Source organism: Amblyomma americanum, chromosome 1 (assembly GCF_052857255.1).
Source record: "Amblyomma americanum isolate KBUSLIRL-KWMA chromosome 1, ASM5285725v1, whole genome shotgun sequence".
Lineage (NCBI taxonomy): Eukaryota > Metazoa > Arthropoda > Arachnida > Ixodida > Ixodidae > Amblyomma > Amblyomma americanum.
In genome coordinates, this window is record NC_135497.1 from 85,204,050 (window position 1) to 85,309,049 (window position 105,000).

Consider the following 105,000-nt stretch of genomic DNA (forward strand, 5'->3'; position numbering starts at 1 on the left):
CTGCCATTTCGCTGGTGGAATACATGATATTTGGGATGGCATTTATTGCTTTTTGTGGAGAAATTTTGTATAGTAGGATACAACTTGAAAAAAAGAACAGCAGTTGGAACAGTGGGCCACGGTACAAAACGTCCTGTGTTACTCCGCTGCCCAACCACAACACTAAACAAAATCAGCATTTTAATGTTCCACTGTATCAGGCAAGCCACAGGCATCGAAATCCTTGAAGTTTTTAAATTTCTGTCAAACGTCTTAAGATCTTGCAAGATGTCATATATTCTTAATCTGACGCTGCATTAGCTAAATTATACGAGCGTTTCAAGACATTACAAGATGTCGTGAAAGTGGAATAGATGCCTAAGAATGTCTGAGAGACTTGTCCAAGATGTCTTCCGATCAAGATATATTTCAGAAGTCCAAAGACGAGATGCGTTCAGTGGGGTCCACGCACCATTCCCAATGCATATACTGAACCTTTAGTTCCCAGTGGCAGAATAATGCTTAAGGTGCTAATCCACTTCAGTTGAAAAAAAAAGCATTCAGCGACAAAAGAAGCATTCGATGAATAACGCAAGGGGCGTTCTACACTCTTTTGTTTAATACCGCGGTGCCGCTGTTTAAATTACAAAGTCGATTAAAAAAATCTGAAACGGTCAAATTACGAATCGCATGGCTCTTATGTCCAGGTGCCCCATGCATCGCGCATGAAATCTCGCAGGTTCGTATGGCGTGCGTACCTACAAATTACGTCACCTGCTATCACGAACAACGTTGCAGCTGCAAGGAGCCGGAAAGCTGGCAGCTGGCGATGAGTCGAACCTAGGCGCACTGCGGTATACGGTTGCGCGTCTGCAAAAAAGTGCGTTGTAGAGATTCTTTGCTGCAGCTGGTTACGCTCAAAACCGTCTCGCTGTAATTGCTCTCGTATTGTGCACTTTGCACCGGCGATTTCAGCGTCAAAAACACGGGCTTTAAATTACCAAAACGAGGCCCATATGTAAGTTGGCCATATGTACATGCATAATTATAAGCGTTTGCATTATTAAACCATTCACAGGCCATACACAAGCACCATCAGGAGCTACGGAACGTAGAATCCTGGTGATTCATTGGTCCCAGAGTTGCTGCAGCTGTCGGCAAGCACAAGGAGTCTCACGAACGCCAACGGCAGGCCGAAGATGTATCGAGTGCTGGCAGCGCTGTCGGCGACCTATAGCTAGGTCGAGTGTCAAACTGGTCATTGGGCTGAAAAAGATAGATGTTGGCACCGAAAAAGTTTATGGGCCGGTTTGTGATGGTTGACATCAGCGAGACTTCACCGTGATGGTCGGCAGTGTGTCCAGAGACAGGTACGGCCATCTGGGCAATCTCCTTCGCATTTGTCGAGTTGGGACAGCGGCAGATCGCGCTGCGCTGACTGAGACCAAGATGGAACGCTCGTTGTCCATGTTGCTGAATAGGATGAGACCCTCGGTGGCGAAGTCCTGGTAAGTCACAATCCTTGTGTCCTTGCCGTACAGGTAGGGCTCGTGCATGCCCGAACGCCGCTTCCGTCCCTGCATGCCCTGCTTGAAGACAGCTCTTACTCAGCTCAGTCAAGATCCCGGCCGCGGCGGTCGAATTTCGATGGAGGCGAAATTCTAGAGGCCCGTGTACTGCGCGATGTCAGTGCACGTTAAAGAACCCCAGGTGGTCGAAATTTCCGGAGCCCTTCACTACGGCGTCTCTCATAGCCTGAGTCGCTTTAGGACGTTAAACTCCCATAAACCAATCAGCTCAGTCAAGTCACTGAAGATCGGATCGATGGTACGGTCCGCCTCGTTGCCCTCGTGCTGCAGCATGTCCATGAAGCATTCTTTCGTTCCCGTGGCAGTGCTGGGGCCAGGACGCTGGCTGAACGTTATCATCCAGCATTGCGAGTCGTCGGCGGCCGCTCTTCCACACTTCCAATTCAAAAAGATGGAAGGGTCATTCTGTAATATAGTGAATTGTCTTGACAATGGGCGTGATAAACAAAACGAAAAAAGGCAAATTGTACCCGCGAAGACCAGTTATGAATGAAGTTGGCCAGCAAATAAATAACGCGCGAGTCAAGCTGCTCTTGGCCTGTAGTCATCGCTGGTACGATGTTGCGCAGTGTCTTCAGGTCGTCCACAGACTTGTCCCTTATATTCTAGAGGAGGCTAGTGATTTTGGCGCTATCTCTGCGTTCTCGTGGATCTGCTCGTGCGTGGCCTCGTCTACGATGAGGGTCCCCACCTTGAGGGAGAACACATCGTTGTTATCGCGGCCCATTACCAAGAGGCGAGATGTTTTGTATTTCGGCCGAGTTTACCTCGGTGAAAATGAGCGTGCAGTGAGAAGAGTTTCCGAGCTGCCGCGGTGGCTCAGTGGTTATGGCGCTCGGTTGCTGACCCGAAAGATGCTGGTTGAACCCGGCCGCGGTGGTCGAATTTCGATGGAGGCGAAATGCTAGAGGCCCGTGTACTGTGCGATTTCAGTGCGCGTTGAAGAACCGCAGGTAGTCGGTCGAAATTATCCGGAAGCCTCCACTCTGGCGTCCCTCATAGCCTGAGTGGCTCTGGGGCGTTAAACCTCATAAAACCGGGGTTAACGACGTAAGTAAGAGCCGGGGTTAATGACGGGGTTAATAAAACCGGGGTTAATGACGCCATTCAGCTTTTGGATGCCTCTCAGCTCGGAGTGCTTCTTGAACGAGCGTTTGCGGACCGCGTTTTTCTCTATTTTAATTTTAAGGTTAAATTTTGGGTTCTCGATACAGGAGGTGATGAGCATCCTAAAATAGTCCGTGGCCGGCTTGTTCTCGGTCGTTTCACCGACTTCGTTTTATGTTCTGGGCGCTTTCCAGCGCGCTCTTGTAATTTAGGACGCACACCACTGACGCAGCTCATCTGTCGGAACTACCGCAGGGCACTCAACGCCACGGCCACATGGCAGTGATCGCTTTCTAGCGGTTTCGTCCCTCTGTTCCTTGAATGGCTCCACGTAGCGCTGAGCACGTTTCACCGGTAGTATCTTGCCTCGCAAGCAAGCAGGGACGCTGTGCGTGCGTCCGGCCACGTATTAACTTATGCCCAGCGGTTTGGCAGCGCTACTGCGTCGGTGTTCGTGCAGCTTCTCCGTCTTGAAATTGTCTCGCTGAGGACGCAATGTGATCAAGGCTGATAATTCCTCCTCCCTTAGTTCCGTCCAGAGATTGCGTTCAGTAGTCTTTCGCATTCTGCTCACCTCCTAGAATTTCTCAGGGCGTGACATCGTCTTCACGACGATATTAACTGACGCCGAAACTGCAACGCCTGGTCCCGCAGCCACATCTAACATCGGGGACATCCTTCTGTTCGTCGTCGCTTTCAGAAGATGCAAGCAGACGAGCCAATCAGTGGCAGAACCAACGCTGCCTCGACTAGGTGCTCTCCCAAGGGGTTTCACTGGTCGCCGTTCCAGATCGAGATGCAGTTCTTCTCAAAATGAATCTCAGTCTCTATGCAGAGCACATTGTTGTCCCGCTGCTTGCTTTCGGTGTCGTTGATCAGGAACTCATCGGAGATATCGAGCAAACCAATGAATAGAAGGGATGCTTTTGCTCTTCGTGGCGCTGTCGCCGTCTTCAAGGTCGTGAACACCCACAATGTCTGCGGGCAGGCTCTCGTCCTCAAGAGCCGCAGCGCCGCGCCTTTCGTGATTCTTGTCGCTGTTTCCAGCGCCGAGAGAAGGCTCGTTGAGACCGTATCCAATGTCAACGGCAGGCATGCCGCCGCTCTAAGTATATGGCGCTGCCCCTTTGGACGTGGCACTCACTGGCTTGCCTTCAAGAAGAGCCAAAATCCCGCTCGATAAAGTGAGCCTGGTCCTTTTCGGCTGTGAGTCCTGCATGTATGTGCGCTGCTGTCTTCGTCTGATGACGGACGGGACTCACAACTGCCACGTCAGGAACCGCGCGCAGAGTCTTCAGGGCCAGCAACGGCCGTCCAGCTTGCGCATATCTTCGACGGGGTGTTGAAAATCTTGGTTATCGCAACACCGTGGGGAGCATCCCTTAGTCAGGTGCAGGAGTCGTATGCGTTTGGCACGTGGTTCAGGGCAGGACATCGGTCAGTGATACCCGGCCTTTGGCTGCGTTGCGGGCAACTGTAGTGCTGTGAAGTTGTGGTAATGTGTTTCTTAATTTGGATAATTGTGGATGCTGGCTGCAGCTCTGGCTGATTCTGCAGATTGTTAGAGGGACTACTTTTGGCCAATAAATTAAACACGTTATACGGTTAAAATAATGCCACCACATTGCAATTATTCTTCAAAAGCCACGAAGTTACTTTCCAAAACAGGTAATAAATAATCTAGACACTTTTATTCACGGTGATAAAAATGTACACTGAAGGGTCCCAGTTGCCGTTCAAAAGCAACTGTGCCTCATGATGGGTGTTCAGAAGCTTCGTTCCTTCCCATGCACGGGAAAAACAACAACAAAAAACTCAGTGCATAAAGGAGGTTGCGCGTGCATTTCTAGTGCATATTATGCAAAAGTAACTGCAAAAGTAGCAGCTAATTTTTTTCGTTGACCGACTGTGGGAAGGTAATTCAATGCATTGCTAAAAATTCTACCATCATCGTCCGGGTCAAGTCTACGCCAGGACAGGCGCCTCCTCCTCTGATCTCCATCCTGCGTCGATCACGGTCACCTGCGCGACTTAAATGTGCTAGTCCGGAGGAGAAATTCACTACATTCACTGCTACAAAAACTAATTTAGGTTAATTTAATTTCCTTACAATGACAGCGTTAACTGTCATTGCTTTTGCTGATAGATAGCGATCCCGTCTGGAATCGGCCGGAATACGAGGAGAGAGGAGCCAGGCTCAAGTGTAATAAGCTCAGGTGCGATCGGATCCGGCCAGTGACATGCTGTCACGCTTAAATGGTGACGCTTAGACGGCGACTACGTGGAGCCAACATAAACGAGTGGTGAGGTGGCGCCTCGGAAGAGAGACGTCCTATAGACATATATAGTACTAGAGTTACGCATCAAACGCTAAACGGAGGAGGGAGACAGATTTCCCTTTCGGGAAGCGCCCAAGTATAGCGAAACAGAAACCGAAACGCTGCGTCAAGAGCGTGACGCTCGGGTGGACGTGACTGAGAAGCTCTGAAGGAAGCGTGGCGATGGAACGGGAATAGCGTGAAGCCGGTAAGCGCAGGACGACGGAAGCGTGAAGCTTAGAGAGGCAGCCGCGGCGCCGGCTCTCAAGGGACACCACAAAACAGGCAAGAGCGTGCTGGAAAGAGGCAACTACGGGAGGCGGAAGCAAAGTAAGGACATCCGCCAAACTCCCGGCGCGAGTGGCTTAATTGCGCGGCACCAGCAGAGTCCCTCAATCGTGCCAGGCAGCCACGGGCGGATTTATGCAGCGGTCACACCCCCTCTCCGAGTCCAATTCCGCAGAGCGAGAAATTTTCTGCTCAAAAGTCATATTGTCCTAAATTCATATTGCCCTTCACATTTTGCCCCGCCGCGGTGGCTCAGTGGTTAGGGCGCTCGACTACTGATCCGGAGTTCCCGGGTTCGAACCCGACCGCGGCGGCTGCGTTTTTATGGAGGAAAAACGCTAAGGCGCCCGTGTGCTGTGCGATGTCAGTGCACGTTAAAGATCCCCAGGTGGTCGAAATTATTCCGGAGCCCTCCACTACGGCACCTCTTTCTTCTTTCTTCTTGCACTCCCTCCTTTATCCCTTGCTTTACGGCGCGGTTCAGGTGCCCAACGATACGTGACACAGATACTGCGCCATTTCCTTTCCCCAAAAACCGATCATTATTATTATTCACATTTTTTTTCCCGCGAACAGTATTCACAACGCGCATTGCGCTTATTTGCCCCCTTTTCCAAGCCGCCCCCCTCCCCTCCCCCAAGAGTTACCCATAATTCCGCTTCTGCAGGCGACTAGCGCATTACGCCCGCCTTGGATGACATCAGGTTGGCTTAATTTTTTTTCCACTTTTAAGGGGGCTATCATGCCTCACCCTTCCTTTCCTCTTCGCTTGAAACATTTCCGTAAAGAAAAAAATTGAAGGAGGGAAAGAGTCTGGAAGGAAAGAAATTTAAGAGGGCAGGATGGAAGGATAGAAATGCAAAAAATGCCTGCTCCAGCGGAGCTGTAACTAAAAACAAAATTTCGCGCCCCCTGCGAGGCGAATATTACTAGGGGTTGGACTTTTCAGTTCAAACCGAAAAAAAAAACGACACAAGTGCACCGAATTTAGTTTTTTTTTTAATTTCGGTTTTATCCGAAAAGAGTCAGTATCAGTATTGGCATGCAGGGAATAGCTGGCTGTCTGTTGAGTACAGGTTACGCTCAGTAAAAGCTGAAAATTAAATAGGGAAGCCATGGGCGTGATGACAAGGTGGTATTGTTGCATCCGCACAGTTGTGCGATTTGAGGCATTCTTCCGACCCGGCGCGGTGGCTCAGTGGTTAGCGCGCTCGGCTACTGATCCGGAGTTCCAGGATTCGAACCCGACCGCGGCGGTTGCGTTTTTATGGAGGCAAAACGCTAAGGCACTCGTGTGCTGTGCGATGTCAGTGCACGTTAAAGATCCCCAGGTGGTCGAAATTATTCCGGAGCCCTCCACTACGGCACATCTTTCTTCGTTTCTTCTTTCACTCCCTCCTTTATCCCTTCCCTTACGGCGCGGTTCAGGTGTACGCCGATATATGAGACAGATACTGCGCCATTTCCTTTCCCCGAAAAACCAATTATTATTATTCATTTTTCCGACCCTCCGCTGTAGCTTAGTGGTTATAATGCGCTCGGCTACTGATCCGGAGTACCCGGGTTCGAACCCGAACGCGGCGGCTGCGTTTTTATGGAGGCAAAAGGCTAAGGCGCCCGTGTGCTATGCGATGTCAGTGCACGTTAAAGATCCTCAGGTGGTCGAAATTATTCCGGAGCCCTCCACTACGGCACCTCTTCTTTCATTCCCTCCTTTATCCCTTACCTTACGGCGCGGTTCAGGTTTGCGCCGCTATGTGATACAGATACTGCGCCATTTCCTTTCCCCAAAAACCAATTATTATTATTCATTTTTCCGACCCTCCGCGGTAGCTCAGTGGTTAAGGCGCTCGGCTACTGATCCGGAGTACCCGGGCTCGAACCCGACCGCGGTGGCTGCGTTTTTATGGAGGTAAAACGCTAAGGCACCCGTGTGCTGAGCGATGTCAGTGCACGTTAAAGATCCCCAGGTGGTCGAAATTATTCCGGAGCCCTCCACTACGGCACCTCTTTATTCCTTTCTTCTTTCACTCCCTCCTTTATCCCTTCCCTTACGGCGCAGTTCAGGTGTCCAACGATATAAGAGACAGATACTGCGCCATTTCCTTTCTCCAAAACCAATTATTATTATTATTATTATGCTGTTACTGCAGGTTCTCTTTGGTCATCGCAAATGCCCTGTCGTTATACTAATAGTCGCGCGCTGGATGGTTGCTAATGCTGAGGCGCCTGCCTGTACAGTGGATGGCAACGTTTTTTTTTTAATTGGATCTCATAACGAGCGCCCGAACCGAATGTCGCAGGAGCTCCCGAAAAAAAAAAAAAATTGACTATGCCACTGCATGAATTTCAGCTACACATTGGTGAAGAGCCATTGATTGTGATTTCAAGGGCCCATAACACCAATTCACAAGTATGGCCATAGTACGTGTTTCATTGTTATCACGCGAACGCAGATCGCATATACCATGTGCTTCGCAGCAGAGGAGCTGCTGACGTGTGCGCGAGCAAAGATACGCGAAGCGAAACTGACCAGCGGGCCTTGGTGCATAATCAAGGACACGACCCCCTTTGGTCGAAATTAAGCCGGAGCCCTTCGCTACGGCGTCCCTCATGTGGGGCGTTAGGACGTTAAACCCCACATACTGGACCACATATCATGCAAACAAACAAGAAGAAGAAGTGGCTGATTTTTTTAGGATCTTCGTGCAAGTTTCTGACATATTTTATAGCCAGAACAGTAGCTTGGGCTTGTTGGTTTTCCTTCCTGATGTTAACAGCTTCTCGCGCGTCGTCTACTTTCTGCATTGTTAACATTAGGATATTTTATAGCACGCGGTTCAACAGAAAAGTCTAAATAAAAAAAAAAATTTTGCTATGTCTAAAATGTCTTATTCGGATTATATCACTAAGTTCAAGTGTTTCGCGGCTCGAAAAGGCTCTTGCTGCAGTTGTGTGGTGCCACCGCTTACATCGAATTTTTCACTATCTGGGCTATAAAGTCGTGAGGTGTGCTATATATATATATATATATATATATATATATATATATATATATATATATATATATATATATATATATATATATATATATATATATATATATATATATATATATATATCCCGCCTGTCCCGTAATGAGGCTTGTTCCAAAAAAAATAAGAACAGGATTCATTTACTTTACGAAATTTACATTCACCGGAGTCTTGTTGCAAGCCGTAGTGCGGTACTCTGGACAAATTTCAAACGCACGGGCGCGTGCCAAAGCTAGCACGCATCCGCGGGCTTTGAGGCGCGCACCGTAGTGGAGTAAACCGGGTCAATTTCTTACACCGATATTTCTTTGAAGTGCGCAGAAATATCAGAACACGGGTGTTTTTGCATTTCGCCTCCATCAAAGTCTAGTGTGTTCGAAGCCCGATTTGTATTTTTTTAAACAATACGAATGCTGAGTATTTCACACTTCAAGTTCAGGCGTACGGGAACTTTTCTTCTCAGACAGACAGTTGATATTAAGGAGCTTCTTGCACACGGTTCAATATATAATGTAATACGTGATTTAAAATATTTTAATACACGGTAATAATATAACGTGAATTCGGCAGTGAATGGCGTGACATACACGGTCGTAGACTAAATTGTGCGTGGTAAAAAAAAAAGCAATTTCGTTGCGTTCCTCTGCCCATGCAGGCATTTGGTAATCGTTCCAGCGGATTGAGCATTTAAACCATTTCTTTGAAAAGCCTGGCAGCATGAAGAGACATGCCCTTCATGTTTCAAGGCTTTTCAATGACATGGTTTAAATGATCGCTCATAAACAAATTTTTGTCGCGCACCCTCAACCCGTAAAATTTTGTCTCCGCAGCTGTATACTTGTCAAGAAGGCTACTTTGTTCGAGTTTGCGTGTTGAAATGCACCAGCGGTGGCTTGCTCACTGAGTGCACTTACAGTGGTAAACGGCCGACAGTTTTGGCACCACCAAATTAAAACTTGCTTAACGCAGACGAAAAAACATAAAAGGAAACAAACGTCACGTGAATAGTCACGTCTAAGGCCGCGCCATTGTTCCTGTTCGTTGTAAGGCTACCCTCTGAAGATCTGCCGATAGCGATCCCGTTTCTTTTCGTCCCCCTCTTCTCCTTGTGGCTCAACAGTGCGGCAGTCGCCAGAGCGCTAAGCGCTCGTCGAGTCGCGCTGCTGCCGACGCTGCTCCTTTGTTTTTGTGTATTGTCGCACATGGTTTGGAGCCTTTGGGGCTCCCGTGACTCCTACACAGGTCAACAGTGCTTTCGATTTCTGCCGCTGGAGGGCGAAGACCCTTGCCGTGCTTCCCTTGCCCTCTCCTCCCTCCTCGCCTTCGTCTTAAACGCTCCAAAACATGGCGGCGGGCCAGCGCCGTGCGTTATCGGCGGGTTCTCATTTTGCAAGCGACGGCTAAATGGTACATGATTTTCTTCGCTCCTTCTTTTTGAAGCATTGCGATGAGTTAGTGGGGTGTAACTTATGGTCTTAATTGTTGTATGCCGACGCGTAACCGTTTGCTTATCAACTCACGGACGCGGCACGTCCGGAAGCTGTGTGTCAACGACAAAGAAGTGTGCCGGGGGAGGAGGCATCTGCAGTTGCTAGCAGAGCAATCGTTAACCCAAGTGTTCGTGTTGCGCCAGTGCTCTCTATTGTTACGTGACTCCTGCACGATGTTATTACATTTTTAGCGTAACCACACTGCCAAGAGACTGCAGACGCCCACTTGATACTCGGATGGCTTTTCGCGATCGTCGGTGTGCAGCCTTCGTTCAGGCCGATGTTTATTTTGGTTGGTGTAGTACATTGCATTAAGCAGCGCAGCGATAATTTGCTTCGCTTTGCTCGCTTGGTTTTTAAACGGATATCCATGATTCAGCTGCGGCTGCTGCTGGGTTTATGAGGGCAGTTTCTTTTTATGCTTCTTATCTCATCAGCAGGATTATTTATGCGCTGGCCTTCCCGGTCACGCTTTCGAGCAAAGTCTCCGTTCGGTAACTTTACGGTCGGACCAACGGGCTGTGCTGCAGCAGCGTTACGTGCATTCTATTTTAGTTCCGGAGAGAATATAAGGCTGGCGTCGTGTGTGGTGCGAGCGATCGCGTTGCCGTGCATTTGGCGTTTAACTGCAGCCTGTCGCGTGGGTTTTAAGCAACCTTGAACCGTACACTTGCGAGCTCATATCTTTGAAACTGTTGAGTGTGCAGAGCCCGTTCTTCGTCCTCATGCTTTGCTTAACGTTATTCTGTGAAAATCGCAGTATGCCGGCGCGATGTGTCTGCCGAGCCCGCGGTCTGCATGCGTGGTTCTGCTCCGAGTGCAGTTTCAGAATCGGCTGGACTGTTTTGACAGGGGGAAAACGTTTCAGCTTTTCTTTTTTTATTGTTTCTCTAGCTCGTGCTGTTGTTTCCGCGGTAAAATGGGGCATCTTTTTCACATAGCTGCTTCCTGCAGCGCTACTTGCTTGCGATATTTTCACGTTGTGGAACTGTTTGGTGTTCATGCTTGCCAGGGTGCACCGTGTGCATTGAACCCGTCAATGAACTTTACGCTTGTGCATTTTATTTCTAATAGCGGCCGTATTTTATTGTCATGCGCTTACAAAACGTCGGATTTTGGTCCTTAGGTGTCTGGGTGTCTCGGTGCTGTCATTATCTTTGGTGCTGATACTGGGTTTTTCAGTTATTCGAGTGAGGTACGACGCGAACGATTTTCCGCAACGAACGTAGTCATTGGCTTGTCCAGCAGCTGCCGTTATTTACGTTTTGAGCTAAGTGTGTTGAGCTTTTATATGAAATGCCAAAAGGGTCTTCTGTTTTTCTAGGAATTAAGTTGGGACTTAATGTCTTGTTGCTGTTCGCCCTCAAGTCTTAATATTTTTTTTCATTTTGAAGCTTTCTAAAACATGAACATAGTCATGGCACTTTACTCCATATTCCCTTTCATGTGTTCTGTCACAGATTACCTGGCCTAACTTTTTTGATGGCCTGGTATTGGTCGTGAAAGAAAGTAGCAGCATGCTCCTACAGATTAAAAGCTTATGTGAATAAAAGCTATAGCCTTCATTCTCCTTGTGAAAAAATATGTCAGGCCAGACAACTATTTTTGTGTTCGGTGTTTCATGTTTGTATGGTCAAAAGTAATAGAAGAATAGGAAAGCTTTCCCTTGGCTCTGTTTGTCATTTGTCTTGCTGTCGTATGTGTACAGATGAATACCAAGCGGTATCTTATGAGTAGTTTTTCATACGTGGGACACTTCTTAATGCTTTTAGTTTCCAAGTTGAAAATTGCATGTTCTCATATTTCTAAAACCTCACTGTTAGCAGTGGGGCCTAAGCCTTTCTCTAGGTGATTGTGCTGAACCTTACTGAGTGTGGAAATATACTGACATGCACCTTTCCAAAAAATGCACTGAACAGACTACAGTTCCCTTACATAGTTTTGTTCCTCATGAATATGTGCATTGCTGCATGGTGTTAGTGATAGCTGTTGGCTGCTGTTTCTATGTAGCAGCAATGATGTTTTTATCTGATGTCTTACCTTGACCTTCCAGAAACTCCACTGCAGTGGACTTTCAGTAATCTGGTCATTTTAAGGCTGGTCATTTGAACTTAAAATGTCAAATATTGTATAACTCAAATTAGGGAGAATTGCAGATTTGTAAGTCTGCCTTTTTCACAAGGTGTGGCACTCTCTGGGGAGTGTGCAAAAATTCGTCTGCTACCCAGATAACTGGTTGAAAACAAATGCACATGGACAACGCAGACACGATCCGGTTTCCGTGAGGCGCCAATACATCATTGCAGTGCAAGTGTGCTTGACAGCTGTTGCCACCAGTTGCTTGCACCTGTTGTCGGCATGAACTGCATGTGCTCAATGGAAGCAGGCCATTTGTTTTCAACCAGGGGAGCTCAAGGACGAGAGGCATGCATTAGCAGAGAGGCTGTATGAAAAAGGCAGCTTAGAGGTGTTCCTTGCTGTGTTGAGGGCATTTCCAAGAAAACTTTGTTCAAGTTGTGGAACGTACATTGAGAGGAACAGTCTGTTTGAACTGGGCGTGCTTAGAACATGCCGAGTTCATACACAAACAACTGATCAAAAATGCCTAGTTGTGTGCGCATGCATTTTGTGGATCTAGAGCCTTTCTGGGAGTCAAGGTGCCACACTGACCCGCACAATTAATCTCCACAGGTAGACACAGGGGCATCCAGGTTTTGTGTAGTGTGCTGGTATTGCGAGATTGTTTGTACAGTCTATGCCTCAATATGTGATTGCAAAGTTCAATCACGTTTTGGAATTCATGGTAAAGAGTTTTTTATAGTTAATACTTCAAATACACCATTAAATTCGAACTTTTGGATGATTCGAACTCATGTTGCATGTCCAAAAGAGATTGGATTAACAGGAGCATAGTGAAATTTGATATCCAGTGCTACCAAGCTATATACATTTGTGCCCTTAGCAGTTTTCTATGTGGTTGTTGCCAGAAAATAGGTACCGTTTCAAGTAATTCTTGGCATGCTCTCTTTACTCTGGTTCTTTTGATGCTTTGAGCACATGGTGAACAAGGCCTTTATTATACCTGTAGATAGTGCCTAGTTGCATCTATTGCTGAAATCTATTTTCATTTTAACGCTGCCCCTTTTGTTTCTTGCACTGAGGTGTGTTCTTTTGTTTCATCCTTGCCTAAAAGTGCCACTGTGTGTTACTATTGCAGGGTATGTGATGGCTGAGAGAGCCATCTATTTCACTGGTGCCACCCTCCCTTGGCTGCAACATGGCTGAAGTCCGACGCTCGGAAGTTCTGGCCGCATCACGCTCCCGTACGGGATGGCTTGATGAACCCCCTCCTACGTCATCATCCCCTACGTCTCCAGCAAAGCCCTTTATCTCAAGTCTGCGGTCAACGTTTGAGTCACGAACGAACCAGACACAAGATGGGGCTGAGCGGCGACGTGTGGCACCAACAGGCACCAAGACAGGTTCCAAGGTTAGCTCAATTGCCAACATGTTTCAAGCTCGTGATGATTGCAAAACTGCCTCCAATGAATCGCTCGCACGCACGTCCCCCCTGGAGCCTAACACAGCCGACGCAGCAAGACCGTCGGGGCCGCCAACATTAACACGGAGTGACAGTCATGTTGCACGGTTTTACAATGCGCGCGCCATGTTTGAGCGGTTGCAGGAGGCATCCAAAAAACCCCAACCTGTGTCAGGGCGCAGAGGAAGTGTGGCTAGTTCACCAGCTAGCTCCCCATCCTCGGCCACTCCTGCCACATCATTCCCCAAATGGAGCGAAGAGGGGCCAGCCGATGAGAGTGCTCAGAGCCTTGTCAATGGGGACTCCCAGCACAGTGCCAAAAGCAGCACTGAGGCACTCAGTGACCCTGCCAGGAATGGGCCCAGTTCTGCCATCTCCAATGGTGTTACAAGACCAGAGCTGCCAGGGATATGTGCGGGAAAAGATGTGGCAGCCTCCGAATTGGAGCCTCCTGTCAAGGTGCCACAGCACAAGAAGCCCTCTGCACCACCACGGGTAGAATCATTGAGGCGGTCATCAGAGGACGGTCTCTTGCAGGGGGAGTTGCCTCGGCCACCAGAAGAAGCCAGCTTGCTGCCACCAGAGCCTCCGGTCCCTCCTCCACATGGCCTGCCTGTGGCTGAAGAAGCACATCCTGCTCTGTCGTCTGCTCAAAGTAGTTCTAGTTGTTCATTGGACTCGGCGGCTGGGGAATCTCGTAATGCAGACACTGCAAATGATCGATTGGATACACTTCCGCTAAAAAACTCTGTGCCCACAGGCTCAAACAAACCACAGCTGGAGCATAGCACATTGCACTTAAAAGAAGATAGCCCACTCTGTACTGATCCCGGTGAAACTACAGAAGGCGATAAGAGCTGGGGACCTTCAGAAGGAACTGACAGTGCCAAACAGCCGCTGGGCAGTATGTATGCTCGAGTTCACAACAGCAAGCCACCCTTGCCTTCCAAACCCCCGGTGCTCCACCATGCATCTTCCAAGCATGACTCCTGTAAGTATTTCATTAGCCTTTCCTGTTTTTCATAGCATTCTTGCATGCAGCACAAAAGCAGCCAAAATGTGACAGCTTCCTGTCTGTAGGACTTCTTTGCAGACGCCAAGAAGAAATGGTTTAATTTGTGCTACCTTTAGCCAAATATAAGTTCTTTTATGGCAGCCAGTGTGTTATGTGCTGAAAAACTGTTTAGCTGAAAAGCTACTGCCTTATTTTGGTGTAGTACTAGAAACTTCGGCACTTTGGTTGATTTACATGTTTTTTAAATTATTGTCAGTGTGGTTTTGTTATGCAACAAAAGCATTGTGCACTTTATTTTGTATGCTTCAGCTTCATTGCTGTTGCCCTTCTGTTGTGGAACAACTAAAGGGCTGCAGGAATGATCTGATGCACAATCAATTTTTCATGCGCAATCAATGTGTTATCTATGCTACTTCCTGTTCGTAGGCACTGTGTGCTTTACTGCAGGGCTGCATTTACTATTTTAGCAAAGATTACATTAAATGGGGAAATATGTTTTGCTGCTCATGAGTAATATATCCTGAAAAAATAATGTGAATAACTCCAGCCTGGTTCTATTGTCATAACGTTTGTGATCAATGCCTGGTGCTTGCTGCGTACTACAGTGGAAGATATGATTTGCACAGTCAGTGGCAGAAGTTTACAAGGTGTGTGTGTGTTCGGGAACAAATTTATTGCAGTGCTGCCTCTCAACCCACTTTGCAGGTATTTATAGCAGCAGACTGAATCTGCGTGTCTCCTCATGCTTTCAGGCATTCCAGGTGATTGGTTTGCACGACGAGGCCGTGATAAATTTTTACTGACACTCTTGATTGCTGTTAACTTATGTGGCCATAATACTGTTTTCTAATAGTGCTAAGTAACAGGCTGGCTTTTGGAGAAAAATTGGTTTTAAGGTGGGGTGAAACTTCGTTTTATAAAAAGAATCAATTTTTAGATTTTGCACTCTGCTGATAGAGCATTTCTTTAGCTTTAAGAAATTATATTACACTTGGGTATTTGCGACTTTAGAGATGCTTCTTTAATCCTTTTTCATAGTCATCTTTAGTGGAAAAGTGGAAGTTTTTAGAGGTTTTATATGCATTTTTCTCACCTCACTTTGTTTTCGATTTTTAGGTTTGGCAACCTTCTAGTGGAGCATGTTATTAGCTGTTAAAAAATATAGTACACTTGGCTATTCACAACTTCAGAAACGCTTTTTTCATCCTTTTTCGTGGTCGCCTTGCGCAGAAAGGTGTGAGTTTTCAGATGCTTCATCTGCATTTTTCTCAAAACAGTATTTTTGGAAGTTCATGTATAGGCTGTTCTACACTTGGAGGGAAACTGGGAGTACATGGCTGCCGCGCTTCGAGCACCGCTGCCACCAACAGCCAGGGAGAAACGGCAGCAAAGGCGCATGCGCAATAAGCATGGCTGTCTGCTCATTTCACGAATGCGTCTGGTGTCGCCCATTCTTGCCAGCCCTCGGCAGCAGTAGTTCTCGAAGTGCGGTGATCATGCGCTCCCAGTTTCCCTCAAAGTGCGAAACAGACTGCACCTTTTTCTCAGGAACTATGAGGCGAAAGCAAACAAAATTTTCCTCAGATTTAACCAATGCCTTTTTTTTTACATGACTGTAACCAGGGTCAAAAGCCCAAGTTCATTTTTATTTTAATGACATTTTTTTATTTCATATTGATGGAGGCAAAATGCAGAACACCTCTGTGCTAACATTTTTACCCAAGCCCCATGTGCTTAGTTAAGCCTATGGTATTTAGGTAACTAAGCCATGTACTGTGTACTTAAACTGCGTGTACTACTGGAGTTTAAGTTAACTGCAGGTAATCAAAATTAGAAGTCCTCCTTTTCATTTCATGCCTTGTACCATGTGGAACACTGGCATGTAAAAAATATGTGAATGTCAATTCAAGGTGTTTCGGTTCGGAAATTGCTTTGCTTAGATCTTGGTACTCCTTTGTCTTCTTTTTGATGCCCCAGGATGGTCAGTATTGAGCGTATAAAAAAGAATGGTCATAAGCTGTTAGCACAAATGTGCTTTTACATTCTCACTGAATGTACTATCAGGGACAAACTCCAGGGTGTATGAACTTCAGCTGAAGCTGATATCTCTATTATTAGCCAGTAGCTTGAGACCAGATTTGTGGAGGTGAAAGTCGGACTCGCATGCTGTAAAGCGCAATGCTGCGATGAAGTTATCATTACCAGTCATTGTGTTCTAGAGACTTCTGCTCCTGATAGTACTTTTCTTAGCAGACGAGTCAAATGTTCACCATGCTTGAAAATTTTTGTGCTTATGCTCTCAATGTTTGTATCTCTAGGGTGGTTCACTTTTATTGCAAAAGATCACTCTTTATAGACTTCTTTTTGTATGTGGAAGCGGGAGTGTTTTGGTTTCTGTGTTATAAGATGTTTTGCTTGCTGTTTAGGTCCGCCACTTGAAATGGAAGAGGTGCCTCATTGGCCTCAGCAAGACTATGTTGGCCATAATGGAATCAGCGAGCCTCCTTCGAACAGTGTGCTTCTTTACACCTTAGCAGCTGCATCAGGGAGGTCAACTATGCTTCTACAACAGGTACTGAACTGCTGTGGCTTGTCGAGTCAAAATCTGCATTTGATATGACCATGTCCACGAGTCATTGGCCGTGGAATATAAGTAGAAGCGTCTTTGTGTATGTACATATTTTTGAAAGGCCTGCCTGCTCTGACTGTGACATGACTGGATATGATTACAGCACAAGCATGCTGAAAATTATTTTTGTCTGCTTTAGCATTTTCTTTGTGACTTCTCTGCATTGAAGCTTGCATCGTTTCTGTTTTTATGTATACTGATCAGGTTTTTCTTTTTTTATTTTTCAGGATAATGTCTGCCATGACAAGTACAGCAACAGCAACAATAGTGGCTTAAAGCATGCTGCCGGTGAAACCTTGGCTGAACTTGAGACGCGAGAGCATGAATTATTCAATGTTGAAGCAGTCATAAATTCACGCTCATACAAAGTAAGTTGCAGTCTCATAAAGTTTAAACACTGGTGCGAAAATGATTGTGTGCATATTTGCTTGTCTGCTGCGAAAATGACTGTGTGCATAGTTGCTTGTTCTTCTGTGGAGCTAGATCTAGTAAGTTGCATCAGGCATGTGCAAGTTTTGAATAGCAAATGCCTGCAATGTATGTGTGTTTGGTGTATTTTTCATTTTCTTTTTTGTAACGGCTCTTGCAGGGGGATCCATTTGGAGATATCAATATGGATGCCCAAGTAGATGGCAGTGGTGTGGAGTTTATGACGCAGGAAGAAGCGGACAAACTACTTAGCTCAAGGTGAGGAAAAGAAATGCCAGGTTATTCATGCAGATACAGTTGTTGTAAGGACAGTTGTTCAGGACTGTCTATGGAAGGAGATACTGCTCATAAATGTCAGAATTGATGCGTGCACTCTAAAAATCTGTTAAGAACTACCGTAAAAACCGGACTATAGGTCGGACCGAAATATAGATCGACCCCGCAACTATCCAATTCTAAAAATGAAAAAAATCTTTTTCAATGGAAAAAGTACCGAAAGTCACCCTTACCTTGAAACAAATGCGAATCAACAGGTTGCACAATGGTGACAGTATTTATTTTCATTTAAATGCTGCTCATATGTACACCCGGCCAATTTTTTAACAGTATCACGCGCCCATTGACCCGCGTGTTTGTCAGCACCTTATCGTCGCGGCACGGAGCGGCGAAAACAAACAAGGTGCACGCATGTGTACACATACGCTTACTCTCGCTTCTTTCGCTGCTCTGTGCCGTGATCTCTACCGCTTTCACGCAGATGCATTCGGCAGTCACAGGCAGCGATCTTGCACGCAGCTCCCGGATGAACTCCGCAACCTTTCCTTCCAATTCTGGATACGCTGTGGTCCGCCCACGGAATGATGTTTTGTTTTGGTTGCTGCAAGTTGTAATACGCAGCTTCTGCCTCCGCCAGTACCGAATGCTCTTTTCAGATACTCCAAATTTGCGCTGTGCCGCCAGGTTGCCGTGAGCTTCCGCGTACCCAGTTGCGTTTTTCTTGAAGGCAACGGTGAATTGCCGTCGGTTTCCCCTCATTTTGAAACAAAATGTGAAAAAGCAGCCTTTAACCAAAATAGCTTTGCAACAACGGAAACGCAACATAGAGGTGCCACAACGTCGCCACGCTGCGCTGCTGCTGATGGCAATGGTGATGGAAGCTGTTGACTTCAGCCACCCATTGTTGCAAGACTTCCGTAGTTTTTCCGCCAGTGACCGGTATATAAGACAGGGGTCTACTTTTCGCCATGGTTTTTTGAAAAAAGTTCGACCTATATTCCGGTTTTTACGGTATACCTTCACTTCTAGCGTGCAGTGCTGTAGAAGCTTTGTGAGTAGTGCATTCGCAAAGGCATATCACTACACTTCATATCACTCTTACATCTCGAGGCATCAGTGAGGGGGTAGAACCAAAAAGTGGCAAGGTACGAAACGAAATTCTAGACTCATTGCAAAGCTTAGCACTTGCACACTGTCACAGCAGCAGATGCTCACTTTGTCAAAACAGCCGGGAAGTCTCTTGTTGCTCCCTCTGATTCATCCGACTTATTTGGTTCTCTAGTTTGCACTGATTGCAAACAACATTTTTGTTACGAGTATAGCCAGTGCAGGCATGCATGCTAGGTGTGATAGATAGCAAGTAACCAACGTCTGCTGCATCACTTTGAAAATTGAATAAATTTTAGTAGCTGAAGAGATTTGTATATTCTCTGACACGAATGAAAAGAATCGTATACAGTCATTCTCAGAAGTGCTTGAGTGTGCAGCTGTAGTGGGCAAGATCACATAGCAGCAGTGTGCACTTTTTAATGGCCTTTTTAATGACTGTGGAGTGCAAGAAGATGCAATAGCTGTGAGTAGAGAGAGATTTCATCTTGACTTTGTATCTACCCTTCAAGCTGCATCCTTGCTTTGCAGTCACAAGTGCAGTGTGGTTATGAATTGGTTGTGGCAGGCTGTAACTTGACAAATGAATGGAAGCGACCTGTGGTCACAAGAAGTATTGTAAATGATTCGGGCAAGGAGGTGACATGGAGTCTCTTGTAGGGATTGTACTAGAGAGTCGTCGTTGTGGCATGCAGTGCCCAGGTACAATAATTTATTTTTATGTTAATGTGTAAAATAGTACTGACAAAAAGTCTCGGTCAAAATACTTGTGGGGTTTCAAGTTCTCTGTCAGAGGAATGGGAACCCACACGATTACCAGCTGCATTTGTTAAGGGCTTTGCAGATGCCCCTTGATGTTATAGTGTAAGTTGTGTTATCTGCAGTTGAAAGTAAATTAATCCTAATGAATGGCGGCATGATTATTAATGCGAAAGCATTTCTAGGCTGTGTCGACGGTCGTGTCACCAAAGCGTGTCGCCAAAACGTGTCCGCAGTGATCGTGACATTCTCTTCTAGGTATCAAACGAATGGCCGTGATCAATAGAGGACGATGTGAGGATGATGCGCAAAAAATTTGATGTCAATAGGATGATTAGTTAATTAATTAGAGCCAGTAATGGGAGAAAAACGTTGAAATAGTGCGGACAGCAATATAGTGAGTGGACGGGAAAACAGCCTTGGATGGCAAAATAGTGGCAAAATAGTAAAAAAAGTGAAAATAAAGTTTGAAATGGATTGAAATGTGTTTGATGAGTGATAATTAATGGAACGAAAAGTTTGATTGACAGAATAATTAGTTAATTAGTTAGAAGAAAACGTCAGTGGACTCACAAGAGAGACGTAATAGACTCAAAGAGAGGTGACGAGTGTCGAGGAGGCGTCAATGCTTTTGTATTCCTCCAGTACGGGCAGCCGCAGTGATGTTTAACGTTTTTCGTCATCTTGTCACCTACTGAAGGAAATTACCTAACTTTTCTCTTGATTACAGCTCCATTACCTGGGCAGTGAAACAGAAAAAATAGAATTCAAGAGTATTGGTCAGGACTCAAATATTTTTTTTTTGTGTGCTATTTCAAGGGTTTTTGGCCTGAAGTGCACCATTGGGGAGCAGGTTCTTCTTTCACTTCACTGCCTTTCAGTATAAATTCTGCTACATTTTCTTTTTTAACTGTATGAGAGAGGCTCATGCAAACATATAGGTGGGGCTGTGTGCTATTTTGCACCATCTTTCCTATTGGTGGTACTGTGTTATAAAGCTGTATTCTACATCTTGGGTTTACTTTTTATGTAGTTGTGCCCTAGGAAAGTCATCAAAGCAGTAGTAACTAGCTCTAGGTCTGAATAAGTGGGCTCAGAGCATGTGGTTGCCACAAGCGGCAGTAAGAAGGCCTTGTGAAAGCTTGAACAGGCAGTTGTGTCTGCAGCGTGAGTAAACCTGGCGTGTCCATTTCAGTCGGCAGCAAGAGATTTTGAGCGATGAAGAGGCCCAGGAGGTGCGGCGGCTGCTTGTGCTTCGCACACCATCACCAACTGTGGCTGAGGAGGAGAGCCGGCCACCGAGCGTAGTGGTGGTGGAGGAGGAAGGTGTCTCCTATCATGTGCTGCCAGATGGGCACTTCTTTACCGAACGGCCTGGGCTAGCGAGCGATGACGAAGAGGAACCGTATCCAGTGCCCTTCCAGCCACGCTCTGCACGTGTCAAGTTCAGCACAGAACCCATAAAGGTAGTGGCCAATTATCCCCCAAAGTTTTTGAGGGACTAGTCGATTGTTTAAACTGCTTAAACAAGGTTTTATTATAAGTCTGTTATTTCTACTGAACTGAACTTTTCAGCTTCTGCCGGCTGATGATAGAGGGATTATGTGCATCTTGATTTTGTTGTTTTCTTTAATGAAAGCATTTTTACGTGCACACAAGCTTGAACTTATCCATGTTTATTGTGATATGAGTTGGTAAGTTTGTCAGTCATGATGATTGATGTGTAAGAGCCGCGGCACCGGTGGCTGAGTGGTCATTGCGCTCAGCTGCTGGCCCGAAAGATGCGAGTTTGATCCCGGCTGCGGCGGTCGCATTTCGATGGAGGCGAAATGCTAAAGGCCCATGTACAATGTGTTGTCAGTGCATGTTAAAGAATTACAGGTGGTCGAAATTTCCAGAGCCATTCACTACAGCATCCCTCATGGCCTGAGTCGCTTTGGGATGTTAAACTCCCATAAGACCATAAGCATGATGTTATAAGGCAGCATGTCTAAACTGTTCAGAGAAGTGCATTTGCAAATGTATTGGAGTTGACACATTGTTTTCTTAATTAAATCACTTTATGTGTTGAACAAAAGTTTTTTGAATATTAAACTTAGTTTTTGCACATGCACTTCTTAATTCTTTACAGAGAACAGTCAAAACGTGTTTGTGGAACTTTGTGAGCACACGGGGAATGCTTGCAGTGATATTTATTTCGTGCTTTCTGGCATGCTGCTGCTGACCACTGCCAGCCTGTAGCACTCAACACAGTACGTGTGTGCTTCCTGTGTGTGCCATGATTATCTGTGGGCATCACCAAAAAAAAAGATGATGCCCGCAGGAGTGGCTTTTTTCCTCTAGAATTGTGAAAATGGTGAGGGTTGGCCCTTTCGTGTAATGTGATGTTCTTCTTTTTACACAAGTGGGAGAAAGATTTATTTTAACCTGCCTTCTCTTTGCATGCAAATTACTTATCCTTTTTTTCCCGCCTGGGCAGCAAGGTGTCTTGAGAATCTGTAAAACAGTGGCTGAACTTATTGCAGAAATGTGTTTTGTGTGTCCAAGGCATTTCGTTCTCAGATATGTGCTGCAGGTGGGATAAAATATGAAGACTTTTTTTCTTTTTCATCGTCTGAGATTTTATTAAAACTACCAGGGAACTAGTAATGTTGATGAGATGGTCACAAAACAATAGTGGGTGTGAAACATTGGATGAAATATGTCAGTGGGGAACAACTCTATAGGTTCATTGCAATGAAATGACTTAATCAACCTGTTCACCTTGTAGGAAGAGAATTTCCTCAGTATGGCGAGCAACAACCATTCTTACACATACATTTCTCAATCAGGAGTCGCTATGATGCCATCCAAGCATCTGACTGAGCATGCCATCCTGTTTCTGTTCACTTCGTTTCACCTTTGCTTCCCCTGCCGCTACCCTTTTGTTGCTCTTATACTTAGTCTACTTAAGCCACCCCTTCTCTTTTGCATGCCTGCACAGAATCCTAGGGAGCTGAGAGTTTATTTGCTTGAGGGGTAAACTAGTAAAGATTGTGTAAGGGGTGAAACTTGTTTGCTATCACGTGTACACTCTTCAAAAGGTGATTGCATGCTGATGCACTTTGTGTGACTCAGCACTCAACCAGCCTTTTCCTTAAATTAGTGTTTCCATCATGCACTTGCTCTATTGTAGCTTCTTTACCACTGTCGTTACAAGTTTGGCTCTCTTACAGTTTGCCTGAAACTTTGCATTGGTAGTGGTGCAGCATGGTTTTCAAGTGTGTTCAGAGCTTGCAAACTTACAGGATATTAGTTGGGAATAAAAATGCAAATAGCCTTTTGTGATCCAGCCTATGTGTTCAACTATCGAAGAAGTAACATTGGGAAAGTAACTGAAGCTTAAATGGCAGTACACAGTGTGTTCTTAGCAGTTGTGTGTGTTATTTCTCTTCACAAAACTGTTTATTATGTCACTGATGTGGCAAGAATGAACAGTTTTTAAGTAGTTCATTGAGACTGAAATAGTGTTGCAAACTGAGCCCTCATGATCTGGCAAAAACTATGTGGTTTCAGTACAAGCTTAGAGGGGCCACTTTGAAATTTGTTTCTACATTCTACGTGTAAGAGATATGTGACGTTTGCTTTTTCCACACATTGTTTTCAGGTATTCAGCACACACTCAGTTGATGATTACGATCGACGCAATGATGAGGTGGACCCAGTTTCGGCATCAGCAGAGTATGAACTTGAAAAGAGAATTGAAAAGATGGATGTATTTCCTGTTGAACTTGTGAAAGGTACTTATATGCTGTGTGTTTTTCTTTCTTCATGCTTAATGCACTTCAGATACAGAATTACTGATGTAACTTTGACTGTTGGTGGTGAAAACCGTGGTGTAATTATACCGTTATAAACTACTGGACTTTATTTGTGTGTGCTGGTTAGAGTAGATCTCTTGTTCTTTCAGCTTTTTTTTTTTTCTTAGAAAATACGAAATATAATGGCTTTATTAGTTGGCTCACTTGAATATAGAGGGAAGAGTTCAATTCAAGGAAAGTTTGCATACCTCTGCTCTGGCATGCAGAAAAATCTCAGTGGATTCAAGTGATGATGGCGGTCGATTTGTTTTTTAATTGACCACTTAGCCTGTAGCTGTAGAACTTGTGCATCATGTCCAGAGGAGCAGGCATTGCCGTTTTGTCAATTTGTTGAGCAAAATATGAGTGTTCCCACCAACCAACAGGTTTGTCCGTACTTTTGAGTACTGATATGCATGTTGATTTGCTGTTTGTCCGTCAGTAGTGAACTTGCAGTGAGCTGTTCAGTTATGATCAATTATACACTGAAACCTCTTTGGCATGTTCCTGGTTATTAAGCTCAAAATTGCTGGCATTAAAAATATTCAGTACCGTTACACTATTCTTCTCCCGGTTAATACATTCCCAGATAACAAATATAAGCTACTACGTTTAAAATTTTGACAGATTCTGGTCTTAAAGTATGTTAATGACCAACTGCACATGTGCAAACATTCAAGTAGACCAGCCATCGAGACATGCATGAAAAGATGGAATGCAGCGGAAGTCACCCTCTGTGATGGCTTCACTGTAGTGCCTAGGTACAGATGGGCGAAGCACACGGAAAAAAAAATGCGCCAACATATGAGCGGGGTCTTGCGGGGATGCGACGTGAGGACAAACGCAGCAGCTCCTTCGCAGTGCCCAAGGGCAAAGGGGGGAAACATCTAAAAACTACAACGATGTGCTTACATACGAGCGGGCTGGGTCTGGGGGATGCAGCATGAAAAACAAACACCGCAGCTCGCTGCCGTGGCGGCTTCTTTGTATTGCATTGGTGCAAGGGGGTCAAGCATCCAAAAACACCGAGGAAGAGACGTTTTAGCTATCATTGCATTTGCCGTTGACATACTGGATGTGTTGCGAAGTTCCCTCTGTGCTTAAGACAACACAAATGCGAATTCCACAAGCACTGAAGAGGAGCTGTCTAGAACTTGTGCCAAGAAATGGTAATCGGCAATTTTTATGAAGTGCACTTCTTGATAAATGCCTTTGTACCCCATTCAGCAGTTAAATTTTTTTTAATTAAGCGGTTTGGATCATACGTTTTCCTCCATTTTTTTTTTAAAAACATATCAGTGAGGTTTCGATGTATATGCATTGAAAGTCTTTCAGCGCAAGTAATGGCATATCCCAATTGGCAATCCGGAGCAGCTCTCCGAATCCACGAAGGAGCAAGCTGTGCATCATGGTCTAGTCAGAGTTCAGGATCTGAATTCAGATCACCTATTGAAACATACTCTTTGGTTTTGCAGAACAAAAACACTTGCTCCAGATCACCATCTGGACTACGACTTAAGGAATCAGCAAAAATTACATAGTTGCAACCTTGGCCCACTGTTATCTCAATCTGGCTGGACTTAGCATTCCCCTTCAGTTTATCTTTGAATACTTGAAGCTGGTAGATTTATCTTGTGCATTTTTTTTAGTGGTGCTTATTATGTTTTGTTGATATAAAGATGATGTGCACTTCTGATATACTTTGGCCTGAACAAGGCTGACACATTGACAGCTTTTGTGCCGCAGATACACTGTTGGCTGTGTCATTTTATTCTGGTTTTCACTTATGCCAGGTATTGTTACCTTATTATCAGAACTTTGTTGGTGGGTGAAATGCTGAAAGGGCTGTGTAACCATGTCACCTGCTGGTTTGCTGCTTGGTGTGCAGTTCTGCTTTGCTTTCCTCTGTGTGCAGGGCCTGAAGGGCTGGGCCTCAGCATCATCGGGATGGGAGTTGGGGCTGATGCTGGACTAGAGAAGTTGGGCATTTTCGTGAAGACTATAACAGAGAATGGTGCTGCATACAAGGACAACAGGTACTAAAGGACTGTTCTTTTATTGTCTCCACAAATGGGCAGCTGCACACAAAGTTATTTTTAACGGGAGTGCTTGCACAGTATATATGATACAGGGAATGTGCACACAAAAAAATACCATTCCTTTAGTATACAGGATAGTTATTATACAGGATAGTTATTATGAACTATCCTGTATGCCAGGCCCCTTCAATTTCGTTATATAACGAGGTTCAACTGTACTATTAAAAACCTATTGGGGCTGCCACGGTGGCGGAGCGGTTATGGCGCTCGGCTGCTGGCCCGAAAGACGCGGGTTCGATCCCGGGCGCGGCGGTCGAATTTCGATGGAGGTGAAATTCTAGAGGCCCTGTGTACTGTGCGATGTCAGTGCGCGTTAAAGAACCCCAGGTGGTCGAAATTTCCGGAGCCCTTCACTACGGCGTCCCTCATAGCCTGAGTCGCTTTGGGACGTTAAACCCTCATAAAGCAAAAACCCATTGGAATTTTCAAGTATTCGCGCACACCTGCTTATTTTCCATCATTGCTTAAGCCATGTGTTACCTGCCCCACCTTTTGTGTATTGAATTTCAGTTAACATTTGACCACTGCTACACCAACTAGAAGTGCACTTAGCTAAGGGCTCGCTTGAAGTTAACCAACACCTTTGTTGTATACTTAGTTTTGACTGCAGTTGAAGTCTGTGGCATTGCATCATGTGAAACTCATTATTTAATAAGTAAAAAATTTGCATTCATACAGTTTTAGTTTTAATCACTTATTTTCTATCATTGCAATTAATCTGTAGGCTTGGCATTGTGTTTGTTGCTACTACATGGCACAAGAGCCAAGATAAGCTTATTGTGCCTAAGCTCAGAAAAAGTTTGGGGACAGGTACCTTATTTTTTTGCCTTGTGACCAGGGTGATTTAGTATGCAGGTGTGCCATACACAACTTTTATTTTACAGAATTCGTGTCAATGACCAGATAATTGAAGTGGACGGAAAATCTCTGGTTGGTGTCACACAAGCCTATGCTGCTTCAGTTTTGCGAAACACATCTGGTCTTGTACGGTGAGTTTTCACTGTCTTTGTTCTCTTGATTAAAGCAGCAGTGATGTTTCTAATTTGAGGATAAATTTCATAGTTTTCCACTGTGCAGGTTTGGTGGTTTGAAAAAATAAATGACTCAGCCAGTTTTTGCGGTTCTTGACAGAATAAAACTCAGATGCTTTTTGTCCTCCATCACCATGACATATTTGTTACCAGGGGTTTGGTATCATTTTGGATGTTATTGGTTGCACCTTTTTTCTTGGTGAAATTGCTTGTGCCTTATATAAAAACAAGCCAGTTCGTCATTAGTAGTCCAAATATTTTGCCTTATAAGTTGTGTGGCAAGCTGTGTTTTGTGACAGTAGCCTGGTAGCAATCTGGAATCGTTTTTCAGCATTAAGAATTAAGGCATCTGGACGAATCTGGGCTACTAAAACCCAGTGCTAGTTGCTGATGAAAGTGACATTAACAGGGAGACCATATGCTCAGACCATATGCTATTTGCTGTGCTGAATATGTGTAGCTTGTAAAAATTACTTAACCATTCTGCATGTTGCAGAACTTTTGAGATATTTTCACTGCCATGATGGGAATGCACAGCAGTTCTGCTAGCTGATTGTACTGATTGATAGGTAAACAAAAAGTAAATGCTGGACTAGGGTGATCTAGTGTACTGCACTGCTGCATGCCACATTTGTTACAGAAAGATGCCTTAGAAATACAGTTGATCCTGGATATGCATATATGTATCGGAACTCAAAGGGTGTCGCGAAATAGTTATACACTGTATTTGCACAAATATACCGTGAGTTTTTTTCCTCATTTCATTGGTTTCAGGATACATCTTGTGTTATATTAAAAACCAAGCTACAAATATAACACATTTTTTTCCTTTTCGCTTTTCAAGAAAGTTACAGCGATCTTCATTGCCAGACTCACGAGTACTAGGGGAAGGCAACTTATCGATGACCTCGGGGTCGTGCGGCGCGTTGGTGGGCGTGGACAGGCAAGGAGAGGGTGGCTATGAGTGGGGAAAGAAGGCTGCGTGTGCCATTGAAAAATAGGAGGCACTGAAAGTGTTGTGTGGGAAAGGAAAGGATGAATGGCGCAGGAATTGGGGGGGGGCAGTACATCGCAGCGGTGGCACAGCGACGATGGCGGCTGCTGCCGCGTGAGAGACTGCATGCGTTAAGTGTTGGAGGCTTTGCTACGGTCGATGATGTCGCGCACATTCTCTGAAATAAAATCGGCTTGGCCATTTCTTGTGTATTTTTATGTCTCCGTTTTTTATGAGCCCTTGGCGCTTCAGCTGTTACAAAACAGTGATTGTGTTATAATGTGATACTTTCTTTTTATTTTATTTTAATAAGGTCTCAACCTCCCCCCTCGCATTATATTTGTGGTTGTGATATATACGTGTCAATGCAATGTATCAATTCGACATATAAAACATGTCACTAGATAAGCTTACCTATAACCTGGAAGCAAGAACATGGTTTACCCATGCTAGTGGCGTGCTTTGCCTGTCAGATCCCCGGTGTACTTCCACCCGCTGGTCTAGCTTTCTTTGCATTAGCCTCAGCGGACAGTAATTTGGAACTAGCCACTTCTCATCCTGAAAGGTCTAATCCTGTTTCCAGTGCTCTATGAATAGAATAATCTTATGAAAGTGGAGGTACAGTTAGTTTCCACAATTCCTTTGGCAGCAAAGCAAGCAGAGCATGCCAGGTGAGAGCCACCACTAATCTTCGGCGAACTAATGACTAGCAGTTTGCTGAATGTCAGCTTTCTTGCATTAAAGGGTTGTCACATGGAAAATGAGTATGTGACTTAAGGCTGCCCTCAAGCACACCCCACAATCTCCTTGCCATGCCACATTGCACGATTTTACAGTGAGTGCTACTGCTGACAGCAGGTGTCCAAGGCCATGCGGCCGACCTGCTGTCGCGAGAAGTGATAGCTTGAGTGCTGTTAAGGGGGGAGCCGGGTCTTGAAGACGAAAAAAAATCGCGAAAAGAGCGATTTTTCAGTTTCATTATTTTTGGATTCCTTATGCTTTCCTGCAACTATTACCAAAAATTCAGCCCCCAAAGACTTGTTATAACTGAAATATTGACTATAATATATCTCAAATGACGAGGATCGCGTGCATGCAACGTGCCAAATTCGCCCGTTTTGTAGCGTCCACGATTTCAAAACTGCGGCGGATTTTGTACCCATTTTTTTTTTTTCTCACAAGGTCGGACAGCCACAAAGCAGTGATACTCTGAATCACTTCTGATGAAGGACCTTAGTGTTTGAACGGTGATGTCAGCGCTGGTTACGCTTTGAACGCTGATGTCAGCGCTGGTTACCACCTTTGCAGGCTGAGTTGTTTGAAACTGGGTTTGCCCCCGAAGGGGCGCAGCGGGGTTTGCGGAGCCTCCTCCAAGCACACACCCCCTGAAGAAGCCGGGCGCCAGGCTGGGGTGGCTTGTATCCATTTTTACTGGTGGGTGTCCGGCGGTGGGTTTCGAACCAACCACCTCCCGCAGCTGAAGCGGACCGGAACGCACAAGAGTGGACGTGCACTTCTTGTCAAGCGAAGAGTGCGAAGTTCCGACGCAGCGAGCGGCAGAGAGAATGGCTGAGTTGGCGTCAGTTTCGGCGACAACACGAGAAACGGAACTTCTTGTAACGACGCCGAGTGCGCTGGGCATTTCGTCGATGGCGTTCACGATTCTTGACCTCGGTGCAGTGAACAGTTTACTGCATTCTACTGCGTGCCGGACGTGTTGCGGGGCCGTGAAAATCACGAAGGACAGTGTCGAGTATGACTAGCTGCAAAGCTAAGAATGAAATGCATCAACTGCGATGAAATTGGTGCTGATTGGAGCTCGCCTCGGGTCGCAGGGCAGTTGGAGGCAAATTGCAAGCCTTTCGAAATAAATTTGCTCGCGGCGCGGGCTGTTCAAAGCACCGGACTGGCACAAGCAGCTCTAAGCAACCTTTTCGTAAATCTGAGAGTGTCGCATAGAGGCCTTCATAAAAAGACCTATCAGGACTACATGAAACAGAAACTGAACCCGGCAGCAGCACGAGCGTGCAGCAGGAGCCTGGATGAGTGTGCCAAAAGAGTGAAGGACCTCTACAAAGAACTGAACTTTGGAAATCCAGGGAACATTGCTGTAAGCTTCGATTTAACCTGGCATACACAAGGGCACTCATCTCACATTGGAGTTGCCGCAGTCACCGAACTTCTTTCTGGATATGTGCTGGATTATGTTGCTTTATCTAATTTCTTCCTGAGATGTGAATGTGCACCAGGAACTGACAGCCAGGAGTATCCTCAATGGAAGGAAAAACATGAGTGCCAGAAAAACATAGCAAGCAAGGCAGGCCAAATGGAGACTGAGGCAGCCCTTATTCTGCTTCAAAGGTCACTTTCTCGCCACGGCCTGAGGTACACCACAATGCTGTCCGATGGTGGCAGCAGGTCGTACCTTGCTGTACAAGAGGCCCAAGTGTATGGGTTCATTTCAGTTGAAAAAGAGGACTGTGTAAATCACGTTTAAATACGAATGGACACAGCACTTAGAAACCTCGTTTCAAAAAAGTCCGATGAGCGCATCGGTGGCAAGGGTCAGCTCACTGGAGACCTCATTTCAAAGCTGACCAACTACTACTGAAGTCAAATATAGGAGATATTGACAGGATGCAGAGGGCAGTCATGGCAACGTATCATCATGAAACGTCAAATGATTAGAAGCATAACCACACCCTCTGACCAAGTGGTGCTGAATCCTGGTGCAAGCACAATGCAGCCATAGCCAGAAATGAGCTCCCACCCAAGCACAGGTACAGTCTGCCTCAAAATGTGTGCCAGGCATTGCTTCCAGTGTACGAGCACCTTGCTGACAAAAGCCTTTTGCAGTGATGCAAACGTGGCAAGACTCAGAACTCTCAACGAGGCCCTTCACTCCCTCATCTGGAACCTCGCACCTAAAGACAAGAATGTGTCCCTTTTTGCAGTGCAGAGTGCTGTAGCAGAAGCTGTCATGTGTTTTAACCATGGCACACAGCATATCAGCTTTAGCATACTGAGGGAGCTGCACAGAACAAAGCGGCAACGGTAGTTCTAGAGCTGCCGAGAAACATAGGTTTCATACTGTGAAGTCCGAGAAAAAGCGTGCTGCCTCGGCAGCTTTCCAGACTTCCATAAAGAAAAGGCAGCGTGGAAAATCTGATGAAGACTATTGCCCTGGGGCTTTCTAAGCCTTCACGTTGCATAACTGAATGCTTTCCTCCTCAATAAGTCCTCTCATCTCATCGAAATTAGTTTTTGCATTTTTCTCAAAAACAAAATTTTGGTACTCTCAAATTTTGTGAGAGGTGGGGCTTTACATCCACTCAATAGATTTCCATCATTCTTGTTTTATTTGAGTCCTATATGTGTTGGGATTGCAATAACAACACAGTGCAACTAATATTTGACTTGGAAATTTTCAAAATTTTTTACCTATTGCAAAAAGGCAGCTTTCAGTTATTGACTAGAAAATTTGAACTTCCACAACTTTGTACAGAGTGAACACAAAATGATGAAACAAGTCTTATTGCAAACCTTAGGCTTCCAGGGACATGCTTATATAAGTTTTAACTATTGCTATGAAGCAGTTCTTTTTCTATTGTTTTCATAACACAGTAATTAACATAAAATGTGATCTATACACCGGAGAGTAAATCTGACTGCAAAACTACATAATTCTGGAAAGTTTCAGGTTGGTAGCTCTAAAAGTAAAAATTTTTTGCTCAAGACTAGTCTCCCCCCTTAAAGGGAGCACCACTTGTAGGGGCACGGCACGCCGTTCTGTATATATCGAATGTTCGACTGCAGTGAGTTCGGTAGACTTAATCAATAGTCCTATACTTTTGTATGGGATTTTAAAGGGATGTTGTGACTGTTTGATATAAACACTAATTCGATATATCTGGGATCGACTGTTGTAGGACATGTACTGCAGTGTTGTCTTTATAAATAATTCTGATGCATTGAAGATGAGTGGAGCAAAAGAAGTTTTATCCTTTTGGCCCTTATTTCCATGTCTGTGATAGAGCCCATTGTGGTGATCGACAGCGTAACAAAGCCACATCTCATTTCGTATGCGTTTCTGTCTCCTTGTCTATTTTTTTTTTTTTTGGTCCTTACTGCACTCAGATTTTTATTGTATAGTGCATGTTCTTTAACCCCATTGCTCATTATCTTGTAATGATATAATTATCTTAGGGCACACATCAGCTATTTGATATTATACAGCACCATGGGATATGGCAAGAACACATGCTGTGTAAAGAAAAGAGCCAGCTTAGTTTTCTGTTGCGCACCATGTGTGATGATGAAACTTGGGTAGTTTGTTCCTGGTCATGTATTCTTTGCACTGATTCACTTTTCTTTACAGTCTTTAAGGGTAGTCCATGGCCTGTTTAATCTTTTAGCGATTAAAAGCTTACTTTTTTTGTTCTAAGAGCTGTTATTTGGTTAGCTGTGAACATGAGCATTCTTTTCTTTGAAAGTTGCCAGTCATATTGCTGGGTTGCAAACGAGCTCTGGTCTGTTGTTTCATTGAAGTGCCTGCTGGTTTTGCTGTGCAGGTTCCTGATTGGGCGTGAGCGGGACTCTACCAACAGTGAGATAGCGCAGCTGATCTACCAGTCGATTCAGGCAGACAGGGAACGGGAGGCCCGGCTCAAAGGTGTAGGCCAGGAGGCAGTGCCTGGCAGTGGACTGGACTCCCTTGCTTCGACTCCTGATGACGAAGTGGATGAACTAGCCCCTGGCGCCAGCTTTGAGCTTTCAAACGACAGCAGCGACTCCCTCTCACCTGATGCTGACCCAGATAACATACGGCTGCGCTTCAAAGAAACACAGTTAGTGCCTTTTGACTTCCGTTTATAGGCAGAGAATTTGTGAAAGTGAAGGGGGATCGTAGCTTGTATCCTAGAAAGAATGGCACACGTATGAAGAAAAGGCACTACAAGTGCTGACTGTCATCTGACGGATAGTTTGAAAAAATTTCACAGATGATCAGTGTGATTTATGTGGCGGAGTATGCATTAGCAATAAGATTTGTCGGGCTAGTTGGTTCATACTGAATGAAAGAGTAAACTGCGCGAAAGGGTTAAGACAAGAGAAAGGAACACACACGACGCTTACTAGTGTTAGTATAAACTGTACGAAAGGGTTCAGACAAGAAACGCACACGATGGTTACTAATGCTAGTAAACGTCGTGTGTGTTCCTTTCTCTTGTCTTAACCCTTTCATGCAGTTTACCCTTTTCATTCATTAGGCATTAGCATGCAGCACGTCATGGCAGAGACTTAGAATGTCGCAACTCTGCGCTCCACATCACTGTGGAAAGCAGCGGTGTTGATGGAGCGCTCAGAGGGGCCGGGCGCGCGCTCAGCAGCCGGAAAGGAAAGGAGAGAAGGGAATGACTTCAAGAGTTTACCACCACTGCTGCGGCTGGCAGAGGTGCACATCATGTAGTACATGGGTCTCCACACGCTGCGCATCCTTTATGGAGCCCACGCACCTGGTGGTTGGTGTCCCTGTCCTCCTCTCCACTTGCCTGCCCCCTCACTGTCATCTTCACCCCTTGGCACCTACACCCTCTCCACCCACCTCCCCCATCGCACTCCAGCTGCGCATTCTTCCTCTCTGCATTCCACTCTGGCGGAAGCCTAATCTAATACTCAAAGCTTTGTGCCAGCTGTGCTTATGCCAAGAAAACAAAAGGGACAAGGCACTGAAGTTAATAATTATAATGGATTTCAGAATCTGTCCAGTAAGTGTAGGAGCATTTGAAAATGGTTGTGGAAGCGTTCAAGTGATTTGCACATAGCTGTTGCAGTTTGATGCACCCAATGACCGCAGCGGTGGCCTAGTGGTTGAGCATCTGTCTTGCACGCGGGAGTTGCGGGGTTTGATCCCCAGTGCCACCAGCTACCCATCGGTGATACAGTGGGTACGAGCTTCCTCTGGCCTGGTGCTCGGCTTAAACAGGGTGAATTGCGTGGGAAATGGGTCCTTGACGCCACCTTGAGCAAACGAAAATACCTTTTGCCACGGCGCTCTGGCCACAGATGCCCTTGCGCCATAAAATTCACGGTCATCATCATTGATGCACCCAAATGTAATATGGTGCCACTTAGTCTGCTGTGCTTTCGCTGTCTTTTCTTGGCATCTGTAATGCCTTTCTTATTGCACATATGAGCTGCCTTCCTGGAGTGTGCAATCAAGCAGCTGTGTAATGACATAACTATTTAATGGTTAGGCACTGTAGTGTCTGTGTAATGGGAGACTTGTCTGGGCAGGCTGTTCTGAGAATGTGGCTAGCTTTCGTAATATGTATGAGACTCATCTGCTGGCTTCCATTTGTCATATGGTGGCATCGTGAGGCATTCTAGAACTTTCTCTCTTCACTTCAAATCGTCACTCCTTTGCAAGCAAATTCTAAATGCGTATGTAAGGTGGCTTTGACTGAAAATATATATATATATATAAAACAGTAGGACTGCTTATATTGGATGTTGTGCTTATTTGATGGTATGTTTTTATGGGGATACAAACCACACAAAGTACTGGATGCCATGCTATGTGAAGTTTGCATCAATAATGACCTCTATCACAGTTATTTCAGTGTGCTCAGTATAGGCAGGGCCTCTTGTAGCCCTTTTCTTCCCCTCTGATGTGTGGGGTATGTGGGCTGTGCGGGCAGGTACCGCTTGGCAGTGGCAGAGGCAGAGGCGCGCTCAGTTCGCGAGCGACTGTCGCTGGCTGAAGGCGAGCGGAGGGACCTGGGCCGCTTGCTGGAGGGGGCCCAGGGCCGGCTGCAGGAGGCGGAGGCGACCGGCCAGGCATTGCGCCTGGAAGCAGCCCAGCAGCGTCAGGCAGCACACGAGCTGCGTGAACGCCTGGCCGCCCTTGAAGCCAAGTATGCACGTGCAAAGCGTTTGCTGCGTGACCTGCAGCAGCGTGCCCATGAGGCACGTCAGCGTGAAGAGTACCACCTGCACCAGCTGCACGAGAAGGACCATGAATACAATGCCCTTGTCAAGGCCCTTAAAGACAGGGTACGCATTTATGCCTTCCTGCTTATTGTCTCTTTGTGACAAATCCGACAGCAGTGCCTGTTGTGTGGGCAAGTTTTAAAGGGACACTGAGGACAGCTCCGTCCAATAGTTGTTCTCAGTAAAAATCGATTGTGTGGATCTGTCTGGGTAGATACATTTATTGCTAAAGAAATTGTCTTTCAAACTTTTCTTGCAGCTCAATTCAAACTTGTGACGTCTGCACCGAAAAGGACTTAGTGATCACTCTTTTGAAGTCAATGGCGGTGTTGCTTATCCTCTGGGATCTGTGCCCGAAAATGTGGCTGGGGATGGCAGCTCCTGCATTCCATTTCTTCGCCTTTTCTGGTCTATAAAAGCTCCGTTTTCAGTTAAAATAGCTTCGTTGTTGCTAGGATGCCATAATCTATCGACACAGGCCATCATCAATTTGTCCTGTCCTTGGTGTCCCATTAAGAGATGATGGAAAAACTGCACTCATCTGGAAGTTCATTATGGCTTTGTATTTTTTCATATATTTTCAGTATGTGCTTTCTCATTACAGCAATTATGGCTTGGTGATCATTTAACACGCATAGGCTACTATGATCAGAAGCTTTGGCTAAGAGATAATTGATAACGCTACATCTGGACTGAATGGCTACAGTAGGCTCCACTGGTGACCCAGCTGCACCACGTTCTCAACTCTTCGATTATGTTGATGGTTATTGGGAGTAAATACCTTCCATGCATATGCTTGCATGTTTACAAGATTTGTGGTTTGTGCCAAAGAAAAGAATGTACTTCTCGTTTTGAAACTAGTGATAGTTTACTTAGTCTAGCCTATGGCAGCAGCTACAGGTGACGAGAGTGACGGAGATCACCACACAGTAAATGTGGACAATTTGATAAAAACCTTCAGGATCTAGGTATCGCACCACCTTTGTACTACTTATGTGCCTTTGGGATAAAATGAAAGTGAATGCTCTGCTGTGTGGAAGCTGGTGAATTGCATGTTAAGTCAGGTTTTTGTGAAACAGCAGCACATGGCTTGCTGTATTATGCAAGTTTGAATCTTGATTTTTGTGAACTTGACTGGAGCTAGTATGCGGCATTTTAATCGCATGACAACCTGAAAGGGAAAGCAAAAGTTGTTATTTAAAAATCTGTGGTCTTTGTCCTGCACATTAATAGGCTGCATCTTTTAACTGAAGGAGATAGTATGGAGCTGTGTGAATAACAAAATTTTTTGTGCGAAGCGAATTTGAATATTAAAAATTGAGTGTGAATCTAATCAAATATTTTTTTACTACTGCCAAGTTAAATTACAAATTAAATGTTCTGCAAAACGTGGCCAGAAAAAAAAACATATTTATTAGAGGTGTACAATTATCAAATTTTTGGGTGTGAAGTAAATATGAATAAAAACTGGTTGCAAATCGAATCGAATAATTTTGTTTTGATTATTGGTACAGGCAGTTCAAAATGAAGAGAAATGCTTTTCCACAAAGCACAGCTATGAAAAGAAACAGATATTGTAGACAAATTTTGTTTTTCCCATCATCGGCATAATTTCCTGTACCTTTAAATCCTACCAGGCATTAAATAAGAAAGGGGGAATTGTGTAGTAGTAATAGCAATAAAATTTATTTGGTAGACTGATATCTTGTTTTCATCTGGTTGACTAACAATTGCTGTCAGAAAAAAAAAGTATCCAATATCACAGTTTGACTTATTGTTTACATGATGGAGTTTACTGAATGCTGTCATGAAGCATTGTAAGGTGTCCAGATACTTCCTTCCTGGAGGAATGACGTCAGTGGTCGATTAATGGTGAGGCAAGGCACTACTGGCAAAATTCAACAAGACGGCTCGCGAAACTGAGAGAAGAACAGCAACCTGAGCTACAATGCGAGCAGGATGATCCTTTCCATGTCTCCTCGTAATGCCTAGAGACAAAGTGCCGGCTGTGAAATGCTGCCCGAAGCGAAGCCTTCATGATGACATGGGGCCCACTTAGCCCTCGTGTATCGGTTTCGCCAGACTACAAGCCCTGTGATGGGCCCCGACCACCCAAACACTGTCGCGAACCGCAAAGACGCGGGAATGAAACCTTGCTGTTAGGTGCCCCAGTTCATGTGCTGCACTGTATGCAGTGAGGTTGCACGGCCTGGCTTTGAGCTCGACGTTTCTGGTGTATGTTTTCTTTCTTGTCCTCTATGACCTAATATACGCAGTTTCTAGATTCTCACCATCATCAGCCTGAATGTGCCGACTGCAGGAGAAAGGCCTCTCCCATATCTCTCTAATTAACCCTGTCCTGTGCCAGCTGCGGCCACCCTATCCCCACAAACTTCCTAATCTCATCCGCCCACCTAACTTTCTGCTGCCCCCTGCTATGCTTTTCTTCTCTTGGAATCCAGTCTGCTACCCTTAAGGACCAGAGGTTACCTTGCCTTCGCATTACGTGCCGTACCCAAGGCCATTTCTTCCTCTTGATTTTGACTAGGATGTCATTATCTCGTGTTTGATCCATGACCCACTCTGCCCTCTTCCTGTCTCTTAACGTTACACCGATCATTTTTCTTTCCATAGCTCGCTCTGCTGTCCTTAACTTGCGTTGAACCCTGTCTGATTCTGATTATAACTGATGAAAATTGAAAACGATCATAGCGGTTGCCGCGAAACAACCGCAGCTGTGCACATGGGCTGCACACCCTTTTCGCTGTCCTCTACAGGCCGGGCCACTTCCTTGTGCATGCGCATCTTATCCTAGTGATCTAAAACGAGAGGATTGCTGCCAGTAAGGTTCACACCCAGCTGTTGACTGCATCAGAGCTTGACGCTATGACTTGTCGTGTGGTGCTGCACTTAGTTTTCCGACCTGTGATCGCGCAGTGGCGGCTCTCGATGGCCGTCAGTGCATTGGATTTATGCAAGGCCTAGCATTACCGTGCGTAGGCTTTTGGCGTGTGCTGGCGATCGATTGCATGAGGAAAGAGCAAGTTAACTCGTGTAACAAGTGCAAGATACTGCCTTTTTGGGAATGTCACCATGTTTTACCGCAAGTTTAGGTAAACAAGTTGCTCGTAATTTGTGAATGTTTAGGAGATTCGAATAGTTGCAAATTGAAAAGCAAATACTATTCGAAAACTATTCGAAATTTTTAATAGATTCACACACACTTAGAAAATAGTACTTATGTTCTGTTTATTGTATATACATAGCAAACCTGTTTTTGCGAGAATATTTTTTCTTGGTGTAGTTATTATGGCAGTGTCAGTGCAGTAAACTTGAAGAGTCATTCAAAAGCAATTTATCTCTTTTTTCCCTTTGAAAGGAGTGCATATATTGTTTACAGATTATACCAAAGTGAGAATGTATGCTTCATAAGCTGCTTTTGGATCCACTCTTTCCATGGGCAGTCATTTTTGCTTTGTTGGGAACGTTTGGATTTAAGGAAACCCAACCAAAACTCTAGTGTACTTCAAAATCTTTTTCTAGTAAAGATCTAATCGATAGTCAATTACTAGTAGTAGTCAGTCTCTCTGGTGGTCAGTAACGTGACATTTATTTTGGGATAGTGGTATCATTCTTCCCAATTTCTCAAAACATGCAGGTCATCCTACTTGAGAATTGCCTCACGGAAACCCAGAAAGCGGCTGGTGTTCCTGTTCAACTACCTTATGACAATACGATGAAGCTCCTTACACCTCAGATGAAAAAGAGAAGGCCACCACCTCCTGCAGTTCCGCTTTCTGGTTAGTGGCCCTTCTGTTGATGGGGATTGTTTGTACAATTCTGATTCTGTTTCATGACACACATTTGCTTGAGTTTTGCTTCATGTTTGCATGGGTGCATTCTTTTGTTTAGAAATGTTCTAAATATAGTTAATTGTCAGAAACTTGTCCTAGCCAATGGTAAGCCTAAAAATATGACTTGCCTAACTATGGAGCGCCTTGTCCGTGGTTTCTAGTTTTAAAAGACCTGCTTGTGGCACAGCACATTGGTCGATCTTCTGATTGCGATGTCCACATTCTGCTGCTTATTAAATTTTTCCCTAGGGCAGAATTGAATGCTTATGCAAAATGCGTTTACAGAGAAATTTCGTTAATTCGACCCTGTTAATTTGGATAACTTGAACCAGGAGCGTGGTCCCGGTCGATGCCCACGTAAATCTATAGTGTCGGCGAACGCTCGTTAATTCGGACATTGGCAGGGCTTGCACTAGTTAATTAGGACAGGAGGGTCGCATCGAAGTACGACCTGCGCAGCCAGCGATTATCTAAATAAACCTCCTCGAACCTGTATTGCGTGAAACAGTGGTGCTTGTGCACTTCAGGCGTGCGCACTATGGCAGGCGCAGTGACGATCAAAAGTACCCCATTGCTGAAATTTAGCTCAGCTGCTTAGTTTCGATTCTGCTTTTCTTAACTTCACGCCATCCCACGGCTGCCATTGGGCATGCGCAGCGGCCAGTTGTGCCATTTCGGATGCTGCTTGGTGCGTCACTTGTCTACTTCACTGGTCTAGCATACCCCTGCCACTGCTCATGCCATCACCACTGCCCTGCCACCACCCTGTCTACAGGCGCTGATGTCAAAGTGTTTATGGTCTGAGCTGCGTGGGTGTCCCCCTATAGCCATAGTTATCTCTTATCATAGCCATGTGACTTGGGTTGGGTTCTCTGCTGCACAGTTGCTCCGCAATTTAGGCATCTACTTTGGTTCAGGTTTATGCTGGCTGCAGCGAGTGGCCATGCTGCAGCAAACTTCTGTTTTTCTTTATGTGCCATTGCTGCCATTGCCATGTTGCTGGCTGACCAACATCACTGCATGGCTGTGGTACTGCCTTATCTCTTTGTGTTGTCTTGGATCATGTGCTTACAGCATCTAGTGCTTCCCAAGTGACACCACTCCCTAGCACGTCTTGTGCCAGGGTGAAGCCTCAACTGTTGACTACTGCCGATAACAATGCCTGTGAAAAGCTGTTCGAAGAATTTTCAAGCTAAGAATGGCGCGGCAGAAAGGCAAGGACGAGAGGTATCACATGCACACACGCAAGCACCTCACCTTTTTCTGCCGTGCCATTCTTTGCTTATGTGTCACCAACTCGCTCAAACCTTTACGCTTCACAGCCGCCGCTGTGGCTAAGTGGTTACGGCGCTCGGCTGCTGGCCCGAAAGACGTGGGTTCGATCCCGGCCATGGCGGTTGAATTTTGATGGAGGTGAAATTCTAGAGGCCCGTGTACTGTGCGATGTCAGTAAGAACCCCCAGGTGGTCGAAATTTCCGGAGCCCTTCACTACGGCGTCTCTCATAGCCTGAGTCGCTTTGGCACGTTAAACCCCATAAACTAAACTAAACCTTTACACTTCTTCACAGAGTTTTGCAGCAGAAAGGTGCTGTGGAAACGTCAGCTTTTGCATGTTTAGAGACGGACAGTGCAGTTGAGACTTTTCCAGCGTTGTCTGATAGTGACATTGTTGCCTCTATTACTGGCGAAAGGTCATCCATTGCAAGTAACACCGACGAAGAAGCTAAAGACAGCCCGGGCCCTACCATTAGAGAAATAGACGTACGTGCTTCACCTGTTCACCCAAATACAGGGCCTGGTATAGAATATCGGACCCGGTTTAAGCCTTTGAGGCTGCAATAATAGCTGCTAGGCCACCTCGGCAGCAGAAACGGATAACGGATTTGTTTGGTCCTATGTGAATGAAATTGCATGCGGCTTCCTGCATGGAATACCTCTGGTATCATCCTTTTCCCCGGTCAGTGGATATATTTAAGATGTTCACTGTGTTGTGGGTCATCGGTGGGTCACATCATTCTCAGCTGTGTGGCCACGAATAACTGTGCCATATGGTGAAGCAGTGGGTCAGATTTTGGGGACCTCACTATAAAATATGTCCCCTGGTTTCATCGTGTGACCCATCATTTGTGGCCGCACAGCTTGAATAAATGACCGGTTACATGTGACGCAGTGAACCTGGTAAGCTGTTTTCGGTCAGGGCATACTATTGCTTTTATGTAGTTTTTCCATGATCTCGTGAGGTGAGGTTCACAAGAGTGATGTGACCGGCTAGTTGGTATTGCATGTTTGAAAAAACAGCGCTAGCGACAGGACACACATGAAGAAGGAGACACTCGAGGGCGCTGAAACCACACCGCAAGGGGTGAAACTTCACCATGAGGTGAGGTTTTACTGTATCAAGAAGAGTGAGGGTTTGAAACAGCTGACATTACACTGCTTGAAAACATAGGTGTAGTTTTCTTTTTTCTTGCAGTCTCTTTTTCTCTCTTCTGCTGCAACTAATATTTGCATCCTTTTTTTTTTATTTCTGCTTCCCTTACGGCTTCAGGCAGTCCAGAGATGCCCAGCTGGGTAGCAATGTGTCTCTTATCGTGTTCTTTCTGCAGCGAGCCTGTTAAGCTTTACGAGCTGGTGCACCACGCTCCTTTCCATCTGCAGCAAGCAGTGTGCATGCGGTGCTGATTCTGGCCATCTCTGCGCCGCAATAACGCATATTGCAACGCTGTGTCAGTTTTAAATTTGGCTCCCAGCAGTTTAAGCCCTATAGTTAATGAGCAAGTGCACTCCATGCCTTTGTTAGTCCACTGGTGGCAACACGTGCCACATAACACATGCGCGAAGCCAGGATCTGGCCTTATCAGATCTCTCTGCTCCGCGCACAAGCAGGACTGAAGGTTCCCTTGCCTTACCGGCATTGGCAAGAAAGCTTCCCCCTACTAAAGCACGCTTCCGCAAGACACCTTCCCAGCACTTTCAAAGCAAATTTGCGAGGAAGCTGTCTTGAGGTGGTGCGATTTCTTGCGTGAAAGCGTTATTTTACAGTGTTAGCTGATCTTAGCTTGTTCCTGAAAAATGTGGCGTCGGCAGTGTCTGCATAGCTTGGAAGGTGTCTCTTTTGGAGTACTTTCCAGAGTGAGCATCCTTCAGTGAATGCACCTCTGTGCACCTGCCAGTAAAAATGCATCTGCCACCTAAAAGCTTAGCACCTACCACTAAGCACCTCAACACCTCACTTCCCAGCACCTCTCACGTGCGAGGCAGATGGTCTAACCTCTAGGCCCCTGCTGCAGTGACCTCGTGGTTACAATGTTAGCTCTGGCTCTTAGCTTTTCCCTCAGTTTTGTGCCGTTGGTGTCGGCATCCACAAACCTACCGCCAGGCAGCCACGGGTAAAACTGTACCTTCAGGCATCCACCGGTATAAATGCACCTCCTGCGACATACAAACCCAGCATCTCCCACCCAGATCCTCCCACACCTCCCGAATACGAGGCGGGTGTTTTAGTCACTTCGTGATTGCGGTGATGGCCTAGTTGATTAGAACATCCGCTCTTATATATCAAATCTAATGTTTCTGATTTCTTCTCGATCACAAGGCATCGAACACTGGGTCATTTGTGTCACAAATTCATAACCATCCTGTGTTTTGTTTTCTTTCCTCGATAGTGATGCACGGGTGCTACATGAGTACCATTGTGTAGGGTCGTCACGGCTCAATAAAAATGCCCCCCTCCCCCCATCGCTCTGGCAGGAGCTCTCCTCAAAAGATAAACAAGCAAGGGGTGATGTTATTGGCGCGGGCAGCATCTTGGCGTGCTACCAAGGTCCGCGCTGTGGACGGCGTGATAACTGAGGAGCCCGCTACAGAAAGCTAAAGGGTAAAAAAAAATAATAAATTCTGGACAACAAGAGTTGAGGGTGGGTTCATTATGCGAGTGGGTTCATTACAAGAGTATATAAGGTGAGGACAAACCATGGGAAATGCGTTGCACGCCGATGACCAGGTATAGTACCAGTGACGCACCTTAAACCGGGCATTTCGATATTCAGTCTGGCCTGCATGGAGGGCTTTTTTTTTTTTTTCACGCTGCATTAGCATACTAGAACAAATATAGCATAAGGTAGCTAGGTTTGTTTACAATTCATACAGCCGTATATCTGTCAGCGAGCTCTTGAAATGCAGTGGATCACCCCTTGTGATTGTGTACAATTGTGTCTGCCAATTGAAGTTTCTTTTTCAGCTGGTAAACTTCCCAATTTCTTGCTTACTCCTCAGGTTATAACACGAGACGAAGGCATGCTTTAAAGTAACCCGTTTGAATGAGTGGACTAACTGTTCTAAATATTTTTTCCCAAGGACAGTTACAGACTGGAATAACATTAATAGCAAGATTGTTACACACAATTCTTTACTGATGTGTGAAAAATACCTGCAAATTTTATGAATTCGAGTGTGTTTGTATGCTTGTATGTTTGATGTATGCTGTTACGACTGGGGCCTCCAAGCCTGTCACCACTGTTGGGACTGGGGCATCTCAGTCTGCTGCCACTGTTACGCAGAGCTGAGCAGCGAAACGGGAAGGCGACGGTGAGTCAACGAGACACTTATGTACAGTATAAACAAGGGCGTTACATTAACGGCACTGTGGCCAAGAGCACAATGTGCTCACACAAGGGACACGGCATCGCGCCGGGAGAGCGTCTCTCTCACTTGATGTCTCCGTCTGCTCGTCTCTGCTCATCCTTTTATATCCTCCGATGACCATTGCCGGTACCAGCCGTTCAAAACCTCCAATCAGGTCACGGCACTGGACACAACTTGAATTTGACAAATGGAGCTCGGCCGTTCCAAGTTTGCAGCCCGGAAAGGGCTGCTGGCAAAGCATTGGTTGTGGCTTGAGCTGGCGCTTTGGGGGAAGGGGGGGGGATTCCGCCGGGCGAGCCTGGAGGATTCACGCTGCAAGCCGCGACATGTCCGAGAGTCCAGGATTGTGTTGTGCAATGGCGGGCGCACGGCGTTTGCTTTCACGGAGGCCAGCGGAATGCATGCTCGAGCAAAACAACACCCACCTGCTATGATCTTGTACTAGATCGCAGTATCTTAAATAAATAGAGAAACTCGCAGCCGCGCCGTCCAACCTGCACCATCACGGGTGCAAGTGTGCATGATAAATGCCAGTCAGCAGCAGGCTGCGTATGTTTCAAACATGGCCTGTTTTTGCATGCTAGAAACACTCCAAGCTGGCCAGGCTGTACTGCTTTGCCATAAAGATGCTGGTGCTTACCCATGTAGCAGGTTCAAATTACGCATGAAATTTTGCTACCGAGCTAAAAGTTGTCTCGTAGCGCCTAGTGGAAATTGAGGACTTTTTCTGCCTGTGACGCGGGCCAATGTGGTCCCATCTAAACATCTTACACCGTGGCATTAAGCAAGACTTTTTTCACAGGCTAGTTTGTTTTGTTCATGGTCTTGGGAATAAGTGTGCGCTTAATAGACGAAGACAGAGGCAGAAAAGGAACTCAAACAATGAGACAAAGGCGCATTGTATTAATATTGCACTTGGATCCCACCTTTTACAAAAAACTGTGTGAAGGTGAGTGTGAGTAAGGTTTGGCCATCTTCTAAGGGTTGACATTCTCCTGGGCACCTTCCTCTGTGGGAGACATTGAGGAAAGCTTTACTCAGTATGCATCGGACCTGCTTATTTTTACACAGCAGCGTAAGGCTGCCGTTCTGCAGACGATACGGTGTCAACGGTGGCGTGAGCGAAAACTCCTGATTGGTCAAAAGGTGACTACATTACAAGTGGAGTGGAGGATTTGAAAAGTTATAAAAAATTAGGAAAGAGGTGATTAGAAGGTCATAACATGACAAATGCCATTAGGACATGTAAATATATAAAGTAAATGAATTGCACTAAAAATAAAATTGGGGTCATTATTCGGGAATTAAGCTCCTGATTCTTGGGTTGTGAGTAAGACAAGCTGAGGTCACGCAGGCACATTCGTACGGCTTTGGTTAAAGTGGGCCTTTATATGTATGTCATGTGGTCTTTCACGTAACGATTGTGATTGTGAAAGAGGAGACAGTGTCCATGTCTGTGTTATGGATGGTCAGCCGCAGTTAAAGCAGCATTCACACCAGGAAGAATTGCGCCCCTCTTGAGGGTGGAGTGTGCATACGTTACAAAAAAGTTATGCCTTTGTGTGCCAGGCCAGGTCTATTGTTGGAGGTGCCAGCCATCCCCGGGGGCCAGGGAGGTTTTGCTCGGCTGGTACAAACACGCCCTCCTCCACATGGTGGTGGCCAGCGGCCACAGCTAAAGTCCCTAGATCACCTTTGCTAGCTACAGCTGGTGAAGGCGCGCAAAGAGATGGGGTAGATAAGCTAACTGAACCCAGATGCGGCGGCAGGGGCCAGACTTGTGCTCTCCACCACGGGTGCGGGGCAGGGGTTTTAACTGGCTGGCAACATAATCAACCCCCCCCCCCCCCCTCCAAAGCCCCCTGTATGAACCTTGCATAAGCGGGGAAAACATATTGCACCTTATTTCAACTCCGCCAAAGCGGGGAAAATGCATTTTTTCCCCTGTTCAGCCCCACAGTGTGGAAAAGAGGAACCGCTGATGGGACCCATTAATGCTGTTGCATCATACCTTTAAAGGAACTTAAATGTTCCCAAAATTTTTGAAGTATTGATGCATTTTATGGAGCACATTTTGAACTGTCCTTATAAAATTACTGGCTGTGTGAGCACTTTTGTCAAAACAGAATTTTTTAGGGATTTTACTGTTCGAATTAATGCAGAGCTGGACAGTGATGATTGCCTGCGGTGTGAATTGAGTCCTGACGAAGTTTCTGGGGATCACCGGAGATCGACAGTGGAGCGGCGTGGCGCGGGCGATGCATTTGACCGAGCGGTGCCCCATACCGAACTTCTGGATTCCACTGCTGCCAAAGCTAAGGCTGAGCTGGCTGCCAAGGGCAGCCTTGCGAACCGACAGCCCCCTTCTGTGTCGGCTCTCAAGAAGCAAACAAGCACTGACCTGGCTGTAAATAACTTTTTTTTTCTTTCTCCTTTCGCTCGTTTTCTTGTGACAGGATAGATCTCACCAGTTAAATTTTCTGGCAGTCTGTTATAACATATCACATTGCAACCTTGTTGTGAGGAAAGATGGATTTCTATAGGCTTGAAATTTGCATCTCTCTCAAATTAGATGACTTCAAAATTTTCTTTCCTTGCTATCCATAGTTTCTCAGGTTTATTTCAAGACTTGGAACAGGTGAGTCATGTAAATAGTAGTTGTGGTATGCTTTTTTAAGGTAGCAAAAGATATCTCATATTTGCACTTAAATGAGGAGAGGGCTCTTGAGGGCTCGAAAATATCCACTGTTTGAAAATGGTATTTTCGAAATCTACAGCCCATCTTCTACATATCTACAAACTTATTCCTTCCCTGGGTCAGTATTTTCACTGTAATTTCACTTTGTAAGGCTCAAACAAGCTCATCTTTGTTTGTTTTTCGTTGTTTTCTCAGAACACAAATTTCTGACTGTTTGCTAGTTTACAAGCAGGATATCTTTGCATCTAGAGCAGATAAAGGAATAATTTTTATTGCAGCATGCTGCTAAATGACTTAAGTATACAATGTTGGGAACCGATTTGTGCTTGCTAATTTTTTTGTAGACTCTAATTTAAACTGCTTGTCAACCAGTCCTCGCTTCATTGAACTTCAACAAGTTGCAAAATATGTTGGGAACCGATTTGTGCTTGCTAATTTTTTTGTACACTCTAATTTAAACTGCTTGTCAACCAGTCCTCGCTTCATTGAACTTCAACAAGTTGCAAAATAACTAACATTGGCTTTATCAAAAAAGTGCTTCCTACATTGTTTTCCTTGTACTGTGCCTTGTACTGTGTACTATCTAGCCACATGTTAATAGTTCTCTGGTCAGTGTTTTTTTCTTTCTCTATTGTTTTTGCAAACAAAGGAGTGAAAATGTCGAATATTTTGAAAACTAATTTACATATGAGAAAAGGAAAAAGAAATGCAGTCACTGACCAAGTCATGAAGTTCAAGACGTTTCGGAACCTCGCACGGGTTCCTTGATCATTGAGCAGGACAAGAAATCGTCGCGACTTATATACACAACCTGTGGCGTAAAGAGCGTGCGTAGATGGGCGGCATGGTTCCTTGCATCCAGTTCATGGTAGCTGGTGTTGATTGGATGATTAGAGATTCCATCAGCCGATGAGATTACACGCTTCTTTCCCTCGCGATGACAGTGCCGTGGTCCCAGTCAATCGTGTGAGCATGCTCTTGCACATGCTGGGCAGTGGCGTTCGTTGTGTGATTATTATTTCTTACATCACGTTTGTGGTCGTTGAGCCTTCTGGGGAACTTTTCCGTTTTGCCAATGTAAATCTGAGGTCAATCAGCACATGGGATCTGGTAGGTGACCTCTGGAAATGCTTCAATCAGAATTTTGTCTTTCAAGTTCACGAGCTGGTTACGGAGCTTGCTGGTCTGGATGTGGGCAATGCGCATGTCATATTGTCATATATATGAGAAAAGTGGTTAATATTTGAAGTCAGCATAAAAAACTGATAAAGACTGCGCATGTTCATTGCATTTAGTTCAAAAATAAAGGAAAAAGTTCCAAGACCCCTGTGCCCACTAACCAAGCCAAAGGTGTGTGGAGAAAAATTTAAAATTGTTGATCCAATTTTAAAGTTTTTGCAGATTAAAAAAAATTTAATTTGTGTGAAAGATTTGTAAATATATCGAGCAATTTTTTCTTAAATTAGCTAGACACAGAGCAGGGATGTGGTGACGTCTTGTTGGGCTTAGTTGCTGACTTTTCACAAAAGTATGCACTTCATGTTTATGCCGCAGTAGTTGGTCACAGCAAACACAGTGTTCTCTGTTGGTTGGTTACATTTTCTTGTCATGGTATTTGATCACATTTATATTAGCACACTGTGTGTAGGAGAGGAAGTGCAGTGATGATGGTTCTTCTGTCTGCTTTTGGCCTTGTATGACTAGTGTTCTACTCTTTTTTTTTTTTTTTTCAGTCTCCTGATGAGCAGCAGGATCTCAACACATCTATCAACAGCACAGGGTCAGAGACATCAATTCACAGGTTTGTGAATTTGCATGGCTGCACTGGAGATGATATGGCTCGTGCAGTGTCTTTCGCACATTTACCAACCGATGGCGGGACCCAAAAAATGGTCTTAACAATCACATTCTCAAAACTCTTATGAACTTCGAAATATCACTTCTCTCAGGATAAAATTGGCTTGGAAAAAACTGCAAATTTTGCCCTCTACTATGTTCTGCCAATAAGCTGAAGAGCCATTTCAAGCCAGGCATGTGATTAATATTAAAGTGTCTCTGAAAAGCAGTCAAGTGGCTATGAAATGCATGAATTATGTAGAGTGAATGCCACTGAGTGTGCATGCATGTACATATTCTCAGAATTGAGCTGATAATTTACAAATAATTTTAAAAAATTCAAACCTTCATGCATCACAGCGGCTTGCAGTGCGGGGCTTTCATGCGAAACCTCGCACAATACGTCATGCAGTGCTCGTGATGTCAGCAGTAAGGGGCTGTCATTGGTTTGCCAAACACCGCAGCGAAGTATGCTGGGTGCACAGCCAGCAGGAGACCGCGGTGTCTCCTTTTCCACACACTCGTGGATTTTCTAGCTGTGGCAGGAGAGCGAGTGGCAAAAATAAACAAGTCGACAACCAAGCTGCGTTGGCTGAAGACGCTTTTGTGGTCGGAGTGCAATGCCAGTCTGTAATCATTATTTTTTCTTGCTCAGTCCGGTTTATGAGTTGAGAAGGAAACCACAGAGGCCATTTTTAATTGCTGATATCTCTGGTCCTACATATGCTAGATAAAACTTTTTGTGCAAGGATGGTAGGCGATGCAATATCTATTAGTATTTTGGCTTTTTTTTTTTTTTTTACCCTCAGTGGACTCTGTTTCAGTGCTCCTCTAACTCAAGAACTCATTTAAGATTAACACCTCCACGTTTTACAGTAGCTCTGGCACAGATGCAGTGAGTGAGCATTTTATTTGCTTTGCAACCAGGTGGGCTTTAACTCTTTCCGTACTTTGCCAGTTGAGCATGGGTCACTGGTGACCCATAGATATTGTGCGCTATTTCAATACTACCAATGAACTTTCAGGCATGTTGCACTACTAGTTATGTTGTCCAAGAAGTCAACTTTCAGTTTCGAAGTACAGTCGAACCCGCATATGTATATCGAACTCAAAAAAACGCCATGAGTTCGATATAACGTGCAATTCAATATAAAAGTAGCAGTGAGTTTAAGAACATACTAACATACTGAGATTGAAAAAAAATGAATTTCTTTGATAGCCACTTACTGAGCACAGATTACCGAGCTAAATTGTTGTGAATTTTTTGTTTCTTTATCTTATTGCCTCGGAGAGGACAGGTTTTCAGTGTTATTGGTGGACTCCGACCAACTGAGACCACAGCTTTCTATCGATGTGCAATTGCGACAGACCCTACTGAACGCACGGAGCATGTCGAAGCAGATGGGCACACGTTCTTTCAAGTCCTCATCACAATTCGCATCAGTGGTGTTCTTGTTATCTGTGATGTCAGCGATGTTGTATTCATCCGCAAGCTCTCCCGCGGTCTCACTGTCGTTCTCCTTAAAGACAAAGTCGTCCATGGCTACCCCATCACAAATGGCAACAGCAAATTTGGACAGCTGGCTCCACAAATCATCAATACCCGTGACGGCTTCATCGAGCTTACTGGGGAAAGAATTTGCTCCATCTTATCCGGAAAAGCAGAGACCAGAATGTCGGAAGCAGATCTGTATAGTATAGTTTTTGACATCACTCCACACCCCATTTAGCATAGACAGGGCATCTAAGAGGTGCCCTGTCCTTGTATTCTACAGGAGCCATTCAGTCAGTTGTTTCCTAAAACCAACCTTCACCGCGTGAATTATTCCCTGGTCCAAGGGTTGACGCGCCGACGTTGCGTTCAGCGACAGGAAGCGAAGTGCAATGTTGCTGAAACTGACACTGCAGTGGTGGGCACAGGCGTAGCGATTTTGGCCTATCAGGTCGTCGTTCCAACCTTCAGCTGCTTGGCAAAATAGTTTGCGGTTATCCATGCTCTTCGATTGGACCTGTAGGTCACCAGAACTGAAAGTGCGTTCTGTAAGCATCGCAGAGACTTGCTTTTTCCGATCACAAGTGTTCGAAGCTTCGTCGATACATCCATGTCAGTGGCGAGCGACTTCTGATTTCTTCTCAGCTTGTTGAACTCGCTTGATAATTTCTAGTTTCATGGAAAAGAAGAGGTTCTACCGTTTCACGGCTGCCATCGTGCACACACACAGACAACAAAAACCATGTGAAATTGCCGATGGCAGCACTATGCACCGAACATGCGAACTGCATCACAATGTGGGCACAACTGACGTAACGCACTGTAAACACGTATTCTGGTTGGCTGGGTACGCGCCCGCCACCTACGTCATGGAAAATCCACGTCGTTTTGGTTCGTGTGTACTACGTAGCACCAATAGTACACGCAGGTCCATGCAGGAAAACTAACCTTCGAAGATGTCATGAGAGGAAGCCAGCTTCTTGAGTCGCTCTGTGTGCCCGAAGTTTGATGTACCGGATGTGACGGCTAATTTTTCTACAATATAGTCATACATTTTCCTATACATCCATGTTGTAGCTTTACGGTGCTCAGAAATTATTCGATATAAAGGATAATTTGACCTTACCGAGTTCGATATAATTGGGTTCGACTGTAATTTGTAATTCTTCTATGAAGTCGTGAATTTTCATGCGGGATTGAAGAAAATGATGTGCAACTTTTCTTAGCATGGAAAACTCCCTGATATCTGGACCATCTTGCAAACCACCGTGGTTTTGTCATTTTTTTGGCCGTCGTGATAATTTTTTTTAATGCTAATAGTTGAAGTGAGCCTCAGGATGACGTCAGGCAGTCTGGTTTTAGTTTTTGATGATGAATACACTGCACTTGCTGTGGCTTTGCCTTGGCCTTGCCGTGGCTTGCCGTTAGGCAATGACTGCTGTGCCAGTAGAGAACGCAGTCTCGTGCGGACATGAAGTGGAGGTAGATGTGGGATGTGCTGCACATTACACTTGTTTTGAGTTTTGTTCTTTTTTTTATATATAGGAGAGCTTGCGGTTCCTACTTTTTTCTTTCTTTTTTTCTGGTTGGTAGGGAATGGGTTCTATGGGTGAAGAAGGGGTGTGCCCTTCCTTGACATCATAATCAAAAATCTGCTGTCACATTTGGTGAGTTATCTTGGCAGCATGTTGCAAAGTCCCTAAAGTGCCAAATAGCACCACTCACTCTCATCATTTACAAATCAAGTGCACTGCATAAAATACGTTAACAGCAAAACAAAACATGTGCTAAAGTCCCGGGCCTCTGAGACGAAGTCTCGGAATTGGAACTGAAATCTGACCATCCTGCATGGTTATCTACTCACTACTGCTGCTTTAAAAAATAAAAAAGAAGTGCTCAGTGTAGCTTTTTGCCTTCCAGAAGCGCACTGCGCAACAGATGCCATGATCGCCGACCGGCGTACTACATCCGGTCAATGTTTCATTTTTCGCGTCGCCTCCTCGCTGCGTCAGAAAATGAAAAAACAAAACTGAAACCAAGGAAATGGTGCTATAGAAGCAAACTGGATGGCGCAGCTTGTCCAGGGGCGCCATCTTGAATTTTTGGTGCCAGGTTCAAAATGTCAGTCATATATGACCGACTGCCTGTGGTGCGATAAGGAAAGAGTTAATGTCTGCAAGACATCTTATCACTCTTCTGTGCTTGTTGGATGTCTGAGTGCGTCTTTTAACATTTAGGAGCTGTTTTGCGCAGTGACAAGTGAGCCTCTGTAAGTGAAGGTTTTCTTTTGTGGCTGAAAACATTATTTGGTGCAACTCTATCCTTTTATGAGTAACCTTTAGTCACTTTAATTCAAAACATTTCTGCCCACAAGGTACATATTAGCCAATTTTTTTCTTTCATGATATGCGCATTTCTTTTCGCTGCACTCTTCACTTCATTATACAAATTGCCTTGTGAACTAAAAATTCCACATTTACTCATAAATCGTGAACCCATAAATCGTGAACTCGGTGCTTTTATCGATGTATACTTACCGTCTTTTCGCGAGCGTCCAATCGAAATTAACTGGAACCTCTTTAAGCAGAAAATTGCGTCGCTGACAGATTCTTATGTGCCCCTGAGGAAAGTATTAACTAACAAATGTTCGCCCTGGTTTAGTTCTTCACTAAAAAGGATATCAAACAAAAAGAAACGTCTGTTTCGTTCCGCCAAGTTGTTCAATTCTGTGCCCCGGTGGGATGCTTATCACTCCGCTGCGTCTGAATATAAGTCAGCACTAAAACGAACTAAAGAGTCATTTTTTAGTCATACTCTTCCGCCGATGCTATTAAATAATCCCAAACAATTTTGGAATGTGGTTAAGAAAACAGATCCATCTACAATTAATCTTAAACCTTTAGACGATCAAGTAATTCCCAGTGAAATGTGTGCTGATGTCCTTAATGATGTGTTTACAGCTTCTTTTACTAACAATTTAATTACCACAATTCCTCATTACCCACCCCATGACTTCTTGACTATGAACCCCATTATGATGGATTCTGTTGGCATCGAAAAAATAATTGATCAGCTGAAGATGTCATCATCATGCGGAGTGGATAGCATAAACTCGAAAATTTTGAAAAATACCAAAGTGTATTGGGCTGTTATTCTTGCTGAACTCTTTCAACAATCTCTTGTGTCTGGCTGTGCTCCTAGCGACTGGAAGGTGGGCAAGGTGGTTCCTCTGCACAAGGCTGGTGTCAAACATTCTCCTAATAATTATCGGCCCATTTCACTTCTTAGCATCCCTTGTAAGGTCATGGAACATGTCATCTGCTCTCACCTTGCCAATTTTCTTGAGTCAAATTCTTTTTTCAGTCATTGCCAACACGGGTTTCGTAAATTATTCTCATGCGAGACGCAACTTCTATGCTTTACACAGGATCTTCATTTCATTCTTGACGGGGGTTCCATAGCTGACTGTATATTCCTCGATTTCTCCAAAGCCTTTGACAAAGTTTCTCACCAATTACTACTTTTCAAATTAAATAATCTCGATCTCGTCCCCAACGTCATCTTGTGGCTTCAGTCTTTCCTCACTGATCGTTCTCAATACGTGACTGCTAATAAATCCAACTCTCGTTCCTCTCCAGTGGGCTCAGGCGTTCCCCAGGGTTCTGTCCTAGGGCCCCTACTTTTTCTCATTTATATTAATGACTTGCCTAACAACATTGCTTCTTCCGTATGTCTTTTTGCCGACGATTGCTTTATTTAACGTGAAATTAACCGTGACTCTGACACTTCTGTCCTTTGATCTTATATTAACCAAGTTTCAGAATGGTGTAAAATATGACACATGGAACTTAACATTAATAAGTGTAAACATTTGTGTGTTTCTCGACATAACACTGGAATAGCCACTTACAACCTTAATAATATTCCTCTTGAAACTGTGTCTTCGTATAAGTACCTTGGTGTGCACATAACTTCTAATCTTTCTTGGAATCTGCATGTGGAATTCATTACTAACAATGCTAACCGCATGTTGGGGTACCTGCGTAGAAACTTCTCCCTTTCTTCTACTTCAATAAAATTGCTCCTTTATAAAACACTTGTTCGGCCTAAATTGGAATATGCAGCATCTGTCTGGGACCCTGACCTGTCATCATTAGCTACTGAAATCGAATCTGTTCAAAACCGTGCGTCACGTTTCATACTTTCCAATTATCACCGTATCTCCAGTGTTACTGCTATGAAAACTACCTTATCATTGCCACCTTTTTCACTCCGCAGAAAAATTTCGCGCTTATGCCTATTTCATAAAATCTATTACTACAATCCTGTCCTTAAGAGCCGGCTACTAACTACCCCTACATATGTTTCAGGCCACATTGATCATCTTTGCAAAGTAGATGTTCCGTCATGCCATACTAAACACACTTTTTCTTCTTTTGTCCCTAACACTTCTGACAGTTGGAACCACCTTCCCAGGCACGTTGCCCATATTTCTAACCCAAGTTCTTTTAAGACGGCCCTATGTAATCTTTATTTGTAGATTTTAGTCAGTTTTATTTTGCGTTCGTTTTCGTTGTTTTATTTCTGTCTGCCGGAAATGTTCTCTTTTTTTTGGGAATTGTTGTTTTTTCCCCTTTGCCTTCTCTTGCCTTATTTTGTGTTATGCTTTGTTCATTTTTCACCACGTTTTCATTTCTTCTATTTTGTTTTTCTGCTGCACTGTATCTGACCCAATGCATGTCCTTCCCACTCCCCTCTTTAATGCCTTCGGGCCCTTTGAATAAATAAATAAATAAATAAATACTCTTTTAATGTTTATCATTCAGAAGAACATTGGTGTTAGTAGATGTGCTTGTATCTTCCAGCATTTTAAAATAAAAATATTTTGAGAGAAAAAAAAGTTTTCTAACACCTCCAAAATATAGCTGCTATTTATGAGGCAGTGAGCATTTTTTTGTAGCTCAAGGTATTTGTCAGACAGAGCATTGAAACTTTAAGGGGCTCTATGTGATAAAAGAACGAATGTATTGCACATTTCAGAATTCTATGAATATTTTTAGTTCTCGTGTTATAGACCAGAATACGATACTCTCACACTGGGTCTGGTTTGCGCGTACTCTCAAACCCTGGCATCAGGTGCCATCTTCCGCTGGGTTGCCAAAACGCTACGAAGTGCCTTTTTGTCATGCACAACAAGCGAGCTTTGTAACCTCTCAGAGTGCTTAAACATGTCCATGTCAATCTCCTGGAAGTACAAGAAGTCATCTGGGCACCACAACGTTGTCCACGCATGCATTAACAGCCAGAGGAAAAAAAGCAGCTAGGTTGTGGAGCGCTGTGTGCAATGTGCGCAACGTGTGTCGAGAGCTTTGCCTCTGCAGAGTGTTCGGCCTGCATCGTTTCCAATTAGGCGTTAAAAATGCTGACCTGCGTCAAATATGGATCGCTATGGTGCATAGAACGAAATATGTGGCAAGTACGAGAGCACGAGTAAGTACTGTGTTTGAAACGGTTGGCAGTACGTTTAGCTTTCAGTGACGGTGTTATGGGAACATGCAGGCATGCTTGGAGCATTCGGGATGGGGTGAATAAATGTCACCTTTATGGACTTGGTAGCCTGTTTCCTTGCTGTGAGCCACTCTGCCGCTCTCCTCCCTTTAAAAATTGCTTTCAAAATGGCAGCATTCAAATTTCTTTCGTGTTCTAGTCTGTAAGTATAATGTCACAAATATTCACCATAATTTTCACCAGTTTGTATTAGACGAATAAAATTTCACATTACTTCCTAATAATTCTGCTTGAAATGCATAATGTCATATAGTGCATTTATTTAGCTTAGCTTCCATGTGCTGTATGCTAATTTTGGTAACAGAAGTTTTCCAGTCGAAAATAATAAAAATAACCTGCACAAAATGCCTCAAATGTGCTCATTTGTTTATAACACAACTTCTTATGACAGTAATCCATCTGAAGACTTGCAGTTGAGACCCTGAAACTAGAGTTTAGTCGCTATGTGGAAATATGAGGTCTGTACAGAAATTTTATACTTAGGCACCTGGGACAACGGAAATTTTTCCTGTGCAATTTCGACGTGTGCTTTTTGGGAAATTTTGTAAACGTGAACATTTTTTCTCCTTTGGGTATTAATTAGTGCCTGAAGGGGCCTCTTAGTTTATACTTGAGCCATAGTTACGCTTCTGTCCTGTCCTGTCAGGGCTGTGCATATCTGCGGCACATCGCATGTTACCAAAGCCATTTTTTATGGCCCAGAGATTATGCCACAAACTGTGCCATGAACGGACGAGCAATTTTGCGCTACTGCTCCGTAATGCATGCCCTTTGCTGCCACCACCGCCACAGTATCACATACATGCTCGGTGATATTTGGCCGACGCACACCACTGCGAGGCAACGACAAATGGGTTTCCAGGACAGCAATGGCAGCGCTGATCAAGGAATGGAATAAGCGGGAAGTGGAAGGCTCCCATGACTCCTCCCCCACTTCCCTACTCCATGTGCGGCGGTAGCTTCTGGGGTTTCTAGATTAAGCGCAATCGTGCGCTTATCTTCGTAGGCTGTTTCTTGCGCTGCTGTTGCCACATGGGCCTGAAAAATAGAAGTGGTGTGTGCCATTGTCTCAATTGGCAACAGTGATGCACTGAAATTGGCATAGCCGTCCAAACTAATCCATCTGCACATTAAATCCAGAAAAAAGAGCTCGCTTGGCTGCAACAATAATGTCTGTTCGTGACATAATTAGTCCGAAAAATTGAACTTTCAGGTTCTGCAGAGTAGGAAAAATCGGTAGTGGGTATTATACACATTTCTATGAGGTGTGTGGCAGTTCCGCAACAAAGTTAAATATATCGCTATATGCAGTGAAGTCTGAAAAATCTGTCGTGGTATTGTTGTGGCACAAATGTGAGAAAGTGCATGTGTGTCACTTACTAATGTCGCTTAACAACTGTGCTACATGGAACTGTAATAACAGCAGGAAGAGACAAGGATAAAAGAAGGAAGTGCAACCATAGTGCTACCTATGTTCAGTGTTGTGCATGACATTCTTCTTCTAGTCCCATCTTTTTTGTGTGTGTGTGCTGCGGTTACCACTGCAACAAAAAAACCAACCAGCCGAAACTTCTTTGTGTTAAGTGGTCCTTTAATGCCGTGACTAGAAGTAAGGCATTTGGGCATCATTACCAAACCTCTCTCTGTTTCTTTTTAATTCACAGCTCATCTCATATGTCTGACACAAGCAATGCATCTGACTCATCGCCAACACGCCCTCTGTCTCAGCAGCTGGGTGACGACTTCAAGCCAACTGTCCTTCAGTGGCAAAATAGGGGTTAGTATTTGCAATGCTTTTGCTGAGCTAGTCCACTGTCACAATGGAATTAGGCATTAAATGCGTAAATGTTGTTTCATTTATGTGCAGGCAGCATACAGAAATTAGTGCTTTTTGGACATGCTTCATTTTTCTTGTATTGTGTAGCACCCCTCCCATGCTTTTTATTCAGCATGAAAACAAGAAAAGAACTCAGCAGTGTGACACTTTTTAGTACATGTATATATGAGCTGGCTGTGAGGCTTATTCCTTGTTGAAGTAGGCAGGGAGCTTCTAATGTTTCGGGGAGGCCAGCGTGGATCTTCAGACATGGAAGATGTAGAGAGCTGGACAAGACACATAGCTGACAGCAGCAATGTGGCCTGGACAGCAGTGGGTCCAGGGTCCAGGCCACATTGCTGTTCACAGCTATCACTGTAAAATGATTATTCTGGTGACAAGGTGCCACACTTCATTTGTTCTTCATGAAATAAAGAAAATTTGTCTTAGGTTATAAGTGGTTATAAGTGTTTAGTTCACTTTTTTTTTATTCTGCTCTCAACACAAGTAAGCATCTGTTTATGTATGTGATATGGAAGCAGAAAAATACAGGGACAGAGAAGTGACAATGTGGCGTTATGGGGTCATTTCTCTGTTCCGTCTTTCCCCTTTCCATTTAGTAACACCATCATCACCAACTTAGCTTAACGTTCTATTTGTTTATGGCTGCTCTGTTAACGTTGAACTGAGGCACATGGGCTGTGCTGCAGTTACTGATGTTTCAGCTAGGGCAGATGCCTTGTATTTGCATGTGTCTGCTTGCTGCTCATCTTCAAATGCCTTGCTTGCTTATTGTGTATGTGCATATTACAAGTGCTGTAATACCTGTCCATCTGAGGTGTGTGAGCTGAGAAAGACCCTCCAGTTGGTTCATGGCACTTTGATGTGGCAGGGCACACAGAGAGCTCTGGGTCCCTGGGCTCCTTGGACAGCCCACCTGGAAGGCGAGTTTCCTCACTCTCATCACCGACAGACTCCCAGCAGAGCCTCTCACCAATCCCCACCCCACCGCCTCATGCTCAGAAAGTCACCCTGCTCACTCATAAGAAGATTGATGGCAGCTTGCCCCGTGAGTTCACTGTTGTCCACTGCTGTTGTTTTGGGAAGCGAAATCAACTGCCCACATTGGTGGGTTGTCTTTGTTTTGCTATGTGCTTCTTTCATATTTGTGGTTTTACAGCTGCCTCTATCATGCCTTCATATGCTGTTACTCAGGTTTTAAGTGAGCAGTTAAGCACAACCATTCAGTCAGTCTAAACTTTATCAAACAGTTAAACCTCAATGTAACGAACTTCAATACAATGAATCCTCGATATAACGAAGTATTCCAGTTTTCATAACTTTGCGTCCATAGAGCACCATGTATTTTAACCTCAATATAACGAAGTAGATTTTGGCACACTTTCAATCCAACGAAATTTCATTGCTAGTGGAAAAATTGCATCGCCAGCACGAGAGGTTGAGCGGAGCGCACCTATAATATGGACACTGCACTGCTCTCACATAGAGAGTGTATGGCGGGCGTAAATACGACGACTATCATAGTGATGAGCGTGCCGCCGGCCGTGCTACCTGGGGCAGTATGGCGAGGCTGGCACAACCGTCTACGCAGCCTTGGCAACCTACCAGGCCAGCCCGCAGCTCTCGCTATCTCGTCCAAAATCGGCTAATCGGTGCCGAATGTGATGCGCTGCTTGTGCTCGAAATCAGTGTGGCGCATTTATCACGTTTACGGATTCCCAGAGGTTGGTAAAAGGACTGGAAGGTCAGGGCTGTTGGCACACGTGTCAACTGTGAAGCCCGTCGCACACTTCACACCTGACAGTCTCGCTTCTAGCTCATATGACGCGCGTATGTGCAAAAAGACACAAACTCGCGCTTATCGCAGAAAACGAACAACAGGGTTGGCCTGATTTCATTTCATTGGTTGGTGATTGAAGGACACTTTCCTCGCTCTCTTCGACATGATAAAAGGCAGAAGAGTAAGGGAAATGTGAGGGTGGAAGGGGGCTGACGTCATGGCCCATCGCGAAGCCGCCGTCAACGGCCACGAGGTCGCAGCGGTGACAGCGGCGGAACACAACGTCAGATCTGCGGTATGCTTGGGGCACTTACAAGAGGGTGACAATGACAGAAAAAACAAACTCGAGATGAGTGCGTCGTTTCCGTCACCCACGAGCTGGTCGGTGCAATGAACGTGCTGGGGCGGCTTGCAAAATAAGACATGTAACACCGTTGCTGCTGGAGAAAGGGCAGAAGCAGCATTTTAGTTGGAAATAAACGCTTTTCCTGTGAGTTATCCGCAGCACGTCTTGTGTAAGGGTCACCCCCGTGTAGAGCTGCACCCCCAATTTGGCAGCCAGTAACTTGGGGGAAAAAAAAATGTCACCCAAAAGCGTTGTTTCATATATGCATAATTTTGCCCACATGGTACGTTCCGCTGAGAACCAATAGACGGCACTCCGAAAGTGCTTTGAATATCAGTTTATCTTAAAAAATCTTACCTTGTTACTAGTTTACCATCACACAGTCATCTCATATTAATGAATGTATAATTGATAAATTGATTTCTACAAAGCCTTCTACGGTGAAGCGCACGTAAAAGACAAGGCCACCTCACACTGACAGCCGGGAGTCTCGTTTGTGGAGCACTGCTCTGAACTACCGGCAAGGTAATTAGCACCGGATATTTGGAGGATCTTAACTTCGAATCATGTGACGTTTGCAGTAAAGTGACCTAGCAGCCTGTTTTACACTGGGCAGTAAATTCGCACCGACCGTCGGGCGCATGACCTATCATCCATACTTTCAATGCAGTATGTACTCGAAGGATTCGCTGGGGCTCCACATCACCACAGCCAGACTCAGTCAGCTGGGGCCTGGCCTTGACCTGGCAGACAGAATTTCCTTGTCTCTACTTAGTTTACAGTCACATTTTTATTGCGTGTGCATTGAAAACTGAGCTGATACGAAGTTGTTTAACTAATGCTTGTATATAGGTGGCAGTCATGGTACAGTATATGTCCAGTAATGCATAAAGGTTGATTCACCAGACGTGTGAAGTGGAAAACCTCCAGTGACTTCGATAAAAGTTGAGCTATATTTAATCAAGCTGGAGAGACAGAATGGCTGCTATTTGTATCAAAGGCTCTAAAAGAGGGAGGAAGGTGTTAATGTAACGCTAGTGCTACGGGAAGGTGGTGCTCACTATAGCACAAGGCCTTCTCTAAAATGCTCGCAGCCGTTCTCACCACTGCAAAAACAAAGTCGGTCTAGATGTATAGGTTATGTTTTCAAGAATGTCGTGTATGCAGATTTCACAAAAAATGGGGCTTTTTAATAGAGGAAATATATTAATGTTTAATATCCTTGGCAACTTGCCATAGGATCATCCACACGAAATGTCCCAAGGGACCACCGCAAATTCTTCTGAAAATATTGGTCTAGTTGGCGATTGTGTAAACGGAGTTCTAACATAATATTTTTCCCGAAAAATAAATTTTTGCACACGTGAATGTGCTTTGAAGTTTCTTTGAAAAAAGCAGAAGTTGGTCGAAGTTAAAAAGTTAAAATGTGAAACGGTACAATGACAAATCTTATTTTAGAATATTTTACTTGCGTTCGTCTTTCATCTTACTTGATTTGTGAAGCCATGCAAGAATTTCCTGCGTTTTCTTGGTTCATAAAAAAGAAAAAAAAATGTTGCGTTTTAAGAACTTTTTTTACATAAATGTTGATAGCGTTTCAGCCACAATAATTTTTTCCTGCTTTCACCTGCTGATGTAGCCTATGTTAAAAACAAATTAAAATTGTTAAACAGATTTACTTTTTAAGAAAATTACTTCCAAAGTTTGCAAAAAGGAACTTTTTCCTGAGATTCACATATAAATTAAGGATCAAGGCCTTCCAAATAAAAATATGTAAGATGGCTCATAATACAGACCAACTTCGTTGCTTGGAATCTAGAAATTTTTATTCGGGTAAATTTTGTTTCAGGTGAGAAAAGAGTTTGAAGTCTGCAATTAGCCTCCTCAGTAGATACTACCAAAGAGTGTCTTCACTGCAGAACACATACTATTGTGCTCAGCACTCACTGCAACGCACAAGGTGTGAGAGGAGCTCATTTCTTGAAGCAGTGCAAGCCTAATGTTGCTAAAATTTAGCTGAGCTGTCGATGCAAACAACAAATTACACTGAATGTTTGTGCAAGTCGGGTGCTCTTGGACATGGGGCATTGATTTACAATAAAGCGGAAACCTCAGTTGGTTCCCATCGGACACGTTGCAAGCTATATTGAGCGCAATAGTACATGCCGCCACCTATTTTTATGGCACTAATATGCAGTGTGGCTCTCTGACAAATGAATATTGGCGGTCACATCTTGTGCGTTGCATTTAATGAGCACAATAGTGCGTGTTCTGCAGTGAAGTCGCAGCTCGGCAGTGTCTACCGAGGAGGCTGGTTGCAGAGTTAAAAAATTTTTTTTATCCTCAAACAAAATCTACTCTAGTTAAAATTTCTAGATTACAAGTAACAAAGTTGGTGTGTATTATGAGCCATTTCAAGTATTTTTATCTGGAGGGCCTCGATCCTTAACTCTTTCCTAACCCCCACCCCCCCCCTCCACTCCACAGGCCATCGGTCATAATGACCGACGTTTTGAACCTGCCACCAAAAATTCAAGACTGCGCTCCTGGACAAGCTTCGCCATCTAGTTTGCTTCTATAACACCATCTCTTTGGTTTCAGTTTTTTTTTTTTTTTTTTTTTCATTTTCTAACGCGAGGAGACGGCGAGAGAAATTAAACTTAGATTGGATGTATTCCGCCGGGTCACCGATGATGGAGTCTGTTTGCCAGCGCGTTTCTCACTGATGAGGCCACACTGAGCACTTTATTTTGTTTCTGTGCTGTCTTTTCCTTACATTGGTGTCACGGAGTGGCGAGACTGTTTTTGAGAAGAAAAAGAAATGTCCAGCGACACGTGAGTCAGCATCCGAAAACGGTGCGCAGCTGGGTTTGGGCGACTGGCGAAAGTGCGGGCCAACAGCTCCCATCACAGCAAGCTAGTGACAAAGCTTAGAAACTGAAACTACGCGGCCTTGCTACTTTTTGGCCTCACGACAAGAGCCCTCCGATCCTCGTCACGCCTGCTGTTATGCGCACTTAAGCAGTGCGCGGATTACAATGCACCATGGAATAGGCGGGATTTTGACTCGCCTGCTTGCCCTGCTGTGACGCCTCTACATGCCCCATCAGGAGCCTCATGCAAAGTTCCGCATCCCACATATCATAGTCGACCTAAAAAAGATGGCAGAGCTCGCGCTAGAAGAGTTGAGATGGCAACACGGTTGTCATGGGTGTGGGGTTTAGGTATCTAACACGTCTGGAAGAATAAAACAAAAAAATTCAGAGAGCGCTTAAAACTGCTTTTGTGTTCTGAAGGTGAAAGCATTAATGTGTCATTGGGAGCGTTCAACCTCGACGCAGGTTGAACAATGAGAAATGAAACGAAGACTCGCCTCCGAACACTGATTCCACTAACGCTTACTCCGCAAAGGTCCGAATGAAACACCTTGACTCTCTGTTCGAATACTTGCCGTGAACTAGCCTGCAACTCGACTAAGAGGCATATATGCAACGAGAAGTCATATGACACCGCCTGCAATGGTGTACGATGAACTGTTGCATGACAATTTTGATATGAATTTTTTTTTTTTTGAGGAAAGAAAATGACACAGTACTGAACTGTCTCTCATCTCGGTGGACACCCCAACTGTGCCCTAAGGGATGGGAAGAGGTAAAAAGTCTGGAATGGCATACATTTGAAGGTGCATATGTCTTGACTAGCACATGTAAGCGATATGCAACGAGAAATTGTTATGACACCACCCGGAACACTGTAGGACAAACGGTTGCTCACAATTTTGGTACGAATGTAGTCGGGAAAACAGTCGTCACGTTGTGGTCAGACATTGGGCAGTATATATACACGAACGACATGTATATGATTGCCTGAAATAGCGGGGCTCGCCTTTCTGTGTGCGTCCTACGGCCGCTTGATGGCGTCACCTTATTTTCCTTGCTATCGCTGCGCTTTTCTGTACCACCTGCGAGTACACACACGCAGCCGGCTTTCCCCTTAATGGGACTTGTAGTGCTTTCGCGTTAACAAGCAAAAAACGCGTTTTCGCATTGTGATTGTTCGAAGCAGATGGTCGGCCATCTTGTCTATATGTGGGAAAGCCCACTTGCAGATTTCGCACTGTGTCCAAGCCTAACAGCGTCCAAATGTCATTGGTCCACGCAATAATTGATGAAGAAGGCGAAGAGGATGCAATTGTACTTTTTTCTTGGCACTTTAAACTCGATCTTTTGACAATTTGCCCAGAAGTTGTCATTTTGCCACGGTCGAATTTATGAAAGTCAACGTGGCATTCGATCACGGGTGGATATTCTAAAATTTTCAAATAATCGGAAATTCCTGAATATCAATTTTTCGAATCGAAGATAAACCGAACATCAAACATATTCGTATTCAAAATTTCGAATATTTGCACATCCCTGGCTGCATGTAAAAAAATATATATCATTAATTCATTTGTAAATTGATTCCAGTAAGAAAAATACGAATTGTGCTGTGTTTACCGGGCTCGCTTGTGCTGGTGGTCGCTTTACCAGATGAACAGTTGTAGAGCAAACTTCAGGTAACCTCTGGCGCGTGCTGGAATCCGAAACTACCGAACCGTTTACTGTTCGGTTTGCCGCTGATCAGCCAGGCCGCATGCGAGGGTGCCGTTTTATTGCATTATATCTCCATTTGCCTCAGACTGCTGGCTTAGCGATTGTATCATTGCGTGTTTATTTCTTTGAGCTGCGCACGCACCGTCATGCCAACCTACGGGGAGCTATATAACATGGGGCTGGGCGGGAGGCGGGTATGCATCGTCTTACATTCGGAGTCAACTTTATTTACGGTGCATATTCAACGTAACAATCTTTGTAGTTTTTTTAAGACGTGTTTGCAAAATTTGCGCACCCTCTTTTTGAAACTTTTAATTTAAAGAAAGGAACTGCGCAAGTTACGCGAGTAAATATCTTATGCTATTTTGGGTAACCCATACTTTCGTTTAGTATGTACTTTTTCTGAGCTCAGCTTCTATGGTGTCATGCAGCCTGTTAATTGGGGCACTTTTGTAAAACAACTTCTGGTAAGCCCAACAGGTGTACAAGATCACTTCGTGTTTGCCTTGAGGGAGTTCACTGCAGAGGTTCTGGGAAGTAGTAGGATGACACAGGAGATGAGCAGAGAATGAGCACGGCTCCAGTTTCCTTCCATAACTAAACTCATCACAGCCTTTACTGCATTATGTGCACTTATTTGTATAGGACATAACACCCTGGATTTTTTTGCATGTTAAGCTTGGGGCTAATGTTGCATGATGTAAAGGGCATTGCTTTTGCTCAAACGTTATATAGTACAACCACGGTTGTTGTTTTTTTTTTTGCAATAAATGGAGTTCAAAACTATTTCAGCTTAGAACCTTGCAGCATGTTAAATCCTAGGTGGTTATAATTAAACTGGAGCTCGAGACTACGTTGTGCGTTGTCGCCCATAGTACGGCTTTGGCATGTAAAAGTGCAGTATAATTGCGTATCAAGAACCTTTTATGACAGGGTTTGGTCCTTTGGCTGGCACGGCATTTTTCGTGAGCGAGCGCATAGGAATATAGGTGTTGAGTTGAGAAGCCAGTCTTTCAGTGGCAAAAGGAATAGACCATATTAAAGGTTTTAACTGAAGAAGTGTGCAGTGCATTTTTGCATGCTTTGTGCCGTGAAGTGAGAAAGTGTGGCTTTGTGAACTGTAGGGGAGTGTGGCAGCAGTAGCAGCTTGCGGTCAAGCTGCAGCAACCAGGGGGAGTCCAGTGGATGCGAGCGGCGTGAGGAAGTGCGGCCACACCACTGGCAGAGTGGTCCTGTGGACCGATGGAGCGTGTCCCAGGTGGGCCAGTGGCTGGTGGTGCTGGGCCTGGAGGCACACGTGGCTACCTTTGCTGCCCAGTGCATCGGCGGTGAGACTCTGCTTCAGCTGGATAGTGCCCGGCTCAAGGTGAGCATGATGTCACCGGATGTGCTGCACATGCTGTGTGCTGTGCGCTGGGAGCACTTGGCGCTGACTTTAGAAGTAATTTATTCTGCTGCTCTGTAGGTAGCGTCTGCAGGTTCTACTTTGGTTGTTACTAGGCACGTGCGAGTAGTGGTTTTTTTGTTTCGAAGCGAATAGTAACTTTCTTCGAATAATCTTGAATTGAATATTTCGAATACTTTTGGAACACAAAAAAAGGCTGAATGGCACTTCCGAAATCATGTATTTTTTAAACACACAAGCTCATTACAAGAAAAAAAAAGAATGCATTGAAGCTTTGTCACACCTATTGAATCTGTTGAGTTTCTGCAAAAAGTTAAGCCGGGTTTAACCACGGTTATACTCAAAGGTTGAGTGATAGCATCTTGGCGACCGCCCGGGCCAAATTTGGAGGTTGCCATCATGTCGGACATGCTCAATTATGGTTATACGTCGATTTTGGTCCAAATTGGCCAAGGTCAATCTGTCAGTCAATCTGTTGCTATGCAGTGCTTCTCAAGGATAAACCACCTGCTTGGTTTACACACTGCGTGCCCAGCGCTACCCCGCATCAGGCATACGAAAAGGGCGCCCATCTCCATGTGTCTCGTGCTAGCTCCCCTTTGGCTCGCACCATCTGGCTCATTTATCAACTTTCACGCAGAGAAGTGTGTCTGCGCCAGCTGCAGTCAGCTCAGACTCGTTCCGCGGAAGTCAAGGGAACTGCACGTCTTCCAATTAGAGAGATCTAGCTTAGTGCGATCCACTTCTGCGGGGTACCAATGCGCATGCGCAGATCGCCCCGAGTACGCCACAAGGCGCCAAGCGCCGGCCAGCTGTTTGCATGCCTGCCCCATCTGAACCAATTAGTGTGTGCGCACTGGCGGCGCGCGGAAGTGGATCGCGCTATGCTAAATGTCTCTACCGATGCATGGCGTTGAACCGGTTACGGTGCGTGCGCACTGCGGGTGGTGTGGCTGTAGACACCTAGCAGGTATAGATAGATCTTTCCCCTGCTCATGTCTGTTGCCACGAACATGCGTAGGCCGGCTCCAGCATGTCCGGGAACATAGTCACGCAGCTCGGAGTCGGCGCTTTGGTTGCACGTTCGCCACGGTACCGTCCCAGAGGAGGGGAGGTACGCTGAACTGAAACCTCACGCAGCGGGAGTGCTAGAAATGTTATTCGCTCAAGACGAATACTTCAAAATTTCGTGTACCAAATATTTGGATTGAATTGAGTATCAAATACTTTGCTATTCGACCGACTGTTCGAAATTATTGAATGTTCGCACATTCCTAGCTGTTACACCACGCCACAGGTTGGGTTTTTATAGTACTGCATATGTTGTTCATGCTGAGAAATAATCTGGAATTACAAATTAGGGTGAAGGCTCAAGTGTTTTCTTTAGCCTGTTGTATGCCTTGTTTGTTGGGAAGCGCTGTAATATGCACATTTGTGTTGTAAGAAGCTGTGCCACAGTAAAGTAGTGCATGCACAACCAAGCAGCTGTAGGTCTTCCATTCTTTTTTTTTTTACCCATTCTCTCGATATCAGAAATGCTCGTACAGTAAAACTTCGTTAATTCGGAGTTCAAGGGACAGGAAAGAAACTCCTGAATAATCCAAAAGTCGAACTACAGCAAAACTCCTAAATAGTCAAGGCGCTCGGACCAGCAAAAAACTTTACTATGTCAGTTGTTGGTAATGGCATGGTTCTGAGGATGCTGTCTGGTATGTAACTGGCTGCTTACCAAACACGTAGTGTTGGTTTATAAAAGAAACACTTAGCAATACCTACCATTCTGCTCTTACTGCCCCTTTATGTGGTTAATGTCGATTTTCAGTTGTCACATTTTATGTTATCACATTTTCAATTTTGTCTAAGTCTTGTGGAAGTACCACATTTACACAAATACAACATGTCTACAACTATAATGATTGTTTTATTCCATATGAATACCAAAGCTTTGTATGATCATGGCATTGTCTTTTGTGGCCTCGGTGTCATTTACGAGACAATACTGTAGACTCCCATTAAAACGATCTCAGTTAAGACGAATTCTCGGATAAGATGAACAAATTAAAACTGTTTGGTTGGTTCTCGATACGATTCTGTGTAAAATAAATACTCCTAAGACAAACTGTTTCGCGCGTGATTCGATTAAGGTGAACTTCCGCAGCAACTGCAGACCCCAGCGTCTCCACGCAATGGCACTTATGGGGCGTCTACGCAGCTCTGTCTAGCAGAAGTACATACCGTATAAACGCGTGTAATGGTCACACTTTTTTTTTTTTTTTTTTTCAGATTTGAGGGTCAATTTTTGGGGTGTGGCCCAAACACGCGATTTGCGAAAAAAAAAATTTTAAGTAGAAACACACCAATCAGGAAGTCAGCGGCATTTATTCTACGTTCAATCCCCACTCGCGGTGTATACCGACTCCGAGCTGGTGCTGTGCTCCGGTGCACACTCATCCCACAAAAAGTCACGCAGCACGTCCATTGTCAACACGTAGCCGTAGTTCCGCGCTTGCATCACTTAGCAGAGCAGCTCTTCTTCCAGTTCGGGAAACGCATGGCTTGCCTCGGAAAGCGCGCTTTTTGGAGTTTGTGTTCCTCAATGCATCCTTTTGGTTGCACCATCATCGGACGCTCTTCTCAGCCACGTCGAATTTCCTGCCCGCCGCGCGCTTGCCGTGTTCGACAGCAAACTCCCAGCCGTGTAGCAATTAAGGTCCTTGCCCATTGTGCTAAAACTGCAACGCTTGGCGGCAGCACGCGAAATAAGCCACAACTACGATGAACCACAACTAGAGTGGCCACAACTCTCGTGCCTTTGACAGCCACAAAACGCTGGAGCTGGTGATACTGATGCCGATATGGATAGTGGGAGCTCGCGGTGGAGGAAAAAGTTGACGATGATGATCATGAGCCGCTGCCTCTGGCGCCATCTATGGGCGGCACCTGGAAGCTCCTTTGCACATGTGTCACCTCCACGATCAAGCGCGCAGTTGCAGCCGGAGCTAATCGCAGAGGCCATGGTGCCGCGTGCATTTCGAAGGCTATTCCCGCGTGAATCGTGTGCTAAGTTTGGGTGCAGCCCTTACAGGGATATTATTTTTTGCTAATATTTCCTTCTGGAAAACGGTGCGGCCTATACACGGGTGCGCCCCTTACACGCATTTATATGATATATGACGTTTCCACGCACGAATGTGCACCGCGACAAGATAGTTGCTGGGCAACTTTGTGCCATTGTATAGCTAAGCTGTCTTGCTAGGAAGATTTCTTGCCAAAGTGGAAAAGGTAGGGCACCTTCACTCCTGCCCGTATGCAGCACAGAGATGCCAGATCTCAGAATTATGTGTGTGTCACATGCCACGCGTTGCCACCTGCAGACTGAAAGGCCAGTTGGCACCGAGTAGATCCGCTTGTTGACTTGAGGCTTAAGCAATTGGGAGCCAAATTTTCAACTCATATGATAACTTTGAATTAATGTTTTTAACTTAACTCATATTATAAGTACATGCAGGCATCTCTGAGCGAACAGAAAATAATGTAGCACAACAACAAAAAAAAACACCCACTGCACACATATAGACTTTGCGTAATGAGCAAGACGAACTTAAAAGAAACCAAGAACTGATACTTTTTTTTTAGATAGAGACAGAAGGGGTGCAGCACACCTCTCACCTAGCTTCTTAATCTCGATCGCTTCTATAATCTCCCTTGTGAGCATGTCTTTGTTCTTTGCTAGACCTGTGCATTTTTCAAACAAGGTGCAAGGGCAGTCATGATGGCAGATTCCAGTGTTGCAGGCAGCATTAGTAACATCATTGCACTGCTTCCTAATCTCATCGTTTAAGCAAGAGCTGGTTTGGCTAACATAAAAGTCACCTCGAGACAAAGATATCGAATAGAGCTGAAATTTTTAATAGTCTACTGTAAATTGAGCATTTAGTATATACAGACTGACACTTTTATGTCCTCATCATCGAATTTACTTACAACTCAGATTTCCAGTCCTCCTTGGGTTCAAATTGTCGAGAGAACTGTATCGGCAAAGCGCAATGTTTTCAAGTTTTTCAAGTTCTGGCAGTGTCTGGTGTTGCTATGGTTGAGTATAAATTTGAAAGGATAATTTGTAGAACTGCATTGATTACTACATAGATGCTGCTATTATATAGAAACTGTGCATAAAATTTGAATAGTGCATCCTCCATGGACCCGTCGCGGTGGCTCAGTGGTTAGGGCGCTCGACTACTGATCCGGAGTTCCCGGGTTCGAACCCGACCGCGGCGGCTGCGTTTTTATGGAGGAAAAACGCTAAGGCGCCCGTGTGCTGTGCGATGTCAGTGCACGTTAAAGATCCTCAGGTGGTCGAAATTATTCCGGAGCCCTCCACTACGGCACCTCTTTCTTCCTTTCTTCTTTCACGCCCTCCTTTATCCCTTCCCTTACGGCGCGGTTCAGGTGTCCAATGATATATGAGACAGATACTGTGCCATTTCCTTTCCCCCAGAACCAATTATTATTATCATCCTCCCTGGGAAGAAGCTCACTTCTAAAAGTTATACGATGTCTGATTTTAAAACAGACATGATTGAACGTTGTAAATCTGTTAGATTATCAGAGCATGGGCTTAAGAGAAGCATCTGAACTATCAGATTATGAAAAACTATGTGGTCACTATTACTAAGGCAGGGATGAAACAGGAATAAGTGAGGAGAAGCTCTCTTATTCAGAGTGCTTAAAACTTGTACTCTTCATTTTAAAAGGGCTGCCGCGGTGGCTGAGTGGTTATGGCGCTCGGCTGCTGGCCCGAAAAACGCGGGTTAGATCCCGGCCGCGGCAGTCGAATTTTGATGGAGGTGAAAGTCTAGAGGCCCGTGTACTGTGCGATGTCAGTGCACGTCAAAGAACCCCAGGTGGTCCAAATTTCTGGAGCCCTTCACTACGGCGTCCCTCATAGCCTGAGTCGCTTTGGGACGTTAAACCCTCATAAACCATAATCTTCATTTTAAGCCAGGTTGAACAAGTAGTGATAGTGGTACCCCCAAGGTACAAAGTGAAATTCCTGTAACTAGGGGTCATTGATTGCGGTCATTGGGCCTAGTGCTGATGCCAACACAGTAAAAGCTTGTTAATACAACCCTCATTAATTAGCAAATCCAGATAATTCGAACTGCCGGTGTGGACCTCGGCAATGGCCGTGTAAGTCTATGGCATCGGACGCTATGAGTCTCGCACTGGTTAATTCGAACGTCTTCCAGAAGGGAGGCTGCGTCCAGTTATGAACGGCATGGCAAGTGATCATCAGAATAGCCCTACTCAAACCTGAATTGCATGCTGGAGAGTCACCTGTGCATCTCTGATGTGCGCGCAGCTGCAGGCGTGACGAAAAATGGACAGCCCTGTCTCCTGTTGTGGTTTGTACGATGAAGCCATCTCACGCAGCTACTTGTGACGGGGCTTTCCGCTACCGCTTTGCACCGTGAAGTTTGCCGCGGCGGCCCTTATCATTTTGGAGCAAGTCTGCTTGCATGCTCCCGACAGTGGGCACGCATTAAAGAATTGATGGAAATGTAAAAAAAAAATAGTCACTGTCGCGCTGTTCTCATCTCGAAAGCAGGTGACTATTGCGGAATCTTTCACAAAATAAATTTACTGTGATGCAAGCGGTTGTTACCAATTTTTTGGGGGTCATTCTATAATTCGAACTTCACATAATTACAGCTTTTTTTCCAGCCCCTTGAAATCTGAAAAAAATAACAAGCTTTTACTGTACAGCCCTTTAATGTAACAAGGTGATGGTGGTTGGCCTTAGGGTAGTCGTATGGGCCACAGCAGTACACGTATGCAGCTTGTGGGCAGTCTGTTTGTCGTGGTAAATTTCAGGCCAAGGCCATTTTCATTAATTTCAAATTACAGTATGCAATCTCAAGTGTCTTGTGTATGATGTAGCAAATGATGGTCAAAATTGAGAGCATGAAGGGCTGATCTTTGTCTGCTGTGTGTGCACGTTCTGTTGACTTCATATTGCTTTCATGAAATGAACATGCCAACACTTTGTTGAAATGACTGAAATGTTTTTTTCTGGATTTCAGGAGCTGGGGGTGGTGTCAACAAGCGATCGATCTTTGCTGAAAAAGAAGATCAAGGAGCTTCGTTCCCAGCTGGACAAGGAGCGCAAGGCCCAAGAGAAGGAACTGCGTGCTCGAGAAAAGCTTCAGCGCAAGGCAGACAAGGCAAAGCGCAAGTGAGGCCACAGCCCTTTGGTGGTGGCTAAGGGCGGCCATGATGGCCTGACCTTTGTTGCCCCTCTCCTATTTGGAGGCAGATTAATGTGAGCTAGCGTGTGCTCAGTTCATTCCGAACACAACGAACGTCACACTCACAACGTGCATTGGGCAGCCCCAGGAATAACTACCTGATAGCGTACTCCTCTGGGAAGGAAGTGATGCTGCATTTTTTAAAATCTTTATTTCAAAATGCTACACCTTCAGGCAGTCTCTGCAACAGGAGATTTTAATGGGAATAATGGCTCATGAGTGTTCCCATTATTGTCTTTCCTTGTTTATGTTTGCTTGCACATATAATGGCAAAATGCCTTATTAGTATGTAAATGCACATGCACACATATATTTAACAAACATTCCTTTTACACCAGAGTTTATGTGACGCCTGTGGGTTGTGACTGAGCCTCTGGCAGCTAGTGGAAGTAATCATGTATTGTTGCTGCTTTTCAGGCAGGCATTAGTTTATTTTTGTTCTTCAGGCCCCCCTGCCCCTCCCCTCTCCTCTTATATGTATGTGTTTGTGGCTGCTGATTGTAAGTTTTTTTTATAGCCCTTTTAGATATTCAGCATGTCATTTCACAGAGGTTCTTGTTTGTCCCCATCACTTGCCAAGCTCAGTCCTCAAGATGTCATTGTCGTTGTGGTTCCCTGTACCATTTTGTACATTTCATATAAGTACCTAGTATTTGTTGTGTTCTTGTTGATCTTAGTCATATAGAGTGTGGTGGGGCAGTGACTTGAGTGTTTTGATTCTTAAGGACTTGAGAGCAGCCAATCACACAGGGGTCATTCCATGCCAAACGTTCCAGACGTTGCGCTCGACCATCTCCAATTTGTTCAAAAAAAATTCATGGAAACTTATCGTAATGTGCGTAATGAAAGCCTGAAATATTTTTGCCGAAAAAAATTTATTCGTGAGGTGAGGGCAGTTTGAATATTTAGAAAAGGCAAGAAACCAGGCACTGCTCAATAATTAATAACAAGTTCAAATTTTAGAAAACACAATTCAGAGGATGCAGCTTTACATGGCATAAAGATTTTTAAAAAATTGAAAAGAATTATGAAAATGTGTCATTTTTGTTGTTTTTTGTTTTAAATATCAACTTGCTCTCGGAAATTCGGAAATAGCCATTTTGTTCCCCTAGAAGTCTAGTACCTATAATAAATGTTACACATAATGAAACTGCGTGCACCAAAGTAAAAAAAATAATAAAGTTGCAAAAAGTGCATTTTGAGCCAAAAACACTCGTTAATTTCACTCTGAGGTGATCCAAGTAAAAATGCAAACAATAACGGGTTACGTAGAACGGTTTATTGCCTTTCGTTTCTGAAATTTTTATCGAAGTAATTTTTGTTTAAAGCGAGAAAAGAATTTTTGAGATTGAGCTCTCGGGCCGCAAGTTGCATTGCCTCTTAACGCCCGGCAACCTGGCATGACAGGACACTTATGGCCAGATAACTTCGTTTGCTGTCATTCGCTGTCGTGCATTTTTAGGGCAGGAGCTAAAGAAGATATCGCGCGACATTCGGTGGATGATATGCCATAAACGAGGTCGTTTTCGCTTTCGAAGTTCGAACAGACCTGCTTTGGTGCGGGGCAGCCAATTAAGAGAAGTAAAGCAGGGGTATTCAGTGTGCTTTCTCGCATGGACCACGAGGAGGGCTGACCAGCTGGCATGGCAGGCGTGTCACAAGTGCTTTATTTATATCCGAATAAGATCGCGGAGAGCGCTCGCCTCGGAGCGCATGCACTTGAAGGTGCGAAGTGTACCGCTGCGGCGAGTAACGCGAGACGCTCTGGCGGTGAACACAGCCCACTCGCGCATAGGTGTGTCCCTCGCATGAAGGTGCTTCGTCAGCATAGTGGCTCGTCTACAGTTGTCGCTGGAGTATTGACGCAGAAATTGCACTGATTAAATCAAATACAACCAAGACATCACATCGGAAACAACCGGGCATGAGCCTCTAACGGCCACAAGGGTCAGTTACCACGTGGTGGTGTTGCATCGCGGATTGTTTTAACACCGTATCATTCTGGTCATTTCCAGAGCGGCGTCTCTCAAGCTCTTATGCTGGTGATTACGTCTGTCATGGCGCAGACAACAATGACTGACCGCGGCAGAACCACACCGAACAACTAGCTCACTTGGGCATGTGCCGCCCTAGCAACGTTAAGAAAATCTTTTCCCGCGAATACCTGTTCGACTATTCAACGTTCCCATGCTTGCCTGCAGTGCAAAGCTCACTTAAGAGCAGGAACTATTGATTTTGTTGGCTACAGTGTCAGCAGTATTGTGCTGTGCGGTGAAGAGGCGTTAAGAGACGACGCAACTTGCGGCCCGAGAGCTCAACTTCAAAAAATCTTTTCTTGCTTTAAACAAAAATTACTTCGATAAAAATTTCAGAAATGAAAGACAATACATTGTTCTATGTAAGCCGTTATTGTTTGCATTTTTACTTGGACCACCTCAGGGTGAAATTAATGTTTTTGACTCAAAACGCAATTTTTGCAAATTTAGTATTTTTTTTACATTGGTGCACGCAGTTTCAAGACCTGTAACATTTGTTATAGGTACTAGACATCTAGGGGAACAAAATGGCTATTTCCGAAATTCCGAGAGCAAGTTGATATTTAAAACAAAAAACGACAAAAATGATACATTTTCATAATTCTTCTCGATTTTTTTTTAAATCTTTATGCCATGTAAAGCTGCATCCTCCGAATTATATCGAAAGGCAGAATCTGTGCAAATGTCAATGAAAAAAATTTTGAAGTGTTTTCTAAAAATTTGAACTGCCCTCACCTCACGAATAAATTTTTTCGTAAAAAATATTTCAGGCTTTCATTGCGCACATTACGATAAGTTTCCATTACGATAATTTTTTTGAACAAATTGGAGATGGTCGAGCGCAACGTCTGGGACGTTTGGCGTGGAATGACCCACAGGCTATTTCTCCTTGAATGACCGTTCTCCCGATTTTGCTGTGTCTGTAATCTGCACTACCTCTCCGTTTCCTTTGCCCATGCTTTATGATCTTTTCCAGTGCCTGGCCTATTGTGCTTTGCTGACGTCTTGCATACTGATACGCTCTTGAGAAGCCTTAATTTGCAGCTGATATGTATGGGTGCTGTTTTCTCACTACCAACCATCTGTTCTTAATTTTTTTTTTTTTTCCAAGGTGCCTCTGTGTATGTGACAAAAATTGGGGCCATTTTATTTAAAGACAGGGTACAATGATTCTGCAGTAGAACATCGCTGTGGTAAGATTTTTTATACTGAAGACGTCAATATTGTACAGTCTCGTGTCTGAAATTCTGCTTTGTTAAGGTTATTAAAGTCCCGTGTATTTGCATGTTCTATACAGAAATTGCATGTACTGAAGGTGCAGTTCATTGCAGAAAGCTGGAAATTTACTTGGACATTATAATAGGTGTAGTGCATCATCTACGTGCACACAGTTTACATCTTTCCCAGCTTTCTTGGTTTAAATTGGAGTTGTTTATTATTTTTATTTCAGAATACTGCAGGCCACTGCTTGGCCCAAGCAGGAAGGTTTCTACTGAAGGTTACGAACAGTGGGCTTTTTGTGAATCAGCAGCTTAAGATTGAACCAGTCATAAGAAATGCCGCTCATCCTCCAAAGGTGTCTTTTAGGGTGATTAACGATGGTCGTGAGCACAAAGGGGTGTCAACTGAAGTGATTTTTTATAAACAGCAGCTGGAAGTATTTTTCCAGTATTGCTAAAGAAAGGTCTTAACTACCGTGTTTTGTGTCCTCGTTGCACATGGTTGATCGCTAGGTAATAACTTATTGGCTTCATACTACAGCGTGGTTCTACTGTTTCAGTAAGTTGATGCCAGAAAGTTGGCAGAAAGTTTATTTAGAGATTGTAGACGTTATAATGTATTTTAGCAATGTTGTGTTTTGTGAAGTAATTGCGTTGTTCCAGGGTGATCGAAGCTGTGTTGCAAGCACAGCCTTCTCGTGTTGCAAGCACAGCCTTCTCTTTCTTGAGTAGAGCTGTATCCGAGTGCACAAACTATTATGCAGTGTGTTGGCCTGCAGGAGTTTGTTCTTGTGTGTAATATTACTGGCGGCTGCTAGGCACTTCTTTAACTGTGTTTATACTGCTTTCTTTGGTAGCTAAGCTGGTTGTGAAACTGCTCTGAAGGCACTTGGCTTATGACAGGCCTAGCTTGTGCGGTGAGTTGCACTTAGTGGCCTTGGAGTGTGAGGAAAAAAGAAAAGAATTTTACAAGCAGTTTTATTTATGTTAGTGGGCTTCACTCATGTTTATTGCATTTTTTTTTTTCCCATCTGTAAACTTGTGGCATTTCTGCATTGCAGTCATTAAAAAAAGCCATGGGCCGCTCATGCACTGCCTTTTGTATATTATATTGAACATGTCACATTTGCAGACTGGAAAACCTCTGCTCATAGCGGCATGTGTGTGTGTAATTATGTGATTGAACTTGGTTTAGCGTAATTGAATTAGTATAGTACCAAGTTTTTCCTACTGAGTTGATACACAATGTTTGAGACAGAGTTGGGAAAAATTCAGCAAATTCATGCTCATCACACGTGATAAGTGGCGGTGAGTTGCTTTGCAAGGGTGACCTGAATGTGGTTCAATTCAATTGGTGCTGACTTTTGAATGGCATCTGGTATCACTGTGCGTAGGCAGGAATGCATTGATAACCTAGCTGTAGCACAGAACTGCATGCCAAGTGTTGTAGCTGGCAGCAAACATGAAATGAATGACGTGAAAACTGTTTCTTCACAGGTGCTTTTGCATCCAACATGTTCTGTAGTATCTATGTAATGTTTTTAAACATTTGAGAGGTTTGGAATACTGAGACAGGTTTCTAAGTATGGGAAAATGCAGAGGTGAACCAAACCTGTGAGGCTTGGCTTTGTATCACCTCTTAGCTCCCTTCCCCTGTTTTTTTTTTTTTTTCCATCTTTAGATAGGCTCCTGGCATTTCTGACTTTGCTCACTGTTCTTTGACAACTGAACTGCCCCCTTTTGTGGTGCACTTGAGACTAATTGCTATGGATAACTGGTGTAGCAACAGAAAGTTAAGAGAAGCCATAACAGTTGGGTACTTCTTTTTAAGGAGGGAAAAAAACATAATATATATATGTGTGTGTAGAAAAGCTAAGGAAGGACAATAGAACAGTTGTGGCTGACAATGCGAGTAATGTATATGTGGTGGTGTGGTGACGTAACATTTTGATGATGCACTGGTTGATTAGCTTGCAATAATGAGTTGTCAGAAGGCCAAACAGAAATCCTTGTTGTAATTGTTTCACTCAATTGGAAATCTTAGTTGTGCAACACAGTGCTATAGTTGCACCAATAGATTGGATTACTCGTACGGCAGGCATATGCCAGCATATCCTGTGAATGTGAAGCCCTCAAAGAGCCTAGGTAACTGTAGCGTATTTTTAAAGGTACGCAAGTTCTTGCTAGGTTTCTTTTGCTCAAAACGACTGGAGAGCACATGAACAAATGCTGAAGCATAACTCCGGTTTTTCTGCCAGGTGACTCTCCTTTTGCTCTTTATACAGGTCCTCCACGCTTGCGTGACAATTCTGTTGACATGCTGTGATAGCGTCTGACTCTGTTTTTTTTTTCTTCTTATGTTTTACCAAGTACGTATTATACTTAAGGTGATACTTGGACTGGAAAACAGGCTCGTTTTTTACAAACAAGTGCATCTTTGCACATTCACCAGTTGGTGTCGTGTCCGTAGTGTCGTAGCCCAAGATCTGCTCGTTTATTTGAAGACACATTAAGCTAAGCTGTAGAGAGTTTGATTGCAGGCTCAGTTTGTGATGTTTTCTGTGGACCTTATCACTCGAAGGTCACGTATAGAAAAGTGATTTTGTTGCATTTGTTCAAGCCAATGAAAATAAAGTACATTAATGTGAAGGTAGCTGTTGTAGGTATCTTGTTTACACATGCACACACAACTTTTGAGTAGTAGTTCACATGTCTAGGAGAAAATTCTCATCTGCCTTCGGATGCAAGCGGTGGTGTCTTCAGTACTAGTTGTTTGTGAGGATCCTGGTGCTAGGCTGCTCACAGTAAATGTAAAAGAAAAAAATCTAATATATGTGGGTGCCACATGATGGTATAGACTGGACGCTTATTTGACACCCCATAGTACTTTGTTCTGAGCAAAGTTCTCTGGTAATATTGCCCTGATGGATGAACTTGCATCCCGGAGGAATTTTGTATGAAAATTTTTCATTGTGTAGTAAATTATGTAGCTATGGACTCATCGATCTGAGTTTGAACAAATAAATTGTGGTTTTTATGCAGTCATAGTACAGTTTTATTCATGCTTTGTGTGGTTGTGAAATCAGCTTCCATCACTGGGAAGTGCGATGCTTGCAGATTCATTTTAAACATGAAAATTTCTGTCATGCATACAAATATATGAAAATGATTGCATTGGAGTTTTGAAGCATAGTGTTTTACACTGGCACTGAAGCATGGAAATGAAGGGTTGGTTTTATCTGTCATGTTAGTCTTTTTGCAGCATACACATTTGCACCGCTTGTAATGTAAGCCTGGGGTTGTGAATCTGGAAGGAGGCAAGCTGGTAGCAGTATAGAGCTTGAAGCACATTCGTGACAGGAATTCCTGCGAGTTGGAATTGCAGGAAGGAGTTTAGGACAGTCTTAAGAAGCTTCTCCACGCTTTGTGGAGGCGGTGCTTCTCAGAAGCATTGTTCACAATGCTTTACCTTCCTGCGATTTCATGACAAGTTGTTGCTGTGCACAGGCACGCACAGGGCTCACCAGTAAGGGAAAGCCAGACCTTTTGACAGTGTACATCCTGCACTTTTCTTTTGTGTGCCTCGAAAGCAAATTTGCACCCAGCTTGAGCTGGTCAAGAATGGGGGTTGGGGGCATGACTCCCTGGCTCCCACCTTACATGTGCCTGTGACTCTATGCACATGCTTGATTATGTACGAAGGATCAAGGCATTTAGCTAGAGGCGTTTGTTTTGAAAATCTTGTCAAAATTTACCAAAAACTGCATTTGTATGGCTGTTCAAGTTGATAATGATGTACATGCATAATTGTGAACAAGGGATCTAAATTGTCAGACCAGAAAAATGCCTGAAAGTGTGTTTAGCCATGTGGCTGCCATTTGTTGGAGGGAGCGGTGTAGAGATTTGTTACAATTTAAAAGATCAGGAGTAACGTACTAGCCACTGCAGTAAAGTCTTAACTTGTTTTGTCTTTAGTGTGCAAAAAAAATTGCTAGAAACTGCAGTAATTCAGGTTTATTATACAAGGGAAATTTTGAAATCTTCAGCACTAATTTGACCTGCTCAGGGCTTGAAAGTTGGTGTATCGGGAGCAGCATCATCGTATCGGAAGCTGTCTGCCATGCACGTACAATAAGCTTCATTGGGAGATAAGGCTGTCCTTTCTTGTAGCACATATAAAACAAGCGCTCGATAAACACATGACATTCTTTCCCTTGTGCCCGGCCTTTGCTGTCGTGTTCTGTTGATATTTGGATATTTGATGGAACCCCGAGATCGTATCAAGTCGAGTGGAAACTGTTGCACCTGCCAGTTCAGCTTCTGTATCTTCGGGCCTTGGCATTTCATAGTGTTCCCATTTTATGCATTCATTTACCTTTTTAGAATCCATGCATACGCTGTCTGATCTTGCTGTCTTTTTGCAAATAACGAGGACTCTCTAGTCTGTCACTTCTGTGACCCTAGCACTGATACTAGAATTAGAGAGCATTGATGCTCTCCAATTCCTTTCGAAGTTGTTCTCATAGAGCCAGCAGTACGTATCTGTTTGGATAACAGGCACGGCTCTTTCACAAAGGACCATGCGGCAGTGGCATCAAACAGTGCCTGCACCACTGAACAAGAACTGAAATACTAAAAAGAAGTTCAGAACACTGTTCCGGCTGTTCAGTTCCAGTTCCTTCCATAAAACATCGAGGTGTTTGAACATGCCCTAACCATATGGCCTCAAGACTGCACAGCTCGGCCTTAATCATAGCTTGGAATACATGTTGCACAGACCAAACTGAAAAAAGTTGCCTTGAGGTCTTGTGTCTACGTGTAGCCTCACCACCGCGCTGTTAATGTGTGCTTTATAGTCCGTTCATGTTGACTGCCAATACTGCCTGTTGACACGTCAAGTACATCAGTCCTCCTCAGATTCCTTCAGCTTATTGACCTGGTTATTTATTCTTTCCAGCAGATTGCGAAATGTTTGCTTGCTTGATACTTTCTGCATGCTTGCCCAAATGCTGGGCTGTTCTGCAGTGCTTGCATTCACCCGCATTTTCGGCACTTTTAGTGCTTTGACTGTTCTGTGCCAGAAACGGCTTTTCTTTTGGACCAAGCCTATTTGACACGTGTGTCAAATAGACTTGGACATGTGTCAAATAGCATGTCACCATCAGAGTGCCTAGGTTTGCAGTCAATAGAGATATTGTCATTGTAGATCTATTTCTAGCCTAAATGTCATGCCATGTCCGAAACCTGCACATAAACAAACAAGCCAACCACTTTACTGTACTACCTCAACTTGAGCAAGTGTGCTTCCTCTTTCTGCTCTTTGAGCAGTGATGAGTGGAGTGTGAATTGGTAAACTCTTCAGTAAAAGAAGTCTCATAGGGTGGAACTAGTCTGTACTACTTGGATGCAGCCAGTGGCAGCAGTGTTTTGCTTAGCCCTTTCCTTTTCAACAGAAATGGGGTATCATCATTGGAAACTAATGGATCTTCAGGAAATTGCAAATAGCATGCCTGTTGTAGTCTGCTGGCCATGCTTTTAAAACGCTGAATGCTTTTTAGGAATTGAAATTTGTACGACGCCGAAGCCTTGCTCTCTTGCTCAGTGATGGCCTTCGCGCCCTTCCATTACTGTCTTCCTGCTGCAGGTCTCAACCAGCCACCGGGACATCGTGCCTGGTTGTCCGACGTGTTCTTGCCTTTGCCTTTCTCATGGCGTAGTTCCTCAAAGGCTGCTTGCCTGACCTCTTGACATCCACGAGGTCGCTTGTGCATTGGACGCAATCGTTGCCTACCCTGTTGTTTTTTGTTCTCTACCTCGTCGTTCTCTTGCTCCAACATTTGCGGAGCAGAAGACACCTTAAGCAGCTGTTGTCGTCAAGGGAGAGTGGCCACTTCAGCAGTCGTGATAAATTTGCGATTGGCCCGTAAATATGTTACACTGGATTAAAGAAAACAAGTATGCTTTGCATCTGAAGTCCATTTTATCACGTTGAGTCAAGGGTGCAGCGGGTGGGGTGCCAATCGGGGTCTGAATTCAGCCTGGAGGAGCTGTGGCCATTGTGGACTTTGGCGAGGCACGCGAGCGGTTACTGCGTTTGATAAGCAAGGCTTTCACAAGGTGCAAATTTTCATCTAAGGAGTTGCGCAGACGAATCACAGAAAGCGGCGTGTGCCCGGTGTCAGAGTAGCGGCCCCCATGGGAAGCAGCGATGTCATAAGAGTGACCCTCTCGCCAGCGCTGACGAAGTACATTCTGGAATTGAGCGCAGTCGAACTATGTGGCCGTTCGAAGTTTTCCTGCGGCCAGCCGCTTGCATATTTAGGGTGCCGCACGTTACTGAAACCAAATTTTGAAGAAAAAATTTAAGGATGATCACAATACTCCTTTATGCAAAATTTTAGCGCAGCTATATATTGGTGTTTTTATTTTGCGATAAAGTGAGGCAAAAAGTTTGAAAGAAAAAGGAGAAGCAGCCGCCGACGGAACATATGTCACATCGGTGCAGCCATCCTCAAACTACGGCTTGTATGTATGTACAGTTATAAAGTACTCTTATTTTCCACGCACTCTTCAAGTTAACACTCCTCTCCCAGTCTTCGATTGTCGTGAAGGTGGTTTTGTGGTCGGAGAAATGGATGGAGATATGTTCAACCTGCTGCACCAGTGCCTGGTTCGTAAGCAACGGTTTATGCTGGGAAGACCACGCTGCGAGTGATGCGGCCGACGCGGACAACCTATCGTGTGCAGCACTGTGCTGTACGCGATACAGCATGTACGCGATTGGCGGGCGGTGCTGTGAAATGCTGAACTTCACAGCACCGCCCGCCAACGGAGCGGAGCGTGGCGCGACTTTGAGGCCCGTTTCACATGCATGCGATTTTCTCCTGCGACACTGCGAATTCCGTCGGTGTTCGACTGGGGAGGGCCGTCGGTCTAGACGCAGACGGCTTGCGATCGAGTTCCGTCCAGTTGGAATTCAGTCGCAGCGTCGCTGTGTTCGCTCTGCGACTGACCAATGGGGAGCGCCGAGACGGCGTGCGGTCACGTGGGAGCTGTTGCCGCGGTGGAAGCAAAGCTGTTTATTCTGATCAAAACATGCGAAATATTGCCTTGCACCTAAAAATACGTTGGTCATAAAATCATCGGCACATGCCGTGAGACGTTTCTGTCGCGTTTAATAATCGGTTGCCTATGCATGCCTTGCCTGTCCCTCCGACCGAATTCGCTGTGTCGGTGTTGCATGTGAAAGCAGTGACCGAAAATCGCACTGCGGCCTCACCGATTACACCGAATATTTTCGGTCCAGTCGCAGCATGTGAAACGGACCTGAGGCGTGGGTGCGTATGCCGCAGCAGACCAACACCAATAGACGGGCCTCCCGTCCCCTATCCACCCAACCACCGCGCGTGCAGGGGTGATGGATGACGGCGCGCACCACTCTGGCGCCGTCTATGAGCGAGCAGCGGTACTTCCGTTCTCTCGTCACGGACGGACTCGAGGAGAGCGCGCTCGGTTACGGCGACGCGGCTCAACCCGTGAACGAGCGCAAGAGCTGCGCCCTACACAGTTTTAGTTTTATGGGGTTTGAAGTCCCAAAGCCATCTTGGGCCCATGCGGCCAATGATTTATTTTTGGTTATTTTTGAAAATGGAGGCTGTTAATATAGAGCGAGAAAGCGATGCTGGTTAAATGCTGTAGAAGTAGCACAACCGCTGAACTCCATGGCACAACACAGTCTTTATAGATTCGAGGAAAGCTGCAATACATAACTTTATACTCAGTGCTACAGATCTGAACGGGCCGGTATCTAGATTGGGCCCGGCCCTACTTTCCGCCACTTCGGTCCGGACCCGACCGTGGCCTGCTATCAATTTCTAACGGCTGAGTGCCTACTCAAGTTGGGCACAACCGCAAAAAAAAAGAACACTGCATGCCATCCTTTTCAGCGGCTAGTGAGTCGACACTATATACATAGGAGAGAAATTTCTAAAAACAACGGCTTTAGCACAAGCGTAACCTGTTCTCCCCATAAGAGCACCATGATTATTAGCGTCCTAGCACACTGAGCGCACTGTTGCGGACTTGGGGTTTTATTCAGCCAGCGGATCGGGGGAGCAGCCGATAAGCAGGCTAAAGGCATAGCGGTAAACCACAGGGACGAAGGGAGAGAAGACAACACAAACGCTAGAATTCGTCTGACTTTATTCAAAGGAAACCATGCACGTCCATTTATGTAGGCAACGATCAGGTGCCTGAAACGTATCATTAAACAAACCGCATGCGCGACGGCAACTTCCGATTCAAGAAGTTTACTTCCATAGATAACCACGCGGTCTTGCTTCTAGTTGCACACAGCTTTACTTACATGGCAAGGGGACTTCGTACAGCAGGGATAAATGTAGAATCGTTTCGTTTTCAAATAAAGAACCCCTATTCGAGCAGGGTTGGTAGTTTTATGAAGTCCAAAGCCTCTCCAGATCCCAATAGAGGGATTCGCAACCCAAAGGACCCGCATGGGTTACGCAGAGGTTGTCCGAAAACAGCAAGTGTCTTCAATTGGGCAGCGTTTCGTAGGTCAGAAACACAGGCGAAGAGAACATTCTCCTCGAGGGGAAAGTATCCGCCGTTAAACAATGCAGCCTACCAAGGAACTGTAAGCATGGGGCACTATGTAAGGTTCGTAGCTGGACGGTATATGCCCTGTCGCTGTGGGACGTATGGAGCCTTCTCTCGTCGACTGTCCAGTTTGCTCCTCTCTATCGCCGCCGGTCAGCTAGGCTTTTGCTGATGGCGACGGCTTTGTCGTTACTTCGGGCTAGAGCACTGCACGGGCCGCATTCTGTGGCTTGATCCTGGCTTGGGTCCGGCCCCTGCAGGCCCGCGTCTTCTAGTCCGGGCCCGGCCCGGGTCCCCTGATTATCACTCTTCTGAGCTCGGCCACGGCCCGCCAAGCTCGACGGAGGTGAGGTCCAGCCCGAGCCCGTTCCCGCAGCAGCTCAAGAGGTTAAGTGCTGTGTGCAAGCAGTCTCCTGCTACACAAGATGTGAACAGCCAAAGGCTCTCATATCTCGATAACATTTGAAAAAAATTGGTTTGGTAAACACAAAAAGAAGACAAGATAAGGCGGACCGCGCGCTCGCCGTTTTGTACAGTGACCCTGTCTGTGAATATATCCCCGAAGTTTCGAGAGCCATATAAAAAGGGTTGCACACGCGCGCAGTAAACTCTGTGTTACCTCAGTATTTTTAATCGAGCATTTTTTTACGGTCCGCGATGTCTATATGTAAATATAGAAACGTTCTCGAAGCCTTTTGCTTTAATGATCACGATTTCGCGAGTTTAATTCACAGCCGTAGTGGCCACGTTTCTATGGAATGAAATGAATTAAGCCTTTATTGCAAGGGAAGGATGGCTCTGAGACGAAAAACAAACGTGCCTATTTATTGCGTAGATTCTGTTTGAAGACCAGAAGTGTCCTAAACCACTATGCTCCTCTTCAATGGCGTTTCTCGTAGCGTACGTATGTGCTTTTGGGAGGAAAAGGCAGACAGTCGTACTATCTTTCTTTAAACATACGGCTCCCCGTCGAGCAATCGAATGAAGGTCCTTCACTGGCGGCTGTTATGAGAATTCAAATGTTTAGTTATGAGCGACACAAAGCCGAGCAGATGCAGAGTGTTTTCTGATAGATCCTACCACGTGTGCTCGCTGATATCTGGAACGCCACAAGTCAGTGGTGCTGTGACTTTTATTAGGCGAATTCACTCGTGCAAATGAGCCGTGTGTCGAGCGTTAGAACCCCCCACTAAGAACGCCGCTGTACGTGGGGCCCGCTACTGCAGATTTTGTGCTTTTTCGAACTTCTGTTGTATGGTTCAACGCGGCCAGGCGTGCTTCTCGGAAGTTGGGCATGGCACTGTGAGTGACGCGGATTAAACTCCGTCCAGAAATAAGCTGTCTCTCATTCCGTGTAAAAAAAAAAAAAAGTATAGTACCAGTGGTTTATAAACCACAAGGATTCCTTCGTTTCTGAGACTTTCCGAGCAACAGTAAACGAAAAAAAAAATGTATTCTCTTTAATTTTTCTCGCGTGAAGAAAATGCAGCTATAGCAGACACCGAAAATAAGCACTGAGTAATTTTTTTTTTTCAGAGCCAACACCATCTCCCTGCTTCATACGCGTTGGAGCTATAACGCCACACGTGTACTTCATCCTGCAATAATGAATCATAAGCCCTACACAACCCCTAAGCATAAGCCTTAGCCTATGAGCCTAAGCACCAGCCCGGGCCCGGTCAATGAGCGCGTTTTCCAGCCCGGCCCGAGCAGGTGCAGTGCTCTACTACGGTTTATACCCTCATCTGGGAATCGTTAGTCCGGGGGGAGGATTGAGGGGGGGGATAATGGAGATAGGATAGGATAGGATAAACTTTATTTGCTCTAATTACAAGGTCATTCAGCGGTCCGACAGAGTTCTTCCATCTTCCTGATGGTGATATCTTCTGTCTGACAGGGTTGCTGCCCTTATTCCAGGGCTCCACTGAGGGTGGCTGCTCGTCGGGCATGCTGTATGAGCGCCCGTTGTATACACGGGTCGCCGCTGGAGAGAACCCTCTCCCACTGTTCCGCACTCGGGTTTTCTACTCTATGGAATGCTTTGTTTTTGCTGCATTCCCATGTAATGTGATAATGGGTGGACTTTGCGCCACACCATGGGCATGTGTCCCTATATTAGCCAGGGAACATTTTGCTTAGTATGTTTAAGTTTGGGAAAGTTCCGGTTTGCAGTTTCCGCCAGTGTACTGTGTCATGTTGGTTTAGTATGTTGTGGGGTGGGGAGCATCTTATCCTCGTTCCTCTATGATAATTTAGCAGGTCTGAATACGTCCTCGGGGTCTCCGTCCAAGCCAGCTCGGCTTGTATGCTCTCGAGCGATCTTGTCGACCCTTTACTTGCCTTCAATGTCGGTGTGTCCCGGTATCCAAAACAGGGTGTGTCTGACTCGATTTTTGTTCTGGCGAGCGCGGAGGAGGATCTGGAGCGCTTTGCGGGCAATTATGCCATTTGTATAATTACGACATGCTTCCTTAGAATCTGTTAGTATTACAAGGGATGTATTTGTGCGGTAGCCCTCCTTCGGTCGCTAGAGCAACAGCCATCTCTTCCCCCTCGGCTACCGTACAATCCCGTGCCGACGCGCAAGTGATTTCCTTAAAACCGAGCCTATCACTGTCGCTACGACCTTCTGCTCTTTCGTTCCTCGTTCCCAAGGATAAGCCGCGGCGTCCGTGTAGACCGTGTTCGCCTTGGTTGCTAGGTGTTTCTCTACATATTTTGCCCTGGCGTTTCGCCTGGCTGTATGTAAATTTGGGTCCATGTTTTTTGGTAGCGGTCCTACTTTGATAGAGCTGCGGAACTCATCCGGCAGGTTCGCCGTTCTTTGTTCCTCTCTGATTGATTCCTGATAGCCCAGTCTGGCCAGGAGTTTTCTGCCGGTGGCAGTCTGCTGGAGCCTGAGTAGCTGCGATCCCAGTTGCGCCTCCTTCAACTCCTCGAACGTATTGTGTAGCCCGAGGGCCAGCGGCTTCTCCGTTGAGGTATTGTTTGGGAGGTGTAGCGCCGTCTTGTATGCTTTTCGTATGATGGCGTCGATCTGTTCTCTTTCACCATTGTTGTTGTTGTAGTAGGGGAGGGAGTACGTGATTCGGCTGATTGCGAGGCTCCCAACCAGCTTGAGCGTATCTTCCTCCCTCATGCCACTCCGTTTCTGCGACACGCGGGTGATCATGCGAGCCACCTGCGTGGTCGCTTGCTTCAGAAGGTTGATGGTGTGTGTGCATCGCTGGCTGCTTTGCACCCACATTCCAAAGATTCTGATGACTTCCTTCTCAGGGGTCCGTTGACCCTCTAGGGTAACGCTGAGGGTTTCTTCGTTTCGCTTTCATCGCCTGACTCTCAGGAGCTCGGACATCTCCGTCGAGCAGGCGGGGCCTCTTGCCTTGACGTAATCTTCCACGCATTTTGCTGCAGCTTGGAGTTGTTCTTCTTTGTGGCTGAGGGAGCCGTGGTTGGTCCAGGAGGTGATATCGTCGGCATAGATGGCGTGTTGTATGCCTTCGATCTTCTCCAGCTTCTGGGCCAATCCAATCATTGCCATGTTATATAGGATTGGTGAGGTAACGGATCCCTGCGGGGTTCCTTTGTTGGAGTGCTGGAGAGCCGTGTACCCCCCTGAAATTTCTGCGCATTTAATTTTACGCCGGTATTCACACGGTTCATACTGAGCGATGCTATTGTGGGATTAAACCCGGCGTTGATTCAAAATTTACAATTAGACGAGTAATTTTCGTTTGCAAGACGAGAAGCTTTTTAGAGATAAATACTGTATGAGCGTCCCATTTAAGATGGGAAGAAAAGTATCCGCCGAGAACCTTGTGTTCGTTGACGATTTCTATGTGCTGGTCTTGAAAAATGAGTGAATACAGCGAAGGAACTACTTTATTCCTAGCATGAAATATGGCTTTGGATTTAACTGGGTTTACCTTCATTTAATTTGCTCTAGTCCATGCTCACAGCTTAATAAGGATATCATTGCATCCTAGCACTAGTTGGCTGATATTATTCCCTGAAGTAAGTAAGGTACTATCGTTAGTATATATAAACTGAGGTGATACTAGCAATATCATTGATATAAGTATTAAATAAAAGGGGAGCCACAATACTTTTTTGTCGCACGCCACATGTTATCAGTAAGAGAGATGGCCTTTGGTTATTAATACATACACACACTCGTGCCTATTTTCCAAGTAGGACTGAAATAAAGCTAAACCTGTCCCTCGAATAGAACTTGTCGGACCAGTTGCTTCATTATAGACGCGAAGAATGAACTGCGCCAACGAGACACGAGCGGCGAAGAGGCAAAGACGCACACAAACGCAGACTAACAACTTTATTACGTGAAGGAACACAATGCGCATATAAAGCAATGTCAGCATCTTATCAAAAACGCCGGCACGTGAACAAGTGCCCAGGAAAGAAATCAAACAACTGCAAAACTATCGCGTTGTAAACTATAGTCCTAAACAGGGCCAGTCCGCTCTAAGAAAACATAGAAACCATAAAAATCGCACATTGAAAGCACACAGTCGAGTGCGACCCGAACTGGGCGGTGGAAAGTACAAACAACCGATATGGGAACAAAAGCCTAGTCAGTCTTCGAGCACAAGTGCGGACACCAATTTTCACTGTTTTTTTTTTTGTTTCATGACGTAGCTTTTCTGAGCTCATACAGTGTTATGTGCTGTTGTGTGATCTGGTGCCTTTTTTCACTGCTTTGTTGTTTAATTACGCAGAATGCAGTAGATAGTTTTGTTTTGATTTTTTTGGGGGGTGGGGCTTGCGTAACTTTTATAAGTGTCCGCATTGCTTAATGTATACGCCTTGTGTGCCTTCACATGAAAAAGTTGTTAGTCTACGTTTGTGTGCGTTTGTGCCTCTTCGCCGCCCGTGTCTCGTTTGTGCAGTTCTCGAAAGTTTATTAATGACAATATCGGGATAAAAATGGAGTCAAACGCTTTACTGAAATGGATAGAAATTCCGGCTGTCAATAAATTGTTGTCAATATTTTCCTTTTTTTTTTTGCCTTCAGTGCTAGCAATTCAGCCTCAGTCGAGCGACCGTTCCTAAAGCCATACTGCGAGTATGTTAAAATAATTTTCTTGTCATAATATTTTGTAATACAAGAAATAAAATTTGCTGATCCCTTGGTAAATACTGGGAGCACGGAAATTTATCGGTAATCGGACGCAAGATTGTGAACACCACCTTTATATAATATAGGTGCACTTGAACATTTCATAGCAGAATTGGCAGTATACCTGATTCAAGTACCGGATTAAAAATATTAAGAAGGGACGTTAGCAAATCTTATACATATTTAACGGGTTTAATTTGAATATCGTCAGTGTCCAATGATTTACTGTTATTTGGAGCCATGGATGTCCTGCATATTTCATTTTCCTCTGTTGGAGCAAGAAATATGCTTTCAACACTGTTATAAGCTAGTGCAACTGTATCTGGTGTTGCAGAGTTTACAAGGCAGTGGCTGAAGTCGCTATCTTTCAGTTCACAGCCATTTATGGCTATTCTCGGAATTGAACGGGAGCTATCACGCCCAGGGACATTATAATTTTCCACGCAGCGCCAGGACGTTGTCTATTAATATCTGCAAATAGTTTTAGTAATATGCAGTCTTCGCCCACCTAAGCTCCGCATTTACTTGATTCATTTTTTTTAAATTCCTTTAGCGCAGATTCGCAGCGTGATCAGACAAAAATCTGATAAAGGCGGTTTTACTTTCTGATCAATTTTAAATGTTCCCGGTTAATCCATGGTTTTCTTGTTTTATTTGTATACATGTGTATACATATGTGTATTCACAAAGATTTTAAATGAATTCACTGTATGCATCATTTGCATTTGTTTTGCTCACGACCGTAGACCAATCACAAGTCATAATGTCTCGTTTGAACAATTCCAGATTCCGGAACACGTTCACTACCAGGAAACTCAAGCGGGTGACGAAAGCGCTCTCACATCTCATCCGCAGAGTCTCTGGCAAGCACTATGGCACGAAGGCGCATGATTTGTGCCGTCTCATTCATGCCTTCATACTCAGTCGTTTCTTCTACGCAGTCCCACGCCTGCGACTCCGACAAGAAGAAATCGCCACCCTAGATGCTATGCCCCGTAAAGTTTACAAGGTGACGCTGCACCTTCCCCCTAACACCCAAGCCGTGAAACTTCTTCAGTTTGGCCTCCACAACACTACACGCCAACTCATAGAGGCCTACAGACAAGCACAATACACTCTCCTAGCTCATTCGCACAGGACGTCACATACTTGACACCCTACAAATTCGTATACCAGCAGCCCACCCCACATTACTACCACTCCCCCGCCGTATACACGCACAGCTCCTAGTAAAACCCCTGGGTGGATGGATGGAAGGTAGGAGCGTCCCCTTTGAAACGGGGCAGTGGTAGTTGCCACCATGCTCAGTTTTTTTTCCTTTATTTTTGTTTAACTCTGCTGTAAGTTGTTAATAAAATTCTCCATTTTCTTTAAAATACGTCTTCCTACACTTTAAAACTTATGTCACCTCTCTGCTTTTGTACCACCAATCCTCCAATCGCTTTTTGCTAATTTCCACCGCAGATTTATTTACATGACTATTGTTATCTCTAAACCCTAAGGCCTCAGGAAGAGTGACTGTGCCTGCATCGACATCGGGATGGATACCATCACATTTTAGAATAAGGTGTTCTATTGTTTCTGCAGATTTACCACACACAGCACATGTGTCATCTTCTTCGTTAATTTTTTTTGTAGCTGCGCGTTCTAAGACACCCTGACCAAGCTTCAAAGAGGAGGGCACTGCCTCTTCAGTTATCATAAAACGTTTCCTTCCTGATCTGCCTTTTCCAGCATCGATATAGTTCTACACCACGTTTCTTTTCCATTGAATCTATCCAATTTTTTGCCTTCGACGTTTTTAACCTGTCGTTTAATGCTCTTTCTTTCTCGTTCCTCGTCTCTGGCAAACTTACTGGCCAGCTTTCTAGTTCGTATCCGCCACTGTGTGTCGACGCTCTTTTTGTACAGATATTTAAATACCTTAGCTGCACAACTGTTATCGTCCAATTTCCTCAGGCGTTCTTCGTATAGTAGTACTTAACCCTGAGCTTCCCGTGCTGGTCGAACGTTGCCCAGCCCATATCCCCCTGTACTGCCTCGTTTGTGGTTTTCCCGTGGGCACCTAGTGCTAATCTTCCAACAGTTCTCTGATTTACTTCTAATCGCGACTGAACTTCAGCCCTTAAGCATAGAACCGCATTCCCGAAAGTAAGCCCCTGCACCATTATTCATTTCCAAATACTTCTGAGGACTTCATACCTGTTTTACCCCCACAATGCCCTATGTTTCATTATCCCCCCCCCCCCCCCCCCCCCCCCCCTTGGAACACCCACGCCACCCATCAATCGGAAGCCGACGCCATATGGGTGGACGCAGCCCGCACGGGCGAAGACACACTCCAACTCATCGCCACTCTCCACCTTCCTGCCACATCCACCCCGAAATCCTCGAAAGGGGCGACATTCGCGCTTGCCCTTACACACACTAATGCCCGGTACGTACTTACCGACTCAAAGACAGCACCCTTAAATTTTGCACGAGGGCGAGTCCATGAGACCGCTTTCCACATCCTCAGCTGGACGGACGATGGATGGATGGATGGATGGATGGATGGATGGATGGATGGATGGATGGATGGATGGATGGATGGATGGACGGACGGACGGACGGACGGACGGACGGACGGACGGACGGACGGACGGACGGACGGACGGACGGACGGACGGACGGACGGACGGACGGACGGGTGGATGGATGGATGGATGGATGGATGGATGGATGGATGGATGGATGGATGGACGGACGGACGGACGGACGGACGGACGGACGGACGGACGGACGGACGGACGGACGGACGGACGGATGGATGGATGGATGCATGCATGCACGCGTGAGGGTGACATTCCAGGGGTATAGGTTATGATGCGCGTGGCTTGCTTTTTCTGTTTTATTAAAGGCCAGAGATGAATATGATAGGCGTTACCCCAAGATGAGATACCGTAGTTTAAGTGGCTGTGGATGAATGCGTAGTAAAGGGATAATAAAGTTTGGATTGGGAAATAGCTTCGGGCTTTAATTAGTGCGCGTAACCCATACGAAATCTGCTTGACCGTTTCAGCTACGTGCTGATGGAATTTTAAGTGAGGGTCAATGATAACACCCAGAAATGAAACTCGACCTTGCGACGAAATAGCAGCAGAATTGAGGTATAGTAGTGGTGTAGTGGGCAATGGCTTCTGAGGGGGATGAAACATCTGAAAACAAGCCTTAGTGACGTTCACGGGCAGGCGGTTAATGTGACACCAGCGCTCAAGAGAATTAAGGTCATATTGTAGGTAATGTATGAGCTGATTAATGTCCTGGTGCGATGGTAGAGTCATCTGCGTTTAGTATACTATTGCAATGCTTTAAACAGGGCGGTAAATCATCAATGTAGAGTACAAACAGCAGCAATTTGTGCTACTAGGGCTGGTGCATGGTGAGAATGGGGATAGCAACTTTGCACGCTGTAGTGCAACGCGTGCAGCACCGTGACAGTGCAGTTGACAACAGACATCGAGCCTATAAAAATTATTTCCTCGGACTTGAAGCGCCTATGCAAATACGTGGGGCTATTTGTTAACAAACATCGTTGAGCGCTCACGACTAACGGGCACACTTCAAGCACGAAGAGATTTATGCGTGACTGTGTCTGTAACAACAGGCTTTATAAGGTGCTTCGTAAAACGTACAATGCGTCAATATATCGGCAGTTTTTCATATCTCCGACACAGCCTTGTGAATGAAAATTGTGAATGTTCTTCTATGTTACTGGTACTTATGGGGCCATAATGTATTGTGCACATAGACACTCTGCACACAGTATTTACGCCGTCTTTCAGAAAGTCTACAGTCACTTAGGCAATCCTCACCCGTTGGTTTCCCTCTCGAAAGTCTGTAAGGACTTCTTTCCTCAATCTTCACCAATAACCAGGATGCCTCTCTCTTCATCGCTAATATCTCTAGGAGTAACTGTCTGGTTCCTCTGATTTATCCACAGTTCAGTAATGACTCCGTGCAACCTCAACTGTCTTGTCTTGGTAATGACACGATCGGGGCTGCATTTTATTGACTACGTCAGGTTTCTTTCTGATCCTAGTTTCCTCTTTCTTGTTTTCGCTTCTGTGTTATGGCTGATGCGATAAATTATAAATCAATATTTTAATGCAAAGAACTTTCGCGACCCATAAACCTTATCTAAATCTTTTTTTTTTTGAAGATGAAAGATCTTCCAGCGCTCATTGTTGCGTCCGTTAATTTGCAGTCATGTCCGCACTTACGCATTTATTGCTCTTTCATAATGATTACGTCGAAAACCTTTAATTTATCTTCGTACCATAGCTCCCAATGGCAGTCGTGTATAGTGTCGAGGCCGTCCTGTAATACTTCCTTGTTCATCTTCATCATCATTCAAGACCGCATAAATGACACCGTATTTTAATATCGTTCTTTTTCCAGTGTGCTCAGAGAGAATACCGCGGATGAGACGGATTACTGCACCTTTATCCTGCTCTTGCGGCGTAGCTCCTACAGAAGCCCATATGCACGCTATCGAGGCTATCTTAATTTATCTTCTTGCCTGCTACTTTTTTGTCAAGCTTACCTCGGTAACACAAATAACCTATGTATACACTGAACGCTAATGCAGACATGGGTTCTCTTTATTGTTATCGGGGTGAGCTGTATTGCTAAGTTGCGGTGTCAGTTTTCGGACAGATGGCCGGACGTACGAACAGAAATTTAGTGACATAAGGACCTGGAAAGGTATAGGTACAGACTCCGGCGTTAATAACGGCCACAAAACGCGTTACCAATGCCAATTCCTGCCGAGAAAAGCTGTGGGACATTTGTCTGCAGTGATTAAGCTGTACAATCTTACGCAGTTTGCAGTCCAAGATAGAGAGAGGGTGGACAGATAACTACAAAGTGAACAAGGGAAAGAGGATGAAGGCAAATGCTCTTTTGTCGAAACGTTGGCAAGCACCTTGAGGCTTTCCCTCCCTTGTTCACTTTGTGATTCCGAAGTTTGTATTATTTCTAACCGGCGATAGTTCTTCGTCTCAGCCCTTAACCGAAAGACATGACGCTGCTGCTCCCGTACGCGTCTCTCGGCTCTTTGCAGTTCTTTTAAATGTTCCTATATCAAGAAATTTTCATTCTGCACATCGTTATGAATTCTAATCAAATATTGTTGCTGGAGGAAAACGAAAGATTGACAAAGCAGGCTTACACCATTAGTACACAGATTAGCGCCTCGTTCAAAACGCTCGCTATTTATGCGTCCCCACCCCCGTCAACAGAAAGCCACCGCGTCCGGCGAAAGCACCTCCGCGAACTTGAGGGCAGCGCGCGTTTCCCTCTCCTCCAGACCGTCCATGCGAAGGAGGGAAGGCCCCTGCCCACTGAGTGGCGCCACCTGGATCCGTAGATTGGCGCGTTGCTAGACGACCGGCGAAACGACATGCGCCCGTGTTTTTCAGGTATGCCGTGCGTCTGTTCAGCAGTCTGATTTGCACAAACGTTTATGGATAATTATTTGTTTCGGTATATAGGCGCCTAGACTGACATGACTCGCTGCAACGCTTGTATGAATGAGAGGTTAGTTCAGACCTGCAGCGGCCGGAGTGTGCAAAGTTTTGATCTTGCCATTCAAAACGATAGACTATCCTCAGGATTTTGATCCTGGTGCGATAAACGGAACCGTTAGGGATACCTGAGATCGGTTTCGCTCTCATAAACTGTAACTGTTTATACACCGATGAGCGGATTTGCGTTCCACTGTCAGTGTTGAGAATTCATAAAGTTGGTCTTTTGCTAATATAAAACGAATATCCGCTGTGTGAATGGCCTCACCGCCGACGCAATGCCAAAGAAAGCAAACCTGTGGTTTTTCGGTTTTCTTTCGAAGGGGAACAGCTCTTAGGTGCGACGGACTGGATGGTGTCGCGCAAATGTAGATACAAGCTGGTTATTTTCCAGACGTGAACCGCTATTTCACTTCCCAGGTTTTGGTGAACCTTCAGATGTCACTTTTTAAAGCGCGTGACTGGTGGACTGCTACCTGTGGGACAGACGAGGCATTTGATGCTGCCTGCCTGTGCATTGGCAACGCCACCAATGACCCGTCTAAATCAGGTTAGTGGTGGTGCAGAAAACTTGCATGCGCGGCCAGATCCTACTTTGTGTAGGTTCTGGTACTTTTGGTGCCAGAACCTAGGCAAGGCTTAGGCTTTTTTCCAACATTTGCATCCGCGCAAGCAGATCGATCTCAGCAAAATTAATCAAACAAGAAATCTGGCACTCATTTAATTAATCCGACGGAAATGAACGGCGGGTTCTCTGCAGGTCTCTTCAGTGACTCCAGTGTTTTTGCTGCTGCAGTGCACGAAAAAGCTTCCGGTTATATGTGGTACCAAAGAGTGACATGCATGCGTTCAGGTTCGCTCCTTAATCGTGCAAATTTATTTGGATTAGTAACAAACAAAATAACGTTCTTTTTCTTTTTATTTTGATGACCAGTTGTGAATTTCTCGTAAAGTGGGCTTGTAAATGAAACGAATCTGGGAATCCAGGCTGTACACATATTAAGCGAGAGAAGGGAAGTGGGATTGACCCCTATATCCTGCGTTTAATGACACATTTTCGTTTTCGAGCTTCGGCCATGAGAGCAGAAGATGGAACGCCTTTATTCCCTATAGATCTATCTTCGGTGACTGAATATGAGCGGGGCGTCACACAGTTTCAGCATGGCCTCTGCTGTACTGCGTGTTTCGCTCAGTAGCGGGAGGGGGGGAGGGGGGCTATTAGCGTCAGCTAGTGTTCCTGTAAAGCACACACCAGGAACACTAGCGTCATCGTTCTATTTTTCAAGAATGTCGGTGCTCGGGGCAATATAATTCTGTCTCCAGATCGCGACTACTCGAAGAAGAGCATCGCTCTGTACGCAAACCGATGAAAAGTAAGACGATTACACGGCACGCATTGGAGAACGTGATTCGCAGCTGTTTATCTGCGTGCGAGTGAGATACTAAGTCGTCGTGAGAGGTAGCTTCTCTGTACTGCAAGGAAGCTTGTTAGGAAGTCGACCTCGTTGTGATCGTGGTACTTCGCAAAGAAGAAAGTATCTCCATTCCGTTTCTTGTATCCACTAAATATCTCAAAAGTCACAAATTTTTTGTTTTTCTAACTGGCACAAGCATAACTGACTATGCAGTGTACTGAGTGAATTCAATGCTGATGGAATCCAATTAAGTGAATTTCAAGGAAAGCTCGGCCTTGGGCCCAACTACGGGGTTTTTAAAAATGAATTTATGGAGAACACGTAGATGTTAACACGCATCTACCAAATCTGTTTGCGTGCTATTTCTTGCGTTTAAAAGTGGTTGCTACAAAATTCTAAATTTCTGAAAATTAAGAAAAAATTTCCGGCGTTCTGCTGACCTGAAAAACGAGGTTCCATCTCAATAGGGGTGCGCGAATATCCGAAATTTTCGAATACCAAATAGAATATCCTCCTATACGATTCGCTTAACAAATCAAATAGCGCATGTTCAAAATTATGCCAAATGAAGCGATAACGTTCTCAAGTTTTCGAATAGTTTTCGAATAAATGGCACTAAGTAGGAATAGGCACTCCGTAGTTTTCATCAACGACCGGTTCAAGAACAGGGCCCACTCAGACTGCTCGTAGCATGCTGCAGACACCAGTCTGCGCGCGGGAAGGAGGATCCAGCCCTGGGACGCGGTCCACTGGTGTGACGGCGTTCATAATGCTTACGTATGATATAGCCTTGAAGACTGGGCGATGCTGCAGGGTTCTTCCAGGTTTAGAAAGCCCTGCCTTCATGCCCCATCTCGTAGGACATGGCTCAAAACTCTCGTCTCTTTCATGAACAAAAATGTGGCACTGGTTTCTTCGTTGTCGACATCAGCAGCAAAAGGTGATTTTTCTATGCGTGCGACGTGACGGTCGTATAGTGAGATTTAGCATACCGGAGACGTATTAAAGTAGACGTGTACCGGCGACCGGGCTCGTATACGTCTACACTAGTACGTCTCCCGTATGCTAAAGCTCTCTGTTATACTGACTTCGTCTTGCGTGCCCCCTGGGGGAGACCAGTGTTGCGTCCGGGGAGACCAGTGTTACGTAAAGTTCTAACTCCATCAGTTATAGCGCCGCCGCTAGCGCCTCGCTGTTTTGCATGAATATTCGTTTATTACGAACATAACCGTCTTGTACGCATATTCCCACAAGTAGCGAATAATAATGCAAATATTCAATTCGTATTCGATTCAGTGCTCGCGTTGTCTGGATTTTTGTTTGTCCTCGTTTTCTGCGCTGTTATATTATGGATGGCACAGCTAGACTCCTTGTATTCAAATCGATTTCGAAAAAATACTATTAACACACAGCTACATTTCAGTCCTGTACTTTAATGACGTCCTGTATTAACCCGCCATGTGCATGCAGCATGAACAACGATGACTTGTGCAAAGCACGAGATTTTAAGTACCGTAATATCCGGACTACAATCCGCACCAGGTGCATTGTCGGCTGGGGTCAGTTCTTGTTGAAAAACAAATTTTTTTACCACGTTATCCGCACTCGGTGCTTAGTCCGCGGGGGCTAGATGCACAGTCCACAAATCCGTACGGGCGCCGAAACGACAGTGTATTTCTTTGCGGTTCTCTTGGCGATTAAAAGCTTTCTTTTTTTTTTACTATCGCCACAAAAATTATGCAGTCTCAAAATCCGCCATGATCAACATTATCCGGGCTGTTGGAGCAAACGAGAAGTACCATTCCTGTGTCGGCAAAAAGTTCGTCTTTGCTGTCTTGGCTCTGATTTTCTTCCTTGAGAGCAGACATGTCCAGCTCTGTCAGCTCAATCTTTCTTGCTGTGAGGCGAAACGCACAGCAACGCATTGCGCGGGATGATTGTGATAACAGCAAGCCTGTGGGCATGTCTTATGAAATCAAACTCTAGTGATCAGGCACCTGCTTTATTAATGCGAAAGCCTTATGGCACGAAATTCGGATGATGCAGTTCCTAGAATGTATAGTCATGAATTATGAAACGCAACGTACTATGAAAGTCATGACTCGTTGTCATCGTCATGACTCATAGTTATTCTGCAACGTATCATGGCTCATCACTTTACAAGTAACGCAATGCAAGTTGTATAGAGTTTTTACAAAGTATGCGTAGCCATAGTCATGACTTATGACTCGGAAGCATTCTGCAACGTAGCATGACAGCATTTTACAAGTAACGTAAGGTGTATAGAGTTTGTATGAAGTATGCGAAGTCATGGCTCGTAGTTATAGTCATAACGTATAATTCATAATCATTCTGCAACGTTGCATGACTCAGCATTTTAAAGTAACGTTAGGATTATACAATTGTATAAACATTGTACACAGTCATGCCTCGCACTCATAGTAATGACTCATGAGTCAGTCATTCTGCAACGTAGCATGGCTCAGCACTTTACAAGTAGCGTAATGTAAGGTGTAAAGAGCTTGTACAACATTATGCATAGTCATGCCCCGCGGTCATATTTATGGCTGAGACATTTTGCAACGAAACATGACTCAGCACTTTAAAGCTTTCACATTCTCGCACGTAAGCAATCTTACGTGTGTCTGCCTAATTTTTTTTCTATGTGAGTTGTTGGGAGAAGACGCGCGGTATACTTCGAATGGAGATAGCTGCAAGTGTAGGTAATTATGCATAGCACCAGTAAACTGCGCGATGAATGTAAGAAACGCAAACAGAACTCATGTGTGTCTTTAAAAAAAACCTCACGACAATGAGAATTACTTTGGACATGGCATCTTATAATAGGCGATTTTTAAAACTAAACTAACATGTATAGTCCGCACTTATAGATAGCTCGCACATCGAACAATTTTAGCATGCAAACATGTGTAGTCCCCGGCCTGCGCATACCAGAAATTGCGGTACTTCGGCGTTTATTTTTCTGCTGACCTGACGCAGTCAAAGCACATTTAAAATTCTACACCGTATCAAGAAAACAGCTGGAGTGTTACAACTTCTGCTAAGAAATTTCAACCCATTTCACCTCAAGGAAGTTATACTTTACTCCTGTCCGCACGGTACTTGAGTATGCATCTATCTGTTAGGACCCATTGCGAAAGAACCTGTAGAAAAACTGAAAAAAAAAGAAACAGAATAGGGCTCCCCCCCTTTTTTTTTCTCGATATTACGATAGGGCACTTAGCGTGTGAGAAAGCAAATGCATGCTTCAATGACCAGTTCTTAAAACAAAAAACACATCAGATTTGAAATTTTTGCACGCTGTTTATCACCCTAAAATAAGTACAGAGAAATGAAAATATTCAAAGCCTCCATCCCATGCTTCAAAAAGAAGGGACCGCAAATTAAGACTTTATAACTCTCCTCTTAGAGATGACTTAATTTTTAATCGTTTTTTTTTCGTATAGATCAGTCCGTGAATGGAATGCTTGCCGCCACATATTGTTAATTATGCATCGATTGAAGCCTTTTTTGGTGCCTGAAGTGCATGATTTCCTATTTTGTTTCGTGAAGGAGACCCCCGCCCGCTGTAATGCCTGTTGGTGATGCAAATATCAAATAAACAAAACAAATGTTACTAATATGTAAAAAAATTCTGCCATAAAAAAAAAGCCTGCATATAACGGGCAAAACTTTCGACTTTAATTGACATTGGCGGTCATTATCCCTATGTGCAGCGTCTTTCGGGAATGCAGGATACTCTACCTGATGCAAAGCTACCGTCGACGGCTCTACGTTTTCGTGTGATTCAAGAGAGTTTTATTGCATGACACAACTGAAGGTTGAAAGTTTGTTATCGCTCTGATACTAAATTACGGAGCATGGTTAAGTGTGCATATCTGTGTAGCTACAGCCTATATGGCTGCTCACAGCTTGCTGCGCGAGGTGTCGTTTTTTTGGGGTGTTTTACGTCAGAATTTAAGGCACGTATTATGTCAGGTGTATCAGGGAAGACTAAGTAATTTTCAAAAATAGGCTTTTTTGGGTAAAAATGTGGCTTTTGCGGCATAGTATAACCAGTGTTGGCGGACACCAGAAAACCGGTGAATCGTTATAAGTAGTAAGCTGGTTAACTAATCTTTAATAATTAACTGTTTCACTCTTAGAGTTAGGCGCCTAGTTGGAATTAGAGATTTGTAGCCAGTCGTTAGTAATAGCCTTACCAGTCTTTAGAATTTCGAAAACGCGATTATCCTCGGCGCTGTGGCTCGATAAAATCTGTCTACATCGTGCCCAAAACACGCGCTTTCGAAAACCATGCAGGCAAAGCAACCTCTCCAGTGCACGTAACTAATAAAAAAAGCCAAATTTTGTCGAGGCACAGCGCCAAGGCTAACCGCGTTTTATATATTCTAAAAATTAATATGGCTATTACCAACAACCGGCTACAAATCTCTAGTTGCATCTAGGTCCCTAACTCTACTAGTTAAAAAGTTGCTTATTAAAAATTAGCTAACCAGCTTACTGCTTAAAACTATTCACCAATTTTCTGGTGTCCGCCAACACTGGTAATACTGTGCTGAAAGAGCCATATTTTTACCTTAAAAACCAAATTTTAAGTAAATGTTGGGGTAAAAATATGGCTCTTTCAGCACAGCCCTCCACTACGGCACCTCTTCTTCCTTTCGTCTTTCACTCCCTCCTTTATCCCTTCCCTTACGGCGCGGTTCAGGTGTCCAACGATATATGAGACAGATACTGCGCCATTTCCTTTCCCCCAAAACCAATTATTATTATTATTATTAAATGTTGGCGGACACCAGAAAATTGGTGAATAGTTTTAAGTAGTAAGCTGGTTAACTAATTTTTTAATAAATAACTTTTAATGAGTAATTTTGAGAGTTACTTAAGGGCGCTCGGCTACTGATCCGGCGTACCCGGGTTCGAACCCGACCGCGGCGGCTGCGTTTCGATGGAGGTGAAACGCAAAAAGCGGGCCCGTATGCTGTGCGATGTCAGTGCACGTTAAATATCCCCAGGTGGTCGAAATTATTCCGGAGCCCTCCGCTACGGCACCTCTTTCTTCCTTTCTTCTTTCACTCCCTCCTTTACCCCTTGCCTTACGGCGCGGTTCAGGTGTCCAACGATATACGAGACAGATACTGCGCCATTTCCTTCCCCAAAAAAACAATTATTATTATTATTATTATTATTATTATTATTATTATTATTATTATTATTATTATTATTATTATTATTATTATTATTATTATTATTATTGTTATTATTATTATTATTATTATTATTATTATTATTATTATTATTATTATTATTATTATTATTATTATTATTATTATTATTATCTGAGAGTTACTTAAAGTCTTCTCTGAAACTTCTGGTATATTGCGCCAAACTCTTGGGCCCATTCATTCGGCAGCCATCTCACCGTATAGTCTTAAGCTCGACCTGTGCGGCCACGAACCGACGTCATTGTCTTGAAAGCAATTAGTACAGTTGCATTGGCAGGCTCGGCAAAGACAGTAGATTGCGCCGAATTTTTCACGTGGTTTTTTCACGCAGAACAAATCCTGGTGGGCAGCCACGCCGGCGTGCTGCGAGTGTTCCAGCCCACGTGCGCGCAAAAGGAGGACGGAAGCTTCGAGGGCTTTCGGCCGGAGCACGTGTTGCTGGAGTTTCAAATGACCCAGGCCATCCTTCAGGTGCTTCTGGGACAGTTTGTCTCGTGAGTAGCGTGGTCTCTCGTAAAGCTAATGGCTGCACGGAAGAGCGCTAGCCAGCCTGTGTCAGTTAAAAAGCTTGCACATTTGATGCGTTGAATCAACGAGCGCAAGACACGGTCAATACAGGCAAAATGCTGTCTACCTTGAAGGAAAGACAGCAATGATTTTGTGTTGGCTTCATTACTGTTGTGAGCGTGATCATCTCGTTGGAAAAACTTGTAAATGTGTCAACAGCGTTTCGTTCTTTAACTTGCTGAATATCGTACATGACACAGGGCGTTCTCGTTTTTCCTCACTAGAATATCGAAAACACGAGGGATCATCAAGCGATAAAATCTGGGAACATTTGTGTGCGTGGCGGGCCATCGGCGGACTTTCTGCGAATTTAGCGCTCTGCCGTTTCTGTTTCCTAACGTCGGCGCATTTGGTCTCAAAACATTTTTACTGCTCAATACCGCTGTATTGGCGAGGGCGATGAATTAAGACACGCGGACGCTTGCCGAGTTTCTTTACACGATGAATCATCTTTCCTGCGCCAAGTAGCCAGTGTACTGATTGTCCTGCGAAAACAGAGTGAAATGACCTCGTACGAGGCGCCTAGAGTGAGTAATGCTTTGAGATGCTTGCGAATCGAGTACTGTCACTACTATTTCGAAAAAACCTATACGTACTGAGTTGGAGTATGCTATAGCACACGCACGAGCGAAATTACTTTAAAACTGAGAGGTTTGACAACTTATTTATTTCTGTGAGCGCATAGATGTCTTCGGGCCTTAAAAGAGATCCCATAAAATGAGAGGAAGCATGAGCCGCGTAAACACCGCGTTGACTGCACTTAAGTGGGGGGCTTAAATCTAAAAACAGGCTGATCTGCAAAACTTCCTCTTACTTTCCTCCTTTGCCTCCTCCTCTAATCGCGCTTCTTGCAGCATTGCAATAGTCGGATATAAAGAGGGCGATTTCGGGGGAGGCTGGTCAGAATAACATAGTTTTCAGTAGCTTGTCGATTTGCTCTGCTTGGACGGAGTGTAATAAAAATGGCTACATGTTCGCTCTTAGGAACTGCAAAGGATGTAAACAGGTTCCGACCTTTCGACTTAGGCTATGTTATGGTCCGTGTCTAATTGGGTAGGACATTCGTTTCGTTACTGCACTGGTGAAAACTGATGGGTCCAGCAAACGATTCCTGCTGAAGTGGGTGGGCTTGACTCAACGAAGTTGTTGTGAAAAGCATCACCAAATGCCTTTGACAACAGATTCCCATCCATTGAAAGTTGTTTTAAGAACACGTTGTAAAAAACATAGGCCTTTTAGTTAGAGAATCGCTTGTTTTTTTTTTTGAACTTTTAATGCGATATAACATTTAGGCTGTCGTCTCACAAATGATTCCCGTCTTCTGCGTTACGAAATTTTCTTCACATCACCCCAATTGATCACTCAGAGAGCATTGAGAAATTTTAATTTCCACACGTAATTCCCTGATTGGCCGAGAGAGGTCACGTGACCTTATGACGTCATCACAACCTGCCCAACGGATTGCGAGCAAACTGCACACCGTTGCTAAACTGCAATTCAGCTGCCACGTGCCCACCGTGGCGCTGCGCGTGAGCCTTACGGGAGCTCGGGAAGAGTAGCCTGGGTCTCACAAACAAGCACCACCGGTGGCTGGCTTTGAAGCAGCCACCTGCCGCGGCAGAGGCGCGTCGCTTAGCCGCTACACCACTGCGCTAGTTGGGGTATGAGGACTCCCCGCGATCTATGAATGCGATTGAGAGGGTCGTGACGTCATCAACACAGCGTGACCATCAGTCGACCAATCAGAGGGCACCGCCAAAGTTGAAAATGTGAGAACCCGCAAAATTTAGACGTTGACCCATCCCAAAAAATTCCTAAGGACCCCCAATATTTTGGAAGTAGGCCTACACCAGAAAATGGATGAAGGTGGATTAATTGGTCGGATGAGTATAATACTATGTGATAATCCAATGGACGGTACTCAAACATTCTAGACAGGAACTCATGGATACCATATAAGAGCTATGGAACTTGTTCTAACCAGAGTTTTGGCAGGAAAATCGCAAGTACAACATTAGACGCCCATTGTAGACATCATAGCGGGCAACCTAAAATGCTACTGCATTTTATTCTTTAAGATTGAATTTAAGAAGGGCTGCAGGTTTTTTTTGTTATTTTCGCACAGAACTGTGCCTTGAAAGAGGCTGCGGCGTAAAATCTTCCAGCAGCAAAACATTTTGATCAACAGTGGTGTAGGCTGTTGTGAAGTCCATCATTGGAGGCTCCAAACGGGCGCGTCAAGCGCACAGACCATGCAGAGAAGGAATGGTAAAAGCAGTGTACGAAATCTAAGAAACGAACTAGAACTGTATTCATGCGTTGCAAAGTGAGCGACGGCTGTTCTTTCTTATTTTTTTCTCTCTCTCCTAATTTCTTCCAGCGGATCTGACAAACTCTTCATCGCAGCTTTGCATCCACGGAGAATTTCTGTGCACAGTCTCACAGGTGATGGTTTTCCTTATCATGTCTCGTTTTAGCGCGCCTTTCGCGCGCACTGGAAATGTTAATTGTCGATCAGGAACGCGCCCCGAATCCGAGCGTCTTAGCGAGGCTGCCACGCGTTGTAGAACTTTAGTCGATATTGTAAAGTGCGACTCTAACGGAAACTGCTTGCATCTTTCTGATGTTTTCGACGCATCGGTGCTTTCAGCTTCTTGTGACGAAATATGCTGGAAATTGTCGACCTGAAAGCGCATTGCTGCTCATTTTTATTGTTGCCTTGGTAAGTGGGGATAATTATTGTACCACTAATGGGTCATGCAAAGGCAGCTGATGTAGGATAAATTGTCGCAGCGCTTTCTAAAAGGATGCAACACTACTTGACAGAGAAGGCAGAACTCGAGCATCGCCCCGTAGAACTTTCTGCCCGTGAACTCGCAAGAATCAAAGCAGTTCCCCCTTTTGTTGAGAGAGCGAATTAAAAAAAAAGCACTCTGCCAGAGCGGCAAAATGCTTGCTGCGGAAAACTACCCTAGCTGCTGCGTAGTAAGGCTTCCATTTTTCCCGTAGCGCAAAGGTAGTTATAGAGCAACAAGGTACGGCGTTGTGCGAGTTGGTACATGAAGAATGCCAGTAAAGCCACGCAAAAACATGAACGCAGGATGAAAAGACAAGACGAGCACTGCACCAGCAACTGACGTTCATATCGCACACAGCGAAGTGCAAAGGAGCGACAAGACGAGAAACCACACACACGCGCACACAAAAGGGGGCACGGGTGTACGCAAGGGTTCAAGGCGGCGCCGCAAACTCTCGCTCACGCCCGGCCGGAAACTAACGCTTGTTCACAAACAACACCGACTGTAGCGTTTCTCCTTCGCGGACGGTCACAAGAGGCCTACGAACGAAAGCCGGGTAAACGAAAAACAGGCGCCTTTGTTTGGCGAATTGAAGCCGCATCGCATAGGTGGTAGGGGCGACGAGCAATGCGGCGTTGAGTAGACACCGATGAAAAATAGGCTTTAACGGTGCGGGTGAGCCGGCGCGAAATGAAAAGGCAGAGAGAGGGGCAAGAGGAACCTGTTGCCAGGCAGAGCGGGAAGAAGAGAGGGTGGCTGGCGCTACCGCGAAGAACAAATAAAAGCAGGGTTCGATCAGCAATGGAGGGATGAGAACAAAATACTTATCCCTTGTTAAGAAGAAAGAGAGAAAAAATGTGGGCGAAACAAAGAAACAGTATTAGAAAGATGTAGCGTTGAGCGAGTTGGTTCACGACGAATCAGCTTCATGGTAAAACAGCAGGAGAAACAGACGCAGAGACAACAGACACTGGAGATTATTTTGTGTGTTCTTTATTGGAGAACAGATACCCGAGCACTGACTATCAGCTGAGCTGCATTATGTCACAGCAACCTATCTGAGCGTGGGAGCTGTGTACTGAATGGAAGGGCGTCAAAACAGGCATTGTTAGTAAAACAGGAGTTGCCATCGGTACTAAAACTGGAAACATCGGACACTTCGATTACTGAACTTCCGTCTTGTCACCAGAAGTTCTGTTTCTGACAGCGCCACAGACGGTGTGCTGAAGAAAGCGGAGGCCCTCTCTCTTATTGCGTGTCCCTTGCTAATCTCCCTCGTGCAGTTATCAGTACGGCCCGTATCGCCTTACAACTGCACACGAGTCGAGAACTGGCCGGAGACCACCCGCGCGGCAATGCAGAGCTAGATTACTGCCCATGAATGAACACTGAGTCGGCGGATGCTGTCCAAAACGACCGTAGAGACACCGTCCTGTCTAACCTTCATGTAAACGAATCCACACGCAGAATCGTGTATCATATCACGCACAACGTGGTCGCTGTCATTACTGCCGGT

At 44.9% G+C, this 105,000-nt stretch overlaps 2 protein-coding genes across 5 annotated transcripts in view; both read left to right on the forward strand.

Annotated features, from left to right (window-relative positions):
• The first annotated feature begins 9,585 nt into the window (after nt 1-9,585).
• Nucleotides 9,586-80,101, forward strand: LOC144113154 (uncharacterized). Of its 4 annotated transcripts, none has more exons than XM_077646073.1 (19): nt 9,586-9,723; nt 13,024-14,338; nt 16,789-16,934; nt 17,219-17,359; nt 17,581-17,678; nt 20,758-21,028; nt 23,209-23,341; nt 25,317-25,437; nt 26,385-26,489; nt 32,097-32,372; nt 34,224-34,578; nt 38,174-38,315; nt 45,177-45,421; nt 47,446-47,513; nt 56,273-56,385; nt 57,317-57,493; nt 64,291-64,532; nt 70,655-70,806; nt 79,780-80,101. In XM_077646073.1, exons 2-19 carry the CDS (start codon nt 13,084-13,086, stop codon nt 79,850-79,852), a joined length of 4,113 nt encoding a protein of 1,370 aa, XP_077502199.1. In that variant the 5' UTR covers nt 9,586-9,723; nt 13,024-13,083; the 3' UTR covers nt 79,853-80,101. The 4 variants fall into 4 exon arrangements, with proteins under 4 accessions (XP_077502199.1, XP_077502202.1, XP_077502201.1 ...); XM_077646074.1 differs by lacking the exon at nt 9,586-9,723 and adding an exon at nt 10,084-10,104 and having other exon boundaries at nt 79,780-79,986; XM_077646076.1 differs by lacking the exon at nt 57,317-57,493 and having other exon boundaries at nt 79,780-79,987.
• Nucleotides 80,102-93,281: 13,180 nt separating this feature from the next.
• BBS9 (Bardet-Biedl syndrome 9) overlaps nt 93,282-105,000 on the forward strand; it is a 38,676-nt gene continuing 26,957 nt past the window's right edge. Inside the window, exons 1-4 of the mRNA XM_077666815.1 lie at nt 93,282-93,468; nt 93,876-94,005; nt 100,451-100,613; nt 103,067-103,131. Coding sequence (XP_077522941.1) covers nt 93,894-94,005; nt 100,451-100,613; nt 103,067-103,131 — 340 coding nt within the window. The 5' untranslated portion in view covers nt 93,282-93,468; nt 93,876-93,893. The remainder of the gene's footprint in view (nt 93,469-93,875; nt 94,006-100,450; nt 100,614-103,066; nt 103,132-105,000) is intronic.

Coding starts and splice junctions, on each gene's coding strand:
- LOC144113154 (XM_077646073.1), top strand. CDS start 13,084: ATGGCTGAAGTCCGACGCTCGGAAGTTCTGGCCGCATCACGCTCCCGT. Junction 23,342..25,316: donor TCCTGTTGAACTTGTGAAAG/GTACTTATATGC, acceptor CTCTGTGTGCAG/GGCCTGAAGGGCTGGGCCTC. Junction 34,579..38,173: donor TCAAGGCCCTTAAAGACAGG/GTACGCATTTAT, acceptor CAAAACATGCAG/GTCATCCTACTTGAGAATTG.